The sequence below is a fragment of the Erythrolamprus reginae genome, chromosome 1, assembly GCF_031021105.1.
Source record: "Erythrolamprus reginae isolate rEryReg1 chromosome 1, rEryReg1.hap1, whole genome shotgun sequence".
Classification (NCBI taxonomy): domain Eukaryota; kingdom Metazoa; phylum Chordata; class Lepidosauria; order Squamata; family Dipsadidae; genus Erythrolamprus; species Erythrolamprus reginae.
This window is the reverse complement of record NC_091950.1, coordinates 426,030,044-426,160,363: the sequence shown is the minus strand read 5'-3', so window position 1 is coordinate 426,160,363 and position 130,320 is coordinate 426,030,044. Positions and strand designations below refer to the sequence as shown.

General features: G+C 56.4%; 3 protein-coding genes across 5 annotated transcripts; 1 reads left to right on the top strand and 2 right to left on the bottom strand.

Annotated features, from left to right (window-relative positions):
- Positions 1–27,701: 27,701 nt before the first annotated feature.
- Positions 27,702–53,124, bottom strand: LOC139156246 (uncharacterized). The gene is made up of 5 exons (XM_070731606.1): positions 53,042–53,124; positions 52,584–52,947; positions 39,625–39,811; positions 32,858–33,061; positions 27,702–28,428 (listed from the first exon to the last, which is right to left on the bottom strand). Exons 1-5 carry the CDS (start codon positions 53,122–53,124, stop codon positions 28,412–28,414), a joined length of 855 nt encoding a protein of 284 aa, XP_070587707.1. The 3' UTR covers positions 27,702–28,411.
- HIC1 (HIC ZBTB transcriptional repressor 1) lies at positions 52,772–56,535 on the top strand. Its single transcript, XM_070735528.1, is given in 3 exon segments — positions 52,772–53,174; positions 54,340–54,998; positions 55,000–56,535. Coding segments are annotated over 3 exon segments (2,166 nt in total). The 5' UTR covers positions 52,772–53,122; the 3' UTR covers positions 56,455–56,535.
- A 3,172-nt stretch (positions 56,536–59,707) lies between these two features.
- On the bottom strand, positions 59,708–128,560 carry SMG6 (SMG6 nonsense mediated mRNA decay factor). Of its 3 annotated transcripts, XM_070735511.1 has the most exons (19): positions 128,416–128,560; positions 112,503–114,150; positions 110,513–110,708; positions 110,099–110,209; positions 109,897–110,003; positions 109,097–109,175; positions 105,287–105,397; positions 104,987–105,190; positions 98,311–98,372; positions 96,235–96,380; positions 78,963–79,079; positions 77,501–77,663; positions 74,566–74,770; positions 66,018–66,200; positions 65,249–65,398; positions 63,159–63,312; positions 61,629–61,840; positions 60,447–60,528; positions 59,708–59,988 (listed from the first exon to the last, which is right to left on the bottom strand). In XM_070735511.1, exons 1-19 carry the CDS (start codon positions 128,522–128,524, stop codon positions 59,858–59,860), a joined length of 4,170 nt encoding a protein of 1,389 aa, XP_070591612.1. In that variant the 5' UTR covers positions 128,525–128,560; the 3' UTR covers positions 59,708–59,857. The 3 variants fall into 3 exon arrangements, with proteins under 3 accessions (XP_070591612.1, XP_070591614.1, XP_070591615.1); XM_070735513.1 differs by lacking the exons at positions 96,235–96,380; positions 98,311–98,372; positions 104,987–105,190; ... (5 more) ...; positions 112,503–114,150; positions 128,416–128,560 and adding an exon at positions 81,533–81,657; XM_070735514.1 differs by lacking the exons at positions 74,566–74,770; positions 77,501–77,663; positions 78,963–79,079; ... (8 more) ...; positions 112,503–114,150; positions 128,416–128,560 and adding an exon at positions 71,358–71,676.
- Between the last annotated feature and the right edge of the window lie 1,760 nt (positions 128,561–130,320).

Genomic DNA, 130,320 nt, shown 5'->3' with positions numbered 1-130,320 from the left:
TCCTTACAGCAACTCCAGAGATGAGCATTCTCAACTGCCATTTTCCACCTGGGGTAATTGCCCCACCTCTGCTGTCCTTGACCAGTGGCCGGCTTCATGTCCACCCGGTAGAGAGGGAGGGAATTGCTCAAGGAAGGGGGGGAGGCAAGAGAGAGGTTGGAATTGTGGGTGGTGGCTCCACACTCGCTTTAAGTGGCTTTTTCCTCTGAGTGAGCAGCTGGGGTCTCTCTGACCCTCCACCTGGACTTCCTTCTGGTGGATTAAGGGTGAGGAGGCTGCAGATGGGGATCAGGGGAAGCGGGCAATCTCCTTTTGCGGAAAGAGCTTCAGGAGGAATGGAAGCCCCTCCTCCCCCTCCCCCTCCCCCTCCCCTCTTTCCAGCTGCCCAGAGCGCAGGGACCGGTTGCAGCCGCTGTCTGCAGAGCGCTGGGACTTGCTGGCAGGAATGGGAGCCTGTGAGGGAGCCCGCGGATCCCTCCAGCCGTGTCAGAGAGCCTCTTTCTCCGGGAGCCCTTCCACCAAACTCCCCGCAGCCCCCCCCCCCGTTCGGAGGGTCCCTGGGGCTCTGATGCCCCTCCCCACCCATGTAAGTGGAGGGGAGTGACTGAACGTTGAGCTGGGTGTGTGTGTGTGTGTGTGTGTGAGAGAGAGAGAGAGAGAGACAGACGCCCCCTTCTCTACACCCTCCCTCCCTCTCCCTCCGACCTCTGTAGCCCGAGAAGTGGTGGGGCAGCCCGGGTCCTTATTCAGGCCGAGGGCCGGCTGGGCATCTGCCTGGATGATGAACCCAGCTGGGCCAGGAATGGGAGCCTGGGGGTGCCCGTCCTCTTGCTTCCTGGCGTCCAGCCATCCCTCCGTCCAAGGAGCAAAGGAGCCGAGGTGGCGCAACAGGAAGAGGGCAGTGCTACAGGCCACTGAAGCTGACTAGATCTGTAGGTCAGCGGTTCAAATCTCATCACTGGCTCAAGGTTGACTCAGCCTTTCATCCTTTCGAGGGGGGTCAAAGGAGGACCTGGATTATGGGGGCCAAATGCTGGCTCTGTTTTTGAAAATTGCTGTAAGCCGCCCGGCATAAAAAAAATCAGATAGATAGATAGATATATGATAGATTAGGTAGGTAGGTAGGTAGGTAGGTAGATAAGGTAGATAGATGATAGACATGATAGATAGAATGATTGATTGATAGATAGATAGATAGATAGATAGATAGATAGATAGATAGATATAAAGGAGATAGACAGACAGACAGGACTCCGGACAGGAGGGTTCCAGGGTCAGGGCTGCTTCTCGAGCCCTTCAGCTGCGTTTGGGGGCAGAAGGTCCCCTCGGAGGGCGAAGCAATGTGAGCGGAACAGCTCCCCCCCAACCACCCCTGGCCCCTCCCTTCCAGCTGCACACCTGAGGGGATGTATGTGGGGGGGTGTATGTGGGGGCCACCTCGGCTCCTTTCCAGGCAGCCCCATGCATTATTATTATTATTATTATTATTATTATTATTATTATTATTATTAATTAGATTTGTCTGCCGCCCCTCTCTGTAGACTCAGTAGCATCCTCCTGCTCGCCACCTTGGCTGATGCTGCTGTGGCGTCCAGTCCGGGCAACCATGGCTGTAGACTGTTACCAGCCCACATCCACACAGTAACAATCTAAAGCCACGGTTGCCCTGGAGACGCAGGATGAGCTGGCGTGGTGGTGAACGGCATCCTGAAAACTCAGCCCTTGCTGGGAGCCACGAACAGGGAGATCAGCCCTGCTGGGAATCCAGGGACCCCAGACCCTTCTCTGGCCTCCCCGCTCCCCCTCGAAGGCTCTGCCCACCCCCCACCCCCAGAAGCATTGTGTTGAGGTCCCCAAGGGAAAGGGCTCCATCCTCTCGAGGGCGCCAGGATCAATCACCAAATCATTTCCTCCAGGCTGGCCCCCCAAAATCAGTCCTTTTCTTGGGGTGACCAGTGGCCTCTCCCTCTTTCCCTGTGCTTTGCTTCCCACCTTTTGTTGGCATCCCATTCAGGACCCTCCCTTGTGTGGGTCACTCAAGGCCCTTGGCTGAAGTGGGAACCAGGAAGAGGTCAGTCTCTGGTGGAGGAGGAGTCTCTAGTTTCTCCTCCCTGCCAAGAAGTTGGTGGTCATTGGGAGCCTTCCCGCCCTCCACCCGCCCCACCCCCAAGGCAGCCAATGTTTCCCACCCTAGACACGGACACCCACCCTGGCCACCTCCTGCCTGCCTTATTTTATAACTGGGCTGCAGCTCCTGTCAATCCCAACCACATTGCCACCAAGAAAGCAAACTCTGGAAGCCTTCTGAGCAAAGAACACCACAACCCTTCACAACGTCACAACATGGGTCCTGGCTGGATTTCTGGGAAGGAGGCTGCTTCCCTGGGATGTGATGCAAGGCAGGGCTCTCCAACCCTGCTAACTCTAATCCCCCAGGCTGGGAGTTGTAGTCTGCAGGTCAGCCACTTCTCCTCCAAGGGGAGTCCAGCAATGCAAGAGGCCGGGGATGCTGGGCTACCCCAACGCTCAAGGCTGGGCTTCAGCACCAGGGACAGCGTCCACAGCCAGCTCCTCCCGGCAGCGCCCCACCCTCGCCAGGGGAAGGGCGGAGTTGGAAGGGGCCCTGGAGGTCTTCTAGAAAGATGAACTCCTAACTGAAGCAGGATATATATCTTCTCAGATCCTGAAGGACTCAAAGACCATCCAGACTACCGGACGGTTCGGCTTGTCTAAAGCCTTTGAGCGTCTTTGTCTGTTCGGAAGAGAATTGGGTAAGGGTCTTCCTTTCTGATTCTGGACGCTGAGCGCCTTCTTCACTCCAAGAGGCACAACATCTTCGCACAAGAAGCCTCAGAGGAAAGGGAGCATTTGAAGGCCTGGCGAGCCAAACGCAGAGGGGCCTTTCGCAGTCTCAGCTCCAGTCCAGCCGTTAGGGAGCAGATTGAAAGGGTTGGACGTGGAGCATCTTCAAGGAATTCACACCCAAGACAGGGGCTGGAGTTTGGCCCACAGGTGGAGTTTTGACTTACCCCCACCCATTTCTGTGGCTGAGTTTTGTCCCATTTTACGACCTTTCCTGCCACAATGATGAAGCCAATCACTGCAGTTGATTAGTTAAGTTGTTAAGTTGGCAACATGGCTGTTGAGTGACTGTGGCTTTCCCACGGAGTTTGCTCATCAGAGGGTTGCAAAAGGGGATCACAGCCATCATAAATAGAAGCCAGTTGCCCAGTGCCTGAATTTTGATCAGGTAAACACAGGGAGGCTGCAATGGCCATGTGTGAAAAATGACCATAAGGCATTTTGTTCAGTGTGTTGTAAGTTTGAATGGTAATTAAATGAACTTTTATAAGTCAAGGAATTCAATGGTGAAAAAATATCAGGTACTGTACTACATTTAGGCAAGAAAAACAAAATGCCCAGGTACAGTATAGGTGGTACCTTGCTCAACAGGAGTAACTGCGAGAGGGACTTTGGAGTCCTAGTGGACGACCATTTAAATAGGAGCCAGCCGTGTGCAGCAGCTGCCAAAAAAAGCCCACACAGTTCTAGGCTGCATCAACAGAGGGAGAGAATCAAGATCATGTGAAGTGTTAATACCACTTTATAAGGCCTTGGTAAGAAGGCCACACTTGGAATACTGCAAAAAGGATGTGGAGACTCTAGAAAGAGGGCAGAGAAGAGCAACAAAGGGGATGAGGGGATAAATGGAGGCTAAAACATTTGAAGAATGGTTGCAGCAACTGGGCCTGGCTAGTTGAATGAAAAGAAGGACCAGGGGAGACATGAAAGCAGCCTTCCAGTATCTCAGGAGTTGCCATAAGGAAGAAGGAGTCAACCTATTCTACCGAGCACCTGAGGGTAGAACAAGAAGCAATGGGTGGAAACTAAACAAGGAGAGAAGCAACTTAGAACTAAGGAGAAAATTCCTGACAGTTACAACAATTAATCCGTGGGACAGAAGTTGCCTCCAGAAGTTGTGAATGCTCCAACACTGGAAGTTTCAAAGAAGATGTTGGATGACCATCTGCCTGACGTGATGTAAGGTATTTTGCCTAAGCAGAGGGTTGAACCCGAAGGCCCCCAAGGTCCCTTCCAACTCTGTTGTTACTATAACCACTGCCTGCATTTGGTTTCTGAGATGCTGTCTCTTTTCTCCTGACTTTAAATCCATGAAATGACATTCCTGCGAATTGTTGCTCCATTGTTTTGCTGTTAGGGGGTTGAGATTAATCTTCCTTCTCCTTTTGGGGGAAATTCTACTCTGGAATCCTTGAGTTGGGGGGTTCCCCTGAGGCCATCAAGCCCAACTCTCTTCTCAGTGCAGGAGAAGCATCGCAGCAAAGGAGATTCCAACCTCCATTTGAACCTCTCTAGGGAGGGAGGGAGGAAGGAAGCCCACCCCCTCGCTCTGGGTGCTTGACCCAATTGTTGGTCTGGGGGAAAATACTTAGGAACTTCAAACCTGCAGCCCCACCACAACTGAGATCTGTGATTCCACCTGTCTTGCCCTCTGATCCCCACCTTGCTTGCCTGGGGAGACTAAACCTTCCCCCCTGCCCCGTTTCCAGCCCTCTGATGCCCTCCTTCCTCTCCTCTGAGGCTGTTCTGAATCCTCTGCGACCTTAAAGTGAGATGCCCGGCAAGAGCTGCAGGACTTGGGGGGCCTGAGCAAAGCAAAGCAAAGCGGAACCCCCCCTGGCGCCCCCCTGCAGACTTTGTGATCTTTCTGCCCACAAATGCTACGTGAATCCCCGCAGTTGTCAAGTGAGGGCAATTTCCCCACCAACTCTGCTTGTCTGGAGGTCGCAAAAGGGAATCCCCTCATAAACAGGAGCCAGGGGGAAGGGTCTGAATTTTGACCACGTGATCATGGCAGGGATGCTGCAGCAGTTGTAAGTGTGAAAACCACGCGTGTGTGTGTCACTTTTGTCAGTGCCACTGTAACTTGGAATGGTCCCTAAATGAACCGTTGTAAGTTAAAGACTACCTGTGTATTAGAAATGTTCCAAAAAACATTTAATAGTTTAAAAAATTGAAAAACGTTTATAATTCTCTGTGATGCTGGTTCTTACAATCTCTGGCTCCCAATTAGCCCTTTTGGTCTCCTGAAGGAACACAGAGTGCTTGCACCCCCCAAGATAACAAAAATGGGGGGCCTCTGCCTTTGTTGCCTTTAGGTTTTGCCTTCTGACCCATAGGCCTCCAGGGCAATCTGAGGAATATGACAACAAGATGGTGGATGAAATTACCCAAATGGCAATAAAGGGAGATATTGTGGTTATAGAAACATAGAAACATAGAAGACTGACGGCAGAAAAAGACCCCATGGTCCATCTAGTCTGCCCTTTTACTATTTCCTGTATTTTATCTTACAATGGATATATGTTTATCCCAGGCATGTTTAAATTCGGTTACTGTGGATTTACCAACCACGTCTGCTGGAAGTTTGTTCCAAGGATCTACTACTCTTTCAGTAAAATGGGTGATTTCAACATGCCTGATGTTGACTGGAATATCCCCAGTGCCCTTACATGCAAAAGTAAGAATATAGTAGAGGCCTTTACAGGAGCAGCTCTGGCACAGCTGGTTAAGACCGAATGGGAATTGGGTTTCAGAGGTCAAGGTGGGAGAAAATTTAGGTTGCAGTGACCATCTATGTTTGTGGTTTGATGTAAAAACTGATTGTGAGCAGTCCTATACTGCAGCCAAAGTATAAAGCCCTTCATGGCATCGGACCAGAATATCTCCAAGACCGCCTTCTGCTGCATGAATCCCAGCGACCAATTAGGTCCCACAGAGTGGGCCTTCTCTGGGTCCCATCAACTAAACAATGTCGGTTGGCGGGCCCCAGGGGAAGAGCCTTCTCTGTGGCGGCCCCGACTCTCTGGAACCAGCTCCCCCCAGAGATTGGAACTGCCCCTACCCTCCTTGCCTTTCGTAAACTCCTCAAAACCCACCTTTGTCGTCAGGCATGGGGGAACTGAGATATTTCCCCCGGGCCTATATAATTTATGTATGGTATGTTTGTATGTATGTCTGCTTAATAATGGGTTTTTAAAAATATTTTAAATTGTAAATTATTAGATTTGCCATGAACTGTTTTATTGTGTTGTGAGCCGCCCTGAGTCTACGGAGAGGGGCGGCATACAAATCTAATAAATAAATAAATAAATAAATAAATAAATAAATAAATAAATAAATAAATAAATAAATAAATAAATAAATAAATAAATAAATAAATAAATAAATAAATAAATAAATAAATAAATAAATAAATAAATAAATAAATAAATAAATAAATAAATAAATAAATAAAATAAATAAATAAATAAATTGGATTTCAGAAAAACAAATTTTAATGCAATGGGGGAATATTTAGATAATGAATTAAAGGGGAGGGATAAAATGGCAGGAGCGAGCACCCAGTGGACTGTATTAAAAAAGGCCATCTTAAAAGCCACTGGACTGTATGTAAGACAAATAACTAAAGGTAAAAGGAAGAAGAAACCGCTATGGTTTAGCAATGATGTAAGGGCTATAGTCAATGAAAAAAAGGCTGCCTATAGGAGGTATAAAGAGTCTGGAAGTATAGCTGATAGGGAGGTGTATAAAATGAGACAGAAGGAGGCGAAACAGATAATATATGCTGCTAAAGCCTCAAAAGAGGAAGAAATTGCCAAATCTGTAAAGAAGGGGGATAAAACCTTCTTCAGATATATTAGTGATAAGAAGAAGAAAAACTGCGGCATCACGAAACTTAGTACCGGGAATAATACATGCATTAATGGGAATAAGGAGATCGCTGACCATTTCAATAGCTACTTCTGTTCAGTTTTCTCAAAAGACACTTTACAATATAATACTATAGAGGGATATAGCATTGCTTCCAGCTGCACGGATTCAGCTCCAGTGATCTTAGAAGCCGATGTCTTAGAAGAACTTGAACAATTAAAGATAAATAAGGCAATGGGTCCAGATGGCATCCACCCCAGAGTTCTTAAAGAACTCAGATCTGTCATTGCTACCCCCCTGACTGATTTGTTTAACCAATCCCTGTTAACAGGAGATGTTCCTGAGGATTGGAGAATGGCCAGTGTTGTGCCTATCCACAAGAAGGGCAGTAGAGAAGAAGCTGGTAACTACAGGCCAGTTAGCTTGACATCAGTTGTAGTTAAAATGATGGAGACTCTACTGAAAAAGAGGATAAATCAGCACCTAAAAAACAATAACTTATTGGACCCAAATCAGCATGGCTTTACTGAAGGCAAATCATGTCAGACTAATCTCATTGATTTCTTTGACTATGTCACAAAGGTGTTGGATGAAGGTGGTGCCGTGGATATTGCCTACCTGGACTTCAGCAAAGCCTTTGATACGGTTCCACATAAAGAGCTGATAGATAAATTAGTGAAGATTGGACTTAATCCCTGGATAGTTCAATGGATTTGCAGCTGGCTGAAGCGTAGACATCAGAGAGTTATTGTTAATGGCGAGTATTCTGAGCAGAGACAGGTTACAAGCGGTGTGCCACAAGGGTCTGTTCTGGGTCCTATTCTTTTTAATATGTTTGTGAGTGACATAGGGGAAGGTTTGGTAGGGAAGGTTTGCCTATTTGCCAATGACTCTAAAGTGAGCAATAGGGTTGATATTCCTGGAGGCATCTGTAATATGGTAAATGATTTAGCTTTACTAGATAAATGGTCAAAGCAATGGAAACTGCAGTTTAATGTTTCCAAATGTAAAATAATGCACTTGGGGAAAAGGAATCCTCAATCTGAGTATTGTATTGGCAGTTCTGTGTTAGCAAAAACTTCAGAAGAGGAGGATTTAGGGGTAGTGATTTCTGACAGTCTCAAAATGGATGAGCAGTGTGGTTGGGTGGTAGGGAAAGCAAGTAGGATGCTTGGCTGCATAGCTAGAGGTATAACAAGCAGGAAGAGGGAGATTGTGATCCCGCTATATAGAGCGCTGGTGAGACCACATTTGGAATACTGTGTTCAGTTCTGGAGACCTCACCTACAAAAAGATATTGACAAAATTGAATGGGTCCAAAGACGGGCGACAAGAATGGTGGAAGGTCTTAAGCATAAAACGTATCAGGAAAGACTTAATGAACTCAATCTGTATAGTCTGGAGGACAGAAGGAAAAGGGGGGACATGATTGAAACATTTAAATATGTCAAAGGGTTAAATAAGGTTCAGGAGGGAACTGTTTTTAATAGAAAAGTGAACACAAGAACAAGGGGGCACAATCTGAGGTCAGTTGGAGGAAAGATGAGAAGCCACATGAGAAAATATTATTTGGCTGAAAGAGTAGTAGATCCTTGGAACAAACTTCCAGCAGACGTGGTAGATAAATCCACAGTAACTGAATTTAAACATGCCTGGGATAAATATATATCCATCCTAAGATAAAATACAGAAAATAGTATAAGGGCAGACTAGATGGACCATGAGGTCTTGTTCTGCCGTCAGTCTTCTATGTTTCTATGTCTCTATGTTCTGAAGGAGGCACTGGCCTCCTGATTTTGCCTTCCCGGAGCATTCGTGCCCAGGGGGCTAGGAGGAGTTTGGGGCCACGGCGGGGGGGGGGGTTTGCTCTCCCCTGGATCTCTCTTCTTTGTGGGCTCTCCTGTTGGCCTCCGTTTCCTTTCTGGATTGACCGCAGAGACTCTGGGGCTCATCCGTTGCCCTCTTGATCAACCGCCCAGGCCCCCTGCAAAGACTGCCCTCCAACGGAGCAGGGCCAAGGTCTTCAAACATGGAGACTTTAAGGTTTGTTGTGGGAGTCTGGGAGTTTTTTTAATCGTAGGATGGATCTATGTTTATCCCAGGCATGTTTAGATTCAGTGGGGGGGGGGCATGGGGGGATGCAATGGGGATAGGAAGTTTATGCACTATTTATTGAATACTTAATAGTTTTTTTAAATTGTCCTTCCTTTTCTAGAACCTTAGCATAATCCTTCATTACTTTTAAAATAGGAAATAATTAAATAGTTTTTACCCTTAAACACTTTAATAGTTTTAATCTTATCTGAAAGAAAACTGAGCTACTTGCCTAATCTGTTACCCTGCTGAACCTTGTGAGTTCAGTACAAACCCTTAAAATGTGACTGTGCTCCTCAACAAACAATGCTGTCCACCATTTGTCCTTTTTGTGGCTACTCAAATAATGGGGCTTAATCCACTGAAAAAGAGTCCAAGCTCCTATTTGAAAACTTATCTTGGTCGGTAAGTTACTCCCACCCAGTCACATGATCTTTAAGCCCGTCACATGATTGTCAAGCCACTCTCACCTGGTCACATGACTATCAAGCCACGCCTACAAAATCAAGTAACGCCCACAGTGTGGCAGTAAAACTTTTGGCAGCCCATCATCACAGGCCAGGACCTCCCCTTCGCAAAGACCTCCATCCAGCCAACCCCCCCCCCGCCTTTGCCAACAGCCTCCCCCCCCCCCACGTGTCTTGATTTAAAGGGGGCTCCGCTCCCTCTGGGCCAAAGGAGGAGGAAGGCGCCTGTTTGGCTTTCTTGACAGAATCCCAGAAGGGACCTCGGAGGTCTCCTAGTCCAGCCCCCTGCTCAGGCGCCGTCTCAGACCTCCGGCTGCCAGAAGGCTCGGAGGCCTCCGGGAATGGTGGGAGCCCCACAACTTCCGTCGGGTGGCCACGGCTGGAGAGGATCAAGCCGCCCGAGGCTCAGAATCAGACCCGGGAAACTCTTCCACGGCCCGCTTGCCATCCCGTCCCAAAGGCGAGCAACACCGAGACTGGCCCTGCCGAGGCGGGGGGGCTCCGGGGGGGCGACGACAGGTGGGGAAATGGAATACAAGTAAACGGCGAGGGTTGCAGCAGGGCACCAACGAGACTAGGAGAAGCCAGGCAGGTCCATTGCTCAGCCGGGAATACCGAGCCGCACTCCCGGGACTTGCCCGCCTCGGAGCTCTCTTGGGGCGGCGGGGAGCGTCCTTCCTTCCCCCCCCCAAACACAAAGCGCTGCTGGCGGAGGCCCCGTTGAGGCTGCCAGACTTCAGTGGCCATGACTGTAGACTGTTACTGCGCCTCTCACACCTGTAGCAGTAAGCAGTCTAGAGCCAAGGTCCTGACGAGCTGGCCGGAGGGGGGCCGGGGCCAGTTGGTCATTCCCTGGGCAAAGATCTCAGCGGGCAAAGACCTCAATAGCACCCCCTCCCTCCTCCCCCGCCCGCCCGGTCTCCGCTGCTGGGCTGCCATTCCGACGAAAGACGCGCGCTTGCTTCCACTTCTCAGGATCGCGGCTAATCCTCGCTCCCGCTTATTCCGCGCCCGGAGTCGAAGCGCCTCCGACTGCTCGGCTGGATGCCCGGGCTCAAAGGGGGGGGGGGGGTTGTTTTGAGGGGGAGGGGCTCCGCGGTTTCGGCTCCACCCTTCAAAAACTCCGATTCACGACCACAATCCGAGTGTCACTTCCGGAGGTGAGGACGGGCTGTGCGCGTTACGAAAGGCGGCAAGAGAGCGAGCCCCCTCCCACCGAATGGAAACGGCCTGGGCTGCGGGGGGCAGCGATCTGGCCTCCCTCCCCCCGTCTTGCCTCCCTGGGCCGAACCAGAGGCCAACGCCGGGCCTCGCGGGCCGAGGGAGCGGGCGGAACTGGCGGGCGGGCGGCGCCCCCCGTCCCCGGCTTCCGGCAGCTCCTTGGACTCAAGGGGATTCGAGCGCCTCCCGAACAAACGCTGCTATGCCGCCGCCTTTCAGGTAGGTTGGGGGCGGAGAAATCGGAGTGCCCCCACCCCCGCGGCACTGAAAGAGGCAGGAAGGGCCGGTGGACGCCCGGCAACAGGTAGCAGCGGAGGAGGGGCGGATCCGCAGGAAGAAGGGAGGCAGGGAGGGAGGAGGGGCACCAAGAAGGCCGATCTCCCAGCCCCCCCCCCCCTGTGCTCTCTCTGGGTTAAGGAGGCGTGACCGGGTCTAATTACACCCCCCCTCTGTTGTTACCAGACTAAAAGGCTTCGGACCGCGGGGGAAAGCGCCGCCCTCCCCCTCGCCGGCCCCCGTCTGTCCAGCCGAGCCCCCCAAAGATTCCGACCCTGCCTGCTCGGAGACCAAGCCACGCGCGGGACTCTTCGCGGGAAGGGGAGTCGGGGCCGCTGCTCTCCGGACCCACGTGGTGCTCTCCCTGGCAATCGATGGTCTCCCGGGAAGCTCACGCTGCGCCTACAGGGGCTCCGGGGGCCCTCTGCCTGGGACCGACCGCCGGCCGGAGGGTTCTCAAGTGGCGCTCCGTGGGGAGCCCGAGGGCCCGGGACGGGTGTGCGTGTGCAGAGAGCGGGCCCGCGCTGCCAGGGCCCCGGGAGGTCCGTATCCGTCTGGCGCGGGGCTCTGGGCGTCCCGGCGCGGTTCTTACCTGCCCGGACGGCCGTCGACCCCCGCCGGTCTTCGGGCTGCGCTCCTCGCCGTCGTCTCTCCCTCCGGCCGTCCCGCGGGCCGCGCGCCCTTCCCGGCAGAGGAGCGTCGTCGTCGTGCTGGGGCCGCGCTGGGCTGCGGAGCTGCTTCTGGCGCCGTCGAGGTTTTTATAGAGACCGGCTCGTAGTAACGGGGATCTCGCGGCTCATTCACAGAAAAGCAGCAGCCTACGCAATGACGTGGGCGCGACGTCAGCGGGAAATTTAGGGAACGGGCAGAGGCAGCTATTTATAACCGGCGGACGGGCGGGGGAGCGAGCGGGAGTATATGGGGGGGGGCAGCCGGTCGAAGCCATCAGCCAAGTGAGGGGGCCCTGGAAGGACGGGGGTCCCTTCGTGGACACTTTGCAGGCACCGGACATCCTTGAGGGGGACTCAGCCGAGTCCGGCAAAGGACGGAGAGGAAGCAGTGCCTAGTGGTGCCAACCCCCGTAGCCTGGCTGGAGGTGGGGGAGGGGGACTCAGCCCCGGAGACCCTACAGAGAAGCGGACGGGCACGGGGAGGGGCAGCTCCAGGTGAGCCGCAGCTCCAACTCCAGCTAACTTTCTTTTCCTTTCCAAAGTCTGGAGTCCTTTCTTGGGGGAGGGGCCATTTTTGGCAGGGGAAGATCGGAGCAGCCCCTCCCATCTCTGGGTCGAGGTCCGCGGCTCAGCTCAACCTGCCTCTCCTCGGGTCGCTCCCGCGTTTCTCCAGGTGACACCTGCAAACCAGGGGAGGTGGGCGGCGGCCCGTTGGACGTGCCGTTCGAGATGCCTCGGACCCTTCTAGACACGAGACCGGGAGTGGCGGGGAAAAGGCGGCTTGGCTGCTTCCTCTGCCCAATGTTAGCGAGTCACACACACACACACACACACACACACACGTGAGTCCCGAGGAGCGGGGCTGGATCCCAGATGAGGTCGCTCATCCAACCGCGGGGAGGGTGGAAGGAGGCCCGGCCTGGCCCGAGAGCATCAGCACTTCCTCGGGTGGACAGCGCTCCCCCCCCCCTCCCTGTGAACCACACAAGTTGACGGGGGTCGTGAGTTCCCCTCAGTTCCTCCTCTTTACTTGCTGGGCTCTTGCCAGCCTCTGTCCAGGTGCCCCCCCCCCGGATGACAGCAGCAGCAGCAGCCCCTCCCCCGGCACCGGGGTCCCCACCCTACTCCACCTTCAGGCTCACCTTTGGGGGAGCATCAGATGGACAGGCGGAGGGTCTGCATTACGGCGACCACGTGGGGTAGGAGGCGAAAGAAGAAAGGTGGAAGAAGGGTGGAAGAAGGAGAGGGAAAGGAAGAAGGAGAAAAGGAGAACAAGGGAGGGGGGAGAAGGGGAAGGAGGAGAAGAAGAAAGGAGAAGAGGGAGGAGGAGAAAGAGGGGAAGGAGGAAAAGGAGAGGAGGAGACCAGAGAAAGAGGAGGGGCCCCCCGCCCCTCTTCTCCCTTCCACCTCCCAGGGGGGCTGGAGAGCTTTGCATTCGGCCATCGCGGGGGTCGCCTCCTCCTTCGGTCACGCCCCCCCGCCCCACGGCTGAGTTTCCCTACTGGAGGCAGGTCCGAGCGGCGGGAGCGAGGCCAGCGCGCCCCACCGGGTCCCTCCATCGGCTACTTCCGGCTCCCCCCTCATTCGGAGCCCGCCGCCCTCAACCTCGCCTGCAGCCCTCGCCGCCCGGCTCTCCAGGGCGCCCCCTGCTGGAAGCTGCCTCTGTCGGAGCCCCTGCGAGCCCTGCAGGCGGACCGCATCTCCCAGGGCGGCGGGTCCAGTTCGAGCTCCTCTCCCGGCCGGGTCCAGGCGGCTCGGCTCCCCCAGAACTGCGCAGGGGACCGGCGGCGCGTCCAGTCATTCCTGGCGGGAAGGGAGGGAGGGAGGGGGGTTCCGATTGTCCGGCGTGGCTGCTCTGGCCCCCGCTTGCAGGCCCCCCGGTCGCTCCTTCCGCCAGCCCTTTCTTCACGGAGGTGGCCCACACTCTGCCTGCCCAGTTCGGGGGCCCCAGCGGGGAGGCCGCTTGGCAGAGCTGCTGCGGGCGCCTCCTGCTCCAGGCCCCGCTCCTCCTCCGGGGGCTCCTCGTGCCTGAGAGCTTCGCCCGAGGACTCTTTGCCCCGCACGAAGGGGCCGCGGTCAGCGAAGGGCCGTTCGCCGAAACACGTGACGACCCTGCTAAGAATTCTCCTGGTCCGCAGACGGAAACTGGCAGCTGGCGTTTGGATTGACGAAGAGGGGGGAGGGGGAGTCCGGGGAGCCCCCTCTATTTGGGGAGACAGCAGCCATGCCCTCCTCGGAAGCACCGGGTAAAATCGCCCCCGGATCCCCTGCCTCCTTCCCAGCGCGGCCACGGTCACCTCGGGCGCTCCCCTCTGGCCCAAACGAAGGGCCTCCTGCTGGGACCCAGCGAGCCGCCCGGAGGCCCGCGGAGAGGCAGCCGGCCAGTCACAAGGGGACGGGCGAGTCCCCGCCCGGTGGCATTAGAGCCCCTCCAGCCCTGCAGGTGACCGAGGGGTGTATGATCCGCATCCTTGACCAGGTGATCCAGACGCGAGGGCCGGCGGCTTCGCTGACCGCAGAACGGGTCTCCAGAGGGGATGGAGACGCTCCTGGCCAAAGGCAGGGAGATCACATGGCCACCCGTAAAAAGCCCCCGCTGGGCTTCCCCAACAACCTCATAGGCCAGTGGGGGCGAACCTTTCTCCCCACTGGTACCAAGAGTGCATGCCTGCATGCTATCACGCATGCGCGAGTGCGCACACCCCTAATTCAACGCCTGGGGAGGGTGAAAACGGCATCCCCTCCCCCTGGAGACCCCCTCAAGAACAGCAATGGCCCCTCTCTCAACTTCTGGTGGGCCTGGTGGGCCCGTTCTTTGCCCTCCCCGGGCTCCAGAGGCTCCCCCCCATTCTCCCCCCCAGGCCCTCCCTAAGTCAAAGACGGCCCCCCAGAGCCTCCGGGTGAGCCGGAAATCAAGTGGCCGGCCTGCATATGGGCGTTGGAGCTGAGCGAGGGCAGTGGCTGCTGTGCAGTGAAGGGCCACTAACATTTTCACCACCACCCTGTGGGCGGGGCTTAATGCATTGTCTTTCAACTTGTTTCAGTGCAAATTGGGTGCTCTGGGCTGGAGCTCCATTTTCGCTACCCCACCGCGTCCCCCACCCCCCTCCGAGCAGTAGCCCCCCCCCTGCTTGTGTGCCAGCAGATACGGCTTCGCCCGTGCCACCTGCGGCCCCCATCACCGTCACAGGCCAAAGGGCTTCCAACCAGGAGGCAGGGAACCGGGCACGAGTGGGCTCTGGGGAGGGCATCCTCGGGGGCGGGGGCCTTCATTTTTCCGGGCCTCAGCCAAAGCCTCCCAGCCAGGGCCTTCCTCCAAGGGGCTGGAATTCGCCAAGACCGGCAAGCAGGCTGTGTGGCTTTGGACTGGCAGGATACCCCGCCCTGGCGCCACTCCTCTGGGGTCCAGGCATACTGCGCCCAAGAGGTCCAGGGGTCGCGTGCCTGCCTGCTTCTGGCCCACCGCCCCACCCTCTGCAGAGCCGAGCACCTCAGCCCCCTGCGCCCTGCACTTCTGCTCCGGGTCCCGCGCGGCCTCCCAGCGGAGTCCGCCTCACTCGGTGGGCAGCCTCAGCCCCCTCCTCGCTTTTCCTGCCCCCTCCTGCCCCCCCCCCCCTTAAACAGGTGAGGCTGTCTGGCGTTTGCGAGATTTGCATTGATACCAGCCGAGAGATTTCTGGGCAGCTTAGCTAAAACTCGGCGTTCAGTAACAGGCCACAACTCTATTTATTTATCAGCGATGTTTTATTGCGACTCGGTCTGAAAACAGAAAAACGTACAAGGGAAATGAAGCGGGGCTGGAGCCCCCCCCTCGACAGGCCTCGCTTCAGGAATCCCCCCTCCCCCGTGTTAAGAGTCCCCGTGCAATCCCGGGGCCCGGGTTCAGCTCTGTTTCTTTAGGCCGGTTCAGAATTGGCCCGTTTACACAGCAACGTTAAGTCGAAACGGAACCAACCGATTTGTGCTTCTGCCATTGGCCGAAGCGGCGACCGTCCCCCCCCCTTGCTTCTGGGGCTGCCAATCAGCTGTTTTCGGCAACCGCTGCACTGTTCACCCTCTTCGGAAATTTCCCAAGGCCCGGGCGGCCCTCCCCCCATCTGCAGCCTGCAGGGACGCGCCTGGCCGCGCAAGTTTCGGCCGAGCGCCTTCTAGGCCTGGGGGCCGCCTCCCGGCCGGACAACCATCCACCCGCCACGCCTGCGAGCGAACTCTGGGGCCGCCAAGCAGCACGAAGTCCCCGCATTGCAGTGCGGCGGGGTCTCTCCCTGCGGGGATGCGAACGCTCTTCGGCAGGAGCGGAGTGTGGGCGGCTGGAGGGTCCATTCTTCCGCAGAGAAAAGCGAGCGCGCGGGGTGGGGAGCGATCCGGGCAGGCGGCACCAGGCTCGCTTCGGCTCCCCCCCTCCGAGCAGCGGGTCGGGTTAGATGGCCCCGGGAGTCCCAGCGGCTGCCGTCCCGCGCCTCAGGTCACAGCGCGTCTTTGGGGCGGTGGGGGCGGTGGCAGGAGCTCCTTCCCCCTCTGCCCTCGCTCGTTCTGCGGAGCGCCGGAGGAAGAAAATGGGGCTGAGGCGTCAGTCCGCCCCGCTCCCCCCGCCTGCCTCGTTCCCCTTCCCCCCAACAGCCCCCAGCGCTTCATGGCTAATTAGATTCAATAGGAGAGGGCTGAGCCGCGGTCGGCAGTTACGCAAACGCACCGGAACCGACAGCCGAGCCCTCCCTTCTCCGCCCCCTCCCCATCCCTCCGCGCAGCTCCTGCCTCCGGCGGGGTCAAACTGATCCTCCGTCCAGCGCCGGCAGAAACAGGGAGGGTGGGGGAAGCTGCCGGACTTCCTGCGGGGCTTCCAGGGTTTAGGGACTCCGGCGGGTGGGACTAGATGGCCTCGGAGGCCCCTTCCGCCCCGAGTGACCTTTGCCGGGCCGGTCCTACCTGTCAGGCTCCTGCAGGCGTCCAGGGCGCGAAGGACTGCTGCCCAGCCTGCCAGGCCCTCCTGCCAAGCCCCGCGGCCGACCGGCCTGCGACCCTCCCCCCCCCCCCCCGCGGGAGAAGGGAAGCGGAGAGACCGACTGTGTTTCCCGCCTCCCCCCCCCTTCTGCCGCAATGAATGGCGAGCCGGCGCTGCGGTGCCCCCCCCCGCTTGGACCTGTGCCGGATACGGCTCCGGGGGGGGGGGGACCAGGGGCATCAGCGGGAGGCCCTTCTCCTATCCTTCGAAGACTTTGCGTGCCTGGGGCTGTTTTCCCCTAATAACCCCCACCCCCCTACAATAACGGGGCGGTTCTGGAACGGCGTTTCAGCGGCTGGGCTCGGACTCTGCCGGGGGAGGGGGCCGGTCTTGGCTGGGACGGAGCCCCCGAGGGAGGCGCAGGAGAGCCGCAGGGCCCCCGCTCGGCTGCTTCTCTCGGGCTGCGGCGCCCTTGAGAAGCGCGGAAGAATTGGCTCTGCTCTGGGGGGGGGGAGGCGGGGAAAGGACGTTCGCACCAGAGTCCTGGAGCCGCGGAGGGTGGGGGGCCGGCAGCGAGTCCCCTGCGCGCCCGCTTAGAGGGGGGCTTGGGAGGCGCGCTCGGTCTCGTCCTCTTCTACCCCCCCCCCCCACGACAGCTTGTTTGCGTTGGAGGCTGCCCTCCCCCCCCCCCGACCTCACTCGCTGCCCTGGAAAAGCATCCGCACTGTCGCCATGGCAACCGCGGGTGGAGGCGGCTGCGCCAGGAGTCTGCAGAGCGTCGCTGCCGCCGCCCCCCCGGCCGCCCCCCAGCCCGATCCTGGCTCCGAGCCCCCCGGAATCCGCCTTTCCCTGCGGCAGAACTGCCGGGAGGGGGCAGGGAAGGAAGGGCCCGCAGAAAAAGGCGGCGGGGGCGGCAAATCGGCTTTGCTTCCCCCGCCGCTCCGTCCTGCCCACTCGGCCCCCCGATTATCGGGAAACGGCTTCGATTTTAAGCGCGGTCCACGGCGGGGGAGAGAGTTTCCGGAGCATGGGCAGAATGCAATTCTTGCAAACAGAGTCACGGCTCGCTGGCTCCTCCAGCCTAGGCGGCGCTGGGCCCGAGGCTTTTCCCCTCCCTTGCCCGGCTGTCCCCCGAGACCCCCGCAACTCCCCAGCTGGTCTCTCCCAGCGGTTCTGCAGCTGCAACTCAAGGAGCGGGGGGGGGGGGGCCCAAGTCAGGCTGCTCCGCTCGGCCTTCTCTTCCTGGGAAGAGCTGCGTCCAGAGAGAGAAGCAGCCCCTGGCCCCCGGCACTGCCGCCCTGGAGGTGGGCTGGGGGCGTCTTCTCCGGGGGGGGGGGAGTTAGGGTTAGGGCTTCCTTCAAGCACTCGGCATTCTGCCTGGCCCTCAACAGAACTCATGTACAATTTATGTATGGTATGTTTGTGTGTGTGCTTGTTAGTATATTGGGGTTCTTTTTAAACTTTTTAAATATTTAAATTTATTTGGATTTGTTACGATTTGTTTATGCCTGCTTGTGAGCCGCCCCGAGTCCGCGGAGGGGGCGGCATACAAATCTAAATAATAAATAAATAAATAAATAAACTCAGGTGGAAGGAGGCAAAAGGGGGGGGCATAGTTCCCTCTAAGCTGAGCAGTGAGCAATCGCTCACTTAAAAATCATCATCAACTCAGAGTTTTCCAAACCTGCCCAGAAGCCGAGAGGGAAAGAGTGAGAGGGTAGGAGAGAGAGAGGAAGAGAGAGAAACAGATAGAAAAAAGAGAGGAAGGAAAAGAGAAAGAAAAAGAATGAGAGTAAGGAAGAGAGAAAGAAAATCAAAATCTAGTTTGAAACTAGCTCAACTATTTAAGTGGCATTTTGATATTGACAGAGTTGCCCTATTATGAGCTCACTGTTATAGACACACAGTACAGTATTTTATTTTGAAATTCTCTGAGGCAAAACAGGGTGGGTTTTTTATTTGTTTGTTTGTTTGTTTATTTGTTTATTTATTTATTTATTATTTCTGTGCCGCCCAGTCCCGAAGGGACTGCCGCTCAGACACTATACTTTTCCGCCCACCCCCCTGTTGTAATCATAGGTTTATAAGCACTGGAATTAGGAAATAAAATATTACTGGAGAGTGATATTCTAGGTCCAAATTATGTGCTGAATAAGACCTTTATTCTTCCTCTATGGAAAGACAGGCACCAAAGTCCAGGCTGAGCAAGCATCCTGCAGAATCATGATAAAGAAATGTATGCCTTACACATTCCTTTGATAATCACCGGTAAAAACACATTCCAGGAAAGGGGCAAAGTTTGTAACTTCCGTTAATTATCTATAGGAAAGCCACTAGAGAAGTTTGCTTTATATGTATGTGACGTTTGCGAATTGGTTATTCTGTACCACATGTCAGAACTGTGATATACTATAAAAAGGAGAAGTCTTGATGCATTAAAGGTCGTCGTCCTCCCAAAAACTTTCTCTCTGTCGCTTCATTCTGATGTGGCAGTCATGGCATGCAGTGCCTTCCCCGAGGGCGACCCACTGAAGGAGGGCTGCATGCCTTCACCCCCCAAAAAAATTAGAGGGAACACTGGGGGGGGGCGGCTTCTTCTATGGCTGATGAGCTGAATTTGATTCCTCCCCTCCCCAGAGCGAGATGGGCCTTTGTTGCTCTTCACTTCAGATGGGGGGGGGGGGGTCCGGAAGACCTCCAGGAACACAGACAGGCCCAGAGGGTCTCTGGTCTTGGGCTGGAGAAGGAAGAGAGCCCCCAGGCAGCTAAAGGGGGTGGGTCTTCACCAGGGCCCTCCGTTTTCTTGGCCCAAGGAGAAAGGGGGCTCTGCCTTGATGGTCCAAAATGGAGGGCTCTTTAGGTTTTTGGACTTCAACTCCCAGAATTCATCATCCAAGATGGCTTCTTGGCAGAAGCATGGCTGGCTGAGGAATTCTGGGAGTTGAAGTCCCACAAGTCTTAAAGTTCCCAGGTTTGGAGACCCTTGACCTTAGATGCCCCCTGGGTCAGTATAGAGGGGCTGGGGGCTGCTCCCCCCACAACCCTCTTCCTGCAGCACCTGGCAACATCATGAGTGCCCCCTCTTAGACCCAAAGGAGGCAGGACAATCTGCCCCCCAAAAGTGCCACCCCCCCAACCAGGTTGGGCTGCATCCCTGCAGGGGTCAGGCAGAGTGGGGGGCAGAACCCGGGGGAAACTGATGGAATCCTGGGATTTAATCTGGATAATAATAATAATAATAATAATAATAATAATAATAATAATAATAATAATATATTAGATTTGTATGCTGCCCCTCTCCGAAGACAATGGATGCCAGAAGACCCTCCACAAATGTGCCTTTGGACTCCGCTCCCCCCTTTCTGTCCCACAGCTGCATTTGGGTCCCTTCAAAGTGCTCGACTCCTCCTGCTGCGGCTGCCGGCTGGAGTTGAACCAGGGGGGGGGTGCCAAGGTCTCCCTGCGCTGATCCCCTCCAGAAAGCGGCTCCCGGGGGCCCCGTCTTTCCCAACACAAGGGGGGAGCTGCCCTCCGGCCCTGGAGAGGCTGCCAGGAAGAAAGATGGGGGGGGTCCCCCAACTCTCCAAGGCCCCTGAAGGCGGCACAAGAAGCTGCAGGTGGAAGACTCCCCCAGGAGAGAAGCAGGCTGGAACTCAGGAGAAGCTACCTAGACCAGTCAGGACCACCCGCCCGGGGAACTTCAGCTGCGCCCAGCAGTGGTGGCAGCTCCAGTACTAGGAGTTTCAAAGATGAAGAGGCCCGAGAACCTCCTGCCTGGAGGCCCCCAAGGCCACAACGAAAGAAGGTCATTTGCTTGGAGAAAGGGGGGGGGTTAAATTGTCACGCTGCCCATCCTACTGTTGAGTCAAATGCATTTGGGAAGGGGGGTGCGGAGTGTCCCATAAGGCAAAAAGAGGAGGAGGTGGGTGGGGGTCGCACCAGGGCAGCTATGACCACACCGACCTTCTGGGCCATGCACGAATGGCGGATCATGTTTGTCTCGTGCGACTGCCTGCAATAGTGCGGACATGGGTGCCCCCACCCACAAATGCAATGCCCTCCCCCCATGCATGCACGCACAACCCTCCCTGCGCCCCCCCCCCTCCCTGCGCATGCACGCCGACCTCGCTGCATCCTCCGGAGCTGATGGGTGGCGACAAAGGGCCCCACCACCGGACCTTCCCTTCTGACCTTCCCAGAGGACCTGCTGTGCCTGGAGGAGGTGGGCCCGGCCACCCCCTTCCCCCTCCGATGTGGCTCCGCCTCCCCCCCCGTGGCCCCCAGGCCGTGGGTTCGCCCTCCCAGCTCCAGACACACGGTCCTTTTGTCCATCTGATTATTATTTGTTTAGCATACATGCAACAAACAAGGATATTAGACCTCTTGATGTTTTCACTGTTTTAATGGGTTTTACTGTTTTGTTGAGTTATAAGAGCTGTGAAGATCCACAGGTCAGGATGCAGTACTGCAGGCTGTCTCTGCCCACTGCCAGCAGTTCGATCCTCACCAGGCTCAAGGTCGACTCCCGCCCTTCCCGGGTGGGTCAAAGGAGGGCCCAGATTGTTGGGGGCGAAAGAGGCTGACCCCGTGAAGCTTTGCGAAGTGGCAGATAAGTCTACGTGGTATTGCTAGGGATTGAAGAGGCCCTTAAGCTTTTAACTGTAGACTTCTAGAAGGATCTCCATTGCTTCGTCTGGTAAGACTTTATAAAGTTCAATTGAAATCCTTACTCTTAAACTAGATAAAACACCAGAATGCCTCCTTTTAGGTATTTTAAGACAGAAACTGGGGGGGGGGGGGAAATCATATTTATCTAGTTATCCATATTACTACAGCGGCCAAATTAGCATTTGCGCAATGGTGGAAAAATGAAGATATACCTCAAGATGGATTAATAATAGAAAAAATTAGAAATTGTGCAGAAATGATTAAATTAACTCTGGAACTTAGAAATGATGAAGAATCTGTGTTTTATAAATGCTGGGACCCCTTTTAGCGCTGGTTGGAAAAAAGAAAAATTCGACCAACAACTGCTTAAAACTTATTACACACTTGTATGTATATATTTAAAGATAATAGTCTGGTGTTTAAATTGCTTCAGTAAAGGATTGAAATATGTTATAGACAAAATTTATTTATTTATTTATTTATTTAGATTTGTATGCCGCCCCTCTCCGCAGACTCGGGGTGGCTCACAACAAAGTGAAAAACAATTTATAACAAATCTAAATTTCTACTAAAAACATTTTAAAAACCCCATTTTCTAAACACACATACATACACACATACCATTCATAAATTGTATATGCCCGGGGGAGATGTCTCAGTTCCCCCATGCCTGATGACACAGGTGGGTCTTAAGGAGCTTACGAAAGGCAAGGAGAGTAGGGGCAGTTCTAATCTCCGGGGGGAGTTGGTTCCAGAGGGTCGGGGCTGCCACAGAGAAGGCTCTTCCCCTGGGGCCCGCCAACCGACATTGTTTAGTTGACGGGACCCGGAGAAGGCCCACTCTGTGGGACCTAATCGGTCACTGGGATTCGTGCGGCAGCAGGCGGTCTCGGAGATATTCTGGTCCAGTGCCATGAAGGGCTTTAAAGGTCATAACCAACACTTTGAATTGTGACCGGAAGTTGATCGGCAACCAATGCAGACTGCGGAGTGTTGGTGAAACATGGGCATACCTAGGTAGGCCCATGACTGCTCTCGCAGCTGCATTCTGCACGATCTGAAGTTTCCAAACACTTTTCAAAGGTAGCCCCATGTAGAGAGTGTTACAGTAGTCGAACCTCGAGGTGATGAAGGCATGAGTGACTGTGAGCAATGAGTCCTGGTCCAGATAGGGTCGCAACTGGTGCACCAGGCGAACCTGGGCAAACGCCCCCCTCGCCACAGCTGAAAGATGGTTCTCTAATGTGAGCTGTGGATCGAGGAGGACGCCCAAGTTGCGGACCCTCTCTGAGGGGGTCAGTAATTCTCCCCCCCCCCAGGGTAATGGACGGACAGATGGAATTGTGAGCTACCCAGAGCAACGGAATGGGGCTCCTGCTTCCTGTAGTCTGCAACCCACCCACCCCGGAAATCCCTTCCTGCTCCCACCCCATTCAAGGAGGGGCCATGAGCCAAGAGTCTCTGCAGACTTTTGGCCAGACAATTTGGGACGAATTTGAGATGGGTGGGGGGACGGACGGACAGTCTTTTCTGTTGGGAAGAAACTTCCCTCTGCAGACACCCTCTGGCCTGGGAAAGCCTTGGGGCTGGGAGAAGACCGGAAGGGGTCCAAAGGTGAGGGGCTTGTCCAGGAAATGGCCAGAGGCAGAGGAAGCTGTATTGGAGCGGCTTCGTCTGGTGCGAGAATTCAAGCACCGCCCGCCCCCCCCGCCTGGATCTGCTGGAATATTAATTCTGACAGAAACAGATGTCAGAAAATGTATTGACTGACCTTAGTAACTATTTCCTATTTCAAGAATCTGTAGTGGGCATTTGCTACATTGGATTTGATCCTGGAGTGGACAATCCCTTAAATAGGAGCCAGATGTGTGACGCGGCTGCCAAAAAGGCCAACGCAATCCAAGGCTGCATTGAAAGACAGGTGGAAGCAAGAGGACATGAAGAGTTATTGTCACTTTATAAGGCAACGCCACACCCGCAATGCTGCATCCAATTTTGGCCTCTGCGATATTAAAAAAGATATTGAGACTCTGGAAAGAGTCCAGGGAAGGGCAAGAAAGAGGATTTTAGGGGGCTGGAAGCTAAAACACATGGAGACTGCAGGGATTTGGAATATCCAGTTTTACAAAAAGAAGATTTGGGCAGAGGAATAGAATAGGATAGCATAGAATAGAATAGAATAGAATAGAATAGAATTCTCTATTGGCCAAGTGTGATTGGACACCAAAAAATTTGTCTTTGGTGCAGATGCTTTCAGTGTACATAAAAGAAAAGATCCATTTGTCAAGAATAATCAGGTACAACACATAATAATAATAATAATAATAATAATAATAATAATAATTATTATTATTATTATTATTATTATTATTAGATTTGTATGATGCCCCTCTCCGAGGACTTGGGGTGGCTCACAACAGCAATAATAATACAATACAATACAAATCCAATATTAAAAAAACTAAATTAAAAAACCATTACTACTAAAAAACAATTCTACACAACCACACCACTCTCAGATGCTAAAGTCAGAAGAATTAATCTCCTCATGCTTGGCGGAATAAATGGGTCTTCAATAACTTATGAAAGGCAAGAAGGGTGGGGGCGGTTCTGATCTCTGGAGGGAGCTGGTTCCAGAGGGTCGGGGCCACCACAGAGAAGGCTCTTCCCCTGGGTCCCGCCAGACAACATTGTTTAGTCGACAGGACCCGGAGAAGGCCAACTCTGTGAGACCTAACCAGTTGCTGGGATTTGTGCGTCAGAAGGCGGTCCTGGAGGTATTCTAGTCTGATGCCATGAAGGGCTTTATAAGTCATAACCAACACTTTGAATTGTGACTGGAAACTGATCGGCAACCAATGCAGACTGCGGAGTGTTGGTGTAACATGGGCATACTTAGGGAAGCCCATGATTGCTCTCGCAGCTGCATTCTGCACGATATGAAGTTTCCGAACACTTTTCAAAGGTAGCCCCATGTAGAGAGCATTACAGTAGTCGAGCCTCGAGGTGATGACGGCATGAGTGACTGTGAGCAGTGACTCCCAGTCCAAATAGGGCCGCAGCTGGTGCACCAGGCGAACCTGGGCGAATGCCCCCCTCGCCACAGCCGAAAGAAGTTTCTCTAATGTGAGCTGTGGATCGAGGAGGACGCCCAAGTTGCGGACCCTCTCTGAGGGGGTTGATAATTCCCCCCCAGGGTAATGGACGGACAGATGGAATTGTCCTTGGGAGGCAAAACCCACAGCCACTCCATCTTGTCTGGGTTGAGCTTGAGTCTGTTGACACCCATCCAGACCTCAACAGCCTCCAGGCACCAGCACATCACTTCCACTGCTTTGCTGACTGACATGGGGTGGACATGTACAACTGCGTGTCATCAGCGTACTGATGATACCTCACCCCATGCCCTTAGATGATCTCACCCAGCGGTTTCATGTAGATATTAAATAGCAGGGGGGAGAGGACCGACCCCTGAGGCACCCCACAAGGGAGAAACCTTGAGGTCGACCTTTGACAGCCCACTAACATCGACTGTGACTGACCAGAGAGGTAGGAGGAGAACCACTGAAGAACAGTGCCTCCCACTCCCAACCCCTCCAGCCGGTGCAGAAGGATACCATGGTCAATGGTATTGAAAGCTGCTGAGAGGACAAGGAGCACCAGGACAGAGGACAAGCCCCTGTCCCGGGCCCGCCAGAGATCATCCATCAGTGCAGCCAAAGCAGTTTCCGTGCTGTAGCTGGGCCTGAATCCTGACTGTTGAGAGCCTAGATAATCGGCTTCATCCAAGGACCGTTGGAGCTGGAGCGCCACCATCTTCTCGACAACCTTCCCCATAAAGGGAAGTTTGAAGACTGGACAATAGTTGTTGAGAATGGCTGGGTCCAGGGAAGGCTTCTTGAGGAGGGGGCGCACGAGTGCTTCCTTGTAGGGAGCTGGGAAGGACCCCCTCCCCAAGGAGGCATTGACAATCTCCTGGACCCAGCTCCGTGTCACCTCCCTGATGGCTGAAACCAGCCAAGAGGGACACAGATCCAGCAAACAGGAGGCGGAACTCACAGCTCCAATGGCCTTGTCCACTTCATCAGGTGTCACCAGGTCCAACTCCTCCTATACAGATGGACAAGGACAGGCCCCAGTCACCTCGACTGACTTGTTGTCAGTCGACACTGCTGTCCAATTGGAGTGAGGTCCGTCCGAATCTGAGCGATTTTATCATCAAAAAACTTATTAAACTCCTCAGCACTACTCTGCAAGGGCTCCCCAACTCCCCCCTGATTAAGAAGGGAGTGGGTCACCCTAAACAGAGCGGCCGGGAGGGATTCCGTTGATGCAATCAAGGCGGCATGATACGCGCATCTTGCCGCCTTGAGCGCCACTTTGTAAGTCTTAATATGATCTCTTACAAGTGTTCGATCAATGGCTCAATGACTATCATAGGGGTCAAATGAGCAATTAGGAAACAACATTAATAAAAAATTTAAGGATACAAGCAACAAGTTACAGTCCTAAGTGGGAGGAGATGGGGGATAGGAATGATGAAAAAACTAGTAGTAATAGTAGTGCAGACTTAGTAAATAGTTTGACAGTGTTGGGGGAATTATTTGTTTAGCAGAGTGAGGGCATTTGGGAAAAACAGGCCATGATAGCAATGTTCCAGCATCTCAGGGGCTGCCACAGGAAGAGAGAAAAGCCCCACCTCTTCTCCAAAGCCCCCAAGGCAGGACACAAAGCAATGGAAGGAAACTAATCAAGGTGAGACACCACCTGGAATGAAGACGGAATTTCCAGACAGTGAAGACAATGAACCAGTGGAACCTTTTCTTTCCAGAAGTTGTAAATTCTGCAACATTGGAAGTTTTAAAGAAAAGACTGGACAAGCATTTGTTTGAAATGGAATAGGATCTCCTGCCTAAAAGGGGGTTGGACTAGAAGACCTCCAAGGTCCCTCCCAACTCTGTTATTCTTTGCAAACAGGGAGATGATTGATGGTATTAAAGAGCAGGCTCCTCCGACCCACCCATACTAGACTCAGCCATTGTCTCCACTGCAACAGTTGACACTCAGTTTATGGGCAAACAAACAATAGAGGCCTTTTCCAGCAGTGACCATAGCATGATTGACTTTTGCCTCCTTGCAAAAACAACCGCAATAAAAGTATAACCAATTACAATTTTAATTAAAACAGTCATACACTCATACATAGCCTCTCAGAGTCCGTTTGCAGTGAGCAGCATATAAATGCAATAAATAAATAAAACAACTATGATGTCACAGACAAATCCCAGCGACCGGTTAGGTCCCACAGAGTTGGCCTTCTCCGGGTCCCATCGACTAAACAATGTCATTTGGCGGGACCCAGGAGAAGAGCCTTCTCTGTGGCAGCCCCAACCCTCTGGAACCAGCTTCCCCCAGATATCAGAGTTGCCCCCCACCCTCCTTGCCTTTCGCAAGCTCCTTAAAACCCACCTCTGTCATCAGGCATGGGGGAATTGAAATGTTTTCCCTTCCCCCTAGGCTTATAGAATTTATACATGGTATGCTTGTATGTTTGATTGGTCTCTTAAATTGGGGTTTTTTAGATTATTTTTTAATATTAGATTTGTTACATTGTCTTCTTTATTGTTGTTAGCCGCCCCAAGTCTTCGGAGAGGGGCGGCATACAAATCTAATAAATAAATAAAATAAAATAAATAAATAAATGCTGACCACTCATCTCTTGATTGGCAAACATTATTCTCTGACTGTAATACTGTGAAGACTACTCCTGCTAGAAATGCAGGGAGTCATTAAATTATATGTGCCACTAATTATCACCAAAACTAAGAAAAACAAATTACCCATAAAAATAAGAAAACTCCCATCCAAAGAGATCCCTTTGGCAGAAAAACAAAACGGGCTACGTTGCTAACTTCAAAAGCTGCTAAAAAAATCTATGCCACCAATTAAAGACCGAAAGTATCAATTATTACATCAATCAGTCAACTTTGTTAAACAGCAAACTCAAAGACTGGAGATCCATCCCACCCCTCAAAGGACTAAGTGGTAAACAATATAAGGATGAAGCTGTTAAAGCCACAAGCTTCAAGGCTCCGTCTTTGTAAACAGCAAAGGCTCATAGCCAATATTTCCTAGTCACCCCGCAAACAATTGGAACGATCCATCTCCAATCGATTTTACAAAAGATAAGCATCTCTATCCGTTGGACCTGATGGTCTATGTATATTTCTTTTAAAAAACTCTCCACAACTATAGCAGAACCTCTAAGCATAATTTTTGAAAAATCCTTCAGGACTAGCCTCTTATCCAATTTATGGTCACTAGCTACAGTCATCCCTATCTTCAAAAAAGGAGATCCAAGTAACGTTGAAAATTACAGAGTGATCTCTTTATGTTGCATCACCTGCAAAGTCATGGAATCAATCATAAATCAATCCATCACCCTTCACCTAGAAACTGACAACCTACTTTCTAACAATTTGGTTTCAGAAAAAAAATATCCACTAACCTGCAACTCCTACACTGGAAAAACATATGGACTTCACAACTCAATCAAGGCAAATCAATATATTCAATTTACATAGACTTTTGTAAAGCCTTTGATTCAGTAGTACAGGACAAACTATGAAAACTAAAATATTTTTATTTATTTATGTATTGGACATATATCTTACCAAAAAGTAGGTTATGGTCTATTTTGTTGAATGCCTTACTGAAGTCCAAGTAAATTATGTCCACAGCATTTCACTGGTCGCCTAATTTAGTCACTTTATCAAAGAATAAAACAACATTTGTCTGACGTGATGTTTTTAACAACCTGTGCTGGTTTTTAGTAATTGCCTTGCTTATTTCTAAGGGCTCACAAGTCCTCCATCTGATCATTTTCTTCCAGGATTTTCCCATGTCAATCTGATTGCCCTATATAATTTCTCGGATCCTCTCCCCTCCCCCCACTTTCTAGATGGTGGCATCAGCTCCTTCCCAGCCCTGGGGTAATTCCCTTGTGTTACAGGAGCTTTGAAGATTAATTCAGCGGCTCCTTCAGAACCCGGAGATGCAAACCGTCTGGAGTCGGTGATTTGTCCTCATCCAAAGGTGACAGATCCTTTCCTACTAATTCCTTGCCTATTTTGATTCAGACCTGTTCCATTCTTCTCGCTGCTGCTTTGATAGGTTGAGCCGTTTCTTCCTTTTGCGTAAAAACAGATGCAGAGAAGGAATTTTTAAAAATGAAAGGAAAAACCCCCGACAAGTCCAGTTGCTGTTTTGAAAAATGACCTTTGGGACGAGTTCCGCTTTCTCCTTGATGCCCGACTGCTTCTTGCCATCTGCTGCCATCAGTGGACGAGAGAGGCTGGAAACGAGGCAAAGTTGGCAAGAGAAAGCAACAGCAACAACAACAACAACAACAACAACAACAACAACAACAACAAAGAGAACAGAAATGGTGAGTTCACTGATGGGCTTAGATGAAAATGGTGGCCAAGAAAAATTGGAGGGGTGCTGCTGGCCTTACACCTGTCTCTCTACCACTGAGATGGAACAGCCATTTGTCCAGGTATCTAGCCTGGGGAACCTTTTGTGGACTTCAACTCCCAGAATTCCCCAGCCAGCGTAACATAGCTGACTGGGAAATTCCGAGAGTTGAAGTCCACAAGTCTTAAAGTTCCAAGGTTGGACAACCCTGGTATAGGATCTCCTACCCCAGGGGTCTTCGACCGTAAACACTCAGAGAGCTAATTGGACCCATTTCCCACAGAAAAGAAAACACCGGGAACCACAAAACCTGGGTGGTCACTCCTACCTGAGTCTGCAGAGAGGGGCGGCCTACAAATCTAATCAATCAATCAATCAATCAATCAATCAACAAGAGAGCCATCGTGGGGCTTCCAAGATTCGCCCACGTTTCTTCAACACTCCGTGGCTTGCATTGGCTGCTGATCGGTTTCCAGTCACAATTCAAAGTGTTGGTCATGACCTTTAAAGCCCTACATGGCTTTGCACCAGACTACCTCCGGAACCGCCTGCTACCGCACGAATCCCAGCGGCTGATAAGGTTCCACAGAGTTGGCCTTCTCCAGGTCGACGATGACTAAACAATGTCGTTTGGCGGGCCCCAGGGGAAGAGCCTTCTCTGTGGTGGCCCTGGCCCTCTGGAACCAACTCCCCCCGGAGATTAGAACTGCCCCCACCCTCCCTGTCTTTCATAAACCACTCAAGACTCACTTATACCCACAGGCATGGGGGAGTTGACACACCTTTCCCCCAGGCTTTTTTTAATAATTCGTTTTATGTTTGGTATGAATGTGCTGTTTGTTTTTTTTTTAAATAATGATAGGGTTTTATATGTTTTTTAATATTAGATTTGTTCCACTACTATATTGTTCTTATTACTGTTGTGAGCCGCCCCAAGTCTTCGGAGAGGGGCGGCATACAAATAAATAAACAAACAAACAAACACACCAGGAGCCACAAAACCCTTTTGACAACTCTCTCTCTCCCCCCCCCTCTGTATCTGTGTGTGTGTGTGTGTCTATGTCTCTCTCCACATGCACATTACGACATGGAGCCATAGTGCAACCCTGTCCCACGCGCCCCTAGCAATGGGAGGCGGCTTCCGGCTCTGAGCACGAAGCGGCAGGAGGCGAGGGCTGCCTTGAGCCAAATGTGGCCCGAAGGCAAACATAGGGCCCCTTCGCTCCAGCACTAAAGGTCCGGCCATCCCCTTGCCATCTCCCCTCCCCCCAGCAGCTCTTTGGCCTTGAGCAGCAACCTGGCCCAAAGGCATTTACGGGGCCCGTTTGCTCCTGCACTAAGGCTCTGGCGACCCTCCTCCTTCTCCTCCCCCCCCCGAGACCCCCTTACTGTCTGTGGGGAGGGGTGTGTGTGTGTACGAGCAGGACAACCCTCCTCCAGGGAGTGGCTGGGCTGGAAAAAAAGCCCAGGAGAGGCACCCACAGCATGGAGGGTCTCCCCACTTGGGCGCATCCTTCCAGCCCCACCACAGCCAGCCAGGGGATCCCAGGAGGGGACAGAGGGGCTTGTGGTCCTTGCTCAGACAGTTGCCACGAAGAGCCCACTGCCTTATGGGGGGCAGAGACTGAAGGGGAAACATCCTTTGGGTGGCGGTGGGAGTTCCCCGTGCGCGTTCCAAGGCCAGAGCTGGGCACTGGGGGCCGCCCCCCTTCCCTCCCTGCCAGCCCTGGCAATGGTGAGACCGGCTGTTTGGCCTGGGGGCGGAGAGCAGGTTGCGCGTCTCCTGTCACCTGCCAGGCTGGAAGAAGCGGCTCCAGCAAGGATGAGGACCCTGATTTGGTTTGATTGATTGACATGCCGCCCAATCCCACGGGAGCTGGAGAGCCCGCCCCCGCTGCTGCCCTCCCCTTCTCAGGTCAGGCAGGGAGTGATGGGGAGGGGAGGGCCAGGCCACTCAGGGGTGGGATCCCCAGACAGGGAGAGCCCCAACCCCCTCCACCATCCCCCGTCCCACACCAAACCCTCCTACTGGACAAGGAGGCTGGACTAGAAGACCTCCAGAGTCCTCCCCCACCCGGCCCTTCTGCTCTGAAACCACAGGGAGGCCATTGGGCAGTCTGCAGGTGGGGGGGGCAGGACATGGGCCCTTCCCAATGGGGGTTAAATAGGGGGGAGGGGTCCAACGCAGACTCCCCCTCGGGTGCTGTGCTTCAGGGCTCCCTTCCCCTGCTTCACCTTTACCTGGGGACACTGAGGGGGGGGCAGGGGTCTCCAGGAGACTCAGAAGGCCCAGCTTTGCCTCTCCAGTCCAGGCTTAACAAAATGGCAAGAGTTGGAGGGGACCTTTGAGGCCCTATAGTCCACCCCCTGCCCAAGCAGCAGACCCTCGACATGGGATGGCAAACCTTTTTTTCCTCGGGTGCCAAAAGAGTGTGAGTGCACACTATCACACATGTGTGAGTGCCCACACCTGTAATTTAATGTCTGGGGAGTTAAAAAACAGCTCCCCCCCCCCGCCTGGAGGCCCTCTGGAGGCCGGAAAGAGCCTCGTTCCCAGCTTCTGGTGGGCCCAGTAGGCTCCTGTTTCGCCCCCACAGGCCCCAAAGGCCCTCCCCCTTCCCCCCCTGGAGGCTCCCTGGAAGCCAGAAATGCACCCCCCTGCCAAAACCCAGCATTTGGTAGCTGTGTGGAGAGCAGACGGTGCCGGCTACTCAGTCCACATAACTCTGTGAGCTGCCTGGGTCACTCGGGAGCTTCGAGGTGCAGTTCCAGCTGCTGTCCTCCCCTTGGCAGCCTGGGGGCTTCATGGCTTGGGAGGGGGCTGCTCTCTTATTCCCACCAATTCTGCCCTCCAGAAGGCCGGACAAGTCAGGCCAGGGCTATCAAAAGCTGGGCCTTCCAGGCGAGAGAACTCCGCGCGACGGCTGTCGCTTCTCCCCGGGCCTCTGATGGGCCAACCAGGGGGAGCGCAAGTGGGCGTCGTCCCCGGAGCCCGTCTGTGGAGCGTCCCCGTCCTCCAGGCCCCGCTTGTCCCGAAGGGGCTTTTCTCCCTCTCAAGGGGCAACGGGGCTTCCTGGGGTTCCTTCGAAGGCGTCTCCCTCCTCACCCAAGGCGCCTCTTCCGCTCTGAGGGGCAGCACCAACCTTCCCCGACCTCCAGTCAGAGCGGAAGAAGCTTCGGGGGGAGAAGGGAGACGCCTTCAAACAAGGACCGGAAGGCCCAGCTTTTCCTAACAGCAGAGCCGGAAGGGACCTCGGAGGTCCTCCAGTCCACCCCCCCAGCGCGGGAGACCAGGGACCCTTTCCGGTCATCAGGGCGCTCGGCGTCTTTTTTGCATCGTGCCTTATGGGGACACCAGGGCTGCGTTCCAGCCTTGGAACCCGGAGGAGCTGAGGTCAAGGGCAAGGCCGGACCTTTGGGGAGGGTTTGACCACAGAGCAGGGACGTCTCCTGGGCTGAGCTTCACTTTGTGACAAGCGGTCTGCAGGCAGAGGGGGGGCAGGGGCGGGCGTCTCCGAGCGCCAGAAGAGATATTGCAGAGGGAGGGGGCCAGTTGGTTCCCTGTGGCCCCCAAGAGCCCCTCATGCAGTGCATGGCCGGCCTTCAGCAGCCTGGCAATAAAGGGGCAGAGAAGAGCCACAAAGAGGATTTTAGGGGACTGGAGGCTGAAACATCTGAGGCACAGTTGCAGGAACTGGGTTTATGTCTAGTTTGATGCAAAGAAGGACCAGGGGAGACAATAATGGCAGCCTTCCAATATCTCAGGGGTGGCCCCAAAGAAGAGGGAGTCAAACTATTCTCTAAAGCAAAAGCAAAAGAAGGAAAGAAAGAAAGAAAGAAAGAAAGAAAGAAAGAAAAGGACCAGGGGAGACACAAAAGCAGCCTTCCAATATCTCAGGGGTGGCCCCAAAGAAGAGGGAGTCAATCTATTCTCCAAAGTACCTGAGGGTAGAACAAGAAGCAACGGGTGGAAACTAATCAAGGAGAGAAGCAACTTTGAACTAAGGAGAAATTTCCTGACAGTTGGAACAATTAATCCGTGGAACTCCTTGCCTCCAGAAGTTGTGAATGCTCCAACATTGGAAGTTTTTAAGCAGCTGTTGGATGACCATCTGTCTGAAGTAGTGTTGGGTTTTCCGCCTAAGCAGGGGGTTGGACTAGAAGACCTCCAAGGTCCCTTCTATTATTATTATTATTATTATTATTATTATTATTATTATTATTATCATAATCATCTCCAGGGTCCCTCCCAACTCTCTTTGTAGTGCAGAGTTAGCTCTTTCGGGTGTGTTTCCTGCCTGGTTTACCTTGGGGGCTGAGAGGGCTGGAGCAGATACCAGGGGTCCAAATCAAAGTGTGGACACCAGCAGGACCTTCCTGAAGGGGCAGGTTTTCCTCCCAGGGGCTGGGTGGTCCTCTGGCGGAGATACTCCCGTGGTTCCTGCAGGAGACAGGGAAGTGGCATAGATGACCTCCGAGGGACGTCCGACTTGGCCATTGTGATGGTCGAACTGTGAAATGGAAGGGGGGGGACCCAAGAGAATATGTAATGTTATAGAATATAATATTCAACAACAGTGACAATACTACTATCCTTCAAAAGGACCTTGACCATATATCAGAATGGTCAAACCAATGGCACCTTCAAATCTCAATCAACAATTCCTCAGTCAGAACACAAAATACACACTGGATGATCACAACCTTGTGGATTCTCCTCACTCAGTTAAGGGCCTTCCAGTAATCCTCTCTACTGACCCAAGAGGCAGAGCCCACTGCAACAGCAGTGCTAAAAACCCATGAGGAGTGGTTGACCTAATCTTGTGTAGCGTCTTTTTCTAACCAGAGCATATAAAACATTTGCTAGACCAATTCTCGAATACAGCTCATCTGTCTGGAACCCTCACTATATATCGGACGTGAATACAACACGAGACAAGAACTACACTCCTCCGTTCGCAACAGAATACCTTCTGCCACCAGACTTGAAATTTTGGGCCCAGAAAATGTAGAACTCCATCGCCGTCAATCTGGCCTAAGGGTAGCACACAAAATTATATGCTCCTACCTGTCAATGACTACTTCAGCTTCAACCGCAACAATACACGAGCTCGCAATAGATAGAAACTTAATGTGAACCACTCCAAATTTGATTGCAAAAAGTTCAGCTTCAGTAACAGAGGGGTCAATGCCTGGAGTACATTACCTGGCTCTGTAGTTTTTTACCCAACCCCCTTCAGCTCTCTACCATTGACTTCACCCTATTCCTAAGAGGTGTGTAAGGGGCGTGCATAAGCGCACCATTGTGCCTACCATCCCTGTGCTAAAGTCCCCATGTATTCATAAAATATCATGTACTCAAAACCATGCTTATACTTCTTATATATTCATATTAATGCAATCTTATACACTTTTGACTAGATAGATGGATGGATGGATGGATGGATGGATGGATGGATGGATGGATGGATGGATGGATGGATGGATGGATGGAAGGAAGGATGGATGGATAGATAGATAGATAGATAGATAGATAGAAAGGAATGTGGTGCATTAATATTAAGAAAGACTCGAATGTCCTCAGAAAGAAAAAAAGGGTTTGAAGATGTAATTTAGCCGAAGAGAGCAAGAGCCATTTAATATAAAAGGAGCCGAGGGAAGGAATTAACAATGGAAGAGGTGGAATCATTTGACTGCTGAAAGTGAAAGGAAGGAATGATCAGAGAGCAGAGCTGGAGGGAAAGTCCATCTCTTCTCATAGTCTCTGGGGGGGGGAGCAACGGGGCAGGGGAGAAAGACAGGAGGCAGACGTGGGAATGTTGGGAAGAAGGTGGTGGCTGCTGCTGTGGACTAATATGGGATTCGGTCTGACTTATTTGTGGATCAGGCGTGCGTCTTCTTCAACATGCGATAACATGTATGTGACTGGCATTGCTTCCTTCCTTCCTTCCTTCCTTCCTTCCTTCCTTCATTCATTCATTCATTCATTCATTCATTCATTCATTCATTTTATTAGAGTTGAAAGAGACCCTGCAGGTCATCCAGTCCAGCCTCCTGGTCAAGCAGGAGACCGTACACCTCGCCAGCCAGAGGGCAGTCCAGTCTCCTCTTGAAGGTCTCCAGTGTTGAGGAGTTCACAACCTCCACTGGCTGGACGCTTCATTGGGTGATCCCTCTGACCGTCAGGAAGTTCTTCCTTATTTCCAGGTTGAACCTGTCCTTGGTCAGCTTCCAACCATTGCTCCTTGTATGGCCCTCTGGTGCCCTGGAAAATAGTGCGACCCCCTGCTCTCTGTGGCAGCCCCTCGAATACCTGTAGACTGCTATCAGTTCCAGCCACCTCTTTTCATATGAATTGGTCTGAGTCCCCTTATCCTTCTGGTTGCTCTTTTCTGTACTTTCTGCAGCACTCCAGGTGAGGTCTGACCACGAGGGCATTATAGAGTGGTACTCGACTCCAATTGGATAACAGAGTCGACTGACAATGAGTCAGTCAAGGTGACTGGGGCCTGTCCTTGTCCACCTGTCTGGGAAGAGTTTGATCTGGTGACACCTAATGAAGTGGACAAGGCCATTGGAGCTTTGAGTTCCGCCACCTGCTTACTGGATCCATGTCCCTCCTGGCTGGTTTCGGCCAGCAGGGAGGTGACACAGAGCTGGGTCCAGGAGATTGTCAATGCTTCTTTGAGGAGGGGTCCTTTCCGGCTCCTTACAAGGAGGCACTTGTGTGCCCCCTGCTCAAGAAGCCTTCCCTGGACCCAGCCATTCTTACCAACTATTGTCCAGTCTCTAACCTTCCCTTTATGGGGAAGGTTGTTGAGAAGGTGGTGGCGCTCCAACTCCAGTGGTCCTTGGAAGAAGCCGATTATCTAGGAGGCACTGTTCTCCAGTGGTTCTCCTGCTGCCTCTCTGGTCGGTCACAGTCAGTGTCCTCTTCTCTCCCTATATCTTTCTTCTATACCCTCTCTTCTATTCTTTCTCTAATTCTATTTCCTCAAAGGTGTCCTCTATTACCTTCATTGTGTATTGGAATAGATAGATAGATAGATAGATAGATAGATAGATAGATAGATAGATAGATAGATAGATAGATAGATAGGCAGGCAGGCAGGCAGGCAGGCAGGCAGGCAGGCAGGCAGGCAGACAGACAGACAGACAGACAGACAGATAGACAGACAGACAGACAGACAGACCTGTGAGGTCCTTGGTGCTTTCTGAGCTGAGGGGGTTTCTTGCCTACGTTTCATAGAATCATAGAACCATAGAGTTGGTTCCAACCCCCTGATCAATGCAGGATTCACCAAACCATCCCAGAAAGGTGACTGTCCAGTCTCTGTTTGAAGACCTCCAGTGAAAGTGGGCCCACCACCTCTTGTGGCAAACTGTTCCACCGATTTATCACCCTTACCGTCAGAAAGTATTTTCTGTTATCTCATCTAAATCTACTCCCTGGCAGCTTCATTCCATGGTTTCTAGTCCTTCCATGGGCTAATGAGAACAATGCTGACCCCTCTGCTCTGTGACAGCCCTTCAGATATTGGTAGACAGCTATCAAGTCTCCTTCCAGTCTTCTCCTTTGGAGACTAAACATCCTGAGATCCTTTAACCGTTCCTCATAGGACGTGGTTTCCAGACCACTCACATAGAAACATAGAAGTCTGACGGCAGAAAAAGACCTCATGGTCCATCTAGTCTGCCCTTATACTATTTCCTGTATTTTATCTTAGGATGGATATATGTTTATCCCAGGCATGTTTAAATTCAGTTACTGTGGATTTACCAACCACGTCTGCTGGAAGTTTGTTCCAAGGATCTACTACTCTTTCAGTGAAATAATATTTCCTCACGTTGCTTTTGATCTTTCCCCCAACTAACTTCAGATTGTGTCCCCTTGTTCTTGTGTTCACTTTCCTATTAAAAACACTTCCCTCCTGAACCTTATTTAACCCTTTGACATATTTAAATGTTTCAATCATGTCCCCCCCTTTTCCTTCTGTCCTCCAGACTCTACAGATTGAGTTCATGAAGTCTTTCCTGATACGTTTTATGCTTCAGACCTTCCACCATTCTTGTAGCCCGTCTTTGGACCCCTTCAATTTTGTCAATATCTTTTTGTAGGTGAGGTCTCCAGAACCATCCTTGTAACTCTCTTTTGAACTAGCTCTAGTTTATCAATGCCCTTTTTAACACCCCCCCCCAACTGAACACAGTATTGCAAGTGGGGTCGTAGCAAAGTACTGGAGAGAGGAATAATTACTCCATGTGAGCGAGATTCAATGCTCCTCTTGATGCATCCCAGGATTGTGTTGGCCTTTTTTGCAGCTGCTTCACACTGTCAACTCATGTTTAATCTGTGATCCACCAATACACCCAGGTCGTTCTCACCTGTGCTGCTGCTTAGACATATTCCTCCCATTCTATAGGTGCTGTTTTCATTATTTTTGCCCAGATGTAGGATCTCGCCTTTCTCTCTGTTAAATACCATTCTGTTAGTTTCAGCCCACGGTTCAAGCTTGTCTAGATCTTTTTGAATCCTATCTCTATCTTGTTTAGTATTAGCAACTCCGCCTGGCTTTGTGTCCTCAGCAGATTTGATAAGCTTTCCTTCAATTCCTTCATCTGGCTCATTTATAAAAAGGTTAAATAGCACTGGGCCTAGGACAGACCCTTGTAGCGCCCCACTTGAAGCCTTCTTCCAATTGGATGTGCAACCATTTATAACCACTCTTTGAGTACAACCACCAAGCCAGTTTTGAATCCATCTAACTGTTCTTTTGTCAATCCCATACTTGACCATTTTTTCAATAAGGATGGAATGAGATACTTTGTCAAATGCTTTACTGAAGTCAAGATATACCATGACCCAACTAGGGAACATCATCAGTGCTAGAAGGGGGAGGAGGAGGAGGAGGACTGACTGTGTTGTGCTCTCTGAGCTTGGTTGTTTTCTTACGTCTCATTACCCAACTAGGGAACACCATCAATGCTGGAAGAGAGTGGAATGTGCTTCCTTGTTTATATACTAGCAGTTTGCCCTGCATAAACAGGGAGCAGACCCCACCCTCCCTTGCACTGATGATGTTACTTAATTGGGTAATGAAACGTTTGCTGGAAAACAACCCAACTCAGAGAGCATGGAGGAGGCCAGACTGGCGTTTGTGCTGAGAACTGGAGAGTCGGGAAAACTTCCCTTCTTCTCCACAGGGATCCCAGAAGGGAACCGGCTGCAGGATCAGCTTGTTTGCCTTCCTCCTTCGAGGGAGGGGACAACACACTGCCCCCCCAGGGACGGGGCGCCTTTTGCAGGTCAGGGAGGGAGGCGTGAATGTTGACACTTAGTGTTTGTTGTGTCTTGATTTGGAGAATGAATTCGATAACACGAATAGGCTTAAATTAAGAAGGGGGATTTTTTTTGCATGAATACGGCAGCTGCCTGTTGAAAGTGAGAGTTGCAGTGTATTATGAAAATAAGCCATTGTGTGAGAATATGAAATGGTTCAATGCTGAGCTAAACAAGAGGCGGATGGTCTCCATGGTTGCTTAGCGTAGTGCATGTTGAACACAACAGAAGAGACTATAGAAGAGAAAGAAGAGGGGAGGGGAGAGGAGAAGAAAAGAGAAATAATACCGTAGAAATAGAACTAGAAGAGAATAAAGAAGAGGACAGGTCAGAACAGAGGACAATGGGTTATTTGGCCACACAGGGAATTTGTCTCTGGCATTTGGTGTATAGGCAAAGCAAGGGCATAAGAGCAGGGGGCAAAGCAGATCTTCATAATAAGGGAGGGTGGATAAAACCCTTCTCCAGCCACACCACACAGGCCCATAGACACACAGACCTCAGGCAGCCCTGAGAGACTGAGCTGTCCAAGAGAGGGGGGGCAGGAGGGAAAGAACTGGTTTTGGGCTTAGTCCTCCCATTCATTCACTCATTCATTTCTTTCATTCTTTCATTCATTCATTTGGCTTCTATGCCGCACTTCTCAACCGACTCAGGGCAGCGTACAACATAATAAAAGCAATACAATACAATGTGTAGAAATCTAATACTACAAACAAAGTTGTTGTTGCCATTTTTTAGTCTCCCTCCCCCCCCGCATAATACTGCCTGCCCCAAAAGGAGACAGCACTGTGGTGGGCAAGACTGGCCGAAGACCCCCCAACCCCCGCCAGGAGGTCAGCTATGCCGCACTCTTCAGATTCCACCTCTTTGCCCGGACTTGGCCCTCGGGAAGCGGAGCTCCGGTTCTGCAGAGGCCGCGGCCCGCCTCTGCCGTCCAGGGGGCCCCTGAGCAGGTCCGGCCGCCTCGCACAGACCCTCCGGAGCTTCGCCGGGAAGCCGATCCGGGAGCCGCGGGTGGCAGCCCAACTCTGGAATAACCGACCCTCTCCAAGGACTCCGCGGCAGGCATGAGCGCGCCCGGAACCCCGTCCCCGCCCGCCGCTTTTGCACAAGGGAGAAGGGGAGGCCGCGGAGGAGGCCCCGCCGCCCGCCCTCGCCTCGTCCTGCACCCACTAGGCTCCTCCGGCCGCTGCCCCCGAATCGCCGCGGCTGCCCTGAGCGTCCTGGTGGCGCGAGGCCGGGCGCGGGCATTCCTCGGCGGCCTGTGCTGCCCTCCTGTGGCCGCAACGGGCGTTGCGGCGAGACCAGGCGAGAGAACTCCGCGCGGCGGCTGTCGCTTCTCCCTGGGCCTCTGACGGGCCAACCAGGGGGAGCGCAAGTGGGCGTCGTCCCCGGAGCCCGTCTGTGGAGCGTCCCCGTCCTCCAGGCCCCGCTTGTTCCGAAGGGGCTTTTCTCCCTCTCAAGGGGCAACGGGGCTTCCTGGGGTTCCTTCGAAGGCGTCTCCCTCCTCACCCAAGGCGCGTCTTCCGCTCTGAGGGGCAGCACCAACCTTCCCCGACCTCCACTCAGAGCGGAAGAAGCTTCTGGAGGGAGAAAGGAGACGCCTTCCTCACAGCAGAGCCGGAAGGGACCTCGGAGGTCCTCCAGTCCACCCCCCGCGGGAGACCAGGGACCCTTTCCGGTCATCAGGCGCTCGGCGTCTTTTTTGCATGGGGCTAAGTGGGGCCTCACCACAAAGCGGCAATGACATTTCACAGGCTCTTGGCGCGATCCCGTTGTTGCTGCACTTCGGGTGGCGGTGGCAGCGGCACATGGCTGGCTCATGGGTCAGTTTGCAGCCTCCGCTAGACCTCTTCTGTGGCCTCACTGCTGCTCGCTCGTAGATGCCTTGAATCCCCAGCACTGGACGAGATGGGATCTGGTAAAACACAACAACGGCACCTATGGAGCTTTTGGGGGGGGGGGTTTCCACCCATTTTTAGTCATCTAGATGGTTGGGCTGCCCCTGAGCATACCAAGAGTGCTTTCCCATTTCTCACAAGGGCCCGTGCCTGCCTTTGGCCAGCCTGCAAATCTCCTGTGCCGGTATGGAACCGCACGGGGCCCTCGGTGCTCCCGGAACTGGGTGGGTTTTCTTCCCCGTGTTTCATTACCTAACTAGGGATCATCACCAGGGCTACAAAGAAACGAGGTTTGGAGAAAGGGGGGAGGGGGAGGAAAACTGTGGGGTCCTTGATTGTCTCTGAGCTTGTTTTATGTATTTACTTACTTCGTTCCATTCAATTCCATTCAATTTTTATGCTGCCCAAAGCCCCAGGGATTCTAGGCAACTCACAACCAGAAATAAAACATACAAATAAAATTAAAACTACTAAAAACAGTTTAAAAACAACTTAGGTCCAACAGTTCGAGACCAAACCTATCATTTATGGCTGGATCTCAATGATTACTACCATCAGATCAACAGGCCCAGGCCTGGAGGAAAGGCCAGGTTTTTACAGCTTTTCAAAAGGCCAGTAGGGTGGGAGGTCCCAGAGAGCTGGGGCAGCCACAGAGAAGGCCCTCCCCTGAGGATCTGCCATACGGCACTGTTCAGTTGACGGGACCCAGGGAAGATCAACTCTGGCAGTGTGGTAGGAGGCAAAGATAGTCTGGCCCCAAGTTTTCTTCCAGACATTTTATGACCCAACTAGGGAATGTGATCAGTGCCAAATATTATATTACAACCTTAGCATTGATGATGATGTTCCTGGGTGGAGAGTGAAACATCTAACAGAAGAAGAAGAAACCAAGCTCAAGGAGCACCAAGGGCCCTGCAGTGCTTCTCCTCTCGGCAACCCCTCTCTTTTCCAGGACTGATGGGTCATGAGATGTCAGAGAGCACCAAGGCCCCCACAGGCCAATCTCCCTCCCTCCGTCCTGGCCACTTTTTACACAAACTGTATCGTTGTTCAGTTAGAAAGCCCCCAAAGAGAGTGGTGAGGACAGCTGAGAAGATCATAGGAAATCAGGATTCTGCTTACAAGCACGATGCACCAAGGGAGCCCACCCTCCCACCTCGCAGTCTGAGTCTGCTGCTCCCCTCTGGGAGGAGGTTCTGCCAGATTCTGGGGGAGCTCTGTTCCCTGGGCCTCGTCTCTGGCAAACCCACCAGTTTCTTTGTTCTCACCACGTACCTGTATACGTCCCAACAAGACTGCCTTGTTTGTCTGTGTCATTAAGGTCAACATGTGCATTTGATTTGTTTGTTTGTTTGTTTATGTTTATTAGTGTATATTGGAGGTGATGACCCTTTGAGTGCTGCATGCCACGTGCAGCCACGATGGCGCAGTGGTTAGAGTGCAGCCCTGCAGGCTCCTTCAGCTGACTGCTAGCTATAGTTCAGCAGTTCAAATCTGACCACCAACTCCAGGTTGACTCAGCCTTTCCTCCTTCTGAGGGGGGGTCAAATGAGGACCCAGATTGTTGGGGGCAAAAGATGCTGATTCTGTCAACCGCTTAGAGAGGCCTGGGAGTGGGAAAGCACCAGGAAGTGGCATATAAGTCTAAAGGCTATGGCTATTGCAATGACATTTTATTTTAATGATTTGTGTGCATCCAGAATGAGCCACCCCGAGTCTGCGGAGAGGGGCAGCATACAAATCTAAATAATTATAATAATCATAATAATAATCATCATAATAATCGTCATCATCATCATAATAATACAGTGCTTGTCCCTGGTGTTGAAGGCCCAAAGCAGAGAAGGCTGCCCCAAACCTTGCATCCCACTGCAGGAGGCCGAAGGGTCCCTTTCGCGTGAGCTCTTTCGGGGCAAAGGACACACACCGGCCAGAAGGTTCAAAGCAAGGCGACCGTCCTCGTGGGCTGCAGAAGCCCCCTTCCCCATCAGAGGACCAAGAAGGAGAGAGGCTGGGAAGGCCCTTGCCCGCCTTCTGTCCCTTCCTGCCCCCCCCCTGCCAGTTCCCAGGGCCGTGGAGGCCGCTGGCCATGGACTGCGCCTGGACCCTCGTCTTCCCCTGGGAGCCCCACCCGGCTCGTGGCCCCGGCTTCCCTGGCTGGCCCTCCTGTCCCCCCGAGGTCTCCCTGACCTCCGGATGCATCTGCCTGGCTGCGCTCGGCCCCTCCCGCCCTCCCGTTCCGATCCCCCTTGCCAAGGCCTTGTCAGGGCAGCGGGTGCGAGCCAAGCGGAGGAGAAGGGCCTCTCCCTGGAGAACATCAGCCGGTGACACCGCTGCAGGGAATGCGCCCCCCACCCCCCCCTGCACGGGGAGCCTCCCTCCGGCCGAGCGTCCCAAACAGGATGTGTGGCTGTGGGTGTGTATGAGAAGAGCCTCTCCGGCCACCCTCCTCCCCTGATCCGGGGCCAGCTGTGCGAGGATTATGGGGGGGGGGGGGCATCTGGAGGTGTGAATAGGGGGGAGAGATGTAAAGGGTTCACACATCAGGAAGCCAGGCTTCCTCCTCCTCCACCCCGCCCGCATGAGGGCCTCGGGGGTCTGTAGAGTTGTCCCAGCACGGCTGGACAGGCGCGCACGAGAGACGCCCCCCTCCCACTCCGGGCAGCAGCCCACTCGGCGTCTGCCAGGCAAAAGCTGCCCCCTCCCGCGAAGGGGGGCGCCCACGCGCGCGCTGGCGAGGCACCAAGGCAGCCGACAGGAAGCTCCGCAGCGCCTTGGCGGGGGGGGGGGGGGGGGGGGCTCCAGCCTGGCTGCGCGCGGAGAGCGGGTCGGTGCGGGCAGCCAAGGCCCGGGTAATGGAAGCCAGGTGCGGGGGCTTTGGGGGAAAGTTCGGGAAATCGGGGCTTGTCTCGCGTCCAAGGGGGCCGTCCGGGCGGGCGTCGGAGCATGCGCCCCAGCCACAGCTGGCGGAGAGGCCACGGCTCCCAGCATCTGGCTGCCTCGCTCGCCTCTGATTAATGGGAGGGGAGGGGCGCAGGAGCCCCTCCAGCCAGACCGCCCCACCACGAAGCGCTCCAATGTGCTGAACTCATCACGGAAACCGTGCCCCTCCCCGTGCCCTTCCCAGAGCGAGCCTCACGCCCGGGCCCGAAGCCCCCCCGCCGCCCCGCCCCCTTATTTATTAGCACGCCGTCGGCTCCGCGGGCTCCGAAAGGATCGGGTCCCCCCCCCCCTTTTCGCATGTCTTGATACGGATGTCCCAGAGCCGGCCGGGAGGGGGGGGGGCGGAAGGGCCGCGATCCGGAGGGGCTGCCCAGAACTCCCCCCTTTGCCCGGGGAAGGGAAGGCTTGCGGGACGGTGGGCGGAGCTTTGGGGGGGGGAGGCGCCGTGTGCCCCAGGCCTGGCCTTGGAGGAGGCGACCTCTCCCTTCGGCGCCCCAGGGATTCCCAAAGCCCCCATCGATGAGGACCCGGGAGTCAGGGGGACTCGGTGGCACCACCAGTCGGACGGTGTGGCCGCCACCCCAGCAGCCCCTCCCGGGCAAGGCGAGCCTCTGCCCGGCCGGCCTTCCCCTTGGATGGGGGTCTTTTCCAGGGAGCCTTCCTTGGAGTTACTCTGTGCCCCCCCCCCGCCCTCCCCCCAGCAGGGGGGCGTCTGGCAACGGACAGGAAACCTGCTGGGGGCGCGCCCCTCCCTCCCTCCCCCCCCTCCCTTAGCAGGGCAACCTGAGATGTCAGCCAGGGGGCTCCGCAGAGCCTCCGGGAGGCAGCTGTCTCCACGTTGCAGGGTTGGGGGGGGGGTGATTTATACATACCAGGCCAATAAATTACCTGCGCGGGGCCTCGGGGAGCCATTCCTGACAAGAGCCGCTGCCAGAGCTTCCCAGGATTGTTTCCAACAATTAGCTGAAGACAAGGCGAAGGAGGAAGGGCAGAATCAATTTCCAAAGCCCCCCCCCCCGCTCCCCACTCCCCAACACTTCACGTCTTCAGCTCAGTTTGGCTGCCTTCGAAGTGGTCGCGGGGCCTTCGGGAGGCGCAGCTGCCTGGATCCCGCCACGGGCCACGTGCTGCCACCCGTTCAGGTGCCTGGGCTACTCCGCCGCCGCCTCCCCCCCCCTGCAGAAAAAGCTGCCTCCCCTGCCCGCCCGCGGCCTGCTCCGAATAAGGGAGTTCGAAGGGGGCCCTGGAGGTCTTCTAGTCCCGCCCCCTGCGCAGACAGGGAAGGAGTGGCTGTCCGTCCTCAGAGCCTCCCGGGATGCAGCCCGCAACGCCTCCGGAGGGATCAAGGGACCCTGGTTGTGTGAAGGGCTCCTTGTCCTGCTTCTCCAGGCCACCACACGCCCCCTCCCCTCCCCACCTACGAGGAGACCCTCCCGGCCACGTGGCTCTGAGGCCAAGGGCTCCCCAGGAAGGAGAAGGCCGAGCGCGCCCGGGGAAACCGAGGCACTCCGGCGGGGGTGTGTGGGGTGGATGGAGGCTTTCCCCCTAAGTGCGGTTCTTCCCCTTGGGACCGTCTCCGGGGAGAAATGAAGCCCGAGCTGCTGCTATTTGGAAGCGAAGGCGGAGCCTCCGTTTCCCCAGGGATGCTGGTATTCCAAGGTAGACTGCTCCTGAGGAAGACGCTTGGCTCCAGCCCCCAAAAAGGAGGAGCCGACAGGTCTGTAGCCAATGAAGGGCTACCAACATTGTTACTACCACCCTGTGGGCGGGGCTTATGCAGGGCGCCCTGCATTGTCTTTCAGCATGTTTCAGTGCAAATTGGGGGCTCTGGGGTGAGGCTCCATTTTCGCTACCCCCGCCCCTCCCCCGCGTCCACCACCCCCTGCCGGTCCAGGGAGCAGCCCACCCCTGTCTGCAGCTGCTCAGGAAGGTGTCTTTCATCTCTAGAGGTTTCCTCCGTGCACCCCCCCCCCGCCCAATAATCAGGGTTCCTTTGCAATCTCTTGTTTTATTTAGATCGCCCTTGGCCGCTTCTGAAGCCCCTGGACTTCAATTCCCACCACTGGCGGGGGGGGGGGGTTGAGGGTGGGGGGAGGGGATTCTGGGTTTGAAGTCCACAGGTTGTCCTGAAGATCCCAAGACTGGACCCCCGGTTCAAAGAGTGCCGAGTCTTTCTCTCTGAGAAGTTAAGAGAACCCCACCTGACCCGCTTTGTCCTCCGAATCCAGAGCCCACAAGCGGAGAAGCCAGAAAGGCGACCGGGCATCCAACAAGGCCTCTGGTCACCAGGCAGATTGACAATCCACCCTGCAGTTGCCCCAAACATTTGGCTTTTCTTTCTCTTTCTATTCGTCTTTTTCTCTTTTCTTCTTTTCTGGTTCTCTCTATTTTCTCTCTATTCAATTGATTTAAAATGCAATTTATTGAATTAGTTTTAGTTTAGTTTTAGTTTCATTAGATTTGTATGCCGCCCCTCTCCGCAGACTCGGGGCGGCTCACAACAAAGTAATAACAGTATACAATGTAACAAATCTAATATTAAAAATTATCTAAAAAACCATCATTTAAAAATCATACAACACAAGCACACCATACATAAACTATATAAGCCCGGGGGAGATGTCACAATTCCCCCATGCCTGGTGATATAGGTGGGTCTTGAGCAATTTACGAAAGGCAAGGAGGGTGGGGGCAGTTCTGATCTCTGGGGGGAGTTGGTTCCAGGGGGCCGGGGCCACCACAGAGAAGGCTCTTCCCCTGGGGCCCGCCAGACGACATTGTTTAGTTGACGGGCCCGGAGAAGGCCAACTCTATGGGACCTTATCGGCTGCTGGGATTCCAATTGTATGTTTGCAAGCATTTTGTCAACTTCGTATGTTTTAATTGTTTAAATAAAGTCTTTTTAAAATTAAAAAAACAAAACAAAGAAGGCACCGAAATTGCCCCTTCCTCTTTTACTCCCCTTGGTTTTGCAGGCTGGGCAAAGGAAGAAGCAGCAGCACCAATCGGATGGAAAGTTAAAAAGCAAAAAATATATATTTTATTTAGGACTCGGGGCTGCTTACGGCATCTAAAAGGAAGTACTGTACGAAGCAGTTCTCATATTAAAAGTGATCTGAAAACCCGCGTTATAAGCCCATTCAGTCCCACTCATTCATACCGCCACCATTAGCAAATAACAAATCCCAGCGGTTCTTTTCAATCCTTGTGAATATGCACAAATACAAAGTCACTCACTCACTCCACACACACACCCTCCCTCCCATTGAGGGAATACGTCTAATGCTGTGCAACTGAAGAGCATTGACGAAGAAGAGCTACAGGTCATCCTTGGCTTGCAACGATTTGTTTAGTGGCCATTTGACCTTACGGTGGCACAGAAAAGGGGACTTTGGGCCATTTTTCACCTTTACGACTGTTGCCGCCTGGGGGAGGGGCCAGGGATGGAAATTTGGACACCTGGCGGCAACCGGTTCCCCTTGATGGCGGTTGGGTGGGTGGGTGTGTCACGTGGCCCTGTTTGTGGCCTTCTGACCGGATTCACTTATTAGCCCTGTTGGTAACTGCAGGGATTCACGTAACGGCTGTGGCAAGAAAGATCATAAAGGGGGGGCAAAGCCCCTCCCCCTTGTCAACTGTCTCACTTAGCGACAGACGTTTTGGGCTCAGTTATGGTTGTAGGTGGAGGACACGGCCGGCATTGATGCAGCAAGTCGATTTCTGGGGTTGGAGCCTGTTTTGTCCCCCCCCTTCTCTTTTCAAGACTCCTGAGCTGCACCCCCGTGGTGATCCTGGGGAGGAGGGATCCTCGGGTGCTCTGCCCCCCCCTCCGAGCCTCCACTTTTCAGTGCCCCACCCGAGACACAGAGGGCTTAGCCGGCCTAGCCCCCACCCACCCAACGAAGGCAGGCCAAGCCAAGTGCCCCTGGCAGCTCTGAATGGGCAGCTCAGAAGGGGGGGGCTCTGGTGCTGCGAAGCCCAGTCGGACTCCAAAGGGGGGCAGCTGAAGCCCCCCAGCCTGGAGGGGAGAGGTCTCCCTTCTGGTCAAGGGGCATGTATAAGTGCCCCAGAGAGTGCCTTCCCTCCCCTGTCCTGATGTTTCTCTTTTTACTAGTGTGTGTGTGTATGTATCACATGTTTTTGCTGAATTTTTTTAAAATTAAGGCAGACTAGGATAGCTCTATTTTGGCCTTGTTCTGGCCTCATCAGCTAGCCATACCCTTATATATGTGTGTGTGTAAATATATATAGACAGTCAAAACATTATATATTCGACACAAAATGTAACCCTTCCCTGGTACAGAGCTGAAGGGATTGGATACTGTAGCCTAGAGGATAATTCTCTGCCTTACAAGGCAAAGGTTGCAGGTTCAAGTCCCAGTGGGTATGGCTAGCTGATGAGGCCAAAATAAGGCCGAAATAGATCTATCCTAGTCTCCCTATATATATATACACATACACACACACACACACACACACACACACACACACACGTATATCAATATTATTATATAGGCACTTGACAAAACAAACAAATAAATAAAATAAACCAGCGGTGGGTCTGCTGCCCGCTGTTGCTCGAGAGTGCGGGGAGGGAAGGGGGGGGGACAAAAGGAACCAGAAAACACTGAATACAAACTGAATAAAGTAGATCTTGCAGACGACTCTCGCTCTGTCAAAGATCTTGGAATACTCACATTATTTTATTTCATTTATTTCATTTATTTGTCAAACGTGCAGGATAGTAGTACTTTGTATAAACACAACGTAAGTAAAAAGTAAGGATAAAAGAGGACAGTAGGGCAGCGACCGTAGGCACGGTAGAAACGGGGAGTGGTCGACGGTAGACAGTCTAAGGTTAATTTTGGGGGGGGGGTTGAGGATATCGAATGACCGGAGTGCCAAAGTTGCCCACTGCAACAACATCGCCAAAAAGGCTTCAAGAGTTGTTATGTAGCTTCTGCTCCGGTAATCTCACACTACTAACCAGAGTGTACAAAACTTTCACCAGACCAATCCTCGAATGCAGCTCATCAGTCTGGAACCCCCAACGCATTTCGGACATAAACGCTCTAAAAAATGTCCAGAGATACTTTATCAGAAGAGCCCCCCACTCCTCCACTCGCAACAGAATCCCCTACCCAACTAGACTTACAATCCTGGGTTTAGAAATCTTAGAACTACGTCACCTTTGATACAACCTAAGCATAGCCCATAAAATCCTCTGCTACAACGTCCTTCCTGTCAACCACTCCTTCGGCTTCAACCACAACAACACACAACAGATACAAACCCGACTGTAGAAAATATGACTAGCAACCGAGTGGTTGTTGCCTGGAACTCAACACCTGACTGTGGTCTCATCACCAAACCCCCAGAACTTTACCCTTCGACTGTCCACTGTTGACCTCCCCCGATTCCTAAGAGGTCCGAGTAAGGGGCGTGGATAGGCGCACCAGCGTGCCTTCCGTCCCTGTCCAATTGTTCCCCCTTATCAGGCCCATCTCATCCATATAAACGGCGTTGTATGTATATTACAACTACGTACTTGACAAACTAACTAACTAAAATAAAAGAGGGGGCGGGTCTCCTGGAAAGCCTGGCAGGAGCTGGGCCAGAGGGGGGGGGGACCCACCGCACCCCCTCGAGGACCCCAGAAGAACAGAACCCTCCAGCCCCCACCTGTCTCTAGAGGGACCCCGAGGGTCTCAAAGGCTGCCTGCCTCTGAGGGGGTTCTGGCCCAGTCAGGTTGGTGTGGAGCTCCCCTCTCTGCTCTTCCTGTACTGGGGTGGCGGGGGGGGGGGTCCATAGCAGGCCTGGGGCATCTGCTTTAGCCTTCGCCGTTTCTGGTTTCTCTCTCTCTCTCTCTCTCTGTCTCTCTCTCTCTCTCTCTCTCTCTCTCTCTCTGTCTCTGTCTCTGTCTCTGTCTCTGTCTCTCTCTCTCTCTCTCTCTCTCTCTCTCACGGGGGCGGGGGCTGGACAAGTCCTTCAATCAGCTAGAGTCGCACTCGTCCCCCGCTGGATTCGCGGGTTCAGCCAGGACTGTTTCCAGCTTACATAGAAACATAGAAACATAGAAACATAGAAAAAGACCTCATGGTCCATCTAGTCTGCCCTTATACTATTTTCTGTATTTTATCTTAGGATGGATATATGTTTATCCCAGGCATGTTTAAATTCAGTTACTGTGGATTTATCTACCACGTCTGCTGGAAGTTTGTTCCAAGGATCTACTACTCTTTCAGTAAAATAATATTTTCTCATGTTGCTTTTGATCTTTCCCCCAACTAACTTCAGATTGTGTCCTTAACTTCGGACCTTAGCCATTGCATTGAACTTAGCAATAGTATTTAGACTTATGTTTATTTATTGGTACAGTATTTATATTTATATACCGCTCCATAGCGCTTTTACAGCCCCCCCTAAGCGGTTTACAGAACTTCCTTTCCTGATTTTGTTTGTGGGGGGGCGATCTCAAGGTCCCGGTGCCGGCAGAGTTCCGACGAGCAGGGCGCCCCCCCTCGAGGAGGTCCCCCTGCCGCATCCCCAGGACAGGGGGCGGGGGCGGTGCCCGTTGCTGCCTGGCAGAGAGGCCCCCAAGCGCGGCTGCCTCCCTGCAAGAGGTTGCGGGAAAAGAACCGACCAGCCGTGAAGTAGCGTCTCCTGCACCAGCAGGGGGCTGGACTAGATGACCCGCAAGGTCCCTTCCAACTTTAATAATAACATATTTATTTTACCCCCGAAACGCACCGCAGCCTCCTCTGCCCATTCTCGGCCCTCCCGGGCACAGCGCCTACTTTGGCATCGGGTTCTGGGAGGCCCGCGGAGTCCAGAAAAGCCGGTTCTGGGGGGAGGCCGAGAGGTTTCCGCGTGGACCTTCTTTCTAAGTGAAGTAGCCCCGTAGAGGGCGCGGGAGGCAGCGGTGGCGGCGGGTCTGAGACCAGGTAATTGGTGGCCTGCCACCCGGACCCCGAGGGCGACCCGCACAGTTCCTTCCCCGCAGGGCCCCGGCGCCCTTCACTCACTCCCAGGGCTACTAGAGGGCTAAAAAGAGCCTCCGGGGCCTGCAGCGGTCTACCTGCCGGTGGGGGCGGCTCATGCAACGCCCGGAGGCCCTGCAACCGAGCCCGCCTGCCAGCAGGAAGCCCCGACGGGGTGGGGGGGAACAGCACTAACTCTCCAGTGGAAGCTTCTGCGCCCCACGAGGTTCGGGGGCGCTCTCCGCAAAGCCCACCCGAGGCGGGGCGGGTCCCAAGCAGGTCCGAAACGGGCCGGGGAAGCTTTCCCAACCACGGCCACGTTCTGGGGGTGCCGTCGGGGTTCCGGAACGAGTCCCTTGGAGGAAACCAAAGCTTCCAACCAGCCGGCCTCTCGCCCTGGGAGACCCGAAACGTCTCTCCGGGGCTTCTTCGAAAAGAAAAAGACCCCGTTCCTCCCGCTCCCCCGCCAGGATTCTTCCGTCCAACGGAACCGAAGCTCTCTCGGTCCCGCCAAAACTACAAGGGAGGTTGGGAGGCCGGGGAGGGGGGCGGGGGCGGGAGAAAGCCAACAATTGGTTGTATTCCCTTATTTAGCGAAGTCTTTACTTAGGGAAGAGCGGGGCTAAGGCGTGTAGGGCTCTGTGTGTGTGTGTGAAATTCTGGCCCTGCGGGTCCGAAAGGCGGGCGGGGAGGGTTCAGTTCGCGTTACAATCGGTCGGAGCCGCCTTGGGAGTCACAGTAAACGTTGCAGCTGTCAAGGAATTTGGAAGACGGGACTCCGACCGGCCTCGAAAGTTTCTTTTATAATCCTCCCCCCGAAACCAAAGACATTTTAATAAATAGATGATAGATAGATAGATAGATAGATAGATAGATAGATAGATAGATAGGATAGATAGATAGATAGATAGATAGATAGATAGATAGATAGATTAGATAGATAGATAGATAGATAGATAGATAGATAGAGATAGATAGATAGATAGATAGATAGATAGATAGATAGATAGATAGATAGATAGATAGATTTGCGACTCCGCGTTTCGTTCTAAAAAGACCCTTTTACTGTCTGGTTGGACTTCAACTGGTATCGCGGCCCCTTCATAAACGTGACTGCAAACAGCTTTGCTTGTGTCGGATCGAAAGGCGAGGCGCAGCAGCCGTCCCTAAACTTCATACCTTTTACAAAAGAGAACTCTGTTCGGAAATATTTGGAGGGCCCGAGGGAAGGGAGTTAAAGTTAAAACCGCCCAATAAATTACACGGGCCACGAAATTGGAATCGGTTTTTATCCGTCGCCCCGCAAGGAACGAGATTCGTTCTGGGTTATTCCACTTTCTGATTTGATTTTATATTTTCTCGATTGTTAGTGAGCGCCGCTGGGGGGTGGGGGTGGGATCTTAAAATCGGTTTCCCAGGTTGGAGCTATGATGAAAAATATATCAGAAGATCAGGAGTTAGGCTTCTTTCTTTCTTTCTTTCTTTCTTTCTTTCTTTCTTTCTTTCTTTCTTTCTTTCTTTCTTTCTTTCTAATGTTAGCCTAACTCAGAAGCTTCAAAAGATGAAGATTTACGCAGCGCGTTTTCAGTCTCGCTAGCGGCCTTTTCGGGGGGGGGACGGGGGGGAGGCGAAGCAGCTCTAGCCTTTAAGGGCCCCGTTAACGAGCCCGATGCGGACTCTGGGGTGCGGGCGTGGGGGGAGGGCCTGGAGTGGGAAGCGGCGACCCGGCCAGCGCGGAGAAAGCGAAAGAGAAAGGCACTTTCCCTCCCAGCCCTCCGCCTGCGACGCCCCGAGATCGAGACTGAATCCTTTGATCTCCCGAAAAATCACTTCGGTTTTGTTAATCGGCTTTTCCTGCTTTTCTCACCCAAAACTTTTTTTCCCTTTCTTTCCTTTTTTACATTCTGGCAAGTGCGGGAAACCGAGGCGCGTCTCGCCCGTGGATGTTTTGGCCCTGAAAACTAGAGAGTCTCTTTCGTCCCCGGGACCTTTGGGCGGGGCGGGGGGGTTCCTACAGACACGGCTGAGGCCTTTGGGCTGGAAGGAACCCCCCCGCAGCCCATGCCCTCCCCCCAGGTTTCCACGACGTGGCCAGGCCAGACTCTACATTTTGCTGCCCAAACAGAAATTCGCTTTGCTCGCCTGCACCGAGAGAGTGGGGAACTGTTCGGAAAGAGGCCCTTAAAGTGGGACAGAAGCGAGGCCCCCCTTTCTTGCCCTTCGAAGCCCTCTGCGGGACACTTCGGGCGGCCTGAGTCCCCCTGGCCGGTTTTGAAGCCCCCTCGGCCCCGCGCCGCGCCTGTCAGAGGAAGCTGCCCTGTCCCGGCCAGGATCCGGGGACGGCGGAGGGCCCCGGGTGCGAAGTCGTCGGGGTTTGAGGGGCCCTGAAGCGCCTGGCAGATTGCCCAGCGGGTCTCGGACGCCACTCGGGAGCCACGGAGGCCCCTTTCTGCTCAGGGTCTGGGCCGCGTGCTCACCGCCCACAGCACCAAGCCGGCCCAACCACGAAGGAAGAGTCCCGGAACCAAACCATCGGACTCTTTTTTGGGGGGAGGGAGGTGAATTAGGCTTGGCCTGGCCCGGACCTTGAGCGGCGCGGCCTCTGAAACGGCCCGGAGCAGATTTGCCGCCTGATCCGTCGCGCCACGTCGCCACCGCCAGGGGTCGCCGCATGGGCAGTGATGAGGGGGGTGTCCCTGGGGGTGGGCGGGGAGCGGATTTCTTGGACGGAGGCCGCGGGAGAAGCCAAGACCCCCGGGCCCCGGAGGGAAAGGCCCGGCAGAGGAAGGGAAAGGCCGGAGGGAACAGCGGCCGGGTCCGCACAGCCTCAGCTTCGCCCGGCTGCGACCGCCCCGAGACACTCACCTGGCGTGCCACCCGGGTTCCCTCCGCCGGCGCCTTTCCAGCGGCTGCCCCGCGCGCCGGTCCCCTCGACGGGGCGGTCTGGGCTCCCGGCTGAGCGCGGCCGGTCCTGCTCCGATGGGCGCGCCGTGCTGGCCCCGCCCTGCTCTCGGGGGCCCAGCCTCTCCCTGCCGGCCCCCTTCGCCGGGCGGGGGTCGCGGCGCGGTCTCCTCCTCCCCGGGGCTGCTCCTCCGGGACCCCGCCGGTGGCTCCTCCTCCCGCCGCCCGCCTCCAGCCCCGCTGCCCGCCCGCTCGCCTGTTAGCTCGCTCGGCGCTGGCTGGCTGGCTGGCTCGCCGGAGGAGGAGGAGGAGGAAGCCGCGGAGGCTCCTTGAACACGCCCGAGTTCAGCCCGGGGTCAGGCGGAGTTCGCGGCCCGGCCTTTACCTTTTCCGCCGCCGCGGCGCTCCCGGCACATGGGGACCAGCCGGCGCAGCCTCCAGCAAGCGGCCTGAGGCGCTGCGAGAGGCGCAGAGGAACGCCGCCGTGGCAGCCGGGCCCAGACATGCGGGTGCACGCGGGCCTCGCCTGCCTGGCCGATCCGACGGGGCTCCCAGGTAAGGCTGGGACGGGGCGGGCGGGCGGCAGATCCCGGTCTTCGCGCCTCTTGCCCGCTGCCCAAGGCGGCTCGGCCAGGCAGGAAGCGGCCCTTCGCTCGGACTCCCCGCGGGCGGATTCCGGAGTCAGGCGATGGAAGAGAGCTGCTCATCCGGAGGCATCGGGGCTCCGGCCAGTCCCCGAGCGGCGGGCGGCTCCTTTTGGGAAAACGGGTGCCGCGGCTGGACCTTGTCCGCCGGGCTGTCCGACTTTCTCCCTCGGTCCTGGAGCCCCGGTGCAGCCCGGCGCCCTCTCGCTCGGGGAAGGGTCTGCCGCGTCCGAGCCTCTTTCATCCATCCGCCCGGCCTTCGGCTTCTCCGCCCGGCCGCCACCCGAGTCCTTCAGCCACGGCTGCCCGTTCCGCCAAACTTTTGACAGGCGGCGGGGCTGCTCTTGCCGGGTCTCAGGGCGGGTTTGCGGGCTTGGGTGGCCTTTCCAGCCACTAGGCGATCCCAAAGCGGAGGCGCTTCGTAGGGTGCCGGACCAGAGTGCGGGGCCAAGGAGCCCGCAGCGGGTAAAAGCCCACCCTGCCGGTTCACGCCGCAGGGCGGTTCCCTAGGCAGGCCGACTGTCAGCCTGGCTCCCTGGTTCTTCTTCGCTCAGGCCCGCAGCCCTGGAGTCTATCCCCCCCCCCGGCCCAAATCCGGCCCCTCGCGGTGAGATCAAAACCCGGCAGGCTAACGAAGGCCGCCCTGGCTTTCCTCCGGGAGGCGACCGGCAGAGAAACGGCGCCGGGATCCAGCTGAGAGCTTCGGGGCAGCGCCCAGCGGACCGGAAGCCCGAGGGCTCTGCGCCCCTGGGTCTGTCCCGTAGGCGGCGGGGGGCGGGGGAGGCAATGCGAGGAAGTGGTACCGAGACTACCCCGCCAGCAGGTGTGAAGCCCCACCCGGAGGAGGGCGTGCGAGGCGGTGATCCGGGACCCACCGGGGCTGAGCCCCCTCCCCCTCCTCCTACCCCCTCCCCTCCGCCGCCTGAGAGGGAAAGCCCCTCTATAAGGGGAGGCGGCGGGCGAGGCGAGGCGGCGCAGAGCAGGAGAGGTGCCCGCTTCCCGGGCCTGAGCGGGGCGGGCGAGGGCGGCCAGCCCAACTAAGGCCCGCCGGGCTCTCTCTGCTCCAATCCCCGCAGGCGCAGCGATGTTGGATGCCTCGGAGTCGACGGGCCACTCCCGGCAGCTGCTGCTCCAGCTCAACGCGCAGCGCACCAAGGGCTTCCTCTGCGACGTGATCCTGGTGGTGCAGAACGCGCTCTTCCGCGCGCACAAGAACGTGCTGGCGGCCAGCAGCGCCTACCTCAAGGCCCTGGTGGTGCACGACAACCTCATCAACCTGGACCAGGAGATGGTCAGCCCGGCGGTCTTCCGCGCCGTCCTCGACTTCATCTACACCGGCCGCCTGGGGCCCGGCGCCGAGGGCGAAGCTGAGCCGGCCGGCGATGTCACCGCCGAACCCGCCTTGGGCGCCATCCTGGCCGCCGCCAGCTACCTCCAGATCCCGGACCTTGTGGCCCTGTGCAAGAGGAAATTGAAGCGCTCCGGGAAATATTACCAGCCACGCGGCAGCGGGAGCTATTCGGCCTCCGCGCCCTTCGGAAAGCTCGCCAGGGGCCTCCGCGCCGCCACGCCGGTCATCCAGAGTTGCTTCGGGGCTCCGCCGCGGCCGGTGGAGGCAAGTAACCCGCTCAGCACCCACTGCGGGGAGCTGTACGCCGCCGCCGCCCACCCGCACGGGCTGTGTCCCCCGCTCTGCGGCCTCGACCTCTCCAAGAAGAGCCCGAACGGGCCGTCCCCCGCAGCTGCCCCCGCAGCCCCCGTCCGAGAGCCGCCTCCGAGCCGCCGTGGAGAGCCGCGAGGGCGTCCTGCCGCCCCGGCTCGAGAGCCCGGCCTTGCTGCCCCCCCACGCGGCCTTCGGGGAGCCCGGCTCCACCGCTGCCCTCCAGGCCGCCTTCCCGCACTTGCAACATCGCGGCAGCGGCGGCGGCAGCAGCCCCGGGACGGAGCCCAGCGCGCGCGTCGAGGTGGCGCCCGAATTCCTGTACCGCTGGATGAAGCACGAGCCGCTGGTGCCGGGCTACGTCCTGGACGACGAGGAGGAGGAGGAGGACGACGAGGACGACGAGGAGGGCGACTGTGGCGGCGCCCGGCGGGATCAGGGCGGCGGCGAGCGCGAACTGGAGCCCCAGGCCCCGTCGCCCGCCGGGCCGCCCGTGCGCAGCTACCTGGAGAGCGCCGAGCGCGACGGGGGCCCGGAGGAGCTGGAGCCCGACAAAAGCAGCAGCGAGGAGACGGGCGGCAGCAGCGGCGGCCCTTCTCCTGCGGGGGGCAGCCTGGAGCGTTACCTGGGCTACGAGCCGGAGAGCTTCGGGGGCGACAACCTCTACGTGTGCATCCCGTGCGGGAAGGGCTTCCCGTCCTCGGAGCAGCTGAACGCGCACGTGGAGGCGCACAACGAGGAGGACGAGCTCTACCGCAAGGCGGCGGCCGAGGCGGCGGCGGTCGGGGGGCGGATCTCGCCCTACCTGGACAAAGCGCCCCCGCCGCCGCCCCTGCCGCCCCCGCCGCCGCCCTCGGGGCCCCCTCCCGCATGCGACCTGCTGCGCCCCTACCGCTGCGCCTCCTGCGACAAGGCCTACAAGGACCCGGCCACGCTGCGCCAGCACGAGAAGACGCACTGGCTGACGCGGCCCTACCCGTGCTCCATCTGCGGCAAGAAGTTCACGCAGCGCGGCACCATGACCCGCCACATGCGCAGCCACCTGGGCCTGAAGCCCTTCGCCTGCGACGCCTGCGGGATGCGCTTCACGCGCCAGTACCGCCTGACCGAGCACATGCGCATCCACTCGGGCGAGAAGCCCTACGAGTGCCAGGTGTGCGGTGGGAAGTTCGCCCAGCAGCGCAACCTGCTCAGCCACATGAAGATGCACGCCGCCGCCGCCGCCGCCGCCGCTGCCTCCGACGGCAAGCTGAAGCTGGACTTCCCCGACGGGGTGCTGGCCATGGCGCGCCTGGCGCAGCCGCCCCCGCCGGACAAGGAGCTCTTCCAGCACACCTCGCACTTCCTGGCCGCCGCCGCCGCCGCTGCCGCCGCCGCCGCCGACCCCAAGGCCGCCCTGGAGAGCCTCTACCTGGGCCTGAGCCCCGACAAGGCGGCCGAGGTCTTCGCGCCGGGCGCCATGGTGGCCGCCGCCCAGCACCTGCACAACGACCACCACGCGCGGACCATTGGCCGCTTCTCGCCCCCCTGATGCCCTTTCTGAGCGGGCGGCGGCCGCTCACCCCCCACCTCGGGCACCAACGCCGACCCCTCCCGCGCTGCCCGTCACGCCTTCCCCGCCTTCCGGGGCCCCCACCTGGCCAGGGGCAGCCAACTCGTCCCTACCTCAAACGGTGCCCGCCGCTGCAGCGGAGCGGCCGCCGAGAAGAGTTCGGGGTTCGCTGCCCCGGGCGGGAAGCGAGGCGCTTCTCCCAAAGGGAGAGGGGACCTTTCCGCCGGGCGCGTTCACGCCTCTCCCCCCACCGCCCCTGAAGAAGAGTCCCGGCTTGTAGGGACCGGGAAGTAGGGCGGATGGGCCGGAGGGGGTGAGGGGCTGTCAGGTTGTCTAGCTGCGGTTCGAAGCCTGCAGCGCCTGTGGGGGGTGGGTCTGAATGACAGTCCCCCCTTCTGCCTCGGGGAGGGATGGGGAGGGTATCAAACCGGGTTCTTGGCGCGACCCTCAATACCCCTCGGGGACTCGGCAGCAAAGCTTCGCGGGAGGGGGGGGGGACAACCAGTGGCTTTCTTGCCTCCTTCCTGGGCCGGAGAGAAGCTCCCGTATGCCGGGCAAGCCCCCCCCCCCACTCAGAAAGCCCGAGGGGCTAAGGCAGGGGAGACCCAAAGTGCCACCCCTCGAGACGCCCGTCCAATGGCAGAGGAGCCCCCAGGTGGTGCGGGTGGGGTGGGGAGCCGCTCCGTTGCGGGGAGGGGGGAGGTGTTGGGGGGGTTTCCTCAAACTTGTATTGCAATGTGAAAAGGGGTCTCCCCCCGACTGTGGGTCAAAGGGAGCCTCTCCGCTCTGGCCTGAAGGTGGCAGCACCTTCTTTGGCCTCCAAATGTAGCCCCCTCCCCTCCCGTGGAGCCCCCCCCTCACTTGCTTTCAGGACGGGGCACCCAGGACCCCGATAATCTTTGACAAAGACAAAAAATGCCATCTATTTGTCGGCTTCGTGGAGGCCGGGAGAGCTTTCGGTGGGGCTGGGCTCCCTGCCCCCCTCCCTGGGCCCTTCCTTCCTTCTGGGGGCCAGCTCCCCGCCTCGCCGGCCTCTACTGCCCTTGTGGGGGCGGCGGGGGGGCTCTAGGCCAGCCCACCCTGCCGCCCCCTCCCCTCCCCGCCCTTCACCCCCACTAACCACGGATAAAATGTGAAACTGCTCTGTGTTTGCACGCCCCTCCTTTCCTCCCCCTCCCCTTCATCTGAGCCAGCTGCCCCCCCCCTCCCGCCCAGAGAGGACCCGAAAGGAAACGGAGCACCCGACGGGGCAGCCTTCTTCGGGCCTCCTCCTGCGGCCTCGGGGAAGCTGAAGGGCCGCGGGGTCGTTTTGTGCCGGAGACCAAAAGCAAAACAGGACGAAACAAAGGAATAAAGGTTTTTCTAAAAACACGGCTGCCACCACCCGCGCCTCTGATTCCTTCGGGAGGGGGGGGCGTGGGGGGGGGGGCTATGAGGCAAAGCGCAGGCCCAGCGGTTGGGGCGACTGGCCGCTTCTCAATGCCAGAAAGTCCTGAAGGGTGGGGGGCGGCAGCGCAGGTGCCTTGCCCTGTTTGCACAGCTGAGACAGAAAGGGGAAGGGTCAGCGCTGCCCAAGGACCCTCCCGCTCGGCTGCTCAGAGGAACCCCCCCCCACTTCCTTGAGATGCTCCGGTCTGGTTGAAGAGACCCCCATCGGCTCAGCCGCTATTCCGTCCCCCCCCCGTTTGAGGCTCCCCTGTGATGCGTGGGGCATGTCGTTGGTTGCCCCCACCACCCAGCGCACGGGGGCCACAGATGGCCGCGGGCACTTGGGGCTTTGGCCTGCTCCGGCCGTCCTCAGAGGGGCTTCGGTGGTTGCCCGCAAGGATTGCTTGGGGGTCTGCAGGCGGGGGGGGGGGTGCAGCAGAAACTCTGGCTGGCCCACTGTGCTTAGCACTAACCATAGCCGTTGGGCCAGGGGTCCCCAACCTTCTTTTGCCACAGGCCACCTAAGTGTCTCTCCAGCCCTGATGCCCCCCACCCCCCTGAGACCGATAGGCTGCTCAAAGAAACCCGGGACCCTCCGAGGGCTCGTCCCGGATCTGCACCACAGCAGGTGGAATTGACGGTCAATCAGTGTTGCTTCCTAGGGGTCAGTTTGATTGCCCAGAGGTTTGGCTGACTTGGAGTTCTACTGGGCTGCTCGTGGCCCCTGTACTTTTTTGAGCAGCGTCATCTTACTATTCAAAAAGTGAACTACTCACGCGAGGGGGGGGGAGCCCAAAAGGCCCTTAATTTCATTTAAACAAGGTCCCGTTTGCCCCCATTAAAAACCCAATTGAGTGGGCCCCACGTGGGGGACCAGGAATCTCGACCCACGTAGCCCTCCACGGGGCTGTCCAGCCCTCTCTAAGCGGTCAGCAAAGGGCCCCCGCCATCAGACTCCTCATTTGGCCCAGCTTGACCACAGCTCTGCACAACTGGGGGCATTCTGCTGGCACTGCCCCTTTGGCCCCCCCCAGCGTTCTCCCCCCTTCCCCCTTCCTCGTGAGCGCCCCCCCGCCCCCCAAAGGAAGCAGCGGAGGAGAGTGAGGGTTTCTTTCTACTAAAACTTTATTCAGAAAACAACGGAACCCAAGCGGAGCCTCTGCCCAACCCAGCCACTCCGGGGGGGGGGGGGAGGCAGAAGCTGCTGGGGGGTGGGGGAGGGAGAGACCCCCCCTCTTGCCAAGCCCAGGGAGGGAAACACAACACACCTGGCCCAAGGCAGGCCAGTCCCCTCCAAAGGCAGGTGGGCTCCTATCCCCCCCCCCAGCAAATCAGCCCCTCCCCCCACCGGCAGTCCCAGCACTTGGGCCCCATGGGGGCCCTCTGTCCCCCCCACCAATGGCAGGAAAGTCTTCCCATGGGGAAGGAAGGGAGGGCTCTGGGGGGGAGGAGCTCTCCCGATCCACGCAGCCCCCCCCCCGGCCTCTCTGGGTCTCCTCCAGGCCATCTTCCCCCCCCTGAAAAAAACCCTTCAGGGTCATTCTTGGCTCCCCACCCATAGGGTGAGCGCTGGCTGGGCCTGGGGAGGGGGCTGGGCAGGGGGTCCAGTCCATGGCACTCAGGGGAGGGGGACCGGAGGGTGGCACGCATGAGGGAGGGGCTGAAAACCTGAGACAGACGCTTGGGAGGGGGCTGCTGATGGAAATGGGGGGGCTGCCCCTCCCCCCGGCCTCTCTCCCTCCTCCTCCTGGCCCCCCCGCCCCCTCCTCCTCCTGCTCGCCCACAGCACTCTGGCCATGCTGGGTGGGGTTGAAGAGGTGGCCTTTATTGTGGGGGGCAGTTCTCCGGGAAGGGGGGGGGCGGCAGCACAACCGCCCCGGCACGTGGGCACGTGGGGCTGCCCTCCTTCTGGGCAACGGGACGCACGGCTCCTCCTTCTGGGCGTGGCCCCCGCTCAGCCCTCCTGGGCCCACCGCAGGAAGGTGGGGATGTCGCGCACAGGCACATTCCGGGTCAGCGCCTTCACCCGCAGGTTCCGGTCATCGGTCAACAGCACCACCTCCCGCAGCAGCCGGATCGGGTCGTCTGGAAGAGGTTGGGGGGGGCTGTCAGTGGCCGCTCAGTCCTGACCTTCCCCCCGTCCCAGAGACCCTCCCCCGGGTGTGGGTGTGTGTGGGGGGGCAGCAGGCGGCTGTTAGAAACCAGAGGCTGTCAAGAGTGTCAGGCCCCCTCCGCCCTAATCCCCTGATCACCCCCCCCCCTGTCAAGGTGACAAGTTAAGCTGCTCAGGATTTGGCCCAACAGGCCGGAGGGGGGGGGGGGGCTGAGCGGCTGTGGCCCCCGCTTCCAGCCTCCCCCCCCTGGAAATGGCTCCAGAGCAGCCAGGAGGAGGCAGAAGCCCCCCCCTCGGTCTCCCAGGAAAGGGCTGGGCCAAGGAGGGCAGGGGGGGGGGCGGAAACGAGACGGAGGTCTGGCCCTCCCTCCAAAGAGGCTCCCCGCCTGTGGGACCCCGTGGGGGCTCCTGGGGGGGGTCGTCCGCTCACCTTTCTTGGCAGGCATGAAGTCCTTGGCCCTGTCCTTGCAGTAGTGGAGGCAGCAGGAGAGGACCAGGTCATCGTTGTTTCCCTGGGGGAGGGGGAGAGGGGGGAGGCTGAGGGAGGCTGCCCGGCCCTGACACCCCCCCTCCCAAGAAGGCAGGAGGGGCCCAGAGCCTGAGTGGGGCAGCAGGAGGCAGGAGGGGGGAGGACTCTGCTCTGGGCCCCTTGGAATGAGAGGAAGCCCCCTCCCTCCCTTTTATCCACCTGTGCCCGGCGTGTTTGGTCCTTTGCATGGGCTGTCCAGGGGCCCTCCGGGAAGGGGGATTCCCAGGAAGACCCCCCCCCCCCATTCAGGAGCCCCTCCAACCCCCTCCTGGTGGACTCCAGAAAGGCCCCCCCGCCCCCCTTCTCCATTTGGGCCTCGGCCTCCTCCCACAGAACCTTCCGCCCCTCCTGGCAATTCACTGTCCTTGTTTCTGCCCACTGGCCATCCCAATAAAAGCCCCCCCCCCCCCGATCCAACAGGGCTCTCCCCCCGCCTTCCATCCAACACATTTACCTTCACAGGGGTCCTTGACTTGTGACCACACCTGAGTTCGCTCTGAGCGGCTCCCAGGGTCAGCCTCCTGCCCCCCCCAACCCGGCTCCTCCTTTGACACCCCCCCCCCGGGAAGGACGGAGGGAAGGCTGAGCCCACCTGGAGTCCCCTCAGGAGTGGTGTCTCTGCTTGCAAGGCTGCCCCACTGGACCCCCGTCCCTGTCCCCCTTCTTCCGCTGGCCCCACAGTTTGTACGGGAATCTGGCTTTGCTCATCAGAAGGGGGGAGGTCACATGCCCCCCATCCCCCCAGCCACAAACAGAGGCCAGTGGGCACACTCCGGATTCAGCTCAGGGGAGGGGGGGCTGCAATGCACTGCCCATATGCTGGACTCTCGGGGGCTCTTCAGCCCATGTGGGACGAGGTCATCCCAGAGCCCACGTGGGACCCTCGGTGGCCTTCCTGTTCTCTGGACCCCCCTCCCACTGGGGAATTCAAACTCAAGAGGGGCAGAGTCTTCGGAGAGGGGTGGATTACAAATCTAATAAATTATTTATTATTATTATTATTATTATTATTATTAATTGGTGTATGTGTGTGTGTGTTACCCAGCTCCCCCCCCCCGGTCTTTCCACCTGCTCCGGTCGTACCTGCTGGCGGGAAATGTCCTCGCTGCGGAAGGAGATGGACTCGAGCTCGTTTCCCCGGCTGGTCAGGGCCCGGATGTAGCTGTCGCGCCTCTCGAAGCAGCTCTCCAGGAAGTCCACGGCCTTGCGGGCCCGATCCTGCAGCAGGCGGCTGTAGCCCCCCGCCCGGTGCTCCGACTCGGGGCCCTTGGCCAGCCCGTCCAGCTCATTGATGACTGGCAGGAGGGGAGAGAGCGCGAGAGAGCATGAGGATTCGCACCGGGGCCGGCCGGCCTGAGTGGGTGGGTGGGGGCATTTGGGGGCCCTGGGAGCATGGGACGGAGGGCAGGCCGGCCGTGTGCTCCCCCCCTTTGGGAGGGCTCATCCGCCGGTCCTCCTGGGCAGCCAGCCGGGCCCAGGGCTGAGGTCCAGCAGGAACGATGTGTCCCTCGCAGTGTGTGTGTGATGTTTCCCCCTCCCGGGAGGTGCCCCGCCTGCCCAGCCCCACCAGGCCGAGGAGAGGGGGAGGTGCAGGGGGGCAGATCAAACGGCCTGCGGATGACCAGCCGAAGGAGGGAGCGGCTCCTCCTTCCGAACTCCGTCCCGCGTCTCTGCGTCCAAGCCAAACAGCCTTCAAAGGAGCGGCTTGTTTGCGCCCCTGCCCCACTTCTCCTCCTGCGCCAGCAGCGGCAGCCGGGCCGGGTTCAGGGGACGCGGGGGGGGGGCAGGGAGTGGGGGGAGTGGGGAAGGAGCCAGGGAATCCGGCCCCAGTGGAGGCTTTAACCCTCGGCTGCCCCAATGGGCCCGGGCTCCGAGCAGGACTCCCCGGGGGGTGTGGGAAGAAGGCTGGCTCAGAAGTGCCCCCCCCCTCCAGCCAGAGGACCACAAAAGGAGGAGCGAGCCCCCACCAGCCTGGAGGAGGAGGAAGGGTCCACTTCCCAGGCCAGGCCTCTCCCCCCCTCCCCTGCGAGCCCAGTTCCTTCTGCAGAAGAGGAGGGTGGCCAGTGTTGTCCCCCGTCCCCCCCCCCCGGGCAGCAGACCACCCAGCAGCCCTTATCTGCTGCTGCCCGCTGAGTGTTGACCCCTGGCAGGAGCTGCTTCTGCTGAGCTGCAGCTTTATAAGGAGAGAGGAGGAGGGGGAGACTGCAGGCGGATGAACTCGGGGGGGGGGGGGGGGGGGGGGCGCCTGGCTCAGGCCGCCTCTGCCGGACTCCCAGCACTGCCCCCCTCGCCCGCCTGTCCCTGCACTGGCCCTGGACCTCCGGGATGCTGGGGGGGGGGCAGGGAAGACGAATGAGGAGGGAGGCCACAGGCTCCCTTGGCAGCCAGTTCCACAGGCTCACTCTGCACCCGCTTTCTTTCGTGGGGGGGGGGGGTCAGGCACAGGGGGAGGGAGGGGGCTGCCAGAGTCGAGGGCAGCTCTGCCGGGGGAGGGGGGTGAAAATTGGATGAAGGCGCCCCCAGACCCTTTGAAAGAAAAAAACCCATTCCTTCTCGCCTGGAGGACTGTGGGGCAGAGGGGTCTCCTGGGGGTCCCCCCCCCAAACAACTCACCAATCAGGGGCACCACCAGGATGAAGTGCCTGCACTCCAGCAGTTTGGCCAGGCTGCTCAGGTGGTCGACGAAGCCGTTGGTGTCCGGCACCAGGAAGACGGGTCGGATCTCCAGTTCCATCTGCCTCACCTGCGCCTGGTCCTTCAGCACCGCCTGTCCGGGGTGGGGGGGGCGGGGGGGTGTCAGCAGAGGCGTCACCCGTATCCCCACTGCCCCCCCCACCCAAAAACCACGCAAGGCTCTCCAGGAAAGATCAGGACGCCCCCAATAGAGCATTATAGGCATAGCATTGTAGCCCCCAACCCTCTCGGTCCCCCCCCCCCCACTTTGACCCACCCGGGAAGGACGGGCGGAAGGCTGAGTCGGCCTGGAGCCGGGAGGGAGATTTGAACTGCTGGACGACAGCTGGAGGAGCCTGCAGGGCTGCGCTCCAACCACTGTGCCACCCTGTCTCCTCACAAGATCTCTTGGGTTGGGCTAGAAGACCTCTGAGGTCCCCCCCAGCCTTAGGATTCTATGACTGTGTTTTGAGGGACCTCCTCCCCCCCCCCGAAGACCCTCCCTCTGAGTTGGGCTGGGAGGTCAGGATTCGCGCTCCCCCAATGCCCCCCCCCATGAGGGCATGCAGGGCGGGTCAGACGGCCAGCTGCTTCATTAACTGACCGGCTTCCTCTCTCTGTTCAGGGCCCCAAACTACCAATGGGGTGGGGGTGGGGGGCGGAAAGGCCTGGGGGAATCCCCCCCCATGCATCTCCATGTGGTCCTGTGGGGCAGGGGTGCAAAGAAAGACCCCGGGTGCCCCCACTTACATTCTGGCCTTCTTAAACCATTCTTAAAACAGAGGTTTAATTAAATGGCCTATTAAACCATTATTAAATCTTAAGTTTAATTAAATGCCTTATTAACATTACAACCCAGGTGGCCATGATAGCAGAGCTGGGAGACCCCGGGGGTCCACTCAGCCGGCCCCTGCTCCCGCCATTATTGGATGGGGCATTAAACCACGGTCAGGCTGGAGGTCCTGGGGCCACCCTGGGGGGGGCCCTGCCCTGGCCAAGGGGGAAGGGGGGGGGCATGGAGGATTCAGGGCTCCCTCTCGCCCCCCCCCCATTGTGCCCTCTCCAGGCGCCTGGCGCGACTGCCGGTCTCCAGGCGCTGCAGCCGCTCTGTGCCGGCCGTCACGTCCCACCGGCTCCCCTGGGTTGGCCAGAGGGAGGAAGACAGGATGCGAGCAGCCGCCCTGGGCCCCCGCCAAGGCCCCCTCCTCCCCCGTTGCAAGGAAGCCGGCCTCAGGAGGGGGCCCAGGGCCTGGGCAGAGGACGGGCAGGGGGGTGGGGGGTGGGCAGGGGCACAGAGGGCTCTGGGACAGGAGGGGCCTCCTCCCCCCCCCCCCCGGGTGGGACCTCCGTGTCCGCTGCCCAGGGGAACCCGCCTGCCCCCAGTGTGGCGGAGGGGCCGGGCAGGCAGGGGGGCCTTTCCGCTGCTGGCAGGTGGGCGGGCGCGGGCTCATTGTTCCCCAGTGCAAAAGGGGGGCCGGCCAGCCGGATGGACAGAAGGACGGAGGCTAAATTTAGCTCTGCCGGCCCTTCTGCCGCTCCCTGGGGAGGGGCCGCCCTGCTGCTGTGCCGGGAGAGGAATGTCTGCCCTCTTCCCCTGGGGGGTGGCCAAAGACGGCCCCCTCTTCCCCACAGGCCGGACGCCCCCCCCAGCCCAGGCCCAGAGGAGCTCCTGCCCTCCGCACATGCCCCAGAGAAGACCCCCCCAGAGGGGGCGGGGGGGGCAGAGGGGCCGGAGCTGAGCTAGCAAGGGGGAGGGAGGGGGCAGCTGCAGCTGAGGGCCAGGGGTCTCCTTCCCTCCCCAGGGGGGGGGGGGAGAGGTTCTTGGCGGGCAGTGGGGCTCCCTCTGGGTGGCTGCAGCAGGGGCAACGGGGGGCTGGGGGCTGGGAAGCCAGTGGGGAGGGGGCTTCCGGCCCATCAGCCAAGATCCTGCCTGCCTGGGGGTCCCCATGTGCAGCCTTGGGAAGAGGCCCAGCGGTCAGTGGGGTGTGTGGAGGGTCCCGGGGGTGGGGGGGTCCTGGCACTGCCCCCACCTGGATCTTGTCCTGTCGGCGCTGCTGCTCAGCCACCTTCCTGGACAGCGCCTGCTTCTTGGCCCGCAGCTCCCGGATGTCCAGCTCGCCCCCGCTGCCCTCGGCCTCCTCCGAGTCGTCCAGCAAGGCCTCCATCTGGACGTCGTCCTCCTTCCAGCAGAGGTGCAAGGGGGGGGGGGTGTGAGAATGAAGGGGGGGCAGGGCAACAGAGAACAACACCAGAAAACCAACCGGCCGGGTCTCTCTGACCGGGGTGGGGGTGGGTGGAGAACCTTCCTCCTCCCCTCCCCCCCATCCCAGGTGGCCTGTGGAGGACTGGGGGTGCGTGGGGGGGGCTGCAGGGGGGACCAGCTGGGGCAGAAAAGCAAGAGGTGAGATTCCTTAATCACATCAGGATGTGGGGGGGGAGGAAGGGGGGCTGCAGGGGGGGGGGGCGAAGGGAGGGTGACCCCCCGCAACTGCCCCATCCCTCTTCCTGCATGTGTGATGGAGGGGGCTACGCTCGATCCTGAGCCTGAACCCTAAGCCCCCCCGCCCCCTCCCTTCCTGCTGGGCTGGAGCTGCACATTATTAAAACTCTCTGTGCCCCCCCTCCCCCCCCAACACCAACTCCCTTTGCCGAGCGAGCACATCTGGAACTCATCTCAGCTCCCCAGAGGAGCCTTTGGGTGGGACTGGCAGGAAAGGGCACTGCCCCCCCTCCCTACAAAGTGTGTGTGTGTGTGTGTGTGTCCGGGCCAACCCCCCCCCCTGCCCCCCTGCCCACTACCTGATCCTCCGGCCGTTGTTTCCGCTGCTGGCTGGCGTCGGCTCCCTTTCCCGTGGCGTCTGGGCCGGGGGCCACGGACACGTACTTTCCACCCTTGAATGCCAGCAGGGGCTCCTCCTGGCCACAGAGGGCTTCCAGGAAATACTTCAGCACCGTCACCCGCTTGCAGTCGGCCGCGATGGCCTGCGGAGGGGGGGAGGGGAGAGCGGGAGAGGAGGAGGAAGGAAGGAAGGAAGGAAGGAAAGAGAGAAGGGGAGGGAGGGAGAGACATTGCCCCCCCCAGTTACAGCACTTAAGGCTGCTGTGGAGACCCCCTCCCCCAACAGACCCCCGGGCTTCTCCTCTGTGGGAGCCCCCCTCCCCCCAGGACAGCACCCCCCTTCCTGACTGGAGCCCTGGGAGTGGGGAAGAGCCCCCCTTTCTGGCCAAAGCCCCTCCCACCAGACCCTCCCACTCAGCCCCAGAGGAGGGCTGGCCCAGGGGTGGGGTGGGGGGCTCAGCCCCCACCCCCCTTTATCTGCAGCACCCTGAACGCCCCCCCTCAGGCTCTGCTCCCCCCTTTCCCCAGGCTCCTTGCGTGGGAGGTCTGGGGGGCACGGATGGGACCCCACAATTTTATTGATTGATTGATTGGACTTATAAGCCCTCCCTCTCTGAGGACTCGGCGCAGTTTACAACATATAAGAAACCAACATTCGCTTCCCAACCCAGTTAATTTAACTACGTAGTCTAAAACCCCAACAGTGTTATTAAAAACCCACCATTCCCATCCACCCGACCACATCACACTGTGTCGGCCAGGGGGGCTAAGGCCCAAGGGTCCCACGCCTGGTGGCATGAATGGGACTTGAGACTCTTGTGCGAGGCGAGTGGGGGCAACACAAATCTCCGGGGGGGGGGGGGCGCAGGCCCCCCACAGAGGAGGTTCTCCCCCTGGGCCCCCCCAGGTGACACTGCCCGGTTGGTGGGACCCGGAGAAGGCCGACTCTAGGGCTCCTGACTGGGGGCTGGGACGCAGGGGGCAGGAGGGGGGTCCCGTGCAGTGGCGGCCTATGAGCCAGGGCGCTAAATTGCGCTCACCACCGCGGCTCATAAGTCCTTGTGGGACCCGCCTGACTCTGCTGCTGCACCTGTGGAGGTGGCCAAATTGCGCCTGTTTTCCGGTGAGGTTTTACCTGTGGCTCCGTGCGCCATTTCTCCACCTCCACAGGTGCAGCAGCAGAATCTCGCGGGTCCCGCAAGGACTTATGAGCCGCAGTGGTGAGTGCAATTCAGCGCTCCGACTCGTAGCCCACTGCTGGTCCCACGGGTGTTCTGGCCCGGTGCCATGTGGGGCCGCATTTAGCCAGTGCCTCCTGCCTCGTTTCCCGCCCTTTCCTGCTCCTGGTGTGGAGCGAGTCCCAGGGCTCTCAGTGACCCTTGCTTGCCAGAGGGCCATGAAGCCCCCCCCCCCCGGTGACTCCAGGATGGCACCAGCCCAGAGCCCCACCGGTGTCCCCGTGGCCGGCACGGGGGACCAGACCGAAGCCCACTGAACAGACCTGGGCCAAAGTCTGAGGCCGCCCCTCTCCCAGCAGCCCCCGGAATCTCCCCTCTCGGCCCAGCAGACCCACCCCCTTTGCTCACCCCCCAGGAGATGCCAGGGGGGCCCTGCGAGTGGGGGGGGCTGGCATCCCCCCACTTGGCTGCCTCCCTGGGGGCTGCCCCTCCCTCTCAGTGGCCGGGGGGGGCAAGGGACCACTGGGGGGTGCTGACCCCTCCTCACGTAGGTGGCCCTTCCCCCTGGCTCCCGGTGCCTGTGCCCCCCCCCTCCATTCAACTGGGGCCGTCCTGCCTCGCAAGGCTGGGCGCAGGAGAGCTATTTTTACTTGGCCCGCTGCTGCTTCCTGTCGGCTTCTGGTCAGTTCTCAAGGCCGCCTTCAAAGCAGCCCCAGCAACTGCCACAGCAGCCAGACGGGCAGCCCCCTCTGTGTGCGAGTGTGTTGCCTGTGATGAAACCACAAGGGTCCGAAGAGCTCGGGCAGGGGCTCAGGTGAGACGCCAACGATTCTCCATCCGGCTGGAGTGCCCGGGGGCATTTGTGGGGGGAGGGGGGAGCAGGCCAGAGACCCCCAAGGGCCACCCGAGGGGCCTGGGCTGGAAGGTGGATTGGGGGGGATGTGCTTAGAACCTAAGAAGAGCCGTGCTGAATGGGGCCAAAGCCCCTCGAGTCCAGCCTTCTGTGTCCCACAGTGGCCCCCCAATTGTCCATGGGGACCTTGAGCAGAAAGAGAAGGCGAGGCATAGAAACACAGAAGATGGACGGCAGAAAAAGACCTCCTGGTCCATCCAGTCTGCCCTTATACTATTTTCTGTGTTTTATCTTAGGATGGATATATATTCATCCCAGGCATGTTTAAATTCGGTTACTGTGGATTTACCAGTCACGTCTGCTGGAAGTTTGTTCCAAGCATCTACTCCTTTCAGTCAAATATTTTTTCACATTACTTCTCATCCTTCCCCCAACTAACTTCAGATTGTGTCCCCTTGTTCTTGTGTTCACTTTCCTATTGAAAACACTTAAACCCTCCTGAACCTTATTTAACCCTTTCACGTATTTAAATGTTTCCATCATGTCCCCCCTTTTCCTTCTGTCCTCCAGACTCTACAGATTGAGTCCATGAAGTCTTTCCTGATACGTTTTATGCTTAAGACCTTCCACCATTCTTGTAGCCCGTCTTTGGACCCGTTCAATTTGACCCATCTCTTTTTGTAGGTGAGGTCTCCAAAACTGGACACAGTATTAATCCAAATGGGGTCTCACCAGCATTCTATACAGCGGGATCACAATCTCCCTCTTCCTGCTTGTTATACCTCTAGCTATGCAGCCAAGCATCCTACTTGCTTTCCCTACCGCCTGACCGCACTGTTCACCCATTTTGAGACTGTCAGAAATCACTACCCCTAAATCCTTCTCTTCTGAAGTTTTTGCTAACACAGGACTGCCAATGCAATACTCAGATTGAGGATTCCTTTCCCCCAAGTGCATTATTTTACATTTGGAAACACTAAACTGCAGTTTCCATTGCTTTGACCATTTATCTAGTAAAGCTAAATCATTTGCCATATTACAGACGCCTCCAGGAATATCAACTCTATTGCAAATAGGCAAACCTTCCCTACCAAACCTTCCCCTATGTTCCCCCCTTCCCCCTCCCTTTCCTTTGACCCCCAACAAGTGGGACCTGAGGAAACCCTGCCTGCCTCAACCAACATAGCGACCGGCACTTGGACATCTGTGTAAATCACCACCTATGATACACTGAAAGTGTATCATCCTGCCTTGAAGCTCTCCAGGCTGACCGCTGTCACGGCTCCTCTGGAAGGGAATCCCCTCAACCAAGGACCCCTCCTCTGCCCTCCAAGCCTGGCTGAGCCATGGGGTCCATCTGGCGCTCTGCCTTTTCCCCACCGCCCCCCCCTCCCTCAATGGGGCGGCTGAGGAGGGCAGGCAGAAAGGTTGCTCCCAGGGGCCAACAAAGGAGAGGCCTCCCTCTGGGCTGGGGCCTGTCCTGCCCCCTTGCCTTCTGCCCCTCGGAACCAGGAGGGAGCCTGGCACAGCCGGCCAAGGAGGATACGCGCGTGTGTGTGTGTGTGCGAGAGTGTGTGTCCAGCTGCCTCACCCCGAGACTCCTTGGAGCAGGTGCCGCCTGGCCATCAACTCCGGGCTGTGGCCTGAAGCCCCGCTGGCATCAGCCCTGGGTCCTCGTGAGATTAAGGGACCAACCCTTGGAGGTCATCTAGTCCAACGCCCCCCCCTTGCCCAAGCAGGAGACCCTACCCCATTTCTGAGCCCCATTGGCAGGAGGGGCCGGGCTGCGGCCAAGAGGGTGTGTCCCTTGGCCACTGGGGTCAGGCCCTTCCGCGAGAGGGATGCCAGGCTGTGGCCCGGCCCACCACCCAGGAAGGCCGAGCCCCCCACTCCGGAGCTTCCCGCTGGGCAGAGAGAAGGGGCTGAAGGCTCCCGGGGCCCGAGAGGAGCAGCCTCCTCCGCTTCTTCCTGCCAAGAGGCCCCCTCCACAACCCCCCCCCATGGCTGGCCGACTGGGGGCACTTCCTCAGCACCTCCTCTGCCCCCCCAGGACAGCCCGGTCAGTGGTCTGCGTCCCCAGGCCGCTCTCTTCCCCCAAGAAGACAAGAAGGAGGAGGAAGAGGAGGAAGAGGAGGAAAGGGGGGAGGGGAATCCAGCCCTTGCAGCCTCTCCTGCTCTCCCCCCCCCAAGGCTTTGGGCATCATCAGCTGGCTCTCAGCCCCAGCGGCCGGACTTGACCAGGGCTGGAGGGATGGGAGGCAGAGACCAAGGGAGGCAGGGCAGCAGCAGGAGGGGCTGGGTGGGCGGGGGAGGGAGAGACGGGAGGGGGGGCAGTTCAGGAAGGGGCTGAGTGGGGGGGGCTCCACTCCGCACTCACCCGCCAAGCCAAGTCGGAAAGAGTCACAGTCGGTCGGTCGGCAGAAGAGCGAGCCCCCCCTCCGCCCCCCCAATCTATGGTCTTGATCAGGAGGATTAGCTCAGCCTTTCCAAGCGGGGGAGGGGGAGGGGGAGGGAATGGGCTGCAGCTGGCCAGATGCAGCTGGGAGGGGGTGTGTGTGTGTGTGTGTGTGGATTCGGCTGCGGCCCCTGGCCAGACGCGGCTGCTTCCTTCGGTGCCAGCGCTTGCTGGGGGGGGGGAGGGGATTTTTCCAGCCCCCCCTTCCCCGAGAGAGGCAGATTGCCCCTCATTTCTGCCAACCCTGCCCCCCATCCCCAAATGCCAGCCCTTGCCAGGGGGGCCAGCAACTCAGGGCCCAGGACGGGGCAAAGGGCGCAGCTGCCCAGGGGCCCTGGAGGTCTCCGGCCCCTTCTGAAAAAACCCTCCAGTGGTGGACGTTGTGTTTCCCAGCAAAGGAAGCGAGGAGACCAGGGCGCCTGGCGAAGGCGGCTGGACCGGGGCTGAAAGGCCAGGGGGGCAGCCCTGACAGAAGCCCCTCTCCAGGGACGGAGCCCCGGCCACTCCTCTTCCGAAGGCCAGCTCTCCCGGCGGTCAGTTCTCCTCAACAGGATGGTGAATTCCTGTGGCTGAGATCCTGGCTCAGAGGTGGGGAGGATAAGCCCCTGTACCCCCACCAGGCCCCGATGCCCCTTCTCGTGCCCCAAAGCCCCAGACAGGAACCATCAGCCAGACCCCCAACTCATCCGCTTGGAAGGGCCTCAACTCCAAAGGATCTGAGGGGCTGCCCCAAAGAAGACCCCCCCCCCCCCCCCGTGAAGGCAGCACAAGAAACAAGCGGAAGCAAGCTGGAACGAAGGAGAAACTTATTAACCAGTGGAACTGCCTGCCACCAGAAGCTGGGAGGTATTCCTGAAGAGACTGGATAGCCACCTGTCATCGGGTATCGTGCTGTCCTCCAAGGTCCCTTCCAGCTCTGATGGGTTGATGGACAAGTGGCGTTGACCCACCCAGGGCACCTCCACAGGGGCCAGACTAGAAGACCTCCAAGGTCCCTCCTGCCTCTCGTCCCACCCCTCTCTCCTCCGTCAGGCTGGGCCCCCCTTGAAAGGGGCTTCCATGGGGGGTTGGGGGGCTGAGGGGCCAGAGCTGGAAAGGGAGTTTGGGGCAGCGTGCAAGGGTTGGGGGGAGGGCAGGGACCAACCCTCGGCCTCCAACTCTGCCTTCAGAACCCAGCGGACCCCTGGGCTGCCCCCCCTGCATGAAGAGGGCCAGAGAGCCCTTCCTGAGACCTCACTCTGCTGGCTTCTTTGGAGGGGGGAGGGGGGAGCCCCACATTTCTTTAATTTGAGGTAATTATCCCCTGGGAGGAACGAGAGGCCAGGCAATTATGGGGGAGAAGGATTTCATTCCCGGGGTGACGTGTTGGGGGTCAGGCCTGGTTCACTTGACTCGGGGCCAGCGGTTCCCCCCCTCCACTGCCAGCTCCCCCCGCCAGCCACGACACCTGGACGCCCTCCAGAGGCTGCCCCCTCCCCTGCAGATGCAGAGGGAAATGGGGGAGGGGGCGGGGGAGCTCCCAGGGGCATCAGCGGATGAGCTGTGGCTGGCCCCATAGCCCAAGGGGGGCTTCACCTGGCTGCCCCCCAGCCGCAGCCTCCTCGGCAGCTTCGCAAGGCAGCCACCTGGGACCCTCCCTCTCTAACCCCCCCCTGGGGCTTTGCAAAGAGAGGGGAGGGAGGGCTTCTGCAGCTCCCATCAGGACCTCCCCCCTCCCTCCTCCTCCTCCTCCTCCAGCCCTCCTCCTTCAGGTTAGGCCAACCTTGACCGCAAGAGGCCTCAGCCAAGCCCCCCCCCCCCCCCCGCACCTGCCCATCCCCAGTCAGTTAGTTCACGGCAGGCCAAAACCCAGCAAGGGGCCCAAGGGGGGAAGGAGCAGCACCAACTCCCTCCCCCTCCTCCAATGTCCAGGAGGCCGAAGGGATCCAAGCGCAGGGCTGGAGAAGAGGGCTGGAATGGGGGGAGGGGGCATGGAGATAGAAGGGGGGAGGGTTGTGGCCACCGAGCTGGGTCACGAGAGGTCTGCAGGACCCACAGGCTTCTCCCCCCCCTCCAAACTCTGCTACCTCCCTTCTAGCACTGACGAACCCCCCCGCCCCCCCTGAGGCCAGAGAGGCCCCCTCCCCCATTTCAACCCTGAGCGGCCAATCTTCCCCTTTAAGGCTGCCCCCAAAGGCGTCCAGGGACGGAGCCCTTCTGCTGCCCCCCCCTCCCCGTGACGGGCACAGACTGATTGGTTGAACTCCTCAAGATCGCCTTGTTTTGGGGGGTGGCCCCAATTTTGCCTGGGTGGCTGGACGCACTGAGAGGCCACTGCCTGCCTGCCACACCTCCACTTTGGACGTTCGGCTGAGACGGGCACAAGGGTCTTGGGGGGCAGGATGGGGGGGGAGCTGACATTCAAAGGGGCCAGAGGGCAAGAGACAAGGGACAGAGGAACCACCGAGCCCCACATGGCATCGGGACAGACTACGTGCGGGACGAATCCCAGTGTCCGGCCAGGTCCCCCAGAGTCGGCCTTCCCCAGGTCCCGTCAGCCAGATGATGTTGCCCAGGGAAAGAGCCTCCTCTGTGGGGGCCCCAGACCTCTGAAATCAGTCCCACGCCCGGAGATTCATATCCCACCCTCCTCGCCTCCCGCAAGAGTCTTAAGACCCCAGAAGACCCCTGGCAGGTGAATCTTAGGTGGGGATGTTGTCTGGGTGGGCGTGATGGGTCTTTTTATGGCTTTTTTTGGTGGGGTGGGTTAGATTTTAAATTTAATCAATTGGATTAAAGACGTTATATATTGTATGTTACATTATGTGTAGTTAGCAGCCCCGAGGCCTTAGAAAGGCCCCCAATTAATCAATAAAATAAAATAAAATAAACAAGCGTCCCGAGGAGGACCGGACGTTCCCACTTGGGGTCGTGCATCCTCTGGGGGCCACAGCTGGAGCCTTCTTGGGGGGGGGGCCTTTGTGGGTCCAAAACCAGAGCTTGGCCTCGTTAGTGGAGGCTCCAGCGGAGATGCTTCTGTGCCAGATCCAGGGGGCGGCAGAGGGGCTGCCCTCCCCATACCTGTCTGGAGGGACGGGGCAGTGGGGGTGGGGGGCCTGAGAGCAAGGGGGGCCCCTCCTCCCCCCGTCCCCTCGTGCAGGTGCTGGGCGGCTCCCTTCCCCATCTACCTGCACAGCTGCTTCCGCCCCCCTCCCCCTCCCCAGTGGCAGCTCCCCCCCCCCCTGCTCCCCCCTCGCAACAAGACGGAACAGACGTGGCTTCACACCTGGATACCAAATTACAGCACGCTGGACTCCGGCCAAGAGACGCTGGCAGCCCCCCAGACCCAGCAGGCATCAATTACGCGGGACGACAGCGCGGGGGGGGGGGCTTTGCTCTTCACAGAGCCCCCCCCTCCCTGAGACCCTCCAGCAGCCCCGGACCAGACTTCCGGGGGGGGGGGGGAGGGACCTGAGATGGATTGTCTCACTCCGCCCCCTCCCCTTGGGAGCCCCCCCCCACTGCTGACCCAGTGGGAATCTCCCAGGGACTGGGCTGCCTTGCGCGGCCCAGGGCCTGAGTTCGAGAAGGGGCACCCTCCCCACCCCTGCCTCCCTTCCACACAGAGGCACCTGGGGGGCACGTGGGGGGGGGGCGAGGAGAGGAAGTGGGGAGGGGGCTGCCGGGAGGAGGGTGATGCAAGCCATTTGGAGGGGAGGGAAGCTGGGCTCTCTAAGCAAGGGAGGAAATGACCAAGGGGGGGTCACATGCCAGTGAGCCCCCCCCCCGTCGGCCCCCTTCCTCGTACACACAGCAGCAGCAGAAGGAAGCAGGGGGGGGGGCTTCCATGACACAGAGCTGGATGTCAGCGGCTAAAAGGTCGACATTTTCCCTGAAGAGGAGCCGCCTCCCCCCCCCCGTCCCCCTCCCGCCATGACTTCATCAGCCCCGCCCCCGCCCCCCCCGCCCGCAGGGAAGGAGGCTTCCCAAGGAGGAGGGGGAGGAGGGGGAGGGGGAGGAGGGGAGGGGGCCCCGGCCCTGACCTTGTCCGAGGCCTTCTCCACGTAGCAGGGCTCCTGGGGGGCGGCCAGCAGTGGGACGAAGCCCGAGAGCAGCCGGTCCTCCTCCAGGCCCAGCTGGACCAGGTCCGCCTCGTCCGGGTCCTTGTAGAGGGGCACCTCCGACTGGTTGACCGTGGTCAGGATGTTGCAGAAGCCGGCCAGCGCCTCCCACACGTCCACCCAGGCCCTGCACACATCGGGGGGGTGGAGAAAGAGGGGGGGCTGTCAGCTGGGGCCCAACTGCCCACCTGCTTCAGCCAGGAGTAAGACCTCTTCCCCCGGACCCTCGGCCCAGACAAACTCCGGTGGCCGACTTTCTAGTCCTCATTGCCCCCCAAAGAAAGAGAGCGGGGGAGGGAGGGGGGGAGCGTCCCTGAGGCTGAATTGCAGGGCAGGAGGGAGGGGAGAGTTTGGGAGGGCCAGGAGCCTTCGGACCCGGAGGGAGGGGCGGAGGGCAGCCTCTGAGTCCCTCCGGACAGCTGGGGAAGGCACCTCCCGTTCTTGGCTGGGGGGGGGGGAAGCTTCAATCCCACCCAGGCACAGAGGGAGGGAGGGGGGAGGGACCCCAGCAGGGCACAAGGAGTGGGGCCCAAACACCCCCCCAGCCCTGCAATGGAGCCTCTGGGGCCCCCTCTGCCTGCAGCCCTGGGCACAGGGGGTGGGGTGTGTGTGTGGAGGGGCCAGCTGTGATTGAGAGGAGGGTCCTTTTTCTGACCAAGGGGAGGGGCGGATGGGGGGGAGGGGGCGTGAACCTTTGCAGGGTGATTGCCCAAGGGGGCTGAGCTTGGGGCTGCCCCACGGCAGGGCAGGACGGAGGGGGAGTGCAGGAAAGGGGGCTGACTTGGAGCTCACCTTCTCTGGGGCAGGCTTCCAGCCAGCCCCCCCTCCCCAAAAGCTGCTCCAGGTGGAGGATCTGCACTCGTTTATTTGATGGAATAAATCTGCAGGGGGGGGGGCGTCCGGGGGGGGGAGCATGGGGCTGAAATGAAACATCTTGCAGGCTCTCCTGGGGGAGGGGGGGCTGGCTGTCCATCAAACCCAAATGCTCCACAGTCTCCACAGTCAGGCCAGGGGTGGGGGCCTGGGGGGCTGGCCAGCTGGGCCAAGGGGGGGACGTGTGGGAGGAGGCTTGGATGGGGGGGAGGCAGAAGAGAAGGAGGAGGGATGGTTCACTCAAACCCCCCCAGAACTGAGGGTGAACTTCCTGCAGAGACCCCTGTCTTGAGGGGGAGGGGGCACTCCCAGCCAGGCTGCCCCCCCCTTGAGGACCCATCGCGAGGGGCTTCCCACTGGGTCTGCTGGCCGACCTTCCTCGGCCACTGAAGAAGCAGCGGGGGGGGGGCAGGATGCTCCAGGGGGTGGGAGGGGCCCAGAAAAACTCCAGGCACATCCAGCCCCCCCCCATAGCCACCTAGTGGGGGCCAGGATCCCACCCTGTCCTGCCCTGGCAGAGGAGCCCCCCCTCCCACTGGCCTTCCGTGGCAAGCCTGGATTTGGGCACCGGCTGGCAAGGCCATGACCCCCCCCCACTGGGGCTCTTTGCCAGTAGTGGACTGGGTGAGGTTTGGCAGCCCCCGAGCTGGGTGGGCCGGGCCATCGGGGGCCCCCTTCCCTGCTCCGGGCCAGCACACGCAGCTCGCCTCCAGCCGCCAAACAGTGGGGAGGGGGGGCAGGAGAGGGGCTGCCTTTTGGCTCACCCCAAAGGGGGCCTGTGCCCCCCACACCTGGTGTCCAGCAGTGCCACTGCCTGCCCGCCTTCCTCCCAGCGCAGCAGAGGAGGTGGGGGGGGGAGCGGAAGGCAGCCATCTCCGGGACGGGAGGGGGGGGCAGGCAGCCTGGCGAGGAGTGAGGGGGGGGCTGTGCAGGAGCGGCAGAGGCAGCCGGGCGATGTTTCCCATTATGTAACCCTGGTCACGGGCAGCCGGCCAAGCTCCAAAGGAGGGAGGCAGGGAGGGAGGGAGGGAGGGGGAGACGGGGGCTTGGCGCGGCCTCCCTTTTCCTATCCTCATCCAGGGTCAGCGCGGAGTCATGCAGCTGCAGAGGGAGCTCCGGGGATTCAGGCCGGGCAGGGCTCCAGCGCCAGAGACCCGGGTTCAAGTACCAGCTGAAAGCAATAAACCAACGCGGCCGCAGCTGGGCCGAGTTTCGCGGCCTCTGAGCCGGGCTGCCTCCTCCCTGGGAACCGACGGCCAGCGCAGGCGGGGGGGGGGAGGGGGGAGCGGTCCTGCACCAGGGCTGGCGGTGGGGTCGGAGAGGGGGCAGCCCGCCCTCCCTCCCCCCTCCGGTTGCCCTTCTTCTTCGTCAGGAGGCAGCCAAGGGAAGGGGGGCCACGGGGGCCCGGAACCAGGGTGGTGGGGGAGGCGGCTGGGGAGAGAAAAGGACGGCCCTGCAAGGGAGGCTAGGGGGCCACGGGGGGGGGGCCTCTGATTCGGAAGAGAGGCGGCTGTGCTGGCACCTGGCCCCCCCTCCCCTGCCCCTTCTGGGCCTGCCCAGGACGGCCCACCCATCGCTCTCGGAGGGGGGGACAGCAGCCCCCTCCCCTCCGGGCCTCCTTCCCAGCCAGCCAACAGAAAACAGGCCCAGCCCTCCCCGTTCCCAAAACGGGGGGGGGGCACTTCCTGCGTGCGAGGTCCATTTCCTCGGCCAAAAGCAGGAAAGGAAAAAGTAGCAGGGAGCGAAAGGGGAAGAAGCCGAGGGGGGGGGGCAGTGGGGGGGGGTCACACAGAGAGTCAGCTTCAAAGGCAAGAAGGGAGGGGGTCTTCCTCTCTCTGACATGGAGGGGGGGGTCTTAGAGCTGTCTCCCCCCAGGACCCAAATGTTGTGTCGGGGGGGGGGGGGCTGGGGCTGGTGAAGGTGACAGACCCCCCCCCCCAATTCCAAGCAGCAGCACCAGCACCAGCACCAGCATCCAACGTACGGTGGGGGCAGCTCCAGGGCGCTGGGCGGGGGGTTCCAGGTGTCCGGGTGTCCGAGCATCCAGTCCGACCAGACCTTGATGCTGGGCAGCAGCTCCTTCAGGTCCGGTGGGAAAGCGGAGACCTTGATGTCGTCCTCCTCGGGGTCCCCCTGGGCCTGGGCCGCTGCCGGAAAGGAGGGGGGGGGGTCAGCAGGTCAGGGCTGGGGGGGGAGAGAGACACGAAGCGCCCCCCCCCTCCTGCAGCCCCGTTGAAGGCTCCTATTCTCCCGCTCTCCGTGCCTGGGTCCAGAGGGGGTCCGACTCCTGGGGGGGCTCCTTTTGGGGTCCTGGACTTACGACCAGCCTCCCCCCAACATGCCTGTTGCCAAGCGGGGACCGTGGGGGAGGGGACTTGGCCGCGGTCGTTAAGGGAGGCGGGCTTGCTGTCCGAAGGTGGCGAGAGGGACGGAGGGACGCTGGAAGAGTGACCGGGACGGAGCAGCCGCCTTGGAAAGTGGGTCGCTAAGGGCAGTGTCCCAAGATGAGGACTCTTCCGCCTGGGTCCGGTCCCGTGTTCTGCCCAGATTCACCAGGAGATCCACCCACACAACCCACCAGATTCCCCTCAGAGACTGCTCAAAAAATAAAGGTGGCCCCCCAAGGGCGGATCCCGGATCTGAAGGAAGGAAACGTAGCAGGGGAAGTGGCCTGTCAATCAGTGTTGCTTCCTAAGTGGACAGTTGGATTGACTTGGAGCTCTATGGGGCTCTTCAAGGGCGCGTTGGTGGGTGGGAAGTTTGCAATTCAGAGCAGGGAGCAGGCCAGAGATAGAGGGGGGGGGGGTTTCCCCTGTCTGCAGATACCCTGGGGGGGGGGCACTCCTGTGAGAGCCGGCTGGGGAACAGGGGCTGGAGTGGGGGGGGGCGTTTCCTGCTCCCGCCAGAGGCTCAGGGCCAACCGCTCTCAACCTGCACTAAACCAGGCCGGGGCTATTTTTATCGCGGACCCCAACGAGCCGACGGCCACCAACTGTGGTCTGGACGTGCTGCGGTCGCATTTGAAACCCAGGCCCTTTTTTTGACAGGCAGGCGGCCATGAGCGGCTCTCGCCTCCGCAGGCCGTGGGGGAAACCGAGGCGCCGGCTGCAGGACTCGGCCGGGTCAAAATGGAGCCACACCGGCCACGCCAGGCCCTGTCTTCAGCAGGCAAATGAGAGCAATGGCAGGCCGCCCCCCCCCCCCGGGCCCCCGCAAGAGGCACCCATGGCCCTGGGGAGCTTCCTGGGGAGCCCTGAAATCCAGGGGGTCCGAATCCCCCAGCCCCTCCCCCCAAAACACCCCGAGAGCAGCGAGGGCCCCCCTGCTGCTGGTGCTGCCGGAGTGTGCGCATGCGCTGGTGCGAGATTCGGCAGAGCCCCCACCCCAGGGGAGAAGGGCCCACAGGTGGGGTGGGTGGGGGGTGGGAAGGGAGGGCGGGGCCTTACCCAGGGAGACGTCTTGCAGCAGACGGGTGCAGCGCTTGACCAGGACGGCAAACATGGCGAGGCCCAGGGCACAGGCCTGTTCCTGGAGCACCGAGCGGCAGTCTTCGGACAGGCACTCTAGGAGGCAAGCGGGAGGCGACGTTGGAGGCGGGGGGGGGGAAGCCATGGGGCTCTCGGCCCCCAGCCGCCCTGCCAGGCCCTGCGCCCCAATCCCCCCTGGGGCGCCCCGTCCTGAATCCCTGGGGGCCCCGGCAAGGCCTCCCTCTTTGTGAGCCAGCTGCATGGGAAGGGCCTTCTGCCTCTTTTACGCAGGCTACCCAAAGTGGCATGTCCCTAAGTTGGGCAGAGACGGGGAGGGGGCGCAGGAGAGGGGGCCCCGGCTTGTTGGCCTGTGAAGCAGCCGAGGGGCCAAGCACCAGCCCTGCCCCCAAAGTGAGCCCAGCGGCAACCAGCCAGGGGCAGGTTATGTGCCAAGGCTGCCCGCAAGCGCTGGAGAGGGTCCCGTGTCCACCCAGGTATTTTTTAATGCAGAAAAATAAACAGGAAGCCAGGCAAGAGGGGGGGCGATCTCTGAGGGACTTTCAGGGCCTCCTTGGAATGGCCCCTCTGCTGACATCAACCACCCAACAAACTCACAAGATCCGGCATTCGGGGCTGAAACACACTGAGCTCAACTGGGGCAGTTCTTCCAATGCCAGTGAGACATGACTCTGGGGCTTCGCACAGCCTGCCCCCCATGTCACCCCAGATGCAGCCTCCCAGGGGAGCCCCAGGGGGAGCAGACTGCGGCAGTCAAGGCCGGATGCAATCTAGGCACCGGCCTCCAGCCGTCAGTGGGTGAAGGTGCGGCCACGGCTGGGATTCAAGAACCATCCCAAAATGTCGCCCCAAAGGTGATTAGGGGGACAGAGGCCTGAATCCCACCCACCACTGAGGCCCCACAGAGTGGCCCTTCTCCGGGTCCCGTCAGCCAATGTCCTCTGGCGGGGCCTAGGGGAAGGGCCTTCTCGGTGGGGGCCCAGCCCTCTGGAATCAGCTCCCCCCAGAGATTCGCACGGCCCCCATCCTCCTCGCCTTCTGCAAGAGTCTCAAGACTGACTTATGTCGCCCCCCCCTCCGTTTACTAAATGTGATGTGTAGTTGTGAATGAGTTGGCTGACTAATTTTAATATATTGGGATTTTAGTTGTAATTTTTAATTCATTAGATTTGTTGTTGTATTGTTTATATTGTGCCTTGTGAGCTGCCCACAGTCTCCGGAGAAGGGCAGCATACAAATCTAATAAATAATAACAACAACAACAACAATGAAAAAACGTGGCCGGGATTGGCTCTGTCTCGACCTGAGAGCATCTTCCAACATTTGAGGGGCTACCACAGAGAAGGGCGGGGGCTCGACCTCTTCTCCAAAGCCCCTGAAGGCAGGGCCAGGAATTCATAATTCAAAACTGTTAATTTCTACACAAATACTTTCCCCCTTATTGCAAAAACCTTCTAATTTGGTCACCCAGCAATCACAATGATCTTTGTCTTACGTTTCCTCCTTGATCTCCCCTCAAATACAGAACAACAAACAAACAGACCATATTTCTAAGGTTCTAATGAACTAGGAAGCCAGGATGCCCGCTCCCCTTCTTCCCACGCCTGTCCTCAAAGTGAGACCCCCTATATATCGTCTGCCTGATCTTAAGCATTAAAATACAGCACATATATCGAACACCACTGAACGTTCTATATGTCCTTTCACTTTTCTTTTTTCTTTCCCTTTGTGTGTTTTGTTTAGATTGTTAGATTTTGTTTAGATTGGTTTTCATATGTAGAAACTTAATAAAGATTATTTTTAAAAAAATACATAGGAAAAAAGGCCAATTTCATCTTATTTCAGTAGCTCCTAAAACACAGAGCAAATGTTAGTCATTAATTTCTTTTTTTATAAATCTTTCAAACCATCTCAATTCTTATATCCCAACTTATTTTATTCAACTTATTTTATTAGTACATTTCATTAAAGTTAATTAAACCTATTTTAATATAATCAACAAACCTAATGTATTTCAACTCCCCCGTACCCATAATTCAATGCTCCCCCCCCCCTGCGCGTGCATGCACAATCCCCCCCCCCCGTTCACACATGTCTGGGCTTCCGGTCAGCCTGGGGGGCCCGTTCCCCACCCTCTCCGGGCTGCAGGGACATTCTTGGCGCCTGGGGAGGGGGAAAATGGCTCCCCCCCCCGAAGCCTCTGCACAAGCCCCAAATCAGCTGGCCGGCACACCCACACGCGCACTGCAAGTTCACCAGGGCAGCGGGTTGCGTGCCGGCCGATAGGGCTCCACAGGCCACCTGGGTTCGCCACCACTGACCGGTACAGAAAGTGGCGGTTCCATTCGCACAAGCGGGCAAACCCGTCCCAGAGGGCAGAGTCTGAAATTTCCCCACGGCAAGTAGCCGAATCACACAGGCAACCCCACATTCAGGCCGAAAGTCACTTAGCCACCACGGGGGCTACCCGAACCCTTTTAGAAACACAAAGCCCATATTGCACAACCCCCCCAAGTTTCAAAACCATAGACCCGTGTAAGAATCCTCCTTTTTATCCGCTGCCCACGGTCACTCGGCTCCTTCCCAGCAGCCTCCAAGGCTTTTCAATTTACAGCGGGAGTCTCCAAAGTTTGCAACATTAAGACTTGCAGACTACAACTCCCAGAATCCCTCAGCCAGCCAGGCCGCTAGGTTTGGAGACTCCTGATTTAAAGCGACAGCAATTTTATTTATTTAGTTATTTAGTCCAATACATAACACACGTGGAAGAGAATAGATCTGTAGTAATCTAAGTAAAGAAAGGAATAGAAGATATAAAAGTAGAGGTGGACATATTTGAAAGGAAGAAAAGATAAAGGAGACAAGGAGAGACAACCGGACAGGGGACGGAAGGGATTTGTTTTTCTTCTAACACCCCACCCCCCTTTTCTTTTTTCTCCCCCTCCCCCCTCCTTTCTGTCTTTCAGGCAAACTGGCAGGGGGGCCGAGCCTTGTGCTGCCAGCGCTACCAATTCTCTGAACCAGCCACCGCAACTGCTACTACCTGCGTGGCCAAAATGGGCTGAACTGGGAGGGTTCCACCCCCTAGTTCCCGCCCGGGAGACCCCACCTCTCGCACTGGAAGCTGCCCCGGTTTCTTGCAGTGTTTGGTCTTGAGGCGATGGCCACGCTCCCGTGGGGGGGGGGGGGGTTAGGCTGGATGTCCCCCACCTGCAAATGTCTCCCAGGCGCCTTGCAGGATACGACAGGGTGGCTGTCTGGCCTGGTGAGAGGCCGGGCTCTCAGAAAGACCGGAAGCTGCTTTCATGGTCAAGAGGGTGGCTGGAGGACGACCCAGAAGGGGAAGGCTGACAGGGGACCAGCGGCTGACCCCTGCCAGGCCCCCAACGCTGCCCGCCCAGCCAAGGGCTTCTCTCTCACAGGGCCAAAGCGGCTGGGGGGGAGGGCTTCCTTGCGACCCTCAGCATGAGGGTCAGCACTTTCCAAGCCAGGGCCTGGGACACGTCCGGTGGGCCCCTGGTCCAGGCTGGGTGCCGGCCTGGCCTCTGCCAAGCTACCTGGGCCGCCCTGGGCCGCAGAGAGGACTCTGGTTTCCCAGAGAACAAAATATTGGTGGGAAACATAAACCAACTGTCGTCCAAGTTGCCGGGTCTCAGGAAATGGATGGCGGGGAGAAGGCCGCCATGTGGCCGGATGTTATGAGTTCCTAATTAGCGCTATACATCTTTCAGCGGAGCAACCGCCAGCCTCCGCCTGCTGGGAAACAGAGCAAGGCCCGGCTTGTTATTGTAACTGTCAAGGAGCCCCGAAGCCCATCAGCAGCTCCGGGGAAGCGGGAGGGGGGGGGGGCCCTCTTCCGGCCCTGTCCAGCAGGGGGCGCTGGCGGCACCTCTCAGCCAGGGTGGAGGAGGGAGGGGCAGAGGGTGAGTGTGTGTGTGTGTGCCAAGCCTGGACCCCTGGCCTAGGAGGAGGGGGAGGAATCCAGCCCCCCTCCCCTCTGACGCCCTCCCTGCAGGGAAGCTGGAGCCAAGGCGATGCCCGCCACGCAGCCCTTGGCCACGCTGGAGCCGGCAGGGTCAGCCCCACGGAGGCCGGGCCAAGCAGGAGGGTCCACTGGCCAGGCCCCCTGTGGACCTGCCAGGCGAAGCTGGGGAGGAGCCGTGGCTGAGCCAGGCGGCCTCTCAGATGCCCCAGGCCCCACGCTGGGCTTGGCCTCCTGCAGGACGTGGGGAGGGGGAAGAGGAGGGGGCCCCCAGCCGGGAGCATCTCCTGCAGGCTCAGCACCAGACAGCCCCCCTCCCCCTTTCTGAATAACAGAGGAACCGCCCGAGACATGATCTCAGGCAAGTAGTACCACAAGGCCCAACCCATCACAAGAGAGCTGGAAGGGGCCCCCGGAGGTCTTCTAGTCCTGCCCCATTTCAGAGAGGTTTTCCTCCTCACCATCCTCCAGTGTTAGAGCGCTGCTGCCCCCCCCTCAAATACTGCAGCCCCTCCCCTCAGCTCTCCCCCTCGTCCTCCTGTCCAGTTCCTGCAACCGCTGTGTGTGGCCGGGAGGGAAACCGAGGCCGGCCGGCCACTTGCCCTCGTCTGTGTGCTTCCTGCTGGAGAGTTTGGGGCAAGCGAGGGGGAGGGGCCGTGGGTGGTGTGGTGGGGAAGCCCCGGTCATTCCAGGGGGCCTGGCACAAACGTGTCTACTTATCATGGTTCTTCACCCACCGTTATTCCTGGGGGCCCTGCAAGCGCCCGGCCCAAGAAATGCAGACGTTTCCTCCATGGTTGTTGCCTTTTGGGGTTTTTTAACTGTTTATATCGCCACTGTTTTCGTACATTGTTTACTATGGATGGGTGGTTTCTCATGCCGCCCAGAGTCCGGAAAGGAGAAACCCAATGGAATGGAAGGCAGTGGGGGGGGGGACACCCATTGCCCCCCAGACCCATGGCACCTCCCAAGGCCTATCTATGGCAGCCAGCCAGCCCTGCCCAGAGGTCGGGAGGGGGCGTGCTGCCCCATCTCCCCTCCCCTGCTGGCCTGGCCGTGCCCCCGAGAAGCCCCCTAGCCTGCCCCACCCGCACCCCCGCTGGCTCCCCCTCCCCGATTGGGGAGTGTGGGCGGTGGGCTTGTTGGAGCAGAGGCGCAGGCTGCCAAAACTGGGGAAGGGGCAAGGAGGAGCAGGGAGCCCCCAGGGAGGCCATCAGGCACTCAACACTTCATCGGTTCCTTCCAGCCCCCCCACCGCCGCCCCCTGCAGCTCAGGGCCTGAATTCGTCACCAGGAAGCAGCGGCAGCGTTGAGGAATCCCTGCTGGCCTGGTGGGAAGGGTCAGCCCTCCTTTGGCCGGCCGTGCCCAGGAAGAGCTGCTGAGCCCTCCGAGTGCCCGGCCAAGATCCCCCCCAGCCCTCTCCCCCCCCCCCGTGGCTTCCTCTCCCCCCGCCTGCCAAGCGTCAGCAACAACCCCCCGACCTGCCTGCGCACACGTACAGCCGCCCTGTGGCGGGAGGGCACACGCTCGGCCCTGGCAACGGAAGCAGCAGTGCGGCCTCTTCCCGGAAGTGTCCGCGGGGGGGGGGGGGGCTCCCATTTTTAGAACGCGCTATTCCCAGAGACTTCCTGAAAGGCAGGCTGAGAAGCCATTTCCGCCTGTGGAGGGGGGGGCAGACAGGCCGAGCAGCCACAACCCTGGACACCCCCCAGGGACCTCTGTGCCACCTGTGCAGGGGGGGGAGGGGGGGGGGCTTCCATAGGCCAGGCCCAGGCCCTGAGTGGGGCTTTCGGGGAGGGGGCCCTGACCAAAGTTAGGATGCCACTGAACAAGAGAGAGCCTGGGGGGTGCCCTGCTTAGAGGGCAGCCCTGCAGGCTCCTTCAGCCAACTGCCAGCTGTAGGTCAGCAGTTCAAATCTCCCCACCAGCTCCAGGTGGACTCAGCCTTCCCTGCTTCCAAGGGAGGTCAAGTGAGGGCCCAGATTGTGGGGGGCAAAAGAGGCTGACTCTGTCAAGCGCTTAGAGGGGGCTGTCAAAGCATCGTGAAGTGGGATATACGTCCAACCACTGCAGAATTCCCACGGCCCCCTGGTCAAAACTCAGGCGCTTGGCCACCTGGCTAATATTTATGACGCCTGCCGCGTCCTGGGAGCACCTGGCCCTTTTTGCGACCCTCCGACAGGCAGATGTCAACGGGGGGGCGGGAGGGGGGCAGATTCACCGAAGGGCCATGATTCTAACTTAACAACTGCAGCGACTCACACCCATCGCAATGAAGCACAAACTCCTTTCGCCAGTGTGTCCACTTGGCCACAGACACGCTGGGCTTTCACCTCTGGTCGCAGGTGGCGCACGAACCGCAGGGGCAGAGAACAAAGTCTCCCCTCCCCCCCCCAGGAGGAGAGAAAACGGACGGATCAAAGCGCCCAGGAGGGCACCAACATCGTGAGGAAGGGGGGGTGCAACCTGGGTGTGCCATTTGCAGCCCCCCCAAGCTTCCAGAGCCCCCGTCTGCAAAAGAGGCTCTGGGCTTTGGGATGCAGCTGGGAAGCCCCCCCCCCACTCCGTGTCCTCCCCACCATCACACCCCCTTCCTTAAAAATGCCAAGGCCCAACTGGGCCTGAACCCCTGAGGCATAAAGGGCCGAGGTGGCGCAGTGGGTAGAGGGCAGTACTGCAGGCCACTGCTAGATCTGCAGGTCAGTGGTTCAAAACCAACATCGGTTTTATAACGTCTTTCACTTTTGGTTTCAATCTTTGCGGCCCCCCAGGTTCACCAAAGGGAGGCGGGGGGGGGGCTCCTGGGCACTGCAGACGGGAAGGGCCTCCGAGCCCCCTGGGGGCCTTTTATGCCCACTTGCAGTGCTGGGGGGGCATCGAGCAGGGGTCTCCACCCCGTTGCCGGGGAACTCACCCTTTAGAGTATGCCTGGTCAAGAATGCAGGATGGCCGGACCCCCGCCCCCCCCTTTGCCACCAATGGCCAAGAGCCCCCAGGAGCCAAGGAGCCCAGCTCAGGGGTCCCAAGGAGGCCACGGAGGGGCAGCCCCACCCTCTGAGGGGCCAGAGGATTCGGAAGCAGCTGTGGCTACCGGTGAGCTCCAGGCGGCCATTCCAAGCCGGGCTCCAGTTCCAGCAGTTCTGACCAGCAGCACTGCTGAGCCCCTCCCCCCCTCCGAGCAACCCATGGCCGGCCGAGTCAAATATTTTCCCCTAAATTTAAGGCCAGCGCGTCTGTGTTTGGAAGCCCTCAAAGCCGGAGAAGGGGCCAGCCGCCTTCCAAAGGTCAAAACGCCTCAGGGCAACAGGCGCACAAGCGGTCCGGCCTCCGTTCTCCCCCCTGGGCCCTTCGCCAGGAGAGAGCCCAGCCCACCCCCAGCGCTCAGCTCAACGGCCCGGGCCTCCCCCCATTCCCCGGGGGGGGGGGGGGGGGGCTGAAGGTCAGGCAAGAGCCCTGTTGGTGCCCCCCATGGGGTCCTTGGGCAGGAGCCGTGGAAACGCTGCCTGGGCCTCCTGCCCGGATCCTCTCCCAAGAGCCCCAGGGCTGGGGAGGCTCAGCCTGGATGGGACACAGGCCCTTTCCCTTCGGACAGTCCGGAGGGGCTGTCATTCCCCCTCCTCCTCCTCCGCAGAGCTTTTTAGGGCCTGGCGTGGCACGAGGGAAGAGGTGGCGGCAGAAAAGCGGCATGTGCCCAGTGAGGGTGGGGACACGGCCTGTGGCTGTCCGGCTGCGTGGCACCTCCCCGCGGCCAGCAGGACTCCAGTTGGCCAAGGCTAAGGAATCACTGGGGGCTCGGGGGCCACCACCCTTGGGCCCTTCTCCAGGGCTGCCTGGGGAAACGGGCCCCCTCCTCCCGCGTGGGCCCCGGTGCAGAGGGGCAAGGGAGCCGTGGGGCTTCTGCTCCGTGCCTTGCGGAGGGTTTGGCTGCAGGCTGCAACACACATGTGGAAGGATGAGGGGGAAAATAAACAGGCAGACAAAAGAATGAGGCCGCCCTGCCAAGTCCGATCCGAGCGCCCCCCCCCGTCCCTCCCTCCCTCCGCTCCGAGGCTTATCAAGCGGAGAAAGCCCAGAGGGCCAGGCAGAGCTTCCTTCCCCCCTTCCCCGGCCAGCCCCCAAGGCCCCCACAGACAGGCACCGGACGGGCACCAGGGCAGGCAGGCGGCCGGGCCCCCCTCTTCCCAGGGGGCCCTCTTGGCTTCCCATAGCAGCCACAACAGGGGAGGGGGGTCCCCAAATTATGTCTGTCTGTGTCTCCTCCAGCCTTTCAGAAGCTGGGTTTTTTTTAAAAAAAGGGGAAGGGGACACACACGGACAGACCACCGCTCTGCAGCTGGGGAGCCCCACTCTGGCTGCTGCCAAAAGGGAACCCCAAAAGTTGGCCTCTGCCTGAGCCCCCCAAAACCAGCCAAGGCTTAGAGCCCAGGGAGGGAAGAGAGAGACCCTCGCCTGCTCCCCACCTGCCCTCTCCCCAGCTCTTGAGCAACCTGTCCGGAGGTCAGCTCCACGGCCAGATAGTCCCACCCTCTTTCAGCTGGGCACAGAGCCCCTCGGACCGCCCAGGCCGCCACCTCTGCTTTGTGACCAGTTAACCGAGCTGGGGTGGCGCAGAGGTTAGAGTTCAGCACTGCAGGCTCCTTCCGCTATCTGCTAGCTGTAGTTGAGCGGTTCAAATCTCACCACCGACTCCAGGTGGACTCAGCCTTCCGTCCTTCCCAGATGGGTCAAAATGTTGGGGGCGAAAGAGGCTGACTCTGTGTAAACCCCTTTAGAGGGGGCTGTGAATGCTTCTATTCCTTCCTTCCTTTCTGTAGGAAATTGTAGGAAGCAAAGGGCGGCAATAAATGGACAATTCTCAGGATGGAAAGAAGTGAGAAGTGGTGTCACCCAAGGTTCAGTTTTGGGACCTTTACTTTTTAATTTAATGATCTAGTGAGGTAGCAAAGTGAAAAGTGAAAACTGATTGTCAGGAGCTCCAGAAGGATCTCTGAAATTGAGGGAGTGGGCAACAAAGGGGCAAATGCATTTTAACCTAAACAAGTGCAAAGTTATGCACATCGGGGCAAAGGACCCCAAAGACACCCACCAACTGATGGGGACCAAGATTTCTGAGACAACCCGAGAAGGGGTCTTGGGGTCTTGGTGGACAGCTCAATGAAGAGGTCAACCCAGTGCGCAGCAGCAGTAAAAAAAGCAAATTCCATGCTTGTCCTGATTAGGAAGGGAATGGAAAATAGGTCCGCAAGCGTTGTGTTGCTCTGTACAAATCGATGGTGAGACCCCACTTGGAGTCCTGTGTGCAGTTCTGGACACCGCACCTCAAGGAGGATAGAATGGAACTGGGAAAGGTGCAAAAAAGGGCAATTTTATAATAAGGGTTTTTAGTTGTTTTAATATTGGATTGTTACATGCTGTTTTTATCATTGTTGTTAGCCGCCCCGAGTCTACGGAGAGGGGCAGCATACAAATCCAATAAATAATAATAATAATAATAATAATAATAATAATAATAATAATAATAATAATAACACAACAACAACAAGAATGACCAAGGGAATGGAGCCCTTCCCTTATGAAACCAGGTTGCAAGGCCTCGGTCTCTTCAGCCTTGAAAGGCAGCATTGAAGGGGGGACTTGATCAAAGGGTATAAAATCCTGCACGGGACAGAAAAGGTGGAGAGAGAAAAATTATTTTTCTCTATCCCACAATACAAGGACAAGGGGCCCCTCCCTAAAGCTCAGAGGGGAGAAGGTGAGGACAAATCAAGGAGATATTTTCTTCCCCCAGAGGGTCCTTGGTTGATGGGACTCCCCAGACGAGGTCGTGACAGCTGTCAGCCTTGATAGTATCAAGGCAGGATGAGACAGATTCATGGATGCCAAGTGTGTCATAGGTGGCTATTGAAAGGGGTGTACAAGTGCCTATGCCTCTATGTGGGTTGGGGCAGAGGCAGGGTTCCCTTGGGTCCCATTTGTTGGGGGATGAAGGGAAAGGGAGGGTCTTGCCTCCTCTTTCTGGTCAAGATCCCCCTGGACAATTGGGGGGCCACTGGGTGACACAGAATGCTGGACTTGATGGGCTTTGGTCTGAATTAACAGGGCTCTTAAAAACATAGAAACCTAGAAGATTGATGGCAGAAAAAGACCTCATGGTCCCTCTAGTCTGCCCTTATACTATTTCATGTATATTATCTTAGGATGGTTATATGTTTATCCCAGGCATGTTTAAATTCAGTTCCTGTGGCTTAACCAACCACGTCTGCTGGAAGTTTCTTCCAAGCATCTACTACTTTCAGTCAAATAATATTTTCTCATGTTGCTTCTGATCTTTCCCCCAACTAACCTCAGATTGTTCTTGTGTTCACTTTCCTATTAAAAACACTTCCCTCCTGGACCTTATTTAACCCTTTAACATATTGAAATGTTTCGATCATGTCCCCCCTTTTCCTTCTGTCCTCCAGACTCTACAGATGGAGTCCATGAAGTCTTTCCTGATACGTTTTATGCTTAAGACCTTCCGCCATTCTTGTAGCCCGTCTTTGGACCCGTTCAATTTTGTCCATCTGTTTTTGTAGGTGGGGTCTCCAGAACTGGACCCAGGATTATTCCCAGTGGGGTCTCCCCATTGCTCTCTTCTCATGTTCCTTCCTCCCCTCCTCAGTGGTGCAGTGGTTAGAGTGCAGTCCCGCCAGCTACCTCTGCTGCCCACCGCCTGCCAGCTGTTTGACAGATGGAATCTCAGGAGGATCCAGGTGGACTCAGCCCTCCGCCCTTCCGAGGTGGGTAAGGTGAGGGCCCAGAGGGTCAAGGGGGCTGGCTCTGTCTAAACCACCTTAGGGAGGGCTGGGAAAAAGCACCGTGAAGAGGTCGGTCGGTCTAACTGCTATGGCCACGGCTAACCAGCAGCTCTGCCCTCAGAAGGGGAGCCAAGGGGAGCGGCCGAAGAAAGTGGTGAGCCCCACAGCTGGCAGGAAGGCCAGCAACCACACCAGCACCCGCGCATGCACGCACGCACGCACACACCACCGCTCCCCTCCTGCCGTCCAGGCCCCCCTCCGGGCACAGGCTGGTTGGCAGGCCGGGCTCTTTTCTCCCAGCCGGTCCAGCCTTCTGAAGACCTGGGGGGAGGCAGATGGGGAGGGGGCTGGTGGGAGAGAGAGAGAGAGAGGGGGGGGGGGAGAAGCAACACAACACAACTCCTGGCTGATAAAAGGAAACGGGGGAGACACGAACAATTGAACACTACCTAAGAGCTCAAGAGAGGTTTGTTTTATTAGTTCTTAATAAATATCTTGCACATTTCCTGCAGGAAACGCAGCGGATCACGTGCAAAATGCTTTCAGACTGATGTCAACGGCTCCGGCATATGAAACCTATTAGGGGTGAAGCCACAGCAGCAGCAGCAGCAGCAGGGCCAGAGCTCTCGGCTGTGCAGGAAAGCTGCGCACAGGCACCAAGGCAGGCGGGCGAGAGAGCGAGCGAGCGAGTGGGGAGGGGGGAAAGGGGGGGGGATCTCAGGGCCCTTCCAAATTCTTCCAGAGGTAAAAAAGTCAGCCAAGACACAGGGAGAGGGAGGGAGAGAGAGAGAGAAAATATATCCCACATCCTGCTTTGCGCTGCCAGCAATCTGAAGTGCCCAGAGATTAATTCTTTGTCTGGCCTGGAAATGTGACTTTAAAGAGGGGGGAGCGGGGGGGGGGGGTCTTGGGGAAGGTTGGGGGTTGGCATTGGGCCACCAGCTCTTCCACCCCCAGCCATGTTTCAACGGAGACAGCACTAAACCCCAGCAGACGGCGGCTCCACACACGGCCAGAGACTCACAACGGCACAACCCCCGGCAGCTGCACCGTGTCTGGCTCGGCCCCTGCAGATGGGTCGGAGGGCGCCCAGGACGCGGCTACAATTGGGGGGGGGGGGGTTGGGTCTGCACGCTCAAGGCTCACCCCCTGCCCCCTCCCGGACAGCCCCTGCCAGAGCTCCGGACAGGCCGAAAAGGGGGTGGGGCAGCCTTGGGGAGGGACGAGGGGGAAAGACCCTCCCTGAGATTCAGGCCTCTGCTGGCCCGGGGGTCTGGGCTCCTCTGCGTGGGAAGGAAAAGGTGCAAAGAAAGGGCCAGAAGAGTGACCAAAGGAACGGAGCCCCCCCCCTCTGAAACCAGGTCGCAAGGCCTCGGTCTCTGCAGCCTTGAAAGGCAGGCGTTTGAGGGGGGGGGGGGGGCTCGACCGAAGGGCATAGAATCCTGCAGGGGACAGAAAAGGGGGAGGGAGAAAACCCTTTTCACTATCACACGATACTAGGGCGAGGGGGTCACTCCCTGAAGCTCACGGGTCAGAAAGTAAGGACAGATAAGGGAAAGATTTCTCCACCCAGAGGGTCCAGAAGAGGCCGTGACAGCTGTCAGCCTTAATAGCTCCAAGGCAGGATGAGACAGATTCGTGGATGCCAAGTGCCTATGCTTCTACGTGGGTTGAGCCAGGCAGCATCCCCTTGGGTCCCATTGGTTGGGGGTCCGGGGAAAGGGAGGGTCTGGCCTTCTCTTTCTGCCCCAGTTGTACAATTGGGGGGCCACTGGGTGACACAGAACGCTGGACTCGATGGGCTCTTCTTAGGTTATTGGACCCCCAAGTCCAAATGCAGCCTTTGGTTGACCAATCCAGGCTGCAGGCCACGTCTGAGAAGGACTCGGAGGGGAAGCCGGTTTTGGGCCCAGCTCTGTGCCCCCAGGGGCCCCCTTGGTGGGTGTGTCCTCAGTGAGGCAGCCTGCGGAGCCAGAATTCCCATCCCCTGGCAGAGCCCAACGGCTCCCTCTCCTCCGTAGCCAAGCCCCCCAGGAATCCTCCCCAAGGAGCCTCCGGTAAGGCCACCCAAGCCCCCCCCTTCCATTGAGGAGGAGCTCTGGCTGCCCTTTGCTAAGGGCCCCGGGTCCACCCACAAGGCCAAGACCCCCGGCTCCTCCCAGACGCTGGCTCCATGACCAGCCCCTCTGCCCCCCAAGCTTCCCTCTGTCTGTCAAGGCAAGACTGTTGGGAGTCAAGGGACAGCCACAACCTCTGGGCTGACCAGCCCTCCCCACAGTACCCCACTCCGCCCCATTCCACTCCACTCCCCAGGCCGCCCCCTGGCCATGCCTCCCCCAACCCTCTGGGTCCTCCTTCGACCCACCTGGGAAGGGCGGGAGGCCGAGTCCACCCGGAGCCTCTCAGAACCGAACCCCTGAAAGGGGGCAGAGTTGGCCTGCAGTGCTGGACTCCAGCCACTGTGCCGCCACCAGGGTCCCTTTGGCCAGGCGGGGGTGGCATTCGGGTCTTCTGTCCGCCCTGGAGGCCTCCGCGGCCACGGCTGTGCCACGCAGGGAGTGACGGACGGGCCCCCAAGGGCATCCACTGGGCTTGCTGGACAAGTCACCACGCTAAGCCCTGATCTGCGCTACCTTGGTGTCCTGACGCGGAACCTGAGCCCCCCCCCTGCGCTCCTCTTCCTGCCAGGCTGGCTGCCGGGTGGGGTGTGTGGCCATCCTGCCGGGGGGCTCTGGGGGGCAAGAGAGAGCGGGGGGCTGGAACTCGAGGCTGGCTGGGCTCCTGGAGGGCAACCTTCTGGCAGCTCCTCAAAATTGAGGGGTGGGCTTCACTCAAGGCAGCGGTGGGGGCTGAAGCCCCCAGGGAACAGAAGGCAAAAGGGAGGAGGGGGGCTGTTGTCACAGCAACTGCCACAAGAAATTGACTTCCAAGCTCACCAAGGACCCTCCGGATTCCAAGCCACGGGAGTGAAGCGCCACGGAGCTGCCTCTGGAAGCCCCCCCCAGCCCCCCCCAAAGTTCTTGCAACAGCTGAGCCCCTTGGGCCCCAAAGCCTTTGCCCCTCGTGTATTTATTTCACCAGCCCACTGATTGGCAGGTGGTCCTCAACCTACGGCCCCAATGAAGCCCCCGGTCCCCCTTGACCAGTGAGACAGGCCCTCTGCGAGTCTGGCAACCGGTGGGAAGGAAGCCACGGGGACGGGGTCAAGCTGGCTTCCCCATCAACTTTGCTGGATGCCAAGGGAGACCCCACGCCAGCCCCAGGACACGGCAGCCGTCAACCACGGGAGACAGCTGCCAAATGGCCGAGCTTGGGTCGCAGGGTCATGGGGAGGCCTCATTATTATTATTATTATTATTATTATTATTATTATTATTATTATTATTATTATCATATACCATTGCTTCCAGCTGTACGGATTCAGCTCCAGTGATCTTAGAAGCCGATGTCTTAGAAGAACTTGAACAATTAAAGATAAGTAAGGCAATGGGTCCAGATGGCATCCACCCCAGAGTTCTTAAAGAACTCAGATCTGTCATTGCTACCCCCCTGACTGAATTGTTTAACCAATCCCTGTTAACAGGAGAAGTTCCCGAGGATTGGAGAATGGCCAGTGTTGTGCCTATCCACAAGAAGGGCAGTAGAGAAGAAGCTGGTAACTACAGGCCAGTTAGCTTGACATCAGTTGTAGTTAAAATGATGGAGACTCTACTCAAAAAGAGGATAAATCAGCACCTAAAAAACAATAACTTATTGGACCCAAACCAGCATGGCTTTACTGAAGGCAAATCGTGTCAGACTAATCTCATTGATTTCTTTGACTATGTCACAAAGGTGTTGGATGAAGGTGGTGCCGTGGATATTGCCTACCTGGACTTCAGCAAAGCCTTTGATACGGTTCCACATAAAGAGCTGATAGATAAATTAGTGAAGATTGGACTTAATCCCTGGATAGTTCAGTGGATTTGCAGCTGGCTGAAGCGTAGACATCAGAGAGTTATTGTTAACGGCGAGTATTCTGAAGAGAGTCAGGTTACAAGCGGTGTGCCACAAGGGTCTGTTCTGGGTCCTATTCTTTTTAATATGTTTGTGAGTGACATAGGGGAAGGTTTGGTAGGGAAGGTTTGCCTATTTGCCGATGACTCTAAAGTGTGCAATAGGGTTGATATTCCTGGAGGCGTCTGTAATATGGTAAATGATTTAGCTTTACTAGATAAATGGTTAAAGCAATGGAAACTGCAGTTTAATGTTTCCAAATGTAAAATAATGCACTTGGGGAAAAGGAATCCTCAATCTGAGTATTGTATTGGCAGTTCTGTGTTATCACAAACTCCAGAGGAGAAGGATTTAGGGGTAGTGATTTCTGACAGTCTCAAAATGGGTGAACAGTGCAGTCAGGCGGTAGGGAAAGCAAGTAGGATGCTTGGCTGCATAGCTAGAGGTATAACAAGCAGGAAGAGGGAGATTATGATCCCGCTATATAGAATGCTGGTGAGACCACATTTGGAATACTGTGTTTAGTTCTGGAGACCTCACCTACAAAAAGATATTGACAAAATTGAAGGGGTCCAAAGACGGGCTACAAGAATGGTGGAAGGTCTGAAGCATAAAACTGACCAGGAAAGACTTAATGAACTCAATCTGTATAGTCTGGAGGACAGAAGGAAAAGGGGGGACATGATCGAAACATTTAAATATGTCAAAGGGTTAAATAAGGTTCAGGAGGGAAGTGTTTTTAATAGGAAAGTGAAGACAATAACAAGGGGACACAATCTGAAGTTAGTTGGGGGAAAGATCAAAAGCAACATGAGGAAATATTATTTCACTGAAAGAGTAGTAGATCCTTGGAACAAACTTCCAGCAGACGTGGTCGGTAAATCCACAGTCACTGAATTTAAACATGCCTGGGATAAACATATATCCATTGTAAGATAAAACCCAGGAAATAGTATAAGGGCAGACTAGATGGACCATGAGGTCTTTTTCTGCTGTCAGTCTTCTATGTTTCTATCATTATCATTATTATTATTATTAGTATTAGTATTATTATTATTATTCTTCATCGGAGCAGCTTTCTCAGTGGGAAACATGAGTCACTACATGACCTGTCCATTTGGCCCTTGAAGCTTCTCTCTCTGTCTGTCTGTCTCTTCTTTCTTTCTTTCTTTCCTCCCTTCCTTCTTTCCTTCCTCTTTCTCATTCCATCCTTTCTGCTCTGTCTTCCTCTTCTTTCTTTCCTTCTTCCTTCCTCCTGTCTCTCCTCCCTCCCTCCCTCCTTCTCAAGGTCTCTTTCTGTGATATCTCCCCACTAGCAATCTTATTAGGAGAGCATGGGGGGGGGGTACAGGATCTGCCAGATCCCTTGTGATCCTGACACATTCTAGGTGAGGACCGGTGGGTGGGGTCCACGCCTAAGGAGCCCCCAAGAACTGCAGCCTGACCCTCAAATTCTCCCGACCTCCGACCCCTTTGCTCACCCTGGGCAGCCACAGGCGACCCCCCCCAAGGGAGATCTGGAGGCCCACAGGCTCCCTCTGGGGAAAGGCCTGGGGGGGAGCCAGGCTGCGGGGAAGGGGGGGAGGAGATGCAGCCCCCCCCCCCCGTGGTGGCCCATAAATGCATCTTCCTGTGATTCACACAAACCATAATCCAATCATGTCCCAAAACAGAACAATGTGCCTGAGATGGGTTTGATTCGAGCAATTATGAAACACATTATTAAAGCCCTCCCCCCCCCTCCCCAGTCCAGACTGGAATAAATTGGGTGCAGATGGGTGGGGAGGGGGCTGCTGTTCCCCTCTCCGAGATGCCCTGCCACAATGGCCCGGCTCCAATTAGGGAGCTTGCACCCCCCAACAAGGCACCCCACTACCCCCCCCCCATTGTCTCCCCCCTCCAAGGAACATTCTCTCCAGGCATCTGTGGTCGGAAGACGGGTACCCCCCCTCCCCCTCTCCCTCGGCAGGCCAGCCCTCGGCCCAGACTTCGCCACGCTGCCCTCCCTCCTCTCCCAAGTGGGGGGGAGGGGGGGAGGCTGTGGGCCATTTGGGGGGAGAAGGCTTGCAAGGGCAGCTGGGAACATCCTTCTCTTCTCAGGGCAGCTGCCCACCAGGACCCCCCCTGGACACCTGGGAGGCCTTTCAGGCTAAGAGAGGTCTTCTAGTCCAGCCCCTGGCTCAAGCAGGAGGCCCCATCCCACTCCAGACCAACGGCTGCCCAGTCTCTTCTTCAAAACCTCCACTGTTCGGAGCAGCCACAAGGCCTGGTGGCAAGTTGTTCCACTGGTGAATTGTTCTCACCGCCTCCTGATTTCTAGGCTGACCCTCGTTCCCACCCACCGTTCCTTGCTTTGCCTTCCGGTGTTTGGGAGGACGAGGGGGGGGCACTGGAGCCACTTCAGGGCGCAGGGTCAGAGGCCGGGGCTCCCCCCTCCCTCCCTCCCCCCCTTCCTACCTTTGGGCTGCGAGTGGTGCACGGCAAACATGTTGATGGCCATGAGCTGCAGGAGGCGGCTGCTCCCGACGGGCGGGGGGCTGTGCTCCAGCAGGGCCTGGAAGGCGGCCAGGACCTCCGTGGCCACCACCGGGAAGGTCTCCATCCTGCAGGGCGGAAGGGCGGGGTCAGCGGGGGGGGGGGGGGGGGGGCAGGCAGGGCCCTCCAGAGGCCAGCTAGGCCCTCCTGCCCCAAAGGGAGGGGAGAAGGGGGTCCCCAGCCCGTGACGGAGGGGAGATTCCCAGGAAGGCCAGGAGGAGGGGGAGGGGGCCGAGTCCTTGCTCTCCTTCTGGGCTGCCTCGGCCCCTCCCCCCCTTCTGGCCAGGCCTGCCCCCCTCCTGTGCCCCCCCTGCAACCGGAGATCCAGCACGCTTAGCCTGGAGTGGGGGGCTTTCCCAGCATCCCCCCCCTGAGAGTCTCCCCTGCCGCTCTTCCTTCCAAGGGCCATGGGGGCTGGGAGGGGGCACAAAAGGAGAAGGGGGGGGGGTGGCAGCAATGCCAGATAGGCAGCCTGCTCGACCTCGCCCCCCTCAGGCAGTGGGGGGACCTGCATGGGAGGGGGTGGGACAGGGCAACCCATGGAGGAGGCTGGGGGGGATTCCATGGTTAGAGCTCTGCCGTCCCAGCTACCCCCCAGCCCCCAAGGGGGGGGGCACTGCAGAGGCCATGACCAAATTCAGCTTTCATTTATTTGTTCCTTAAAAAAAAAAGGCTCCTTGACGGTGTCTGGGGGGTCTTGCCCCGTTTTATGACTTTCTGGCCCCCGTTGTTAAGTGAGCCCCTCCGACCCTCCTTGGCCAGATGCTGACCATCCCAATGTTGATCACGTCACCATGCGGCAGCAGATGTAGGTTCCCTCTTTCCACCACTCTTTAACCGAATGGTCACTCAACAAAGGGGGGGGGGTGTAAGTGGGAGGGGGGCTCCCTCCAGGCAGCCACAGCAGGGCCCGGGCCGTCTGAGATGGGGGGGCTTCTGTGAGCCGGCCCAGCCGAAGGGAGCGGCGCAAGAGCCTCTGACCGGGGTCCACCTCTCCTTCAGGCCAAGGCAGTGAGGCTTCAGTTCTTAACAAGGGGGGGGGAGAGAGGGGGGGGCTGATGTGAACTCCATCAAGCTGCGAGAGGAGGAGACGGCCAGGAAGTCAGGATGGAGGCGCAGGAGGGTCAAGGGGGAGGGGGAGGACTCCGCTACTCGGCCCTCCACTTCGGCCTGGGTGGACGTGCAAACCCTCCCGGGAAGGGGTCACGCTGGGGAGGAGCCGAGGGACAGAGAGCCGGGCCGGCTTGGGACCCCAGCTGCTGGGAGGGAGAGAATCCGAAAGGAACGGACAGAGGCTCCAGAGACTGGGGGGCGGAGGGGGGGCCTGGAAGCAGCCAGTGGGGCCCAATGGGAGCCGGGGGGGGGGGGGGGGGAGAAAGTCCGGTGGTCAGGTCAGTTTCTTGAGGGATCCGTGAGACCCCCGTGCTTTGAATGACAAGGGGGCAGAAGAGTGAAAACGGTGCGTTTGTGTTTATCTCTGGGCAAACTGAGGTCACGGGTGGGGGGGGGAACAATGGCCCCCTTGTGGCCGGTGGGCTCAAGACCCCCATGCTGGCTGGGGGATTCTGGGAGGTCTTCAAGGTCTAGGGGGATTCTCGGTCACCCAGGTTAGGCTTGTCCAAAAGGTGCCTTTCCCCCCCCCTCCCCCCCCCCGAGAGGCAAACTGGACTTTTAGGGCTGGGCTGGGCGGCCTTGCAGGGTCCCCACCGGCTCTGTTAATTACATCCTCACACCAGGGGGGGCTTTGCTCTGAGCAGCCCCCCCCGGCAGAGGGCTGAACCAGCTTGAGAAGCACACCCTGCAGCCCCCCACCCCCATTCCAGGCCCCGCAGAGGAGGAGGAGGAGGCCGGGCCCCGTTGCCCCCCACCCGCCCCGTGCCCTCCTGCTGCTGCTGCTGCTGGGGCTCCGTTCCAAGCGCCCTCCCAGCTGCTGTGGGGCCTGGATTCCAGAAGGGCTGGTCATGGAGGCAACACAAGACAAACATCCTGCCGCCTTACCCAATCCTGGTGAAGAGCTTCCCATGGGCCTGGAGAAAGCGCAGGACGAACCTTTTGTTCAGCTGCAGGGGAAGAAAAAAGAGGGGGGGGGGAGGATGAGCAAGATGGGAAAACAACCCAGGCCCTGCTCCCTCTTCCTGAGAGAGAGAGAGAGAGAGAGCGCAGAGTCCTGAGTGGCCGGAGAACCTGGCCAGAGAAGAAGGGGGGGGGGCAGAGCAGATGGGACCCCAGCGGCCGGGCTCTGGCCTCCAGCCTCCCCCCTGGGCCTGCCCCGGACCCTGGCCAAGCAGCTGCGGAGGAGGGCGGTGGTGCCACGGCCCCCTCTGCTGGCAGCCGGGGCCTCTGCAGCTGCCCAGGGCCGTGGGGGGAGGCAGGGGGGGCCCTGATGCTCAGCCCTACCCCGTGCCCCCCCCAGCTCCCCAGCTGCAACCGCTGGAAGGGACGGGCCTCTCTTTCTTTTTCTTTCTTTCTTTCCTTCCCCCCTCCCTCTTTCATTCCCCCCTCCCTCATTATAGAAACATAGAAACATAGAAGTCTGGCGGCAGAAAAAGACCTCATGGTCCATCTAGTCTGCCCTTATACTATTTTCTGTATTTTATCTTAGGATGGATATATGTTTATCCCAGGCATGTTTACATTCAGTTACTGTGGATTTATCTACCACATCTGCTGGAAGTTTGTTCCAAGGATCTACTACTCTTTCAGTAAAATAATATTTTCTCATGTTGCTTTTGATCTTTCCCCCAACTAACTTCAGATTGTGTCCCCTTGTTCTTGGGTTCACTTTCCTATTAAAAACACTTCCCTCCTGGACCTTATTTAACCCTTTAATATATTTAAATGTTTCGATCATGTCCCCCCTTTTCCTTCTGTCCTCCAGACTATACAGATTGAGTTCATTAAGTCTTTCCTGATACGTTTTATGCTTAAGACCTTCCACCATTCTTGTAGCCCGTCTTTGGACCCGTTCAATTTTGTCAATATCTTTTTGTAGGTGAGGTCTCCAGAACTGAACACAGTATTCCAAATGTGGTCTCACCAGCATTCTATATAGCGGGATCATAATCTCCCTCTTCCTGCTTGTTATACCTCTAGCTATGCAGCCAAGCATCCTACTTGCTTTCCCTACCGCCTGACTGCACTGTTCACCCATTTTGAGACTGTCAGAAATCACTACCCCTAAATCCTTTTCTTTTGAAGTATTTGCCAACACTGAACTGCCAATACAATACTCAGATTGAGGATTCCTTTTCCCCAAGTGCATTATTTTACATTTGGAAACATTAAACTGCAGTTTCCATTGCTTAGACCATTTATCTAGTAAAGCTAAATCATTTACCATATTACAGATGCCTCCAGGAATATCAACCCTATTGCCCACTTTAGAGTCATGGGCAAATAGGCAAACCTTCCCTACCAAACCTTCCCCTATGTCACTCACAAACATATTAAAAAGAATAGGACCCAGAACAGACCCTTGTGGCACACCGCTTGTAACCTGTCTCTGCTCAGAATACTCGCCATTAACAATAACTCTCTGATGTCTACGCTTCAGCCAGCTGCAAATCCATTGAACTATCCAGGGATTAAGTCCAATCTTCACTAATTTATCTATCAGCTCTTTATGTGGAACCATATCAAAGGCTTTGCTGAAGTCCAGGTAGGCAATATCCACGGCACCACCTTCATCCAACACCTTTGTGACATAGTCAAAGAAATCAATGAGATTAGTCTGACACGATTTGCCTTCAGTAAAACCATGCTGGTTTGGGTCCAATAAGTTATTGTTTTTTAGGTGCTGATTTATCCTCTTTTTGAGTAGAGTCTCCATCATTTTAACTACAACTGATGTCAAGCTAACTGGCCTGTAGTTACCAGCTTCTTCTCTACTGCCCTTCTTGTGAATAGGCACAACACTGGCCATTCTCCAATCCTCGGGAACTTCTCCTGTTAACAAGGATTGGTTAAACAAATCAGTCAGGGGGGTAGCAATGACAGATCTGAGTTCTTTAAGAACTCTGGGGTGGATGCCATCTGGACCCATTGCCTTATTTATCTTTAATTGTTCAAGTTCTTCTAAGACATCGGCTTCTAAGATCACTGGAGCTGAATCCGTACAGCTGGAAGCAATGCTATATCCCTCTATAGTATTATTTTGTAAGGTGTCTTTTGAGAAAACTGAACAGAAGTAGCTATTGAAATGGTCAGCGATCTCCTTATTCCCATTAATGCATGTATTATTCCCGGTACTAAGCTTCGTGATGCCGCAGTTTTTCTTCTTCTTATCACTAATATATCTGAAGAAGGTTTTATCCCCCTTCTTTAGAGATTTGGCAATTTCTTCCTCTTTTGAGGCTTTAGCAGCATATATTATCTGTTTCGCCTCCTTCTGTCTCATTTTATACACCTCCCTATCAGCTATACTTCCAGATTCTTTATACCTCCTATAGGCAGCCTTTTTTTCATTGACTATAGTCCTTACATCATTGCTAAACCATAGCGGTTTCTTCTTCCTTTTACCTTTAGTTATTTGTCTTACATACAGTCCAGTGGCTTTTAAGATGGCCTTTTTTAATACAGTCCACTGGATGCTTGCTCCTGCCATTTTATCCCTCCCCTTTAATTCATTATCTAAATATTCTCCCATTGCATTAAAATTTGTTTTTCTGAAATCCAATACTTTGGTTGCATTATAGGATTGCTCACAATGAGTTTTTACATCAAACCACAAACATAGATGGTCACTGCAACCTAAATTTTCTCCCACCTTGACCTCTGAAACCCAATTCCCATTCGTAAAAACTAAATCTAGAATATTCTCCCCTCTAGTTGGTGTCTTAACCATCCTTCTTTCCCCTCCCTCCCTCCCCTCCTCCCTCCCTTCCCTCCTTCCCTCCCCTCCTTCCTTCCTCCCTCCCTCCCTCCCTTCCCTCCCTATTTATTTAAGTTTATCATCCGCCCGTCTCCTGAGGGACTCAGGGTAGCATGCAGCCATGAAACAAAATGCAAAAGTGGACACCCCAATATTAACCCCCCCCATCCATCCATCCTCCGTCAGCGTGAATGAGGCGTTGAGGTCATCCAGGCCAAGAGAAGGGGACCCCAGGGGCGGCCAAAGCCTCTCAGGGAACTGACTGCAGGACAATTCAACCATGTAATTTAAGTATTTAAAATGATTTTAAAATTTGTTTCAACTTTTGTCATTCATGCTTCAGCTGGGTCCCTCCTTTCGCACCCTTCCCGTTAACGAGTCCATTGACCCCCAGGCCATTGGCCGCCCTGAGTGGTCCGAGAGCCCCTCCCCCTGCCCCCCCACCTGTGCTGCACAGTTTGCTGAACTGCCACCCCCCCTTGTCTGACCCCCCAAAACCATGTCCTGCTTCCGAGAGGGTGGGGTGGGGGAAAGGGGGCGGGGTAGGGGCTGGATCCGAAGCAGGGCCACGGGGGGTGGGGGGTGTCGGTGGTTCTGCTGCTGGTCTGCCCCATTCCCCCCCCTTCCTGGCCCCTGGCTGCGTCTCCCCCCCCAGTTCCCCCAAGGGAGGGGCCCGTCTCTCTCTGGGTTTTTCCCCTTGAAAGACGTTTCGCTTCTTGTCCCAAACTTTCCTGGAGGAGAAGCGAAAGGCCCCAACCTCCCTGGAGCTGCCCTTCCCAAAGGTTCCGGGGGGGGGCAGAGACTGGCCCCCGCCCCCCTGCCCTTGCGGCCGGAGCAGGCGAGGCGAGAGGGCCGGGCAGGGCGGCTCTGGGGATGACTCAGCCCTTGCGTGACTCCCCTGCCAGGCCGGCGCTGGGAACCGGGGCCCCCGGCTGCCCACAAGAGGAAGCAGCCCCGGCCCACGGGCACTTCTGCAAACGCGGCTGCGGCAGCCCTCCCCCTGCGCGCCCCGGGGCCCCTCCCCACGCCTGCCCTCACCCTGACCCCAGGAGGAAGAAGACTGGGGGGGGCACAGGGGAGGGGGAAGGCAGAGCTACGCCGGGCCCCCCAAATAAACCAGCCCCCCCCTCAGCCGGCAGCAGAAAGACAGTGGCCACCCGGGAGACCCCCCCCCCTGGGAATCTGCCCCCTGCAGAAGGCCTGGGGGTCCCCAGGGGCTGAGAGCGCCCCTCCCTCAATGCCACAGAGAGAGCAGCCTGGCAGGGGGATGCCAGAAGCCGCAAGCGTGGGGCCAGTGGAGGAGAGGTCCAGGAGCCCAGAGGGGTCACCCCCAACAAGGCTGCCTCTCACTGGAAGGAGGGGGTGAAAAGAGGGAAGGGCCAGGCCGTGGGGGGGGATAAGCCCTGAAGGGGGAGGGCAGGGGGCTCCTTGGGGTCTTTTCCCTCCTTCCCTCAGGAGCCCTACAGGGTGCCACAAAAGGCAGCCCCTGCAGGCAGAGGGGCTCTGGTGGGCACTGGCTGCCCTCCGCATGAGAGTCAAAGTCTGGTGGCCCTCGTGGCTTAGGGGCGGCCTACCTTCGGCACTGCCTCCGGCCACATAACTCCCGGCAACCCATAATAATGGCCCCCGTGGCCCACCTTCTCCACGTCCTGCCGGCTAAGCCATGCAGGTCGGTGGGGCCGCAGGGGAGGGCCTTCTCCGTGGTGGCTCCAGCTCTCTGGAAGCAACTTCTCCCGGAGACCCCGCCTGCCCCCACCCTGCTGGCCTTCCAGGGAGCTCTAAGGGCCCAGCCGGCCTGGGGGCCACTGACCAACGACACCCCATTGAGATCTGGCGGCCCCAAAAGGCAGAGGGAGATTTCTAGGGGTTTTAAAGGGCCCTTTTTCAGGCGTCTCTTCCCCTTTGGGGGCTGGGTGGGATGTGAATCAAATAAATAAATAAAGTAGGTAAATAAATTTCCCCAGCTCCGAGCGGCTGAATCACTTCGAAAGGGAAACTGGGCAGATGAAGTCATCTGAGGAGGTCAGGGAGAGGCCGGGGAAAGCTGCTAGTCCTCATGGAAGCCCGGGCAGGTGTGTGTCTGTGTGTGAGGGAAGGGAGAGACGGGGCCCCCTCCCCACCGGAGCATCTCCACGTCCCCCACCCCAAACCGTGACAAGCCCCCCCCTGCCGTGCCCGGAAAACCTCCGTGGGAACTTCATGTGGGCCTTGTGGTGGCAGCAAAAGGTCACACGGGGGTAGCAGGGAGGGAGGGGGGGGGGCTTTGCGAGTGTGTGCAGGAGAAGGAAGTCCGGCCGGTGGGGGGCCCCGTGTGTGTGTGTGTGTGTGTGTGTGTGTGTGTGTGGTGGGGGGGCAGCCCTTCCGTTCCCAGCTGGGGCTCCGTGAGGCCGGCGTGTGCCGAGTGTCACGTCCCCCATGCGGGGGAACCGGGCACGTGGCTGCCGCCTCCAACCAGCCCCTCGCAGAGCCTGGCACCCGCTGCTTCCTCCCGCAAACCTCACAGCTGGAAACGAAAGCGCTCACGTCAAAACGAAGCCACCGGGCGGTCTGGCTGACCCGGGCTGAGCAGGCTCCCAGGGGACCTGGCACGCAAGCCCTCTTTGGGGGAGGGGGGGGCAACACGCCAGGCCCCACAGCCCAGGCAGGGTGTCCAGGGAGACACACACACACAGGGGGGTCTGGGCTGCTACCCTCACTCTCGGGGGGGGGGGGGAGAAACAGCAACAACCACAGGGTTGGAAGGGACCCCAGAGGTCTTCTAGTCCAACCCCCTGCTTAGGCAGGAGACCCTCCACTACTCCAGACAGGTGGTCATCCAACATATCTTCTTTAAAACTTCCAGTGTTGGGGCATTCACAACTTCTGGTGGCAAGCTGTTTCACGGGTTAATTATTCTGACAGTGATGAAAATTCCTCCTGAGTTCTGAGTTGCTTCTCTCCTCGTTTAGTTTCCACCCATTGCTTCTTGTCCTGCCCTCAGGTGCTTTGGAGGAGAGCTTGATCCCCAACTCTTCTTTGGGGCTACCCCTGGGGATACTGGAAGATGGCCATCATGTCCCCCCTGGGCCTTCTCTTCACCAGACTGGCCATAAACCCAGTTCCTGCAACCCACAAGCTCCCACCGTGCCCCCCAACCCCAGGGGTGCCCCCACTTTCTTCCCCCACCCCAACTCAGGGGAGATGAGAGCAGCCCAGCTGGGAGAGGTGCACGGACCTTGTTAAACCTGGTTTGTTGACTAAACCACAAAGGGCTGGTGGGCTCACTCAACCTTCTTCAGACTTTTCCGGAAGTGGGGAAGGGGGGGGGAGGGGGGGCTCTGTGCAATTTTGAAGGATGTGGCACAAAGGGCCCCAAAGGAGGGGGGTGTTGTTGTTGTAGACATTAACCTCTTTAAGGCAGGGCTGTCCAAGCGTGGCCACTCGAAGGCTTGCGGACTTCAACTCCCAGAATCCCCTGGTTGGCAAAGCTGGGAGAATTCTGGGAGTGGACGTCCGCTGGCCTTCCAGTGTCCACGCTCAGCCACCCTTGCTGAGAGATGATAAAGCTGCCCTCAAATTCCCAAAGGGTTTTGCACACGGCAAGTGTGACACTTGTGATGGTTTCAGATTTCTAAGTGGTCTGTCAGTGGCCCCCCCGGCAGCCCCAGCCATGCAGAGGAACCTTGGGCCGGGGAGGGCAGGGCCGGCCGGAGTGGCCCCCAGGGAAGCCCCCTGCCCACCATCCAAAGCTGAGTGCCAGGGCTTTCCCCCATAGCAAGCTGAGCAGCGCCCCCTCATGGCCGCGTGAAGCACTGCGCCCCTCACCTCGCTGGGGCTGAGGCTGCCCAGGCCGCCGTCCTGCTCAGGGTCCCTGCTGGCCTCGTGGCCCTGGCCGGAGCGCGGGTGGGAGGGGTGGATCCAGAGCTCCAGGCGGGTAGCATCGTCCCCGCAGGGCCGGAAAGCCGCCTTCTTGTTCCGCTGCTGCTGCTGGCCATGCTCCCCGGGGCTCTTCTGCTCCAGCTGCTCGGCCTGTGTGGTGGTGGGGGGGGGGCGTGAGGACCTTGTGGGGGGGAGGGCGTCCGTGTCCAGGTGTCCCTGCCCGGCAGCCCCTCCCCCCGCACCCACCTTGCGCTTGGTCTCCTCGAAGAGGCTGGTCAGACTCTCCTTGGCCGTCAGGATGGGGTTGCTGGCGGCCAGGCTGCGCATGTAGTAATAGACGGCGTCCAGCTTCCTCCTCTGCGCAGACAGAGACGGACAGAGAGGGTCAGTGTGTGTGTGGGGGGGTGCTGGACTAACCCCACCTGCAGCCCTGGCAGGACCCTCAAGCGCAGGGCAGTCCTTGACTTCATGCAGTGACCAAAGTCACCACAGCCGTGGAAAAAACCGGCTAATTCTTCCCTCAACTCAGTCTGCCCCACTGTGGCTGCTGGTTTTCCCCTCATCCTTCCCATCCCCCCCCGTCTCCCCCCACTGAGAGGGACTGCGTGGCTGTGACTGGCTGCTTGTATCCTTGAGACTTTTATTCGTATTGTTTCCTGACTGCTTCTTTGTACCCTGTGAGAATCACTCAGTGTTTTTTACCTCACGATTCTTGATCAATGTCTCTTTTTCTTTTATGGACCCTGAGAGCATCTGCACCAGAGATAAATCCCTTGTGCGTCCAATCACACGTGGCCAGTAAAAGAATTCCAATTCCAATTTTTATTCTACTCTATTCAACGGCTGCACTTCTGTGGCGACTTGTTTTCCCTCATGATTCCCATCATCCTTTTCCTCCCACTAACGATTGCGTGAATGGAACGTTGTTGCTTGTATCCTAAAGATTTTTATTAATATCGATTGTTTCCCAATAGCTCATTTGTACCCTACGACAATCCTTAAATGATTTTTACCTCACGATTCTTGACAAAAGTATATTTTATTTTATGGACACTGAGACCATCTGCTCCCAAGGCAAATTTCCTGTGTGTCCAAACACAGTTGACCAATAAATAATATTCTATTCTAATTCTAGTCTATTTTATTCTTGTTTCAATCCTTCAGTGTTTTTTACCTCATGATTCTTGACCAATGTCTCTTTTTCTTTTATGGACCCTGAGAGCATCTGCACTTGAGACAAATCCCTTGTGCATCCAATCACATGTGGCCAATAAAAGAATTCCAATTCTAATTTTTATTCTACTCTATTCTATTCAACGGCTGCACTTCTGTGGCAACTCGTTTTTCCTCATGATTCCCATCATCCTTTTCCTCCCACTAACGACTGCGTGAATGGAACGTTGTTGCTCGTATCCTAAAGATTTTTATTAATATCGATTGTTTCCCAATAGCTCATTTGTACCCTACGACAATCCTTAAATGATTTTTACCTCACGATTCTTGACAAAAGTATATTTTATTTTATGGACACTGAGACCATCTGCTCCCAAGGCAAATTTCCTGTGTGTCCAAACACAGTTGACCAATAAATAATATTCTAATTCTAGTCTATTTTATTCTTGTTTCAATCCTTCAGTGTTTTTTACCTCACGATTCTTGACCAATGTCTCTTTTTCTTTTATGGACCCTGAGAGCATCTGCACCTGGGACAAATCCCTTGTGCATCCAATCACATGTGGCCAATAAAAGAATTCCAATTCTAATTTTTATTCTACTCTATTCTATTCAACGGCTGCACTTCTGTGGCAACTCGTTTTTCCTCATGATTCCCATCATCCTTTTCCTCCCACTAACGACTGCGTGAATGGAACGTTGTTGCTCGTATCCTAAAGATTTTTATTAATATCGATTGTTTCCCAATAGCTCATTTGTACCCTACGACAATCCTTAAATGATTTTTACCTCACGATTCTTGACAAAAGTATATTTTATTTTATGGACACTGAGACCATCTGCTCCCAAGGCAAATTTCCTGTGTGTCCAAACACAGTTGACCAATAAATAATATTCTATTCTAATTCTAGTCTATTTTATTCTTGTTTCAATCCTTCAGTGTTTTTTACCTCACGATTCTTGACCAATGTCTCTTTTTCTTTTATGGACTCTGAGAGCATCTGCACCTGGGACAAATCCCTTGTGCATCCAATCACATGGGGCCAATAAAAGAATTCCAATTCTAATTTTTATTCTACTCTATTCTATTCAACGGCTGCATTTCTGTGGTGACTCGTTTTTCCTCATGATTCCCATCATCCTTTTCCTCCCACTAACGACTGCGTGAATGGAACGTTGTTGCTTGTATCCTAAAGATTTTTATCAATATCGATTGTTTCCCGATTTTTACTTCATGATTCTTAACAAAAGTATATTTTATTTTATGGACACTGAGACCATCTGCTCCCAAGGCAAATTTCCTGTTTGTCCAAACACAGTTGACCAATAAATAATATTCTATTCTAAATCTAGTCTATTTTATTCTTGTTTCAATCCTTCAGTGTTTTTTACCTCACGATTCTTGACCAATGTCTCTTTTTCTTTTATGGACCCTGAGAGCATCTGCACCAGAGACAAATCCCTTGTGCGTCCAATCACACATGGCCAATAAAAGAATTCCAATTCCAATTTTTATTCTACTCTATTCTATTCAATGGCTGCACTTCTGTGGCGACTCGTTTTTCCTCATGATTCCCATCATCCTTTTCCTCCCACTAACGACTGCGTGAATGGAACGTTATTGCTTGTATCCTAAAGATTTTTATTAATATCGATTTTTTCCCCGATTTTTACCTCATGATTCTTGACAAAAGTATATTTTATTTTATGGACACTGAGACCATCTGCTCCCAAGGCAAATTTCCTGTGTGTCCAAACACAGTTGACCAATAAATAATATTCTATTCTAATTCTAGTCTATTTTATTCTTGTTTCAATCCTTCAGTGTTTTTTACCTCACGATTCTTGACCAATGTCTCTTTTTCTTTTATGGACTCTGAGAGCATCTGCACCTGGGACAAATCCCTTGTGCATCCAATCACATGGGGCCAATAAAAGAATTCCAATTCTAATTTTTATTCTACTCTATTCTATTCAACGGCTGCATTTCTGTGGTGACTCGTTTTTCCTCATGATTCCCATCATCCTTTTCCTCCCACTAACGACTGCGTGAATGGAACGTTGTTGCTTGTATCCTAAAGATTTTTATCAATATCGATTGTTTCCCGATTTTTACTTCATGATTCTTGACAAAAGTATATTTTATTTTATGGACACTGAGACCATCTGCTCCCAAGGCAAATTTCCTGTTTGTCCAAACACAGTTGACCAATAAATAATATTATATTCTAATTCTATTCTATTTTATTCTTGTTTCAATCCTTCAATGTTTTTTACCTCACGATTCTTGACAAATGTCTCTTTTCTTTAATGTCCACTCGGAGCATCTGCACTGAAGACAAATCCCTTGTGCGTCCAATCGCACGTGGCCAATAAAAGAATTCCAATTCTAATTATGTCCATTTTTCACACTGTGGCCGCAGCTTGGACTAGAAGACCTCCAGGGCCCCTCCCTCTAACCTAGGACCCGGGTCACATGACCACCGTCTAGACGCTTGGCCACTGACTGGTATTTATGATGGTTGCAGCGTCCAGAGGGGGCCACCACAAAGTCAATGGGGGCAGCTGGATTCGCTTAACGACCGTCTGGCTTGTTTAACAGCCGTAGGGACTCAATTAGGGGCTGTGGGGGGAGAAGCGGCAAAATGGGGCAAAAGGCGCTGAGCACGTTTGTCAACAATATAATTTTGGTCGCCTCTCTGGTCGTAGGCCGAGGACCCCCTGAGCCCCCCCATGCCAGAGGGACAGGGGGGAACTTCTTTGGGGGTCCTGAAAAAGGATGCCCCCACTTCCCCCTCCCCCCAGCAGATCCTGGTGCTGAGCCCCCTCCCCCGGCGTCTGTGGGGAGTTCCAACGTGGGGTGCCCGGAACCCCCCCTCTTACCGTGTAGACAGCCAGGAGGGCCAGCTGGTTGTAGGGCCGGCCATTCTTGGGGGCGATGTGCTGGGCCTTCAGGTACCAGCTGGGGAGAGAGGAGGCCACGTGAGCGGCAGGCGGGAGACACGGGCAGGAGACACGGGCGAGAGGGGGCCACGACTGAGAGCCTCCCTCCCTCCCTGCCCCTCCGATGCCCCCTGCGGCCCCCTTCCCCTCCCTCAGGCTGCTGACCCCTCCTGCATAGCAGCCTCGGCCTCAGGCTGACCGCTCCTTGGCCTCTGCACCCCAGGCACTGGTGACCAAGGGGCTGCAGAAACCATCAGGGTGGAGTCCTGGGCATGCCCCCCCCCCCATTCTTGCCCTCGCTGTGGGACTGGGCGGTGCCCCCCTTGAAGGAAGCTGCCCAGCCCTTCAGCCACACTGGCACCGGCTGCTCAAGTGGATGGCTGCTCTTGGCAACTGACCATCGTCCCCTTGCTGGCCTAGAGCTGCGGCACCTGGCCAACCCCCCCGCTCCCCCCCCCGGTCATTTTGCTCTCTTCTGGGTGGGGTGAGACAGGGTGAGCTCACCTGGAAAAGCCAGGCGGGGCCCAACTACCCACTGGGGAGTGGATACTGGGGGGAGGGGGGGGCTTTGTGCCCTCCTCTCACAGGTGGAGCCCCACCCCTGGCCCCAGATTCCCTCCCCGCTTGGGCCTGTCGGGGGGACCTGGTGATGGAGACGCCCGCCTGCGATGCCCCCCTCCCTCCGGGACAGCTCGGGTGAGGACGTGCAGGTGAGGAGCCCCCCCTCTGCCCCCCCCTACCTGCGGGCCTTCCCGTAGTTGGCCGTCTCGCTGCCCTGCTCCCGGTAGCGGCAGAGGTCCCCCTGGCAGATGAGGCTCCTCTGGGCGCTGATGAGGGCGTACTTCACCTGGGGAGGGGAGGGCAGCGTAAGAGCCCCCGCCCCATGGAGCCACCCCACCACCCCAGGCACGGCGTCCTGTTCCCCCCCGCGCCCCACCCCACCGTCTTGCGCAGGGGCTTGCAGCGCACGGCCAGTCCGTCCATGTGGTCCTCCAGCTTGAACTGGTAGCTCAGCTGCAGCTTCTGCAAAAGGCCCTCGAAGAAGACGGTGCCCTGGGGGGGGGGGGGGGGCAAGTTGCAGGGTCACGGCGGGAGGGGGACACCCCGGAGGCCCTCTAGCCCGGCCCCCCTCCACGGCTTGCCACACTCTCCGTAGAAGGCCTGGTGTGGAGGGGGGCTTGGGAGGGGCTCAAGGCCATCCTGTGCCCACCCACCTGGGCGGAAGCGGAAGGAGGACTGGGGCGAGGGAGAACTTTCAACTGGGAGGGAAGCCCAGATCTCAGGTTCCCCCTTGTGGCTCTGGCCATAAACTGGAGTAGCCTTTGTGGAGAGCCCCCTCCTGGCCCCCTTCCTCACCTCGTCCAGCACCTGGAGCAGCCTGGCCCGCACCTCCTGGCCACTCTCCCCCAGGCCGGGCTCCTTCAGCGCCTGCCGGAAGCGCTCGATCACCTGGTAGAAGCCGTTCTTCCAGAGCAGCTGGTCCACATTCTGCGCGTCGGCCGCCTCGATGTCCATCAGCAGGCAGCGCTCGTACAGCTGCAGCATCTCCGCCCTGCAAGCAGGGGGACAGACACACACACACACACACACACACACCGCCCTCAGTCATCAGGCAGGCAGGGAGGCGCCTCCCCCTCACTGTCCCCCCACCCCAACTGCAACCCGTGACCCCCCCCACGACCGCTCGTTCAGCTGCCCTTCCAAGTCCCAGGAGTCGTCCCAGACACCGCTCAAACGGACCCTCCATGAACTGTCGCACGTTGATGACTGGCCCCACCCTCTGCAGCTTGGGGGGCTGGCTGTGGGGGGCGGGGGGAGAGGGGAATTGGGGCACGCAGCGGGCTGGTGCACTTGGGCCCTCGCAGCCGCCCTTGCGTGAATGCCCGCCGGCCTGCCCCACACGGGCACCCCAGTTCTGAGGAGGCCACGGCCTGGGGGCAACTGGGGACCCCCGACCCCTGTGATGGCACCCTTCCCTCTGTGGGCGCCCAGCTTCCCTGCAGGGGAAAACAGCCTGGAACCCCCTGCAAAAGAGGAGGAGGCTGTTTCCTGCCCTTTGGGGGCCGTGTGGGGGCCGTTTTTAGGCCATTTACAGGCCATTTCTTCAACCTTTTTCGGGCCAGAACCAGCCCCCAAATGGGCCGTTTTGTGGTCATTCGTGGGGTGAAAAATGGCCCCCAAACAGCCTGGAAACGGCCCCCAAACGGCCCAAGCCAGGCACGCATGGGCCACCCAGCTGGTCTTCGGGTTTCTGGCCCTCTGGCGCACAGACGTGGAGGCCCCTGCTGGCGTGGGGTGCCGAAAAGGTTCCCCCCCACTGCCCTACATGGAGGGAGGGTCTTTCCCCTTCCGCTTTCTCTCCAGAAGGGGACGTGGGGTGAAGCACGGGATGGGAGGAGCCTCGTGGAGTGGGACTGCCCCTCGCCTCGGCTTACGGCCTTTGGGCCGGTGACCCTGGGGAAGGGGCCTGCTGGGCACGGAAGCCCCCCTGGGGGGACCATCCTCAGGTTGTGCCCGTATGGGCGCACAGATGCGTTTTCTATTCCTTATCCATCAACTCTATGCGCGGTCAGTCTGGTGGTTCAGGGCAACGAGGGGCTCACGGGATGATGCCCCCCTGGGTCACTCACTGAACAACTGGGGCAGGTGTGTGTGTGGCTGGACCTTCTCCAGAAGAGGCCGTGACAGCTGTCAGCCTGGAAAGCTTCAAGGCAGGACGAGACAGATTCAGGGAGGCCGAGTGTATCATAGGGGGTGATTGACACGGATGTCCATGTGGGTTGAGGCAGGCAGGGCTCCCCTGAGTCCCACTGGTTGGGGGTCCAGGGAAAGGGAGGGTCTGGCCTTCTCTTTCTGCTCAAGATCCCCCTGGACAATTGGGGGGGCATTGGGGGCCACTGAATGCTGGACCTGAGGGCTCTTCTGCGGTTCTGATCTCTTCCTGCTTCCCAGGGGCTGAAATGCGCCTACAACGCCCCCCCCCGGCATCCCCCCCCACCCCACAGCCTGTAAATCCCAGAGGGGTCAGGTAACATTTCCAAAGCTAAGAAAATCCCCAGGGCCTCCTGAGTGGCACAAGTCTCCACTGCACTCAAGGATCCCCGGAGAAGCTGTGTAGCCCCCGCCCCCAGCCCAGCCCTCCCTCCCTCCTGCTCCCTGGCGCCTAGGAAGGGGCCCAGCCCAGCCCAGCCCAGCCCAGCCCAGCCCAGCCCAGCCCAGCCCAGCCCAGCCCAGCCCAGCCCAGCCCAGCCCAGCCCAGCCCAGCCCAGCCCAGCCCAGCACTGATGCTCAGGGACAGCTCCCCTGGCCCAGAGGCCCCTCCCGCTCCCCGGCCCCCCGCGCCCACCTGAGGGTGCCCATCTTCTCCAGACCCTCCGGACTGAGCCTGTCCCGGGACAGGAGGTTGCTCAGCTGCTGCTCCAGGTGCCCGGCCTCCCGCAGGGCCTTGCTCAGTTCTTGCTGCTGCTGCTGGTGGTGGTGGTGGGGGGCCTTCTGCTGCTGCTCCGCCTCGCCGCTCGGGGGGTCGGCCGGGAAGGTGCTGCTGGCGCCCACCCCACCTGCACAGGGCTCGGCCTGCTTGGGGTAGCCGGCAGGGTAGTAGGCGGCTGGGTAGACCTCGCTGCAGGGGCCCACCGGGTAGGGCAGGGGGTAGCCGGCGTAAGGGTAGGGGGCCGCCCCGTAGTAGTAGGGGTTGTCCGAGTTCTGGAAGCGGTAGTAGGGGGCCGGGGCCTGGCGGGGCTCCCCTCGAGGCACGGGGGCCCCCTCATCGTCCGTGTCCAGGAAGTGCAGCTGGGCCCCTGGGCTCTTCAGCGCCGGCTTCTGGTCCGGGTTGTTGGGGTCCCAGAGCCGGCGGGACGTGCCCCCCCGGCTCCAGCCCCGAGGGCCTTTGCTGCTGCCGCTGCCGAAGAGGAGCCGGGCGCCCCCTCCGTGGGGAGCCTCAGGGGACCCTGTGCCGCCGCTGGGGGTCAGGTCCGTGTTGGCCGGCAGCACCAGGATACCTCGGCCCCGGTTCTGCGACTTCCCCTCTCCGGCTTCCGTGGGGTCCCTGGATGTGGTCCCAGAGGGCCGGCCGCTCTTCCGCCATTCAGGCTGGGAGGCCGTGGAGCCCCTCCCTGCGGAGCCCCTGCCGCCCCCCTGGGCCGCTCTGGGGTCCTGGGCCCGGCCGAGCCTGCCGTGGTCAGGGCCCCTCCTGGCCTCGGGGGCCTCCTCGGCCCTGTCCTCTTCCAGGGAGTCAGTGGAGGAGGTGGAGAGCTGCTTCTGTGGGCGGGGCCTGTCCAGGGGCTTCCTCCCCAGCTCTGCCTCCCCACGGGCCCCTTCGGTGCTGTTGTTGCTGCCCGCCGAGCTGGTGCTGCAGGTGCGGTAGCGGCTGCGGCGCTTGTCCGAACGGGAGTAGCGCTTGGGGGGGCTGCCCTTGCCATAGCCCCCCTGCTCGTCTCGGACCTTCCGGGGCCGCTCGGACCGCCTCCCCTTCTCCCCCAGCAGAGGCCGGGACCCCTCCTGGCCCGGCTCCCCTTCCTGGTCCCCCGGCTTCCTGGGCCCACCGCCCACCCTGCCCGAGTCCTTCTCGGAGTCCGTCCCCCTCTCCTCCTTCGGGGGGAGCTCCTCCTCCACCGGGGGGGCAGCCCCGGCTTCTCGGGGGGAGGCCTGCAGGCGCTTGCCCGGCTGGTAGATCTGCTGGTCGGGCTTCTTGGCCCGCCTGATGATGCGAGGGCACCAGTCCTCGGGGGTGCCCCCGCGGCCCTGTGGGGACCCCTCCAGGAAGCCGTTGGGGGGTGGGCCCCTGTCTTCTGGAGGGGGCTGGGGGGGCTGGGCCTCCTCCTTGCAGGCAGCTGCCGGGGGCTCCTCCCTGGGGCCCAGGGCCTCCTCCTCCTCCGGGGCCTCCCCCTTCATCTTCGCCGGGCCCGGCTTGTTCCTCAGGCGGGAGAGGCCTGGCTTGTAGATCTCGAGGTCCGGGCGCCGGGTGTCCTTACGATGCCGCGGTTCCTTCAGGGTCTCTGCAGGGGGAGGGGAGCACAAGACCCTGGTCAGCCCCAGAACCCCAGGATTCGGCCCCGGGTGGGGTTTCATCTTTTTTTTTAAAAAAAATATTTTTTATTATTTTCAAAGTAAAACGAACAAAGACATACAACATTAAACATTTAAGGAGCTACTATTGCTCCGCTTCTCATAGAAGTCTAACTAATACAAAATATAAAAAGCTCTAACTGTTACAGGATCTAAGCAGAAAAGCCACACTTGAAGATTACATTATCATTAAATTTAATTATAGATTTTTAAAATTAAGATTGTTGATTGAGTTTCTTTATATATATATATATTTTAAACAAAAAATAATAATATACGTATATGTATATATATATCAAAGAGCAATAAACAAATTATTAGTAATACAAAAAGAAAATAATATAAACACTTCTGAGTTAGTTATAATATAAACTATATAAACTATATAATTCTATCTTATGATTTTTAAGTAGTCATTTATTCTTATATGTTTAATTTTTAATACTATTTTTAACATTCCACCAATCATATACTTTATCCCAAATTTTATAAAATTCTGTTTCGGTTTGATTGTTCAACCTTTTAGTCATCATGTCTAATTCTGTACACTCTATAATTTTATTAAACACCTCAGAGTCTTTCGGTATCGTCTTTTCTTTCCATTTCTGCGCAAATGTTATTCGTGCCGCCGTCAATATATGTATTATTAAATAGTAAATTTCTTTTTTGTACTTTATATTTGAAATACCCAATAGAAAAAATTCAGGAGATTTTTTAATCTTCTCCTTTGTTATTTCATTTATCCAATTCTCTACTTTATTCCAAAATATTTTTGTCTCCGGACAGGTCCACCATGCATGGTAATATGTGCCAACTTCTTTTTTGCATTTCCAACAAATGGGCGATACCGAAGGAAACATTTTAGATATTCTGTATGGTGGAAGGTGCCATCTATAAAACATCTTAATTTGATTTTCTTTGAAAGAGATTGATTTTGTTATTTTCCAATTATACATCCATATCTTTTCCCAAGTATCTAAATCAATCTCTTTGCCAAAATTTTTGCACCAACTGATCATATTATCTTTCAATATCCAACCTATGGTTCTATGATTTAATAAATATTTATAAACATTTCCGATTGTCTTTGTTTGGTTTTGGAATAATAATTTGCCCAGTACATTATTTTCTTTTTAAAAAATGTAAGTCTTTACGTCTATTTGATATCTAGAACTAATCTGCATATAATGCCACCAATCTAAATCTATACCTAACTCGTATAACTCTTGTTTTGTTCTTAATTTTAATTATTTAACAGATCACTATATTTCCAAATCTTACCTTTTCCTTTAAGATTTGGGTGTACTATGGCTTCGAGGGGTGAAACCCATTCTGGCATTACTAAAAAGTGATTTTTCTTTATTTCATTCCACACTTCTATCAATGCCTTTCTAATAACATTATTTTTAAAATATGAGTGGGTTCTTAACTTATCATACCATACAAATGCATGCCACCTGACCATCAAGTCGTGGCCTTCTAGGTTAAGCAATCTTTGATTTTCTAATGTAAGCCATTCTTTTATCCATGTCAGAGCCGTGGCATGATAATATAGTTTCCAATTTGGGAGACCCAGGCCCCCTCTCTCCTTACGATCTTCTAATGAGTTTTGTTTTATTCTTGATTTTTTACCTTGCCAAATAAATTTTCTTATTATCTTATTCAATTCGGCAAAGAATTTCGCTCCTGGATTTATTGGAATCACTTGAAAAAGGAATAATATTTTTGGAAGAATATTCATTTTAACTGTGGAGATTCTTCCTACGAATGATAATTGTAGATTACTCCATATTTCTAAGTCTTTTTTAATCTGACTTAATAATGTTAAATAATTGTCGTTTTTTAAAGATAGGGCTTTGGAGGTCATCCATATCCCTAAGTATTTCACTTTTTTCGTGATCTTCATGTTTGATAAGTCTCCTAAATGTTTTCTCTGTATGTCAGTCATATTTTTTGTTAATATCTGTGTCTTTTCCTTATTTATTTTCAATCCTGCGACTTTCCCATATTCTTTATTGTGACTGTGGCTTCATTATGGAGGCCGGCCAGGGTCCCTTTGGAGTTGGGTGGCTCATAAATGTCACCAAATAAATAATGAATGGGCAGCCACTCGTGGGGTGTGCGTGTGTGTGTGTGTGGCTCCCGGGGGCCTTTACCTTCACTTGGACCCCAAGAGAGCCGGCTGACTTCTCCTGGGGTCCCTTCCTCCCCAATCCCCCCCCCCCAGGGACAGGCCCCAGGACACAATGGAGGGGGGGGGGTTGCAAAGGGGAGCCCTGGTTCCAAAGCGTTCTCTGCCCTGCAGCATTGTTGCAATTTCGGGCAGTTTCGGAACCCGGCAGCCAGCCACTGAGGTCCACCTGGCGTGGCGTTTCATGGACTGGAGGCCTCCTCTGAGCCTCGGTGGTGCAGGGGCTAAAGCGCAGCCCTGGAAATCTCGGTGAAGCAAGCGCTGTACAAGTCTAAGGGCTGCGGCTATGGAGAAGGAAAACTTTGAAACATTGCTTTTTCAAAAAGGAACAAATGTATTACTTGAAACAAACAAATAACCCAAAGATAAAGTTAGGAAGAAATACAAAGACAACTTTTGTGTTCCACTAAAGAGCTTTCTGGGTGGGTGGGTGGGTGGGAGGGTGGGTGGGAGGCTGCAGCCGTGTTTCTGAATGCAGCTGAAGCTGCTAATAACCGTATCTATATATCTATATATCTCCCAAGTTAAAATATAAACATTTGAAAGGGAAAACAAAAAACAAAAAACAAGCAAACAACATCAAATTGTCATTAAAACACCTATTGTTGTTGCATTGCGTCCTATTTGTTGTGAGCTGCCCTGAGTCCCAACGGGATTGGGGGGCATAGAAGTCGAAAGAAACAACCCAACAAAAAATAGAAACCCCCGTTTACAAAAAATAAGAAATGACAAACATATCACAAAACTTCCCACTTGGGGCCCCCGGGGGTGGGCTCTTCCTGGGGGGCCTTCCCAGGTCTGGCCTGCCTGGGCTCCCAAAGGGGAGAGACCTCCCCCATCAGCCCTTCAGGGGGATGGGCGGCCAAAGACCCCACCCTGGGCTTCATTTAACTTAATGGATTTGCCTTATAGGCCGCCCAGTCCTGGGCCTCTCAGTTCCCTCTGGTCCCCCTGCCCACCCTCCGGACCCCCGTGGTGGTGGCCCCTTCCCGGACCTCCTCCTCCTCCTGTCGAGCACATCCCGTGGTGGTCCGTGGCCGGGGCCTGCCACCGCTCCACTCCGTGGGCCATGGCCAGTCTGTGGCTGCAGCCCGGAAGAGCCAGCCGGTCCCTGGGCAGCCTCCGGTGGGATGGCATCGGAACCCTGGCAGTGGCTGCTGTGGCAACCAGGCGGGCCCGGAACAGACCAGCCAGGCACAGAGGCCGGCTGCCCGGGGGAGGCTCTGCGGCCGAAGGACCGGGAGGGGCATCCCAGGCCCGGAGACCTGGACGCGCCCCACAGGTCAGCATCCCCCCTCCCCGACTTCCCTCCTTGGCATAGTTCCCTCTAAGCTGAGCAGTGAGCAATCGCTCACTTAAAAATCATCATCAACTCAGAGTTTTCCAAACCTGCCCAGAAGCCGAGAGGGAAAGAGTGAGAGGGAAGGAGAGAGAGAGGAAGAGAGGAAGAGAGAGAAACAGATAGAAAAAAGAGAGGAAGGAAAAGAGAAAGAAAAAGAATGGGAGTAAGGAAGAGAGAAAGAAAATCAAAATCTAGTTTGAAACTAGCTCAACTATTTAAGTGGCATTTTGATATTGATAGAGTTGCCCTATTATGAGCTCACTGTTATAGACACACAGTACAGTATTTTATTTTGAAATTCTCTGAGGCAAAACAGGGTGGGTTTTTTATTTGTTTGTTTAGTTATTATTTCTGTGCCGCCCAGTCCCGAAGGGACTTCCACTCAGACACTATACTTTTCCGCCCACCCCCCCAAATAAATTAGAGGGAACACTGCTCTTTGGTCCTGCGGAGTCACGGCTGTACCAAAGGGGCTTTTGTTCTGCCCCCCAAGAAATAGGTATACACACACACACACACACACGCACGGCTTTGACAAGATGTAAGCGTGCAATTCGAATAATTTAGTATCAGAAAGGTTTAAAAGTGTAAAATGTATGAGCGAAGCAAGAACTATGTCCGTTCCTTTCAGCTGTTCATTAAAATCTCAAGCACAAAGCCCAAACTCCCCAAGAGTTCTCTTTGGTCACAAATCTCTCATTAACACGACTCACTCTGAGGTTGGCAGGAAGCCCGGACGTCAAGATTTCCCCTTCTTAGTTTGCAATTCACGTAAACAATTTCAGAGCCAAATCGAGGCAGCCATCGCTCATATTGGAAAGTTGACTTCCGCCCTCACTCGACACAGACTCGCCCTTAAACCCCCACAAGGCCTGGCCAAGTGTTCGAGAGATCTATTCACGCAGAGACCTCCTCCTGCTCAGCCACTCCTGCCTTCTCACCCCCCTCCGTACTCTGGCATCCAGAAGAGGTCCCTCCTCTTCTCCCGAGTCACTGGTGGTAGCTCTGGTGAATTTTAAGCCACGGGGGGGGGGGGGGCAGAGTGTGAGACTGCAGGGGCCTCCCTGGCTGAGCTCTCCCCTCGCCCGGAGGACTTTCAGGGTGAAGAGGGAATGGGCAGATCCCCTGGAGACTCGGCCGGGGGTCCGCTTCCCTGGGCCTCCCAACGCGCATTATCTGCCCAGGCCCTCCCCCACTCGTGGTGGCAAAACAGCCCCCCCCCCACAACCCTTTCTGCATCGCTCATAAGGTCATTGTGGCCCAGACCGTCCTGTTAAAACCAGAACTTCTCCTTCTTGGTATCGCAAGGCAGAAATTTAAAAATGAAGACAAATACTTAATCCTCCCTGTTATAATGGCGGCAAGATGATCTTATGCGCAAAACTGGAAAACAGAAACAGCCCCCACAACTTTCAGCTTCACAATTAAGGTCCTTGGATGGGCAGAAATGACCAAAACGACTTTGCAATTACAGGCGAAAGACAAATCCGAATTTTACAAAATATGGGGGAAAGTTGATGCAAATGGCTCAAGCAGAAAAAATACATAAAAAGTCTCAAGGAAAAGTAAAATTAGGCACTTTGTCCTTTCTTACCCAAACATCATGAAAATATAGAAACATTGAACATAAAACCCCTAAAGACGAACTCGCACCTTCTTCAGAGATATAACGAAATAAACACAAACACAGAATACGGAACTAAATGAAAGGCTGTAAATGGAGGAATCAAAGTGTTTGGAGCCGAATGCGGCTTTTGCGGGGCTGCAGAAGGACGGGGACACCCAAGGGACGGCCCCACGGTCACAATGGAACGCCAGAGCTGGAAGGGACCCCGGAGGTCTTCTAGCCCAACCCTTAGGTGCTTAGGCAGGAAACCTTACACTACAGTGGTACCTCAAGATATGAACCCCTCGTCTTACTAACAACTCGTGATACGAACCTGGGGTTCAGAAAATTTTTGCCTCTTCTTACGAACTTTTTTCGAGTTATGAACCGGCGTTCGGAGACTGCTGGGAAGCCGCGCGGCTGTTTTAAAAGGTGACAGCTGGGCGGCGGGGCTTCCCAGAAGCCTCCCGAACGCCGGTTCGTAACTCGAACAAGGTTCGTAAGAAGAGGCAAAATTTTTCTGAACCCCGGGGTCGGTTCGGGAGGTTGCTGGGAAGCCCCCCAGCCCGGCTGCCACCTTTTAAAACAGCCGCGCCACTTCCCAGCTGTCTCCTGAAGCCGAACGCGGAAGTTCGGCTTTGCCGTTCAGCTTCAGGAGACAGATGGGAAGCGGCGCGGCTCTTTTAAAAGGTTGCAGCCGGCCTGGGGGGCTTCCCAGCACCCCCCCGAACCCTGAACCCCGGTTCGGGGGGGTGCTGGGAAGCCCCCCAGGCCGGCTGTCACCTTTTAAAACAGCCGCGCGGCTTCCAAGCAGTCGCCGAAAGCTGTTTTTTTGCGGGGGTTTTTTTGGTTGCACGGATTAATTGACTTTACATTGTTTCCTATGGGAAACAATGTTTCGTCTTACGAACCTTTCGTCTTACGAACCTCCTCCTTGCACCAATTAAGTTCGTATCATGAGGTACTTCAGACAAAGGGTCATCAAGCACTTTTTAAAAAAAACTTCCAGTGTTGCGGCATTCACAACTTCTGTTCTGCCAGTTAATAATTTAGAAAACCCCTCCTCTCTTCCAGGCCGCTTCTCTCCTTGTTTAGTTTCCACCCATCGCTTCTTGCCCTGCCTTCGGATGCTTTGGAGACGCCCTCTTCTTTGTGGCAGCCCCTGAAATGCCGGGAGACTGACAGGCCTCCTCTTCATTCAACCACATCTACCCAATTCCTGCAACAGGTCAGGCCCCTTTGCAGGTGTCCAGCTGAGCCCTGCTGCTGTCAACAGAACGGGACAGAATTCTCTACTGGCCCAGGGTGATTGGACACACAAGAGGAATTTTGTCATTGGTGCAGATGCTCTCAGTGGACATGAAAGAAAAAGAGACATTGGTCAAGAATCATCAGGTCCAACCCTTAATGATTGCCATAGGGGTCAAATAAGCAATGAAGAAACAATATTAATAAAAATCTGAAGGATGCGAGCAACAAGTGAGAGTCCTGCAGTCCTAAGTGGGAGGAGATGGGAGACAGGAAGGATGAGAAAAAAACAAGTTTCTAACACCGCACGAATCCCAGCGGCCAATAAGGTCCCACAGATTTGGCCTTCTCCGGGTCCCATCGACCAAACAATGTCGTTTGGCGGGCCCCAGGGGAAGAACCTTCTCTGTGGTGGCCCTGGCCCTTTGGAATCAACTCCCCCCAGAGATTACAACGGCCCCCACCCTCCTTGTCTTTTGCAAATTACTCAAGACCCACCTTTGTCGCCAGGCATGGGGGAGTTAGGATATTCCTTCCCCCTAGGCCATTACAAGTTATGTATGGTATGTTTGTGTGTATGTTTGGTTTTTTATAATAAGGGGTTTTAGTTGTTTTATTAAATTGGATTGTTATATGTTGTTTTTTATCATTGTTGTTAGCCGCCCTGAGTCTGCGGAGAGGGGCGGCATACAAATCCAATAAATAATAATAATAAATAATAATAGAAGTGCAGACTTAGTGAATAGTTTAACAGTGTTGAGGGAATTGTTTGTTTAGCAGAGTGAGGGCGTTCAGGAAAAAACTGTCCTTGTGTCTAGTTGTCTTGGTGTGTAGGACTCTGTAGGGACATTTTGAAACAGTTTGTGTCCAGGACGCAAGGGGTCAGTCAATATTTTCACCACCCTCTTTTTGACCCGTGCAGTCTACCGGTCCTCAAGGGAAGAAGGCAGGTGGGCAGCCATGTTTTTTTCCTGCAGTTCTGATTATGGACGTTTGTTCCCCTTGGACTCAGGAGTTATAGGTCATTATGAAGCAGTGGAAGTGATGTGCCGGTGTCTGGAGGCTGTTGGGGCCTGGATGGGTGTCAACAGACTCAAACTCAACCCGGATAAGACGGAGTGGCTGTGGGTTTTGCCTCCCAAGGACAATTCCATCTGTCCGTCCAATACCCTGGGGGGGGGGAATTATTGACCCCCTCGGAGAGGGTCCGCAACTTGGGCGTCCTCCTCGATCCACAGCTCACATTAGAGAACCATCTTTCAGCTGTGGCGAGGGGGGCGTTTGCCCAGGTTCGCCTGGTGCACCAGTTGCGGCCCTATCTGGACCGGGACTCATTGCTCACAGTCACTCATGCCCTCATCACCTCGAGGTTCGACTACTGTAATGCTCTCTACATGGGGCTACCTTTGAAAAGTGTTCGGAAACTTCAGATCGTGCAGAATGCAGCTGCGCGAGAGCAGTCATGGGCTTCCCTAGGTATGCCCATGTTTCACCATCACTCCGCAGTCTGCATTGGTTGCCGATCAATTTCCGGTCACAATTCAAAGTGTTGGTTATGACCTTTAAAGCCCTTCATGGCATTGGACCAGAATACCTCCGAGACCGCCTGCTGCCGCACGAATCCCAGCGACCGATTAGGTCCCACAGAGTGGGCCTTCTCCGGGTCCCGTCAACTAAACAATGTCGGTTGGCGGGCCCCAGGGGAAGAGCCTTCTCTGTGGCGGCCCCGACCCTCTGGAACCAACTCCCCCCGGAGATTAGAACTGCCCCTACTCTCCTTGCCTTTCGTAAGCTCCTTAAGACCCACCTGTGTCGTCAGGCATGGGGGAACTGAGACATCTCCCCCGGGCATATACAATTTATGAATGGTATGTGTGTATGTATGTGTGTTTAGAAAATGGGGTTTTTAAAATGTTTTTAGTAGAAATTTAGATTTGTTATAAATTGTTTTTCACTTTGTTGTGAGCCGCCCCGAGTCTGCGGAGAGGGGCGGCATACAAATCCAAATAAATAAATAAATAAATGATCCTCCAGCACCAGGATTTCTTAGTTGGTGTTCTGGCTTGGGGGTTTTGTGTTTTTAATTCTTGTAAGTCAACCGGGGTCAAGTGAGTGAGACGGGCAATAATATCCATCGTATTCTGTAAATCAGGCGCATCTCATTTTGGCCACTTTAGGACTTTGGGACTTCAGCTCTCCGAATTCTGGGAATTAAAGTCCCCAAGTCTTAAAGTTGCCAATAAACTGCTGTCAATCACCCAGAGAACTCTGGGAGACTAGATTCCCCCCTATATACAAATGGACAGAAAGAAAGAAAACAGAGGGAAAAGCAGATGTATAAATGTATCTAGTTATAAGTGTAGAGGGGAAAAAGCTTCTTAATTGAAGGATGAATATATAAGTAAGGATATATAAGGAACAAAAATGTTTTTCATGGTAACATGTAACATTTGTTAGTAGTTAAATAGATTGACAGATGAAAACTGTAAAAGAAATACAGTTTAACATGCTGGTATAATATATATGGAAATATGACATCAATGCAATTTACCGTAAAAAGTGTTACAGAAGTTGTTATGTGTGTTTGTACGTCTTAATGTTTTGTTTGTACTGTATTGTCTAATAATGTTTAATATTCAATAAAAACATTTTTTTTAAAAGCATTCTCCCATGTACAGCCCCTCCGGCAGCTGCAGCCCCCCTCACCAAAATGCGGCTCCCCCCTGGGAGAGTCTGCCCCACGCGGAATACTCGGCCCACGACCACAGGCCACGCCTGGACCCACGGGCCCAAAAGCCGCCGTGGGATGAGACCGAGACCGGCTGCACAAGATGTAACTCTGCGGAACACCCAGAGGAAGCCGTAAGCGACATCTCCCACTTTGCATAGAGGCGGGGGGGGGGGGGAATTACCAGAAAAGCCCCACAGGAAAAGCCGAGAGGGCAGAGAGACCGCAGTGACTGATTCCACGGGGGCAAGAGAAGGTCAAGGAGGAGGGGGGCAGCTCAGCGTCGAGGAAACTTCCACGAAAAGAGACAGAGGCTCTTGAACAAGAGGTCATCCGTTAGCTGGCCTCCAGCCACGAAGGGCAGGGGAGGGGGCAGGGGAGGGGGCAAGGGGCACGGGGAAGAGAAGGGCAGTGCGGTGGGGGTGGGGGGGTGACAGGGACCAGAGGCGTCAACCCGGAATAAACCTGCCAGTCAAGGAGGGAGCGTGGGAACGGAAAGCAAAACTCCCCCAAAGAGGCGCCTGGACCTCAAAAGCCCTTGCCAGAACATCCGAAACCAACGCTATTGGACACCGGTGGATTGGTCAGCGTGGGGGACTTTCAGGTCCAGCTTTGACCAGGTTGCTATGACCACCTGAACTGAGTCAAAGCGAGCCTTCCACTCCGGCCGAGGGGTCTCCTTACGAAGGAGCCAAGCCAGGACACAAAGCAGTTGGACTTCAAGATAATCATGTCAGCGTCCGCACAGCCCAACTCCCGGCGTATAAATTTAACTTTTATTTTCTTGGTATCCTACATTATTTTTAAAAATAACTGAAAGTGGTGAACATATTTGACACGTGAAGCATCTGCAAGGAAACCACCGAGCTCAGAGCACCAAGGGCCCCAACGCTTCAACCCCGGGCTAAAAATACTCTTCTACCCATCCCCAAGGCCGCTTCCTCCTCCTGTCCTGCCCGCAAGGGGCCCGGGCTGGGCTGACAGGTTAGAGGGCACGTATATTTATTTATTTATTTATTAGATTTGTATGCCACCCTTCTCCGTAGATTCGGGGCGGCTAACAACAATAATAAAACAGCATATGACAAATCTAATATTTAAAATAATTTTAAAAAAACCCTTATTTAAAAAAACAAACATACGCACAAACATACCATGCATAAATTGTATAGGCCTAGGGGGAAGGGAATATCTCAGTTCCCCAAGCTGAAATACTTTGCACCAGGCAAACCGGGTTCGGGTTCGCCCAACACCACTTATGACCCTTACAGCCTCCCAGAGGCTGGTCAACTGGCTTGTATTTATGATGCTTCCAATGTCCCTGGGTCACACGATCCCCTTTTATGACAGTCAGTGAGGAAGCCGGATTCACTTATTGACTGTCCCGAGAAAGGTCCTGAAATGGGGCAAAAATTCCTTAACCACTCTCTCACTCAGCCACAAAAATCCTGGGTCCAGTTATGGTCATTATGTGGAGAAGAGCCTGATCTCAGGTGAGCCCAGCTGGTTCTGAGCAGGTTCCCCACCCCAGGTCTCTTGGTTCCGCCCCATGTTTACGACTCCTTTTCTCACTTTTATTAATAGGAGTATTTCCGCAGTTTTATAAATCCCTGAAACAAATAGATGCCCACCCTGAGGGGGCTCCCTGTGGTTCTTAACAAAACTGGGACGAAGGAGCAGGAGGGGGGCCTCAAGGTCCAGCTAGGGGTCGTATACTTGGCAATGCATTAATGGGCGGCCGAAATGAAAGGGTGAGAGGCTGGCCGGTCGGATTTGGAAATTATGCAAAACTGGGCTGAATAATATTCAAGAGGATTGAGAAAACCCAAAGAGGTTATAGATAACTAGGCAAAAAGCTAAGAAAATCAGATGGGACATTCCGATTCAGTATTTTGAATGCAGACATAGGATGTGACCTGGTGGTGACCTATTATTAGATGTGAAAGTGATGCCGAAACTGTAACTGATAAGCTGAAGGTGAGTCAACAGTATTGTCTGAAAAGGCCATTCCAGGTACATCAGGAGTCAATTCCAGAGACCTCAAGACAGAATTCTAGGTACATCAAAGAGAAAATCCCACGCACATCAAAGTGGGGAAGTCAAACAATAAGAATCAACTGTCCACATAGATTCTCAGCCATCCAGGTGCTTTTTCGAGATGCGACTCCATTAAAGCAGAACGTTCAGTTATTCCTTCCTTCCTTTTTCATTCATTTTCAATGTCCTTCTTGTAGTGGGGTGACCAAAACTGAACGCAGTACTGCAGGTGAGGTCTGACCACTAGGGCATTATAGAGTGGCATTAGTGCCTCCTTAGTCTGGGAGTGTGTCCCCCTCTTGAGGCAGCGTAGGACCGTGTTGGCCTTTTTAGCCGCCGCTGCACATTGCTGGCTCGTGTTGAGTTGCTTTATCCACCAAGACTCTCACAGACAGTGATGCTAAGTGTGGTTTCTCTCAATTTGTTTGCGGGTCTTGGGGTTTTCTTGCCTAGGTGTAAGATTTTACTTTTTTCAACATTACATTTCATTTTGATAGTTTGAGCCCACAGCAGGGGTGGGCTGCTGCCAGGACCGGGGGAGAGGGGGGGCAGTGGGGTTAGCGAAAAGGGAGCCCCGCCCCAAAGCACCCAATTTGCACTGAAAGATAGCAAAACTTTTGGTAGCCCCTCCTTGTCGTCCCACAGTACTCATCTCTCTAGATCTTTCTGTATTTGGAGCCCATCCTCTGGGGTGTTGGCTGCCCCGGCCAGCTTGGTGTCATCTGCAAATCTGATGAGTTCCCGGCGCTCTATTCCCTCCTCTAGGTGGTTGATGGACGGCTGAAGAGCCTCTTGAAAAAGCACCTTTGCGACCCTGAGAACCAACTGTTCCCCTTGATGGATCCTGGGCTCAGACCTCCCTCAACGCAGGGCCTGGTTCTTGGAATCCAACCTACAGCAACAAGGCCTCCAGGAAATGAGCCCAGGGGCCCAGAAAGGCAACACTCGTTATTAGATGAGAATGAGATGCTGAAGGTACCAAAGGGAGATTTTCTATGTGGACGTTCATTATTTATTTATTTATTTATTTATTGGATTTGCATGCTGCCCCTCTCCGTGAACTCGGGGCGGCTAACAACAGTGGTAAAAACAGCATGTGACAATCCAATACTAAAAACAGCTAAAAACCCTTGTTATAAAACCAATCATACATACAAACATGCCATGCATAAATTGTAGAAACATAGAAGACTGACGGCAGAAAAAGACCTCATGGTCCATCTAGTCTGCCCTTATACTATTTCCTGTATTTTATCTTACAATGGATATAGCTTTATCCCAGGCATGTTTAAATTCAGTTGCTGTGGATTTACCAACCACGTCTGCTGGAAGTTTGTTCCAAGGATGTACTACTCTTTCAGTAAAATAATATTTCCTCACGTTGCTTTTGATCTTTCCCCCAACTAACTTCAGATTGTGTCCCCTTGTTCTTGTGTTCACTTTCCTATTAAAAATACTTCCCTCCTGGACCTTATTTAACCCTTTAAATGTTTTGATCCTGTCCCCCCTTTTCCTTCTGTCCTCCAGACTCTACAGATTGAGTTCATTAAGTCTTTCCTGATACGTTTTATGCTTAAGACTTTCCACCATTCTTGTAGCCCGTCTTTGGACCCGAGAAGCCTAGGGGGAAAGAAAATCTCAGGGTTTTAAGGAGCTTACAAAAGGCAAGGAGGATGGGGGCTATTCTAATCTCTGGGGGGAGTTGGTTCCAGAGGGCCGGGGCCACCACAGAGAAGGCTCTTCCCCTGGGTCCCACCAGACAACATTGTTTAGTTGACGGGACCCAGAGAAGGCCAACTCTGTGGGACCTAATTGGTCGCTGGGATTCGTGCGGCAGAAGGCGGTCCTGGAGATATTCTGGTCTGATTATTATTATTATTATTATTATTATTTACTGAATTTGTATGCCGCCCCTCTCTGCAGACTGATGCCATGAAGGGTTTTATAGGTCATGACCAACACTTTGAATTGTGACCGGAAATTGATTGGCAACCAATGCAGACTGCGGAGTGTTGGTGTGACATGGGCATATTTGGGGAAGCCCATGACTGCTCTCGCAGCTGCATTCTGCACGATCTGAAGTTTCCGAACACTTTTCAAACAACATGCAGCTTTTCACCTATCTGAGGATTCTTTCGCCTTCTCTGCCCCCTGGGGGCCTCCAACAGATGCACCTCAAAACAGCAGCTCCAGACAGCAGCTTCAGCAACAGGCCAGGAAGGATTCCTAAAGTGGCTTCTGCTGACTGCTAGCTGTCGTTCAGCGGTTCAACTCTCACCACTGGCTCAAGGTGGACTCAGCCTTCCATCCTTCCCAGGGGGCTCAAATCAGGACCCAGATGTTGTTGGGGGCGATATGCTGATTTGGCTTAGAGAGGGCTGGGAAGGGCTATATAAGTCTAGATGCTATGCTAAGATCAGCACCCACCAGGAGGGATTCAAAGGTGGGAGGGGTGGGGGGGGCAGCCCCTCCCCCCCAAATACTTCCATTTGGATCGTCACATTTTTTTATTGTTTCAACTTCAAGGCAGCCCAGCTCCACAAATTACAAGAAGAAACAAAGAGCAGACATACCAAGAGATAAGCTGAGGTGGGGAGTTCCACCCTTGGCCACTTTAAAGACCCGTGGACTTCAACTCCCAGAATGCCCCAGGCTGCTAGCAAGGCGGATCCGCAAAGCCACCTGAGGAATTCTGGGAGTTGAAGTCCACAGGGGTTACAATGGCCAAGCAGGGCCTAGGAAGGTAACCAGGTTTAGACAGACCACGAAAGGAGACCGCAAAGGTGGGGGCAAAGGGAGGCCTTCCGGGAGGGCCCCTCACGGCGGAAGTCCCCGGGTCCCCTTAACGGACCGGCAAGGCATTGTGGGAACCGTAGTCCGGCCCAGACCGAGAGGAGGAAAGACTGCGCAGGCGCGGGGCGCGCGCAGGTGTTTAGAAAAGGAGGGAGGGAGGAGGGAGCACCAGCGCGCCACGCCCCCCGGCCACCCTGCTCGGCGCCGGCACCAACCAGCCAACCAAGCCGCCGCCCTGCCGTGGCCTCACCTGGGCCGCCCCTCCCGTGCGTCGCCGCCTCCGCCTCCGCAGTGGCCAATATCCCCCGCCGGAGCTCCGCCGCCGAAACGCGGACCCGCTCCAGACCTGCAGCCGCCATCTTGGCTCGACGAAGCCAAGGAAACAAACGGCGGACGGTGGCCGAGCGCGGACAAACCGGCCCCGAGTGACTCAGCGCGCACGCGTCGGCTAGAGCGGAGAGGGCGGGGCTTGGCTCGAGCCTGACCCACGTGCGACGCTCGCGGGTTGCTGTGGCCGCGGGAAGCGGGGCGGGCGAGCGAGCGGGGCAAGGCGGGTCCCTCACCCAGCCAGCCCCCAAGGCCGCACTGCCGTCGCCACCAGCTCGTTCTCCTCCTTCCTATCCCCCAACTCCTCCCACTCGTGTAATAACAACGAGTTGGGAGGGGCCCCGGAGGAGACCCTGCGCTACTTCGGACAGATGGCCATCCCACCTCTGCTGAAAATCTTCCCCCGTTGGGGCATTCACGACTCCTGGAGGCAAAGGTGTGACTGTCTGACTGCCACTTGTTTCTTGTGTCCTTAAGATTTATATTGATAGTTTCCTCATTGCTCATTTGACCTGCACGACAATCATTTACTGTTGGAACTCCCGATTCTGTGTCTCCTGAGCACATCTGCGCCAAACACCAACCCCCTGGGTGTCCCACCACCCTTGGCCAAGAAATAATTATGTTCCAGTGAGGGGCTCTCCAACACAGGGGGCCAACTCCCAGAATTGGCCAGTCAGCTGAGTTGAAGCCCACAAGTGGTAAAGGTTGGAGAGCCCTGATGAGGTGGATCCTGCAGGGAGCAGGGGGTGGATTGCATGACCTCTGAGGTTCCCCTAACTCGGAGGAAGGCCAAGTGGGCTCTTCCATGACATGTGGACTTCAACTCCCAGAATCCCTGAGCTAGCATTACTGGCTGAGGAATTCTGGGAGTTGGAGTCCACAAGCCACAGAAGGGTCAACCTGGCCTAACTCTTGCTTTTATGAAGACTTGGCTATGCCAGGAAGCCCCACGGGAGACAGCAGGGACCTCAAACACAGGCAGCCCTCGAGTCAAGACCAGGATTTCGGTTGCCAAATGAAACAGTTGTTAATAATAACAATAATTTAATAGATTTGTATGCCGCCCCTCTCGGAAGACTCGGAGTTTTGCCTCATTTCATTCTCCAAGTTTTCCTGAGAGCTGGTAAGCGAATCACTGCATTTAAGTTAGTGACACATTTATGAAGTGATCCTGGCTTGTCAGATCACAAGTGTCATCAATACAAGTACCTGGATTTTGATCCCACGGCCACAGGGGAGGCCACAATGGTCGTTAGGTGTGAAAAACGGCCATGCACCCTCACTGTTTTCAGTGCCACTATAATTCTGAATGTCCTGCTGTACTTCCAGGGGTGCCCCCAAGTCTCCCCCCCAGCCCACCCCTCCCACTGGACGGTTGTGGGGATAAAGCTGCACAGAGCAGTTGTGTATGGTCAGGCTAAATGCAAAGCAGGAAGGAGAAGCCCCCAGGCTCTGGTCCTGCCCTGGCGGGGAGAAGCCTTGCTGAGCCTGGGGGGGGGGGAGAGAAACAGAGGGTGGGGTCACTCCAGAGAGGAGGCACTTCAAAGTGTCACTCTCCTGGTGGCTTTATTCCAGAGGTTCCAGTGCCAGTGTTGGTGGGAAGTTACAGTAGTCCCTCGCTATACCGCGCTTCACCTACTGTGGCTTCACTTCATCGCGGGTTTCTGAGGAAGCCGATCGGCAGATTTAAACAGCCCACCGAACTCGATCGGCAGGGTTTAAAAAAAATATATATATAAAATTGTAAATACTGTATTTAAATAGTGTATCTAAAATAAATACTGTGTGGGAAGGGTTTATAAACACTTAAAACAATGAAAACTTA

Excerpts from the sequence above, each read along its gene's own strand:
- SMG6 (XM_070735511.1), bottom strand. The coding sequence starts at position 128,524 with ATGGCGGCTGCAGGTCTGGAGCGGGTCCGCGTTTCGGCGGCGGAGCTC. Across the intron at positions 110,210-110,512 it reads TGCTCCAGGTGCTGGACGAG|GGCACCGTCTTCTTCGAGGG; the intron begins GTGAGGAAGGGG and ends CCCCCCCCCCAG. Across the intron at positions 66,201-74,565 it reads TGGAGAAGGCCTCGGACAAG|GCCATCGCGGCCGACTGCAA; the intron begins GTCAGGGCCGGG and ends CCCCCTCCGCAG.
- LOC139156246 (XM_070731606.1), bottom strand. The coding sequence starts at position 53,124 with ATGTCTGGGCCCGGCTGCCACGGCGGCGTTCCTCTGCGCCTCTCGCAG. Across the intron at positions 52,948-53,041 it reads GCTGGAGGCTGCGCCGGCTG|GAGCCTCCGCGGCTTCCTCC; the intron begins GTCCCCATGTGC and ends GGCGTGTTCAAG. Across the intron at positions 33,062-39,624 it reads AATGTCATTGCCGCTTTGTG|TTCGACCATCACAATGGCCA; the intron begins GTGAGGCCCCAC and ends TCCATTTCACAG.